The sequence below is a fragment of the Eptatretus burgeri genome, chromosome 15 (assembly GCF_056783735.1).
Source record: "Eptatretus burgeri isolate ZD-2024b chromosome 15, Ebu_testis_v1, whole genome shotgun sequence".
Taxonomy (NCBI): domain Eukaryota; kingdom Metazoa; phylum Chordata; class Myxini; order Myxiniformes; family Myxinidae; genus Eptatretus; species Eptatretus burgeri.
The window spans coordinates 55,514,944-55,659,122 of record NC_140975.1 but is presented as its reverse complement, the minus strand read 5'-3'; the positions used below and the strand labels follow the sequence as shown (position 1 = coordinate 55,659,122).

Genomic DNA, 144,179 nt, shown 5'->3' with positions numbered 1-144,179 from the left:
TAGATTTTAAAGAATATTTTACTGGTTAGGTTCTGGTGCATTCAGAAACACTAGCAGGTATACACAGAATGTAAAATGTGACTTAAACAAGATTATGCAAAAAAAGAGTTAAATACAGTGGGGAGAACAAGTATTTGATACACTGCCCATTTTGCAGGTTTTCCCAATTACAAAGCACGTAGAGGTTTGTAATTTTTATCATCGGTACACTTCAACTATGAAAGACGGAATCCAAAACAAAAATCCTGAAAATCACATTGTATGATTTTAAAATAATTAATTTGCATTTTATTGCCTGAAATAAGTATTTGATCACCGACCAACAAGGAAGAATTCCGGCTCTCCAGACCTGTTAGTTTTGCCTTTAAAAACCCTTCCATTCTCCACTCATTACCTGTATTAACTGCACCTGTTTGAATTACATGTATTAACTGCACCTGTTTGAACTCGTTATCTGCATAAAAGACAACTGTCCACATTCAATCAATCAATCAGACTCCAACCTCTCCAGAATGGGCAAGACCAGAGAGCTGTCGAAGGACATCAGGGACAAAATTGTAGACTTGCACAAGGCTGGGATGGGCGACAGGACAATAGGCAAGCAGCTTGGTGAGAAGGCAACAACTGTTGGCGCAATTATTAGAAAATGAAAGAAGTTCAAGATAACAGTCAATCTCCCTCGGTCTGGGGCTCCATGCAAGATCTCACCGCGTGGAGCCTCAATGATCATGAGAAAGCTGAGGGATCAGCCCAGAACTACACGGCAGGACCAGGTCAATGGCCTGAAGAGAGCTGGGACCACAGAATCAAAATAAACCATCAGTAGCACACTACGCCATCATGGATTAAAATCCTGCAGCGCACGCAAGGTCCCTCTGCTCAAGCCAGCGCATGTCCAGGCCTGTCTGAAGTTTGCCAATGACCATCTGGATGATCCAGAGGAGGAATGGGAGAAGGTCATGTGGTCTGATGAGACCAAAATAGAGCTTTTTGGTTTGAACTCCACTCGCCGTGTTTGGAGGAAGAAGAAGGATGAGTACAACCCCAAGAACACCATCCCAACTGTGAAGCATGGAGGTGGAAACATGATTTGGGGATGCTTTTCTGCAAAGGGGACAGGACGACTGCACCGTATTGAGGGGAGGATGAATGGGGCCATGTATCGCGAGATCTTGGCCAACAACCTCCTTCCCTCAACAAGAGCATTGAAGATGGGGCGTGGCTGGGTCTTCCAGCATGACAACGACCCGAAACACACGGCCAGGGCAACTAAGGAGTGGCTCCGTAAGAAGCATCTCAAGGTCCTGGAGTGGTCTTGCCAGTCTCCAGACCTGAATACAATAGAAAATCTTTGGAGGGAGCTGAAAGTCTGTGTTGCCCAGCGACAGCCCCGAAACCTGAAGGATCTGGAGAATATCTGTATGGAGGAGTGGGCCAAAATCCCTGCTGCACTCTGTACAAACCTGGTTCAGAACTACAGGAAACGTCTGATCTCTGGAATTGCAAACAAAGGTTTCTGTACCAAACATGAAGTTCTGTTTTTCTGATGCATCAAATACTTATTTTATACAATAAAATGCAAATTAATTATTTAAAAATCAAACAATGTGATTTTCAGGATTTTTGTTTTAGATTCCGTCTTTCACAGTTGAAGTGTACCTCTGATAAAAATTACAGACCTCTACGTGCTTTGTAAGTGGAAAAACATGCAAAATCGGCAGTGTATGAAATACTTGTTCTCCCCACTGTATATATATATATATTGTTGCGGTATTCGCGCCCGCCGGCGTGCAGACGGCCACGTAACTCGAATCGCGGCATGTCGCCCACCGGACGGACAATCCAGTCGTGACCCTCTCGGACTAACGCCGGGAACCAGTCACGGGTGGACCTTTCGGTCTCACCACGATCGTGCCAATCGGCCCCCGCGTGGGATAGGGTTGCTCGCCAAATTCGACCTACCTAAGTACCCACGCGGAGGGTAGACCGGGCGATCGCACCTCGCCGCAGGTCGACTTCGGACACGGGCCACTTTAAGCGACCCGTTCCGTACTATTGGATAACCGAGCGGTGTTATTCGTCGGCCTCGACGGTTCGATTAATTACCGGGCGTATTCAGCCCACAACCAACCCTTTACGTGAAGCAAGGTGGAGATTCAATGAAAGAAAAGACGAAGCGAAGCGGGAAAACAGTTCAACATAAAGCACATGTAAAAGGAGAAGAAACACAATGCAATTTTACACAAAAAGCAAATGTAAAAGCGAAGACACAATGCAGAGCTATCCGACTACCGAGCACACGGCAACACTTATACAATTGTACTTCACAGACGGCGCCGACAACACATACCCAAAACCAAAGAAAAAGAACACCCTCAAGGATGAGGCGGGCCTGGGGCCGAGACCGGGTCGGGCCTACCCGTCTGATGATGAGGCGCGAAGTGGCGATGGTGCCCCAACTCCGCGGGCCTCGCGGACAGTGTCTGGCAGGGGGTGGGAAAAGGGGCCCCCTTTGTCGCACTATCTCAGCGCGGGGGGAAACAGGAGGGGGTTGCTGATGCTCGGGGGAAGGAGGATTTTTATTCTGTCTCGGGTCCCGCGACGAGCGTCTCCACCTCGACCAGGTCGCGCCGTCGGCCTCCCGCCTTCAGCTCCCGGCACCGACGCGAGCACCCCCTCGTCCGTCTTTGCCGCCGCCACCTCTCCACAGCTCCGCCGACAACTCGTTCCAACGCACAGCTCGTTCCAACGCGCAACTCTCTTTTCTTGAACTTCCTTCCAGCTCCACCGACGACTCTCTTGAACTCCGAACTCTCTCGTTCCAACGCACACACGTTCCAACAAGCAACTCTCTTTTCTTGAACTTCCTTCCAGCTCCACCGACGACTCTCTTGAACTCCGAACTCTTCGTTCCAACGCACCACCACTTTTACTGACGAACGCAGCCGCTTATATAAGCCCCGTGGCTTCGCCTTTGACCCCCTGCCTTCGACCTTTCACCTCTCTAACTGGCTCCTCATTGGACCGAGGAAAAGTGGGCGTGAACGCTTTTTGATCCATGAATTTGCATATAGCATCCTCACTCCAACGCCCTGGAGGCGGGGCCAAATCGCCCACGCTCTCCGATAGGACGGAACAAAAGTGGGCGTGAGTCGTTTTTGATCCGTTTTTCTGCGGGAAGTCTGTGATGTTTTTGTACACGCTGTTCGGTGCGCGCCCTGCACGAGTCCAGTACCGGTACCCACAAGCGGCGCAAGAACGGTGGCGATGCGACGGTTGCAAGGTGTGACGGTAAAGGTCGTGGCTGTTGTGGTGAAGCGGCGTTGTGGTGGGTGGTTGATGTTGTGATGACTGTTGAGACGTGGTTGGTGGTGGTAGAAATGGTGGCTGGTCCAAAATAAAGATAGGAAAAGAAAAACGGCTATCCTGAAGAGTCGCAGCCCGAGTGAATGACATGTATTCCCACTAGACAACGGGTTTGGGCCGAACTACACATATACTTACGGAGATATCTCACCTAAGGGAGCTGAATGGTGGTGTGCGAATTTCGTCAACCACAACACTACCCCCTCCCCTTTTTACAGACTCGTCCCGAGTCGTCAAATTTTCGTGTGCCATCATGTGTAGTTTTCCCCTAGTACATTTTACCTACGGATCCCTGAGTGCGACATTCATGGTATTCGTGTCCCCAAAATAAATAACCTGAGGGCTGAGTAACTACCTAAACAAACTCACTCACACGGACGACTTAAATAAAATTGCCGGCGCTAAGACAGACATGCCGGGGGCGCACTCATATTTACAGTACATCTTAACCTTAACTTACAAATTTTACACTAAACCATGGCCCAGGATCATTGAACTCTGCAAGAAGAAAGCAGTTAGCAGGGAGCCAGGCTGCTCGCATGCAGTCTCTGACTCAATAATGCAGGTGACAGGGAACGTGGCCGGCCGCTCACACGCAGCCCAAGGCATTCCCTTTTGAAGTGAACGCAGTGAACCACAACGGTGCATGGGCTGCACAAACGCAGTCTCCGTGCCAGCTCAAGTGGCACACGCAATGAGCACAACGAATGGATGGATGAATGGTTTGAACTGAACGCAGTGAACCACAACGGTGCATGGGCTGCACAAATGCAGTCTCCGTGCCAGCTCAAGTGGCACACGCAATGAACACAACGAATGGATGGACGCAAACACGGTGCACGGGCCGCCACTGCAGGCCCGTGTTGTAGCTGCCAACAGGGCAGTTCTTGCAGCTTGCAAACTGTTGCCTTGATCCTGGCGCACATGGCAATGAACAGGGGGGGCAAAGCAAAAATTGAACGGGGCTGGTGAACAGGGGCAGTGGGCATGGCATGGCAAAGGCAGCAGGCAAACTCAGCCCGCAGAAGAAGGCCGCTGCAGGCAAACACAGCCGGCAGACGAACTGGCCGGCACAGGCCTTGAAGAAAACAGCCAGCCGACAGATGAAGTGGGCCGGCACAGGCCTTGAAGCAAAACACGACCAGCCGATGGCACAGGCCTTGCAGCAAACAACAGCTGCCGATGAAGTTGGCCGGCCTCTGCCTTGAAGCAAAACACGGACAGCCGATGAAGTTGGCCAGCCTTTGCCGTTCAGTGGAAGTTGGTGGAGGGAGTGCGGTGGTGCTGGCCACTTGGAAGGCGGGCTCGGACCTACCTACCTGTCTCCCTCCCACCTATCCCCTTTGCCTGTCACCGTACATACCCACCCCCTTAATTTGTCAAACCCCAATTTAGCCCCAACTTATTTTTTTATTTTTACTTCCCCTCTATAAATCGTCCCCTAACCCCCTTTATCGTCTTTGTTCGGCTAACCTATCCTGTCACCGAGCCTACTCCCAACCCCTACGTTCCCTTCCCGGTGTGGAACAAGGAAGAGCTAGCGTCCTGTGTCGAGGCGCAACGAAGCCTCAGAATGGCCTCCCCAGACTTCAGCGATCTAACCCAAAGTGGGTCCAGCGGCCCACAACGAGAGCGAGGGGATGGATGGTGCGGAGGGGTACACTTCCTATCTACCCTAACCCTTTAACTGTTAAACTACCCCGGGGCTTTCAACAAGCGCCTCTCGCTTAAACTATTGGTTCTAACAACCCAGATTCCCGTCGCCTGTGTTGGTGTCCTTACAATTTCGGGCCTCGCCCCCCAATTTTCTCTCCGTGCCCTCACACGGTCTCATGGCTGGGACACGTGGTCCCCTTTGGCAGGCACGACCCTCTGCCGAATCTCCAGCTATGGCACCCCCGGGCACTACACTGCCTCCGAGCCTACCAGCTCCCTAACACCGGGAAGTGCCCCCCCATGGCACCTCCCCTGAAACGCACACGTGGCAGGCTGGCTTCCCAGGCCCCTTTCCGAGGGTCACCCGTGCCCACAACACTGCCCACGCGGCTAATGGCGCCCCGGGCCCCCGCACCAAGCAGGCGCACCCGTGCCCACTACGCTATCCCGGCCCCCCATGGGCCCTTGGCCTACCACGGCCGACTAGCCTGGTGCCCAGGGTACCCACTCAGCGATACTCACTTTTCGCAGCCACGCTCCCAGCCCGTCAACAGGGCTCCTGCACCCCTCCAAACGGGTTTCAAGCCTACACTCCCACCAACAACAAAACAACCTCCATTTTTGTTAATTTGACTAACCCAGCTAACTCACTCTACACTGACCCCGGGGTCCCTTGGGCGGGAGTCACTCCTCCCCCCAATCACTCATCGCACCATGCAGTCCCCATTCGCTCCATACACACAGACCCGCTGGCCTCACTCACTCACCAAGCACATGCTTCCACTTCACTCACCAACAACTCTTCAACACACACACCACTGAACTCTGCCATCCTTCTAACTACCTCCCCTAACTAACTCGTGCTCCCACGTCGTCCCTTAAACTAGTAGCACGTTCCTTTTAACACTACGTCGCTAAACTACGTCCCCGCTACACATCCACAAGTCTGTCACTGTCTCCAAATAATTCATTTTATTTCCCAACCTAAATCTGGCTACAATCCCTCTAACTAATCCTTTCCACGGACTCCATGAGGACTTACCCCTGCCCCATGAAGTCGGTCTAGCAAAGCTAACCCTTCCCCCTAACTAGTTTCCATCCTGTGCCCAGGCCAAGGGGTCTTCCACCCCTTGCCCAGGAATCCTGTGCACCCGAAAGTGAGGCTTGCTTTTTTTTTTTTTTTCTAATTGCGCAGCACCAGCGCGGTAACCCACAGCTCGCGCGCTCTGCACCTGCCCGTGACGTCATGCTGCACGTGTTCCTCGTCCCTCCTTGGACGGTACCATCCGGCAGGGATACCCCTCCTGCCGGATTCCAACCCCACGTGCAGCCATGGCATCACCGTGCGCATAAAAAAACACAAGCCCCACGTCTCGAGGGGTTCCCCAAGCGAACACATGTGCTTTGCCCGTTGGAGCTTAACACACACGATCGCGTGGAGAACCCGTCCGGTCCAAATCCGTAATCCTGCCTAAACTTTGTCCGTCCGCGGGATCGGCAAATCCACCGCGTGCGTTTCCGGATCGGGACTTCACCCTCGCAAGCGAGCACGTGGTGGCCTCGTGCGTTGCACAGCACGGACCTCGTGCTCACTGCTGGGTGAACCCGGCACGGTCCCCGAAACAGCTGCAGCCGCTACTCGGCTTCCTTTCCTCACACGTCGCCGTCGTCGCCATTCGACACACGCACTCCCGCGTGTTACGACGCTCACACTCCACACCATTAAACTCACACCGGGAGACGCGGCTGCGTGCTCCCGCATGCCCACCGACATCTCCCTTACATACTGCTCTCTCACACACACGGTCTCCCTCACATAAACCATACCACTCACACACGCGGGGGCACTCAACCGCGGTTCCTCATCCACACACCGTGCCTCACTCCCACACGCGGGGGCACTCACCCGCCGTGCCTCTTTTACACACGGCGTGCTGGGAAGCACGTACTCCGGCACAATCGCCACCACACCACTCACACACGGGGTCGCTTCCACACACGGGGACGCACTCACACCTTGCACCTCACACCTTGCACCTCACACACAGGGACAACCACACTGGGGATTCGTGTCCCCACAAGGGTCTCCGGGGCCTCTATACCCCCCAAGCTCTCCGTGCACCTGTCCACAGCACCCGTCTCCTCAACCTCGCAAAGCACGACCGAACCCACCTGGTCGTGATCCGCTTCAAGGGGGCATACTCCCTCCCCTCGTTCCTGGAGGAGGCTATCCAGCTGCTCGCACCGGGTCTCTACCCAGTCAGCCAGCTCCCCCTCATGGTCCTCCACTACCTCTGTGTGTGTGTGTGTACGTCACTAACCTTGTCCAATTCACCCTCTATCTCCCGTGTCTCTATACATTTTATTCTTTCTGTCGTCTCCTCGTGTCTATTGGTCTCTGCTTCTTTCTGGCGTCTTTCCCTTATCTTTATGTAGGTCAACCTTGCTTTCTCCTTAAGTCGCTCCCGTCCTTCCCTGTTTTTCACTCCTTGCTCTTTCACGATCTCCGCGTACCTCATCCTTGCTTTCCGTATTAATTGTTCTTTTCTCTCCCTCCCAATTACTTTCACCTCGTCTCTTGTCTCCCGAATTATTTTTTTACCCGCCTCCACCGCGGGCCTGTCAGCCGCTGCACCCCCTCCCAGCTCGTTCGCTCCTACACGTGGAGTCGCCATTTTAAGCTCCCTGCTAACGGCCTTCATGCCCGCCTGCAGGCATCGGCCCATGTTCTGCGTCTCACCCCGGAGCTCTTTCATTTCTTCCTTCATTTTCGCTTCCATTCCTTTCGTTTTTCATTTCATTTGTGTTTGTATCCATCTTTTCGTTCATTTGTTGTGTATTCGCATCCATCTTTTCGTTCATTCCTTTCATTTCGTTTTTCATATCCGCATTGATCTTCGCTGTCATTTCCGCATTCATTTTTGCCAGCATGGTGAATAGCTGGGTCATGTCGGGTGCGCTTGGGTGAGCCGTTTCGGCAGGGGTTGGGGAAGGGTTTTGGTGGAGAGGGGGAGGGGAGGTGTCGTACACCGCGGCCGCTGCCGCACCTATTTCGGGCTCTGGGTTCAGTTGGACGAGTTCATGTTCCTGCACGGGCATTCCATCCTGGGCCATGGATCCTACACATTCTACATCCATTTCTAATACCCCCGGCTCCCGCTCGCCTTGAGACGCCATCTTGCTTCTCGTAAAGGGTTAATTTGAATCGCTCGTAATTTGGAGGGAATCGGGGGTCGCTCCTCTCACCCCTGGACCGATTCCCGTGAATTTCGCTGGAGACAGGAGAGCCTGTTGTCCCGTTCTCCAATACCAGTGCGCGAGGAGGGCGATGAATTTGTATCGCACGACCTGACACCAGTGTTGCGGTATTCGCGCCCGCCGGCGTGCAGACGGCCACGTAACTCGAATCGCGGCACGTCGCCCACCGGACGGACAATCCAGTCGTGACCCTCTCGGACTAACGCCGGGAACCAGTCACGGGTGGACCTTTCGGTCTCACCACGATCGTGCCAAACGGCCCCCGCGTGGGATAGGGTTGCTCGCCAAATTCGACCTACCTAAGTACCCACGCGGAGGGTAGACCGGGCGATCGCACCTCGCCGCAGGTCGACTTCGGACACGGGCCACTTTAAGCGACCCGTTCCGTACTATTGGATAACCGAGCGGTGTTATTCGTCGGCCTCGACGGTTCGATTAATTACCGGGCGTATTCAGCCCACGACCAACCCTTTACGTGAAGCAAGGTGGAGATTCAATGAAAGAAAAGACGAAGCGAAGCGGGAAAACAGTTCAACATAAAGCACATGTAAAAGGAGAAGAAACACAATGCAATTTTACACAAAAAGCAAATGTAAAAGCGAAGACACAATGCAGAGCTATCCGACTACCGAGCACACGGCAACACTTATACAATTTTACTTCACAGACGGCGCCGACAACACATACCCAAAACCAAAGAAAAAGAACACCCTCAAGGATGAGGCGGGCCTGGGGCCGAGACCGGGTCGGGCCTACCCGTCTGATGATGAGGCGCGAAGTGGCGATGGTGCCCCAACTCCGCGGGCCTCGCGGACAGTGTCTGGCAGGGGGTGGGAAAAGGGGCCCCCTTTGTCGCACTATCTCAGCGTGGGGGGAAACAGGAGGGGGTTGCTGATGCTCGGGGGAAGGAGGATTTTTATTCTGTCTCGGGTCCCGCGACGAGCGTCTCCACCTCGACCAGGTCGCGCCGTCGGCCTCCCGCCTTCAGCTCCCGGCACCGACGCGAGCACCCCCTCGTCCGTCTTTGCCGCCGCCACCTCTCCACAGCTCCGCCGACAACTCGTTCCAACGCGCAACTCTCTTTTCTTGAACTTCCTTCCAGCTCCACCGACGACTCTCTTGAACTCCGAACTCTCTCGTTCCAACGCACACACGTTCCAACGCGCAACTCTCTTTTCTTGAACTTCCTTCCAGCTCCACCGACGACTCTCTTGAACTCCGAACTCTTCGTTCCAACGCACCACCACTTTTACTGACGAACGCAGCCGCTTATATAAGCCCCGTGGCTTCGCCTTTGACCCCCTGCCTTCGACCTTTCACCTCTCTAACTGGCTCCTCATTGGACCGAGGAAAAGTGGGCGTGAACGCTTTTTGATCCATGAATTTGCATATAGCATCCTCACTCCAACGCCCTGGAGGCGGGGCCAAATCGCCCACGCTCTCCGATAGGACGGAACAAAAGTGGGCGTGAGTCGTTTTTGATCCGTTTTTCTGCGGGAAGTCTGTGATGTTTTTGTACATGCTGTTCGGTGCGCGCCCTGCACGAGTCCAGTACCGGTACCCACAAGCGGCGCAAGAACGGTGGCGATGCGACGGTTGCGAGGTGTGACGGTAAAGGTCGTGGCTGTTGTGGTGAAGCGGCGTTGTGGTGGGTGGTTGATGTTGTGATGACTGTTGAGACGTGGTTGGTGGTGGTAGAAATGGTGGCTGGTCCAAAATAAAGATAGGAAAAGAAAAACGGCTATCCTGAAGAGTCGCAGCCCGAGTGAATGACATGTATTCCCACTAGACAACGGGTTTGGGCCTAACTACACATATACTTACGGAGATATCTCACCTAAGGGACCTGAATGGTGGTGTGCGAATTTCGTCAACCACAACAATATATATATATATATATATATATATATATATATATATATATATATATATATATATATATATATATATATATATATATATATATATATATATATACGCACACTGTGTATAGACACGAGCAAATATATATCGCTTCGCTGACGGGAACACTGCGATGGGGGGGGGGAGGAGGGGTGATAGGGAGGGGTGGAGGGAGAGTGAGGAGATAGAGGGGAAAAGAGAAAGGAGTGAGGGGAAAGAGAGAGAGGAGGGGGGAAAGAGAGAGGAGGGGGAAAGAGAGAGGAGGGGGGAAAGAGAGAGGAAGGGGGGATAGAGAGGGTGAGGGAAGAGAGAGGAGGGAGGAGGAAGGAGAGAGGAGGGAGGAGGAGGAAGGAGAGAGGAGGGAGGAGGAGGAAGGAGAGAGGAGGGAGGGAGAGAGAGTGAGGAAGGGGGGGAGAGGGAAGGCAGTGAGAGGTGAGAGGAAGGGAAGGCAGACGTGTGGTGGGGCGTCAATTACAATTCAGGGCCATTAATGCAGTCAGGATATATCCTTAAAATTGTGGAAGAATAGAAAGTCGACATTTCTTAGATTACTGAGAGTGTCAACTCCCGAGAACGTTTTCAACCTGTCTCATACCCTACACTTAATGAATATTTGTATTGTTTATTTTTTAAAATCTGAAAAGACTTATTTTCCCATATCTTTTATCAGCTCTATATAGGTATGTTATCAGTTATATTGGTTTTTTTAGTGTTAGCAGTACACACATTCATAATGCACCTTGTAGATTCATAATGCACATAATGCACCTCCTCTTATGTTCAACTGATTTTGAAGATTGTCTGCAGATTTGAAATTATCTTATCCATAATTTCCAAATTTGTTTCCAAAAATCTACCTTTTAATTATTTACCACTCTTACACTACTCTCCTTAAATCCTAACGATTCATTCTACTTCCCTCGTATCCATATAAACACAAGTTCTACCGACGCTGCTGCCTTTGAGGGGAGGCTGCTTAGCTTGTTGTAGTCGAGCTTCAGGTTTTCGGTGTCCGTGGGGATATTGATGGGAATGGCTGTGAGCCTTTGAATGGAGAAATTTAATTACAGAAAAGGTCATGGGTTAGATCTAATATCATCGGCTAAATAAAGCAGAAATTAGAATAATTTTATTCCTGTGTCTTTCAAGGAATATTTTACAGGTTAGTTTTTGGTACAAGTAGGTACATATGTAATGGATAATGTGACTTCAACAATAATATACAAACAAGAGTTCAAAATATCATTGGAATTTAAGTATCATGTAGATATGTACCCCATAAAGATGTTTATTGGTTCAATCACCCCCCCCCAAAACCCCAAGTCCTCAACTCCCCCCAATTCCAAGTCCTCATGTCCCCCCCCCCCTCCCCATCCCATGTCTTAAAACTTCTCCGCACGCCAAGTCTTCAAACTTCCTCGCCACCTAAAACACTCAACCTCCCCCACCCCCCTTTTCTCATTACAAGTCCTCAACTATGCCCCAAAGCCTCAACCCTCCTCTCCCAACTCTTTGTCCTCTCCACATTTCTCCCCATTCTTTAAAGCAAGAGGGCATTCTTACATCATTATAATATTACTCACATTGGCACTGCCACCCTCTGGGTGGGAGTGCCCATCTCAGCCCACCTTTGGTCAGCAATTTATAGTGGTGATGTTTCCACAAAGTGATTCAGAACTTTCTTCTGGAATACACTGTACATTTGAAAAAAATGTGATACTGTAACCATATTTGGGTAAGCTGGACTGTACTGTAATGATTTTGTGCTATAAAATGCAACAAAAATAGAACTTTCCATAGAGTGATGTGTTTTCTGCTTGACACATTGTACCTGAAAATTATTTTTGGCCCTTACTGAAAAACATTGTAAAAATTTTCTGCTATAAAATGCAAAAGATGTTGAATATTTATATGTTGTGATCAATTTTTTTCTGGGACACACTGAACACCTGAAAATTATTATTGGGATACACTATAACCATATTTTGCCTTCCTGGCCCACACACTATAAAATTTTTCTGATGTAAAACACCGTGTTAAATTTTGAAGTCAGGTGAAAAAGAGGCCACCGATATGGTTATGCTGCTGATGGATGCTGCGTTGTATCCATGTATTTGATGCTGCGTTGTATCCTCTTCCCTCACCCTCTCAATCCCCCCCCCTTCCTCCATCCATAGGGACCATACTCTGTGCAGAGCGTTGGTGCTATCAAAGCAGTTTCCTTGGCTATTGGACACAATCCTGGACAGGACGCCACTCCGACACAGGATACCAGCAAGATGGCACTCATTTTGCCGACCTCGGAAGGATGACAGGCAGAGTCAACCCCACCTGGTATTAATTCAATAGCCAAGTGGGATTTTGAACTCAGGATCCTTGGATCCCAAGCCCACCACCCTAACCATTAAGCCAACACCAGGCATCTGCATTGTATGGTGACCAATAAAGCCTCCATCTCCAAAATTGTGACAAATCAATTCTGCAATTTAAATTTTGAAATTCAGCTCAGGTTAAAAGATTCTCAAAGTTTTGCATTTGCGGAAATTAAATAAAGCAGTGAACACTAGCGTCTCCATGCGTTTATAAGCATTGTGATGTATCCAGTGATTCATAGGTATGATGATCGATGATATGAGTGAGGAAAGTGGAAAATATTTCATGAGCATTTTATTGTTATGAAACCGTTGTGGCCTGTTCCAAATCAAGGTGTGGTTGAGGAGGCCAAACAAAATTGCGAATAAAGACCAGAACAAGCTGACAGAGGACTGACTCAGGAATGACCAAGGATGATGCCTTGATAAAGGATAATTAAATAAGGCCGTTAATTATCTTCAAAAGGGATGTTTAAATAATTTTAATGAACCCAAACACCCAATTTTCACTCATGGACTGCCTTGTCGTTCTTGTCATATACATGCAAAGTTTCAGGCTGTTAGGTTTCATCGTTTTAGTGTTACGAAGGAGACACATTTACATTTATTGGTATAGATATAGTATGGGTACTGCATTTTTGGGGGTCACGCTATAGAACAGCTGACCAGACTGACAGCAGATGCTTTAACCATTATGCCACTGATTCTGGTATCAACTTTGTATCAATTAAATATGAATTCTAAATTTTTATCCAATTAAAATTCACAATATTTCGGTTATCTCATTGAAGATGGTCCAAACCTCCTCCCTGGCCCCCTACACCATTCTGCCTTAATTGCGCCGACAAAAAGCTCACAGCCATTCCCAGCAATATCCCCGTGGAAACCACCGAACTGCGCCTTAACTTCAACTCCCTGAGCAGCCTCAAAGCCTTCCATCGTTGGGTCTCCCTTGCTTTTAGAACAAGGACTTTCTATGCTCACTGTACTGCATATTGCTAACAAATGTGATTAAGTGGTGGAATATATTGTTTCCTTTCTCTTTTTTAATTAATCATTCCTTATTATCTGCACGACCGAATGTGCACGGACGTTAAGTTTCCACCCATGTTTGTTTGTTTGTTTGTGTGCAGGATATCTCAAAAAGTTGTGGATGGATTTGGATGAAATTTGGTGGACAGGTTTCGTATGGGACAAGGACGAATTGATGAAATTTGGTGAAGATCCGGCTACAGATCTGGATACAAGAATTTCAAATGATTCTTCACCATTGAGAGATGAGGTCCATCCATCCAACCATCCATAAGGACCATACTCTGTGCAGAGCGTTGGTGCTGCCGAAGCAGTCTCCTTGGCTATTGGACGGGTCACCACTCCGACATAGGATACCAGCAAGCTGCTACTTATTTTGCCGATCTCAGAAGGATGACAGGCTGAATCAACTACAACTGGTATTAATTCAACAGCTAAGCAGGATTTGAACTCAGGATCCCAGAATCTCAAGCCCACCACCCGAACCATTAAGCCAACACCAGGCACAAGAGATGAGGTCAAAAACAATACATGGTGTGGTTATATGTATATATGTATATATATATATATATATATATATATATATATATATATATATATATACATATATATATATATATATACATACATATATATATATATATATACATATATATACATATATATATATATATATATATATATATATATATATATATATATATATATATATATATATACATATATATATATATATATACATACATATATATACACATGCACACTTACCCCAGGGGGGAGAGCATACATGGACACGTAGGTGACCAGAGGATCAGTTATTTCATTCGTTTTTGAATAGATAGTCCTTGGTCCCTTGTCAAAGAGCTGCTCGGGGGGGGGGGGGGGGTGGCATGTGTTGGCTAGGCTGTATTTATCCCATGTAATGTCTTCCCCTACCCCCCCCCCCCTGTTACTTTCAATCTTTCTTCTATCATGCCATCATTCTGTTCAATCCCTCTGTTACTTTCAATAATCCCTCCATTACTCCATCGGCCAGTTTTAACGGTCCACCAATAATCTCCCCGACATCAAACATCCTTTCAACAGTCCCTCCTTCACCCCATCAGTTTCACCTTCAGTCCCGCGGCCGTTCAGTCATCCCTCGGTCGTGTGGGATTCCTTTCCGTGTTCCCTCCATCCGCGCATTGCTGGATATCCCATCGGGTGCTCTCCACATGTATGCTCGTGTTGCGTTTCACATGCATGACCGTGGCGCTTGGTGCTCGTCGTAGCTTGCGAGGTGCGGAGCTTCGCACGGGAGTGGTGCAGTTCAAAACAGTGTGATTGGGCATTTTCTGCGTGAAGGAGAGGGCTGGTGGCTCTTGTTTCGGCTTTGGGAGCAAGAGGGGTGGGGCGGGGGCTTCATTGAACTTTGCTCAGAATGGTGTTGCAATTTCCACAAGTGACGTCATGCACCCGTCCCCATCGGCTGCAGACCAATGGTAGGGGGAGAAGGCTTGTGGACAGAGGAAAGAAAACTGATGTGGAGAAGCAGCAGAAAGGCGACGCGAAGGACTCTTGACAAGCTCAGGCAAGTAGGGATGAAGAGTGCTCCTGAGGCAAGTAGGGATGAAGAGTGCTCTTGAGCAGACGGCTCAGAAAGCAGAAAGGGAAGAATAAAAAGGCAGAAAGCAGAAGAGAGGGCAGACACAGAAGGCTGAGGGAAGCAGAAAGGAGAAACGAATAGGACAAGCTCGCTTGAGCAGAAGACTGACAGACTGAGAAGGCTTGTGAGGAAGGGAACAAAAATGTGTGAGGGTAAAGAAATGAAGGTTTCACGAGCAGTTGGTGTTGAGCTTCTGCGAGAAAAGAACACTCCTTACACGAGCGTCATCCAATCATCTCGATCCTGTCAGCCACGAAGGGCAAGGAGGGTGAATGGCGGCACCTCATCGATGGGGATCTGAGGAAAATGATCTGAGGCAGAGGAGGGCGAGTCACACATCCAGCTCACATATCTGGGACACCAGAAAGGACTCGTCTGCTGGGTCTGGGCACCTCATGGACGTAGCTGCATGTCCCCATCGCCACTGCCCATCTTCCCCATCCATTTTCCTCCGCATTCTCCTGTATATTTGTGTGAGGTGTGGGAGAGAAGGAAAGACTGCTTTCCTTTTCTCCATTCATTACTTTTATTTTATTTTCAAGTCCTTCTTTTATTCTTTGCCCCTGAGTGAATGATCGCCAAGTCTTTTGTTTGAGTAAGATTGAAGAAGAATATGTTTGATGGTTAAATCTGCTCTGATGTGCCTTTTCACTTTCTTGCTGATAAATACTTGCTTTTGTGTTTGTAATAACTAATTGTTTGTTGCAATTTCCAATCTGTCTTGGTTGTCTTTTCCTTTATTGGTCCGATGCAGTGCACAATGAGGTTAGATGGGATGTTCTTTTTGTTTTTTGTAATGTATACCTTGTCGAGGCTTGTATGAGAGCAAACACACAACACACATCAAGGGGGGCATGAGACAAGAGGGGCAGGAGTGGAAAGGACAACACGGTGGGGAACAGAGACATTAGGAGATCTGTGGAAGGGAGAGGGATGGGGTGGGGAACATGGGGAATACAAGATGGACATCACAGGGACTTTCAGGAAGGAAAACAGGGAGTTTGAAGGAGGTGGGTTTGGGGTGGATTAACGGGGGTAGAAAACATCATGGTTTTGGATGGGGGATGATAAGAGGCGGTGGTGAACAGCTGTTTTGAAGGCCTGGAGGGAAGAATGGGATTGAATAGAGCAGCGTTTCTCAACCTTTTTACACTTGTGGAACCCTTGAAATAGTTTTCATGTCTCAGGGAAGCCCTGCATAAAAATTATTATTATATACCATTATTAATATCTAGCTCTTTTATATTTTTATCGTAGTTCACGTGGTAAATAATAATTTTTTTTCGGATACCTGGTTTAAGGAAAAAAATGATGTCAAATTTTTTGTCAAATTTATTGGCAATGAAAAAAAAAAACATACTGCTCGTTTATGAGACCTCACACCAGGTTTTAATTCACAAAAAAAAAATTTTTGTTTGTTTGAAAACGTCATTTTTGAAAGTGTTTGTCAACCACAAGTCTGTTTAACAATTAAAAAAAACACACCTCATGTAACTTGATCAACAAAACTTAAACAAATAAAGCTGAAGCAATAAAGGTAAACAGAAGAACTAACCTTGAGAGAGAGACTTCGCGCTAGGAAGCACAGAGAAGATAGATGGACACCGTGCATGCGTCCCGTACTTGAGTCAGTCATTCAATGATACACGAATCCGCCGTGTACTGGACGCCCACTAACCAGTGAGGAGGTTTCACACTGGCGCCATATAGACACCGTTAAATACATTCCCTATGGTTGTTATAATTGTAAATAATATAAGAGGTTGAAGCTTCTATTATAATAACCAAGGAGTTTACAACAATATGCAGTACATGTATAGTAAAATTACGAATATTAAATCAAACAAAAACTACCCAAAAATACATTAGCCTATTTATTACTGTTTCTCACAGAACCCCTAGCGACCTCTTGCGGAACCCTAGGGTTCCAGGGAACCCCGGTTGAGAAACACTGGAGTAGAGCGAGGAAGTTTATTCCAAAGGCGGGGAAAAAGAGGAATGAAAGAGTGAAGGTGAGCAGTGATTCGTGATATTGGTAGTTTTACCAGAAGGTGGTTGTTGGTGGAGCTTGAGCACCCTGCAGAAATATGGTGGGGACAAATCACAGACAGAGCAGGGGAGCAAGACTGGAACGGAGATGGGAGAAGACAGAAAGACCACCGACCTGCCTGCGGTGAGAGAGTGAGGGGCCCAAAGACTCAGCCTCATCGCAGGAGATACCAATGATCCAAAACGCATTGGTTTCGACAGCGTGAAGCTGAGAAAGGTGGGAGGCAGGAGCACCAGCCATGAGGGGAGAGGCGCACTCCAACAGGCTGTGGATGAAAGCCTTGTATGTGGTCAGGAGCTCAGGTGGGCCGAGGAAGGACTTTGCACGATGGAGGATTCCCAGTCGGCGACTGGCTTTGGAGGCCAGGTTGGAAATGTAGCTTCCCAGCAAAGATCATGGCAAATAGTGAGACCCAGTAGCTTGAACGAAAAGACTTCTTCCAGAGGATTGTTGAGAAAGTAGATGGGGGGGGGGGTTCCAAACGGTCCTTTCGGAGAGACAAAGTGAGAGTGTGAGATTTGTCAGGATTGAAAGACATGCTCCACATGTTAGACCAGTTTGTGACTTTATCCAGATCTGCAGTGAGTGAAGAAGCTGCTGCTTGCCGGTCTGAGGGATGACCGATGGTACGGCAGAGGGTGGAGTCATCAGCAAAGAGATCAAGAGTATTTTCCAGAGTCAGAGAGATCATTGATGAAAACCAGAAAAAGAACAGGGCCCAGACCGCTGCCTTGAGGAACTCCAGCCTGGACAGGAAGAGGAAGATGAAAGAACTCCATTTAGGGCCACATGTTGACTGCGACAGGAGAGAAAGTCTGTGAGCCATGAGTGGAGATGGCCTTTGATACCATAGGAAGAGAGTTTGGTGAGCAGGGCAGGGTGCCAGGCCATGTCAAAAGCATGTGATATGGCTCTGATTTCATGTTTGGGATTGACGACCTCCTTGCATTGTTGGGAAAGCAGAAGCAGCATATCCAGGGTAGAGTGACCTGGTCTGAAACCAAAGTGATGATCAGAAATCAAGCCAATGGAGAAGAGGAAGGATTTAATGTCTGAAGCGATGATGGATTCCATATCCTTGCTGATGATTGTGAGAAGGCTGATTGGTCTGTAGTTGCAGGGATCTGTTTTTGCCCCTTTTTTATGCAGGGCAGTAATGTTTGCTGATTTCCAAGCAGATGGCAGATGACCTTGAGCAAATGAGAGGGTGAATAGAACAGAGAGAGGGTGAGCAAGAGTAGAGGAGCAGATTTTTAGGACAACTGGGCTGATACCATCTGGACTGGTTGCAGAATCTGAGTCGAGGTTTGACAGCAAGCTCTCCACCCTGTCAGGAGAAAAGAACACAGAGTCCAGGGACAGTTGGGTGTGACTGGGTAAGGTTGGTACAGAAAGCGATGGGTTTTGCACACAAGATTTTGATACAAACACCGAGTTGAGGCATTCAGCCTTTTCATGTGCCATATCAGCAGTGCAGCCATTTGACGCAAGGGAAGGGATGGAGGGGGAACATACACCAGAAACATTTGATTAGACGCCACCAGGATTTGGAGAAGCGAGAGAGGTTTCAGAGTTCAGACTTAAGCTTGGAAAGATGTTGTTTTCTGGCTCTCCTGAGGGTAGATACACACTTGTTCCAAGATTTATGGAAGGAACTGAGTTTACTCTCAGTTGGGTTTGCTTTCCATGAGGCAAAGGCAAGTATTTTAAGGACAAGTGCCTCGCCACAAGCTTCAGTGAACCAAGGACGGGAGGAAGGGTAGGACAACTGAAGACGAGACGGGATAAATCTGTGCATGAGGGAGAGCAAGTTTCTTTGAAAGAATTCCCAGGATGAGTTGATGTTGGAGAACGTAGCGATGGGAGACCAATCTCAAAGTTTGATGGCTGCTTGACGACCCTGCCAGTCGGCTTAAGTGAAATTCCAGACTCGATGGAGCTGAGGTGGTTCTCTGATAACAGCCAGAGAGATGTCCACTTTGACAAGGACGTGGTCAGAAGAACCGATTGGAGCGGAGAAAGAACAGCAGATATTTTCAGGGAAATTTGTCAAAATCAGATCCAGAAGAGATAGAGTATCATTGGTTGAGATTCGGGTCAGGAAATTGTCCGATTGAGTCAGTCCCAATGAGTCGCAGAAAGATGTTGTTGAAGTGCCATGACAGGTGAGAGAGGTTCCCACACCTAGCCAACTAGCATTATGACAATTGAAGTCACCACACATGAGGAAGAGAGAGTTTGGATGAGAAGATAGAAGTTGGTCCATGTTTTCGGATAGTGAGGTGTAAATTGAGTCATCACTGTTTGGTGGACGGTACAGTACACATATAAACATGAGGTGGGAGTGGAGGGGAAGCCATAGCCAGAGGTATTCCTGGGGGTGTGGGGGAGTGAGTGCGGTGCATGGAGAGTGAGGAATAGAGTCTTTGATGAAGAGAGCAACTCCTCCGCCAGGAAGAGGAACAGGTCTGTCATACCAGAGGAGGGAGTAACTAGGGAGAGATACTTGGGAGTCAGAGATGTCTTGAGGGAGGAAAGTTTTTGTTAGGCAGATTTTGTCTGGTTTGTCAGTGGCAACCTGTAAGGAAAGATCTGTAAGGTTTGAGCAAAGGCCCCAGATATTTGAGGTTCACACTGTTAATGAAGAGGAGGGGAGGAGGCTTCAGGTGCAGGGGATGGTAGGGGAGGGGGAGGGTAAGACAAGGAAAGAGGGGGGGGGGGGAGGTTATGAGAGATGTTGAAAGAGTGTGGGGGATTGCAGAATAGCTAGGGGAGGGGGCCAGATGAGGAGGAGAAAAGGCTCTGTCGTGCTGGAGGAGGGGGGGGAGGGTGGCAGAAGGCAGTTGGGGATTTGAGGAAGTGGAGTGATGAGATGGAGGTGAGAGGGTAGGGGAAGGAGGCAGCTTTGTGGATGTGAGGAGGGGGGGCAACTTTGAGAAGGGTGAGTGAGGAGGATGAATGGTGGGAGAAGGGTGAGTGGGGAGAGGTAACCCCTACCCCAATAATTTACTTTGTCAGCCAGCGCACACTCACTGTAATGCTCGGCAGTAAACTGAGTGTGCACCGAGAGCTCGTTACCCCAATTAGCCGGCCGTCCACAGGTAAAGTATCAGGCAAAGTAGTGTAACCCTGCCCGGATAGGCTGTGCCAATCGGTGTTCGTGGTTGCTTAGCAACCCGCCAATGTGCGGAGATATCTGTGCCCGGCAGCCTCAGGACCGGGCGTTCGGGAGGGACCCAAGTGCTTCCCCTCATGGCAAACCTCGAAGCCCGGAATCGTGACAAAAGCACAATATTTTAAAGTTGTGGACGGATTCGGCCGAAACTCGGTGGACAGGTTGTGTGACACAGACGAATTGATTCGATTTTGATGAAGATCTGAATCCGGATCCGGGTGGAGGTATGTGTTCCACCGAGTACCCTTCTAGTTCGAGAAGATATATTCTTCACATCTATAGGAGTAATGGGAGTGGTACAAGTTTTTGCAGGTTTTGTATCGGTTAGGCTTTAGGACTTGACTCAAACCAGTTTTCTTTCCCATAATAATAAAATGCTTGTACATGGGCACGTATGTCTGTCTATAACATTTCGTTCCACAAATTGGTTGGACAGTTTGCCTGACTCCACCCACCTCCAATTTAATCGTGATGAAAAAAGTCTTAAAGCCGTCATGTTGGTGGTCACTGCAATGCGAAGCCAAAACATCTCGGAGCTGTCATATTCACAATTGCTATGCACTCCCTCTAAGTTTTCCCTTCATTGTAAAACTACCAAAGCGATGGTTAAAAAGATTTTGAGCCGATCGGCATCGCGGGCCTTGTGAAGATCGGGCCCATCGATTAAGACAGTGGTCTGTTATATTATGCACTGCCCAAATAACAAGCGGCATTCTTTCAAACAGAGATTAAACCCATTTCATTATAAATTTGTCCTCGGTCATTATTTACTTTTACTCAGGTGTACCTACAAATCAGGAAGAATATAATTGGTTTTGGGTCGTTTATTGTCGCATATCTTTTCCACATTTCTCGTGGGAACGCGAGTTGGACAGGTCTGATTTCTGAACCATACTCTGGAAGTGAGAGTGCTGTGAGGGGAGGTGGTTCCTTTCTGGTACAGCCCATACCCAATGAAAATTGTACATATCATTGGCCGAGATAATGTCATTGCAGATGCTCCATCTCAAGCTCAAAATAATGTAATACACACGTGTGTTACCCTTGTAGCATGCAACTTTCATGACTGGAATTGACTCTTTTGTGCAATGTTGTTATGTCTGTGCTGTAACTGTGAATAATATTGTGTACCTTCCTTTGTAAAAGAAAACTTTACTTGAGGTAAAGTTTTCTTCCTTTTAAAGGGGGGGGGGGGAGGTGCGTTACTTTCAATTACATCTTCTTCTTCTTCACGCAGAGTTTTCACTTCCATGTTATACTGTTGCGAATCTGGAAGCCATGAGCACACAACATTCAGGTCCTATAGCTCAGTTATTTCGATAAGTGAATGTGGATAGATAGCTCCCTTTCCCTAGTCTAATGGATGAATAAATGTACTTACGCTGTGAGTTACTTTGATAGTCAGGCTTTTCTTTCACTTTTACACCCTCATAACTACGACAACGCCAGCATAACCTTCACCTCGCTCTGGCCGACGCCATCGCCTACGTGCGTGTCAGCACGTACGTGGGCGAAGCCCACGCAGAATAATATTCCTCTGCCCGTTTGGTGGGCGGAGGCCACGCAGAATAATATTCCTCTGCCTGTTTGGTGGGCGGAGTTCAAGGAGGAGCATCGTGGCGGCCCTCGACCAATCAGCATGCTTCAGGTTAAGTGACCGCCGCTCAGCCAATCGTATCCCGCAACAGGAGGAAAGGGGTCCGCGTGACGTCACCACGCCCCCGGGACAATCAATGGACTTGCCGCTCATTTTGGCCAATGACAGGGCAATGAGCAGTTCTGCGCGCCAAAACCGTCCAGTAAGGGAGAGCGGGAGGGGTGGAGGCCCCCCCCCGGAGACAGGGTGAATAAGGGTGCGGCGCATTCGGACTGAGATCCTCTTCCTCTTCCTTCTCCTCCTCCTCCTCCTCCTCATGATCAAGAACTTGAAAGCTTGAGACACCATCCCCCACGAGGGCCGTGGGGGTTGCGCGCCACGTCCCTGCCGACAACACCAAGGGAGAGATTGGGAGATCCTGCCGCCGAAAAGAACGGGGAGGGGTGCGCGCCGTCTCTCCGAAGATACCGAGGAGAGGTTTTGGTTGCCGGAACGAGCGCCGAGCGGAGCTGAGGAGGTTGATCGTGGCTCGCTGGTGTCTGGATTCGGCTCGCCTCTCGCTGGTGCCTGGTTCGACTCAGCGTGAAGACCACACGAGGTGGACAGGTCCGAGGCAGAATCTGGTCTTCAGCTTGCCCTTTCCCTCCGAGGTGGAGGCCTCAATAAAGACCACTTTGGGTCCGTTTCTTTTGGGTGTGTGTGTGTGTGTGTGTGTGTGTGTGTGTGTGTGTGTGTGTGTGTGTGTGTGTGTGTGTGTGTGTGTGTGTGTGTGTGTGTGTGTGTGTGTGTGTGTGTGTGGTGCCAGTCTTGTAAGTAATAAATTGTATAAGTGCCTTGCTGTACATACGTGCCTCTTATTATTCGGATAACTCTGCTTCTTGCATGCCCCCTGCGCCATTATAAATAAACCCATATGTTAAATGTATCGGTTCATTTTTGTCTTTCTTTTATTGGTTTAACACAGTGCGTGTTGGAGAATTAGCCAGGCTGTTGCCACTGTAAAGGGACATTTGGACCGACGGAAGCTCGGTGACCATCCGCTCGGATCGCACACGGTTCAAGTACGCTAGCGGCTCGTTCCGTACGAGCATTGTCGAGGGTGAATTTCCCCGGTAGTTTGGACGACGTGGGTATTTAGGTAAATTGAAATTGGCAATCGACCCTACCCCAAGTGGTCGACCTATTGGTGAACTTCGGTCCGATAAGGGACCCGTCAGCTCCAGAGTTATCCGGGGTGACGACCTATAAATTCCAGGTGATCGGTGGAGCCGACCCAACTGCTCCATCTAGCGGTTGTGCTTGCAGCCGATACCCGGCCCCGCAACAATACCAACTGTTTGGGATCTTGTGATTTGGTTGTGGGGCAGAGAGAGAGAGCTGGATGTGTCATAGCTCGATTTAATTGGTATGTGAATATGTTCCTGTTTTTTTTTTTTTTGGAAGTTTAACATTGACTCAGGAAGAGCCAATGAAGGGTTTTCAAAAACAAAGAACTGAATGCCTGACGTTTTGAGACGCTAAGATATTTTGGTGGCACATCGGATGGTGTTGATTCACGACGGATTGATGCAGGTCTTTAAAAAAATAAATTGTACGTGCTCTAGGCTTGTGCAAGAGCTACGACGCAGGCTCTTGAACCATGATGCTTTGACGAAAAGGCGTCAAGGGAAACGCCTCGTTTTCCGTCAACTGCTTGTTTTATGCAGCTGAAGCCAGGATGACGATTTTTTTTTTCTTTGTTTGATATGATGGTGAGCATCTCGTGGAGTGTTCAACATTTTGAGTGCCCAGAACTCGGTGGTCGGTGGAAATGCAAAGCCACAGATGAACATTGTGGCAGTGAACGTTCTGTCCTCCATCACCATCATGCCTGGGATCAGACATCATCATGCCTGGGATCAGATGTCATCATTCCTGGATTCAGACATAATCATGCCTAAGATCATACCTCATCATGCCTGGGATCAGACATCATGCCTGGGATCAGACATCATCATGCCAGGAAACAGACATCATCATGCATGGGATCAGACATCATCATGGCTGAGATCAGACATATCATCATGCCTGGGAACAGACATAATGATGCCTGGGATCAGACGTCATCATGCCTGGGATCAGACATCATCATGCCAGGAAACAGACATCATCATGCCTGGGATCAGACATCATCATGCCTGGGATCAGACATCATCATGCCAGGAAACAGACATCATCATGCATGGGATCAGACATCATCATGGCTGAGATCAGACATATCATCATGCCTGGGAACAGACATAATCATGCCTGGGATCAGACGTCATCATGCCTGGGATCAGACATCATCATGCCAGGAAACAGACATCATCATGCCAGGAAACAGACATCATGCCTGGGATCAGACGTCATCATGCCTGGGATGGCATCGAGACGTCATCTTCTGGAGCGAAAACGCAAACACAGATTTTATCATCCACGTGGGAGGACCGTTGGCCTATTATTATCTGTCATAATGTACAATTTTCTCTTGTTGTAACCAATAATTAAATTATGGTTTGACCCTTGTATTTGCTTTATATTTTTGCTTGTCGTAACAGTATATGTATGTATGAAATGCTGATTTAAACTATTGATTCTCCTTTAATATTCAGTGTCGACATTAAAAGCATTGAACAGTCGATCAAAGATTTTCATCGACTTTTTCATCGATTTTCAAGAAAGATTTTCGATTTCCGTCCGATGAGCTTCTGCGATGGAGCAGTGTCCGAACATGAGTCAGTCAGTCAGTCAGTCAGTCAGTCCGTCAACACTTCAGTCATTATCGCTTGAAGCAAACATTTGATTTTCATGAAACTTTGCCACAAGCTTCATATCTCATGCTTAACGAAAGTATATTGACCGCATCAAAATCTACGCTCATTAGGGGATCTATGCGGGTGGGGGGGGGTGTGGTTGAACCCCCCCAAATAGGTATTTTCTTTCTTCTCTGAAACTACACAGACGATTTTGATGAAACTTGACCACATCCTTCAACACAGGTGATGTACCAAAGTGTATCGACCGCATCAAAATCTGCGCTCATTATGGAAGTCTACGGGATGGGGGGGGGTTGACCCCCCAAAATAATTATTTGCCCTCTTCTCTGAAACTACATGTACATGATTTCGATGAATGTCGACCACCACCGTAATCACCTGTGATGTACCAAAGTTTGTTCATGGCATTAAAAATTCAGGGTCTTAGCGGGTCTGTGGAGGGTTTGAGTGACTGTTGCTCCTGATCCAGGTGAGCTTCAGGACAGACGGTCCTATTTTTTTTTTTTTTTGCCTTCAGGTCAGGCTCATGGAAGAGCTGTCACATACAAACCACGTGACTTACATGCAGAAAGACACACCAGACAATACAGGACTTGACTTTTAATCGGAGACAAACACATCCATTGATCTTGGGGAAGATGTCAGTCCATGCAGTTTGACCGTGGTCTATCCTCTAAAGGCTGTGCATCATGTACCATTTTTTAGTCTTTCATATGGTGTCGCCAGCGTCAGTGTGGAATGGCTGATTGACCAGACTGAGTGAACGATTTAACCATTATCACACTGAGTCTGGTATTGTTGTTGTCGTTCTTCTTCTTCATTTAACGGCCATTATTAACCCACCTTTTATTATGGGGTCGGCCGAGGGGAGATTGGCCCAAGTATTTACAAACCGGCTAGCCAGGCCTGACGTTCGACTAGTGAGGGCAGGAATTTGGCTAGGGTGCCGGCGATAACTCGTTTATTCTTTGTGAAGGACACCATGGGATCTATAACGTCCACCAATGAATGCTGGCAGATGGAACGTCCAGTTTAACATCCATCCAAGGAAGAGCACACACAATGATGAATCACCCTGCCTGTGAAACAACGAGCTGACAGTTCATAGTTGGGTCAGGAATCGAACCCAGGCGAGGCAGGTTAGAGGCAAGTGTGCATACCTCTGGCGTCGAGGTCGTCTTGCATTAACTTTGAATTTATTAAATTTGAATTATTTTATGACATTGTTTAACAAGTGGTTGCCCCCTTCCATAAAAGCTATCCAGTTCAAACGTTCTAAACCACCCTCTGGCCTCCTACCCCCATTCTGCCTTGATTGCTCCGGTAAAATGCTCACAGCTATTCCCAGCAATATCCCCTTGGAAACTACCCAACTGTATCTAAACCTCAACTCCCTGAGCATCCTTAAAGCCTTCCCTTGTTGGGACTCCCTTGCTTTGCAGAAAAAGGACTTCCTTTGCTCGCTATTGCTTATCAAGTGATCAAGGGGGTGGAATATATTGTTTACTTTGTCGTTTAATCACTTCTCATCATGGAAGTTATCCTCTTCATATCTATACCAATAAATGTGTGTCTCCTCCATAACTCCCAAACCATGAAACGTAGCAGTATGAAACTTTGCATGCATCCTTAGGGAACTCCAAGGGAGTGCAAGAGTGAAAATTGGGTGTTTGGGTTAATTAAAACACCCCTTTTGAAGATAATTAACGGCCTTATTTAATTATATCCTTGATCAGGCACATCCTCGGCCACCTCGCTCTCGATGGGTTCCTAAAGCGATTCCTGGGTTACCTCACTGGGGTCTGAAAACACCATTTTTTTGGCCTGCTCAACCATGCGGTTACTTGGAACAGGCTGCAACGATTTCTTCACGATAAAGTTTTTTTCTTTCACTCTCCACACTCATTATTATCAATACCTAAGAATCGCTGGATACATTGCAATGCTTATAAACGCCTGGAGACACCAGCGTTCGTGGTTTTATTTAATTTCTGCAGATGCCATAACCTTGAGAATTTCGTAAACTAAGCTGAATTACAAAATTTAATCTCCAGAATTTAACTTAGCAGCAGTTCCGAGTGCTAAAAAAAAAGTGGTCGTTTGTCCATTTCGGACATTGTTTGGGCGTTTCTGGATGAATGTCTTTATCGACGGCAATCGGTAATTGCTTGCCAAGCCAGGAATTCCGTTTAAGTGCTCGTTTAAGTGCTCGCTTGAGTGCTTAAACCACTTTCCAAGCACCCCACAGTTCGTGTCCCGATCGGGATGTACAGTCCGCAGTTGCTATTCAGGGTAGAGGTATGTAAACAGCACACACGGATGTGGTACATATGGGTAGAATTGGATCTGTAGGGACTCACCATGGATGTGTGGGCATGCCATGTCTGTTGCGGGTGCCATGGTGGTAAAGTTTCATCCAATGTCCTTTATGGAGGTTTTATCAGGTTTTCCTTTGTCCTCTTGACCGTTTCTAAAGCAATTGGTTATCGGGTGTGCTTTTCAAAGGTTATATTGTTTCTCTTTGTGAGAGTCAAAACAAAATGTTGTGACGTCCACGGGACTTGAACAGTCCCGCCAACGTAGAATGAGCCGAAACGATGGAGGCGGTTTATTTATTTATAACCCAAACATGGCGGTTCTAATCGCTCCACCGCAAACGGGACGAGGAAGGTGGCACGAGTCACTTTTCACTGAGTTGATGATGCTTATTTGTTTTTATTATTATCAGAAATAACAAGACTCGGCAAGAAGAGGGATCCGGGGCGATTCGACGGGATGGTGTGGGATCGGGCGTGGGGAAAAAACACAGACAATTCCAATGAATATACAGTTCTCAATCCCTCTAAGGCGCCAAGCACACACACACACACACACACACACACACACACACACACACACACACACACACACACACACACACACACACACACACACACACACACACACACACACACACACACACACACACACACACACACAAAACGTAGCTATTTCTGGTGGTCAGGCTGGACCGTGGTGTGGATGCAACTGTCCCTGGATCGGCGTCGGACGAGCCGGCCTTGCTCTCGTCAGGGGGGCAGGAGAAACCGCGGTGCTGTCGACCTCCTGGTTCTGGCCCAAGTCCGCCCACAGCCGCCAGGGAACCAGCTCCGGCGCCAAGCCGCGAGCAGGAGAGGGAGGCAGGTCCGCCCGCCGCCCGACCCCGCACTCAGAGTCAGCAGAACCCCAGAGCCAACCAAAGCGAGGCACGAGGCTCGGCAAGGCTCCCAGACACGATCAAGAACACGATCGATTCAGCACAACAACCAGGACGCTCTCTGCGGCCACAGCTTCCACACCAAAAAAAACCACGATCTTTTGGTTGTAATCTTCTTCCTCTTCCTTTTCGACCCCGAACAGAACCTTTTTATCCTTCCTCCTCGTCACTCCCAATTGAGCCGTTTATTGGCCCACCGCCATAGCCTTCCGCCAATCGTGATCACGGGGCGGAGCCATCCGCTGCACTGTCCTGTGACGTCACGGCCAGTCTTCAGAGAATACCAAAAGGGGTTTACGCAGACACACTTACCCTATCCCGTGTCCCTATCTAATTATGTGACATTTATCATTTCCCCCTTGAAGAAATGAACATTTACTAGACAACTTATCACCACTGAATTGCTACTTATTACATCGAGATCCTGGTAAACTCGAACAGCATGGCATACCTAATTAAACATCCTAATTACCCTTTGAATGCATACCCCCCCCTCAAACGTAACAATGCCCCCTCCTCTGGTACCGCAGCTCCTGCAAGGTATATCACAGGCGCTACCGTACCAGCCTTAACACTTACTGACTCACACCTAATTAACCTAACGAAATAAAGTAGGAGGGGCAATGGGCAGCGAGTCGCAGCTAACTTACCTATCCTGCTTAATGTACTACCCCCTTATGGCCTTATCCTTGCCTAAACAATCATTCGTTTATTTTTTTTTATTTCATGAGAGCACTGAACGAAGTTGCACTCCATCTTCTAGATCATCGCTCTTGCCCAGCACTCTTCCAGTGATCTGGAGAGGGGAAACAAAAGGTTCCACAAAAACACAACACTTATACTTTATATTCCTACTCTAAGCCTTAACGACACTATTCACAGGATATTTACACTTGACCGCCTCCCCCAGTGGATGCTAATAGACCCAGCATTACCTGGGGAGCCAATTTTCAAATTTGCTTGCCCCAAAATTATGCGGACATCATGCCCTTGCTGCACCTGCCAAGTTGTGCAGGATCGGGTGGGACTCACACATCTTCACAACACTCACACCATGGTCATCATCACATTTCTAGGTCATGGTCCTCATTTTAATCATGCAGGTTGAATCCCGTCATGGCCGTGGGGTGGGTTACCACAAGATGATGGGGGCATCTCAGGTGCAACCATGCCCACAGGTAAGCTTCAGTCCAACCCGGACGTTCTTCCGCCCCACTCCCTTTGATTCCCTCCCCCCTGGTAGCCATCAGCTCTAATCCCGTACAACACTCTGGAAGGGGTCTCACTGGCTCCTCTGGCCTTCCTGGGTCGCCAAGGTCCTACCCGCCTTGGTCGCCCAACCAGACCCTCTCCCAGTTGCCTCCAGACACTGTCACCATTAGCCACCAGGTGGTGAATCTCCTTGAAAGGGGTCGCAATTCCCGCTCACCGTGAGCTTCAGCAATCCCTGTGGACAAGCACATCATCCCCACCCACAAAACCCACATGACTCTCCCACCCCATCGGCCTTACATGTGACACCTGCATTTCTAACACTTCACCGACCATGACCTTCCCTGTTACCACACCATGCCCAATAAAAAAAAAACAATGTGTGCACCATACATTTCACTTCTTCACTTAAAACAACTCACACAGCACTTCTCACCCGATCCACGCACCAGCCATTGGACAACCACTTGTGCCCGCTTTGTTACCAATTACCCACTGTCCCGATTCTCACTCTAAAACCCAGCAGAACTTACAAACACAAGCCAATTTTCCCACAATTTTTTTTTTTTTTTTAACCAAAGGAGGCACTTCGCCACTATCTCAGCAGCCGAGCATGGCCCTATATGCTCAGCCCAATCTCGTCTCCCCGACCCCCGACAGTGATTTCCGGACTCGACCTATGTAAGGGCACCTCGGATAGACCTGGCGGTTCAGCATGAGGATTCACCCTCTCCGAGTCTAAAAGTCTATTGGAGGGTCCCTCTATCGCCAGGTACCGGCAATATCGTTGCATGTGTCCTCTTCGCCTGCACCGGAAACAACTCCCCATAAAAGGCCCCCGTGAGTATCGGTGAAATGTCTCTTCCGGTTCCGGACCCCCTCGGCCATAATCGAATTGCTCTATTGGCTGGGCTGGACCCCGCCGCTTTGGCACACCAACGACCGAATTACCCCTTATCAAACTTAACAGTTTCTGGCAAATTTCCTGTAACATTTGGGTAATGCCAATTTCTCCCAGCCCCTCTCCTTGATCCTGGATCTCCGCCTGTCGGACCGTCACCGATGGCCTCTCGGGCACCCGACCCGGCCGACTCCACGAGGCCAGCCTGGCTGCGCACTCAGCCGCTCGGTGAACGGTGGGTGGATCCTGTAACTCCACTAGCGCTCGGACCTCAGGGTCAGGAAGAGCAGCTAAAAATTTCTCTAGTGCCAGTCTGTCCCATGCCTCCACTGTAAGGTCCCGATACGCGATCCTGACTGATTGGTAAATGTCCTGTGCCAGCTCCTGCACTGTCTCACCCGGCTTTAATCTGCGGTGCTGGAGCTGGGCCCGCACCAGATCACAGTTTGCCGCGAACCCAAACCGACGGCTCAACGCCTCGCAAATGTGGGAGCTGGTCAACATCCCCTCCGCGATCACGTTTAACACATCTGCGGCTGGTCCCCGCAACGTTGCCACCAAATTCCCTGTACGTTCCGGCTCATTCCACCCGTTTAGTCAGGAAATACACTCAAATTGCGTCAGAAAAGCTTCAACGCTCCCTGACCCGTCGAAATTTACCAGGGGGATCACTTTTACGGTGGCCAGCTTCTCAGTTTCTCCCTTGTCCGAATCCAGCCCAGGGATCAAACACCCTTGTGGCTGCGTATCCAATTTCGGAGCCCACTGTGGTCAAAGATGTTTTGTGGTGAGGGTCTCATGGGTCAATTTTGCCTCCTGTTCCAAACGTCGAATGGACCGATTCACCTCTTCCCGCAGGATCTTCTGGGCCCGCACAACCTCCTCCAAGGCTCCGTCGCGAGTTTGTAGCTGCTCCTCAACCAACCCGGACACTCTACTTACAAAAGACGGCTCTACCAGGCCTTTATCCAAGACTTCATCTTGGCTCATAATTTTATCTTGTTCGTCCAAACGAGCCTCCAATCCTTTTACCTCCTCCGCCAAATTCATCCCTTGCTTCCTCAGCTCTCCCCACTCTTCAACTTGCAGCTGCATACGAGCATCCACACAGGCACGATGACGTTCCAGGCTTTCATCCACTTTATCAGCAGAATGTTCGTTGCATCAATTTTATCTACCAATTTTTTTCCGGATATTTTCCCACTCCAATGTAATTTCTACCTTTGTTTCCTCCAATCTATCCTCGAATTTACTTTGTATTTCTCCCAATTTAACATCCACACACTCCTGCATCTCAGTTTTCATTTTCTCCATATTTTCCCCCAATTCATCCCTCATTAAATCAATCCGTGCACCCAACTGTACCCCCATTACCCCCAATTGATCTGTCATTTCTGCCCTCTGTGTCACGAATTGATTTTCCATTTGTGCAGTCATTTCTGCCCTCTGTGTCACGAATTGATTTTCCATTTGTACCGTCATGTCCCCTATTAAACGTTCCAACAGTGTCTGGATCGTCATCGCACAGGTTTCCGGCACTGCCGGCCCCGTTACGGGCAATGAAGCACGGTCCACGCTCGGAATGGGGGAGGTTCCAACCCTACCCCCGTCTCTCCCCTCTTCCCCTGACTCGCTGCCAGACACGTGGCCTTCCTCCTCAAACATCTGCACATCCGCCATGGTGCAGAAGTCCCGTTTGCCACCAATTAATTTAAATTTGAAAAATCCCGCCAAAATTTTCCCGCGCTCGCGCGCTTTTCTGTTGTAATTTTATATTCCAATTCGTGGCGAGATTTTAATCTTGGTATATTCTCCCGATACCAAATATAATTGAGGGGTTCGAACATCCAACACCCTGACACCAATGTGACGTCCACGGGACTTGAACAGTCCCGCCAACGTAGAATGAGCCGAAACGATGGAGGCGGTTTATTTATTTATAACCCAAACATGGCGGTTCTAATCGCTCTACCGCAAACGGGAGGAGGAAGGGGGCACGAGTCACTTTTCACTGAGTTGATGTTTATTTGTTTTTATTATTATCAGAAATAACAAGACTCGGCAAGAAGAGGGATCCGGGGCGATTCGACGGGATGGTGTGGGATCGGGCGTGGGGAAAAAACACAGACAATTCCAATGAATATACAGTTCTCAATCCCTCTAAGGCGCCAAGCACGCACGCGCACACACACACACACACACACACACACACACACACACACACACACACACACACACACAACGTAGCTATTTCTGGTAGTCAGGCTGGACCGTGGTGTGGACGCAACTGTCCCTGGATCGGCGTCGGACGAGCCGGCCTTGCTCTCGTCAGGGGGGCAGGAGAAACCGTGGTGCTGTCGACCTCCTGGTCCTGGCCCAAGTCCGCCCACAGCCGCCAGGGAACTAGCTCCGGCGCCAAGCCGCGAGCAGGAGAGGGAGGCAGGTCCGCCCGCCGCCCGACCCCGCACTCTGAGTCAGCAGAACCCCAGAGCCAACCAAAGCGAGGCACGAGGCTCGGCAAGGCTCCCAGACACGATCAAGAACACGATCGATTCAGCACAACCAGGACGCTCTCTGCCGCCACAGCTTCCACACCAAAAAAACCACGATCTTTTGGTTGTAATCTTCTTCCTCTTCCTTTTCCTTTTCAACCCTGAACAGAACCTTTTTATCCTTCGTCCTCGTCACTCCCAATCGAGCCGTTTATTGGCCCACCGCCATCGCCTTCCGCCAATCGTGATCATGGGGCGGAGCCATCCGCTGCACTGTCCTGTGACGTCACGGCCAGTCTTCAGAGAATACCAAAAGGGGTTTACGCAGACACACTTACCCTATCCCGTGTCCCTATCTAATTACGTGACATTTATCATTTCCCCCTTGAAGAAATGAACATTTACTAGACAACTTATCACCACTGAATTACTACTTATTACATCGAGATCCTGGTAAACTCGAACAGCATGGCATACCTAATTAAACATCCTAATTACCCTTTGAATGCATACCCCCCCCCCCTCAAACATAACAATATATTTGACTTGCAAGCACAACCTGTCATTTCACTGATGAGGATTTTAACGGGGGTGAGAGAGAGGGAGGAGGGGGGGGAGAAAGGAGGTAGGGAAGGGAGAGAGAGGAGGTAGGGACAGAAGATAGGGGAGGCAGGAATGGGAGAGGGAAGATAGAGGGAAGGGAGGGGGAGCTAGGAAGGGGGGAAGAGCAAGGAAGGGGAGGGGGAGGTGGGGATGGCTAAGAAGGGGGAGTGCATGAGTGTAAATTGGGGCTTTGGGTTAATTAATGGCCTTGTTTAATTAGATCCTTTATCAGGCGCATCCTCGGCCACCTCGCACTCGATGGGTAATTCTAATCGATACACTCACCAAACATTGCTATCAAAACCAAACACCAAAATTTCATTAATTAAACCAATTAAACTATTAATATCATTCATTAATTAAACTATTAAAAGCATTGATTAAACAATAATATCAAAAACATTAATTAAACATTAATATAACATTAAGCATTAAACCATTCAACATGAAACCATTACATATTTACACCATGACTTAAACATTAGTAAAACATAAAACTTTAATATAAAAACCATGAATTAAACATTAATTCATGCATTAATTAAACTATTACAACTATTAATTAAACTATTAAAACCAAACATTGCACCAAATATTACAAAACTCACCAAAAATTGCCCAGGGTAATTCTAATCTATACACTCACCAAACATTTGATGAGAGAGGAGGCATCATCAAAGAGAATGATGTTATGCATAATGATCAAACACACATGAAAAAAAAAACCTATCATCAGAACAGCTGTACACACAATGACATAACAGAGTTTGTAAAGTAATCCGCTGGCACATCTGCAAAACTTTGACACCCCAGTTCCAGAAAATGTGTGGGAACATGAACCAAAAGCAATCATTGAAAACATGGAAGTACCCACCACTCACGTACGATCTAATGATCCCATCGAGCGTGAACATCGAAAACCAAGCATTGCAACCAGATATCATACTTAGGTACAAACAACGAGAATAAGGCATTGCGAATTGAGGTGTTCACACCAGTAATTTTCGACTAAATAACACAGAAATCAAGAAAATGACCAAATACCAAGACCTCAAGAATGAAGTGAAAAGATCCTGGAAACTAAAGAATGCCAAAGTTGCACCAGTGATAGTTGTAAGCTCCAGGAATGATGACAAAGAATGTCGTTTAGATATTAAAAACCATCCATGGAAATATGACTACAAAAGAACCACAGTTGGAAGCTGTCCAGGGTTCAGTGACGATCCTGAAGAGAGCCCTTGGCACAAAACTTTGCGAACAAAAAGCTTCACAGCTTTGTCCATGAATTGTGACCCCTTACCAAAATGAAGGCGGATACTTTGAGCCCACCCTGGGAGGACTCCATTCCACATTCTCAAACCCACATATGTAGATACGAATCAACAACACACACACACACACACACACACACACACACACACACACACACACACACACACACACACACACACACACACACACACACACACACACACACACACACACACACACACACACACACACACACCTTCCTCCCGCCCATGGTACACTGAGCTTGAAGCGAGGCAGTTGGCCTGAAACAACTTGCCTTCGCCTCATGGAAGGCGAATCCAACTGAAGGCAATCTCAGTTCCTTCCACAAAGCTCTGAACAAGTGTGTCTACACTCAGGAGAGCCAAAAAACAACATCTTTCTCATTATAGTCAATACTTTCAAATCTGTCTCCCTCCTCCAAATCTTAGTGGGGTCTAGTTCAGTCTGTTTCTGGTGTGTGTTCCCCCTCCATCCCCTCCTTTACCTCAAATGGCCACACAGCTGACACTGCACGTGAAAAGGCTGAATGCCTGAACTCTGTGTTTGCTTCTAAATCTTGCATCCCAAACTCACAGTCTTCTGTACTCACCTTACCTAGTTTCACCCAACTGTTCCTGGAATTGGTGTCCTTTTCTCCTGACAAGGTGTACAGCTTGCAGTGAAACCTCGACTCAGATTCTGCAACCGGCCAGACGGAATCAGCCCACGTGTCCTAAAAACCTGCTGTGCTGCTCTTGCTCACTCTCTCTGTTCTATTCATCCTTTAATTTGCTTTAGGTCATCTACCATCTTCTTGGAAATCAGCAAACATTACCGCTCTGCATAAAAAGGTGCAAAAACAGATCCCTGTAACGACAGACCAATCAGCCTTCTCCCAATGATCAGGAAGGTTGTAGAATCCATCATCGCTTCAGACATTAAATCCTTCCTCTTCTCCAATAGCTTGATTTCTGATCATCAATTTGGATTCACACCATTTTACTCTACACTGCATATGCTGCTTCTGCTCTCCCAACAATGGATGGAGGTACTCAATGCCGGACTTGAAATCAGAGCCATTTCCCTAGACATATCATGTTATGTGCTTTTGACATGGTCTGGCACCCTGCCCTGCTCACCAAACTCTCTTCTTATGGTATCTAAGACCATCTCCACTCATGGCTCACAGACTTCATCTACTGTCGCAGCCAACATGTGGCCCTAAATGGAGTTCTTTCATCCCCTCTTCCTGTCCAGGCTGGAGTTCCTCAAGGCAGCATTCTGAACCCTGTTCTTTTTCTGGTTTTCATCAATGATCTCTCAGACTCTCTGGAAAGTCCTCTTTATCTCTTTGCTGATGACTCCACCCTCTGTCATCCCTCCGACCAGCACGCAGTAGCTTCTTCGCTCTCTGCAGATCTGGATAAAAATCACAAACTGGTCCAACACGTGGAACATGTCTTTCAATCCTGACAAATATCACACTGACTATGTCTCTCTAAAAAGACTGTTTATAAAAATCTGTAAAAGCGTTGTGCTTATAAATTGGGGAAAATCTGAGCCATGTTCATGAGAAATGAATCACACAGTTTGTGATTAAACAAGTCCTTGCATCTGTGAACTCCATTTTCAAAAGTAGGTGTAGCATCACGGGGTACGCCATTCTTCGAAAAGTAAGCTGGCTGTCCAATCCATTCACACAATATTGGACGTTAAACATAGTAAGTGGTACCTTAAAAAAAAATTAAGGCCTCAACCTGGTGCAATGGCCGAAGTAGAATTTTGCTGTGTCTTCGGCCGTCACAAAGAGTAGAAGTGGGGATGAGCAGCAATCGATTCTACCACAATTATGCAACCAGCAGACTCAATTTGTGTAAAATCTCATTGAGATAGTTTTGTCAAGACGGTGCAAAACTACCCCCCACCCCCGGTTCAATCCCCTCATTCCACCTTGATTGCTCCTATAAAAAGCTCACAGCCATTCCCAGCAATATCCCCCTTGGACACTACCCAGCTGTGCCGACACCAAACCTTCTGAAGCAGCCTCAAAACTTTCCCTGGTTCAGACTACCTTGATGCACAGAACAAGGACTTTCTATACTCACTCTTGCTAATCAAATGATTAAAGGGGTGGAATATATTGTTTCCATTCTGTCCTTTAATCATTTTTTTATTACCCTGCGCACGCGAAGGGAAAAGCAGGGTTAATAAGCAATTTGCTCACTTTGTTTGTCAGTCTGTCTGTCTGTCTACAAACGTCAGTTCATGATCGAGGAGCAACTGAATTTTTCGACTTGCCAACTCTGTGCAAACCTTCAGACACGAATCATCTCATACTTTGGTGATTTGTCCATTGCCTGCCAATATTCTCGTAACTCACGTAGAATTACATTGATGTCTCTTTATGTCCCTGTCCTGCATCGGGATATATTTACAAGCCCATCTGTGAATCTGATTCCACTCTATAAAAGTGATGTGCTTATAAATCAGGGGAAATCTGATGCATGTTCATGAGACGTGAATTATACAGTTTGTGATTAAACAAGTGCTTGCATCTTTGATGTACGATACAACTCCCTTCTCTTGCAGTGTCAACATGTGCAGCATCATGGAGTATGCCATTCTTCAGACGTTGAGCTGGCTGTGCAGTCCATTCACACAATCATGGACCTTACATGTAGTCAATAGTACTTTTGAAAACGTTTAAGGTCTTTACCCTGGTGCCCTGAGCGAATTACAACTTTGGCTGTCACAGTGAGTAGAAGTGGGGATGAGCAGCAATCGATTAGGCTATAGTGATGAGTCAACCAGAAGACTAAACTTAAATTAAAATATCATTCATCTAGTCATGTCCAAGAAGGTGCAAAACAACCCCCCCACCCCCCTCATTCCGCCTTGATTGCTCCAATAAAAAGCTCACAGCCATTCCCAGCAATATCCCCCCGGACACTACCCAGCTGCGCTTACACCAAAACTCCCTGAGCAGCCTCAAAACTTTCCCTCGTTGGACTTCCTTGCTTTGGAGAACAAGAACTTTCGATGCTCACTATTGCTAATCAAGTGATGAAGGGGTGGAGTGCAGTTTCCTTTCTCTTCTTCAATCATTCCTCTTTTCAGAAGTTATACTTTTCAACACATCACGTTGTTTGACCATGTTAATATTTAATGTTTGATAAACATGAAATCGACATGAGAATGTCAACACAAGTGTGCACGACACGTCTCCAGAGGCTCGAAAAAGGATGTGGTCAAAAGTCAGTTTACAGCTCAGTATCTGGTGTGACCACCATTTACGTTAACACAGCTTGCAAACTGCAACTCATTGAGGACACAAGATGGTTGAAGAAGGCTTGACGGATGTCATTCCAGATCTCTACCAAGGCTTGATGCAGTTGGGCCAACGTTGACGGCTGGCGTAACCATAGTTACATTTCATCGCACACATGTTCTATGGGAGAAAGATTAGGCGAAACAGCTGGCCATGGAAGTGTGGGAATGTTCTGTTGTGCGATGAAGTTGGTGACCACTCGTGCAACGCGACGGTGTGCATTATCCTGTTGAAGTGTGATGTGACGTCCATGAGGCCGCAGGAATGGGAGAACGTGACGATTGAGAACTTCATCATGGTACCGAATATCTGTGAAATTGCCATTAATGACCTCCATCTGGTTTCTGGGATGTGAGGCGATGCCTCCCCATACCATCACACTTCCATCGCCGAACGACCAATGTTGCACAATACACGTGTCAGCGTAATATTCCCCTTCCCGTCAATAAACATGACAAAGGCCATCACTACTGTCAAGATGGAACCTCGACTCATCTGCAAAGAGAATAGCAGCCCTATCTTGTCTTCTGAATCTCAGACATTGTCTACACAAAGCTAGACGTGCATGTTGACGATGTGGCTACAAAGTCTGACACACTGCTAGTCGTCATGGTCGGATGTTATACTCGCGTAACCGATTCCTGACAGTTCACTGATTGGTCACAGACCAGGGATGCTGTGAGCTGTCAAACTTGCTGACTGAGACCGATTCCTAAGGTGCATCAACCGGATGTAGTTATTCTGCCGACGTGACATCACACTTGGTCACCCAGAATGTGGACGGTCTCTGATGTTGCCAGCTTGTTGATAACATCTCCAAAGTGACTATGGTGTTCCGATGAACACCAAAATGCCGAGCCATAACGGTTTGTGGCATTCCTTCTCAAGCATGCCAATACCACGTTGATGTTCATTTTCGGAATAGTAATACAAGTGTCCGAGTGGGGTGTGGAGGTGCTGGTCTTGAACATAGGTTGGGAATGAGGAGGGCAATCATGTTTGGATTATGATGCACAACCAATCAGGAAAACTCAATGGAATTCTAGTCTTCGTGACAGCTATAGTCTGTGTCAATGGACAAATCTAAACAATGGGAAGTGAGGTGCTCACATTTCAATTGCTAGCCGTTCATCAGAGCAAAATCTGGTTAACACTTAAAACGTCAGCTGTACCACCTTGTTTCTCATGGCATTCTTTGTCACTTTTTGGTTGATAAAACTTATCATTCAATGAGATCGGTTCTCTGGTTCCAAGGTTCATGACCAATATTTTGGTGACTGCCTGACCTCCAAGAGGGAGTATTTACTAATACTTCTACAGAAATGTACGAGTGGGGTGCGGAGAACCTGGTTTTGAGTGGTTGGGAATGAAGCAGGATGAGGAGGATAATTTTAAGGAGATGGGGAGAGGGTGTGGGGTAGAATCGGCAGCACATATCAGCTGGAGGCTACAAGATGGAATTTGTGTATGGTGTACATTCAGGACTGCTCAGTTTGAATGTGTAGGGTACTTATGAAGCATGTCAGAGAAGGAATATAGATAGCATTCTGAAAGATGTATTTGCATATTTGTAATTACAATTTGAGATTATAGAATTCATTTGGAGTACACGTGAGCAAAAAGAACATTATCGATCGTGTACCTGCAATACAACGATCTCAAGTCTCTCCCATCTGGAATATTTGATAAACTAACCAAACTTACAGATCTGCGCCTGAGTAGCAACAAGCTGCAGAGAGCAATATGCATCGACACCACATGAGAATCGGAACACAAGGACACACAAATATAATCCATATGTACAGAGGAAACTATTTTGGGGAAATAAATAATGAAAAATAGAATTTCTGTAGTTATGAATTTTCTGAATTTCTAAGTCTGCAAAATGACACAATTTGGAGGTAAAGGTTGACAGCAGAGAGGGAGATTGGACAAGTGATCAGATTCAGGAAAGTGTTGATACTTTAATGGATGGGAAACGATTGGCAGATGAAGTTTAACATAAATGTAAGATGCTGGTTTAACATAAATGTAAGAAACAAAACCTGTCAAAGGGCGGAGGAGCTCCTTGTGAGCCAACGGCCATCCATATCTAGTGCCCAACTGTGTCTGCGGACGTCCTCCTGCAGTTGGGTTACTTCTTATTAGGAGGTTGGTGGCAGGATTTGCACTCCAGCCACCGTAAAACGCTTCATTCCGCAAAACGCAAAAACGCAAAAAAATCTGAAAACCCACTCCGTGGGAGTACCTCCTGTGCAGCTTCCCTTCGCAGGGCAGCTCACCGGATGATGGGATTGGGGCAAAGCCTTCGGGACCCCCAATCTTTGATAGGAGGGAAACCACGGGGTAACATCCCTGGGTCAGATTGCGGGAGAGTGTGTCGGAGTGGTGCTGAGGTGTCGTCCACCAGACGGCGGTCTCCTTGGGTTAACCTGAGGCGGTCCCTTCGGGTGGGTGCCTGGAATGTCCTATCCCTAAGAGAGGATGATCACCTGTCTCTGTTATCATCTGAGCTCAAGCGTTTGGACATCGGGATTGCAGCTCTCTCTGAGGTTCGGAGACCGGATTGCGGCGAGATAATGGTGGGTGGTTACACCTACTATTGGTCTGGTCGCTCTGATGGTTACCATACCCAAGGAGTTGCTGTAGCTGTGTCCAATAAGCTGACCCCAATGATAATTGAGGTAACACCGGTCAACGAGCGTATTATGAGATTAAGGATTCGTCACTCCTTAGGTGTCATTTCCCTGGTCTCTATTTATGCTCCGACTGAGGCGAGTGATCTTACCGTGAAGGACACATTCTACGCCACACTCGAGTCTGTGGTTGATCAGTGCCCCAGACGAGATACACTTCTAGTCTTGGGGGATTTCAATGCATCGACTGGAACTGATAGGGATGGTTATGAGGTGTGTGTTGGTCCCCATGGGTCAGGAACTATGAACCAGAATAGCACTAAGTTCCTTGACTTTGCAAGAAGTCATGGACTTAGGGTGGCTGGTTCATGGTTTCAGCGCCCGCAAGCTCATCGCTGGACTTGGTATTCCAACGCTGGCGGTGTGGCAAAGGAGATTGACCATGTCCTCATTGACGGTCGTTGGAGGATGATCCAGAACTGCAGGGTCTACCGGAGTGCTCAGTTCCTCAATACTGACCCACAGGCTTGTTGTAGCAACTCTAAAGCTGCACCTTAAATCCTGGAGAATGGTACCATCCCAGCCTAGGCTGGATGCTGCCAAGCTCAGGGATGAGAGAGTAGCTGAGGAGTTTGCGAACAGGCTGAGTGGACACTTGGGGGGTCTGGGTGCTTTGGGGGGCCCTGAAGAGTTGTGGAACACCTTCAAGACCACCGCCCTTGATGTTGCCGGTGGATGCCTTGGAGTTCACCGCAGGGCAAAGAAGAATTTTGTCTCTCAAGGGACACTGGATACCATTGACCAGAGTCGCAGGGCCAGGCTGAATGGCAGAGCTGAGCTGTTCAGGGAGCTGAGGCGTAAAACTGTACGTGCACTGAGGGTGGACAAGGAGGCCTATGTGCGAGGAATCTGTGAGGGGGTAGAGCATCACCTGTGGACAGGTGATTCTCGTCCCGCTTACAGGGGAATTCGCGCATTACGTTCATCCAAGCCCATCCCTCGGAGCACTGCAGTTCGAGCAGAGAGTGGTAGGCTCTTGACAGAGGAGTCTGAAGTGAAGGCCCGCTGGGCCGGTTACTTCGAGCGGTTGTACCAGGCTGATCCCCCAGCTGTCGAGTTGGACGTCAAGGGTGTTACAATCCCTGTTGCTGACCCTCGAATCAACTGTAGTCCACCATCACTTGTGGAAACACGGGCTGCGGTGAACCAGTTGAAACGGGGCAAAGCTCCAGGGATCTGTGGCATCCATGCCGAACTTCTCAAGGCTGGTGGAAATGCTGCACTCGCGTCGTTGCATGCAGTTTTGTGCTCTGCCTGGAACACAGGCATCATCCCAACTGACTGGAAGAGGGGCCTTGTTGTCCCTCTCTGGAAAGGGAAGGGTGATCGCCAAGACTGCAACAACTACCGAGGGGTGACGCTGCTCTCAGTGCCGGGCAAGGTCTTTGCTCGGATAATTCTCGATAGGGTTCGCCACCATCTGCTTGAGCACCAGCGTCCAGAGCAGTCAGGCTTTACACCAAAGAGGTCAACGATTGACCGTATCCTTGCACTTCGTGTCCTCACCGAACGCAGACGAGAGTTTCGGCAGGGGCTGCTTGCAGCCTATGTTGATCTCTGTAAAGCGTTCGATTCAGTGAATCGGGATGTCCTCTGGAGGATTCTTGGTCTTCGTGGGGTGCCACCGAAACTGATCGATCTGATGTCTGAACTCTACTCTGGTACTGAGAGTGCTGTGAAGTGTGGTGGTACCCCCTCTGACTTATTTCCAGTTGTTACTGGAGTTCGTCAGGGATGTGTACTTGCCCCCACACTTTTCAGCACTTGTATGGACTGGATTTTTTGGGAGGATGTCGGAGAGATCAAGTTGCGGTGCATCGTTTGGCAATGTCAAGATCTCGGACCTTGATTTTGCAGATGATGCAGTCATCTTTGCGGAGACTTTAGACATCCTCTTGGGGGCCCTCGAGGTGCTGAATGAGGAGTCGGAGCCGTTGGGATTACGGATTTCTTGGGTCAAAACAAAGATCCAGGCTTTCGGTGACATCTTGGATGCTGCTGTCCTGTCTGTGTCTGTTTGTGGTGAGGATGTTGAGGTCGTGGATAGATTCACTTACCTTGGCAGTGATATTCATGTCTCCGCAGGTTGTGAGCCGGAGGTCAATAGACGTCTGGGTCGGGCCTGGGGAGTCATGGATTCACTGGATCATGGGGTGTGGCGCTGCCGGTACCTGTGCGGGAGGACGAAAGTCCGAGTCTTCAGGTCCTTGGTACTTCCAGTCTTGCTCTATGGGTGCGAGACTTGGACTTTGACCAAGGATCTGAGACGGAGACTTAATTCCTTTGGTACCAGGTCTCTTCGGAGAATCCTTGGCTATCGCTGGTCGGATTTTGTGTCCAACGAGCGGTTGCTGAGAGAGACTCGGATGAGATTTGTTACCTGCATAGTCCGTGAGCGTCAGCTGCGGCTGTATGGACATGTGGCTCGTTTTCCTGACGCTGATCCTGCTCACCAGATTCTCTCAGCGAGGGAGTCTCATGAGTGGAGGAGGCCAGTGGGCCGACCACGTGCCTCATGGTTGCAGCAGGTTGACCATCATCTCAAGGAGATGGGGATGGGCCTGGCATCTGCCTGGAGGATGGCCAGACGGAGGCCCCTGGAGTACCGGCGGAAAGTGGACGCAGCGACGCGCTGTTCTGGCACATGCTCCCATACCTGACCTGACCTGGTGATGAGATAGGAATTACATAATACAGGGGGCACTCTTGGCTCGTGTAACAAAGAAGAGGGATATGTGGGTGCTAATAAAAACGGGGGAGGGGGAAATGGAACTTTGCTATGATAGCAGTCACTTTAACATGATCCCCCATCCCTTCCCAACAGACTGGTAAGGCAATCTGTAGCACCCCCCCAAACCACAAACAGCAGGGTAAGGCAATCATTAGCATCTCCACCCCCCTCCCCCACTAGAAGGGTAAGGTGATCTTTTACATATACATAATGTACAGTGTACATATATATGCACGTGCACCTACGAAGGTGGATATTGCTACAAATCCGAGGTCGGAGCTTGCCATGAGGGGAACACTCGACTCTTTTTAATACAAAATAACTCCGCACGCTGGCCGGTTGCTAAACAACCATGAACGACTCTTGGTACCGCCAATCCTGGCAGGGTTATACTACTTTGTGTGTTACTGTTTCCGGTGGATTGACCCCACCGAGCGAGTTTCATACCCTCGATGCGTACTCGTGTTAACTTACCGTATCAGGTGCAGCCGAGTGGAGCTGCCAAGTATGCACCGGATAATAAGCAAATCAGATGGGGTTCAACTTCCCGTCTTACTCCACTTGTGCATTGCCAAGGACCAATAAAGGAAAAGATAACCGAAACAGAAACAAATAATTACTTATAACAAACGCACAAGCCAGCAATCATTTAAAAACAAGAAGCGAATATTTCGATATCGCGCGGCTGGGGACAGTAAAAGTATAGGTTAAGAAAGATGAAACAATTTTGCAGTAATAAAATTTAAATGTAGACACGGTGAATTAGCATGCATGATGGGAAGAGTTGTGACGTTGGACAAATTTCTATTTATAGCGCTCAGATCAAAGGGACGTACGAGGCCATAAGTGTGACAGAAGACACAGGACAGAATAGCCAATTATATGACAGCGCGATGTCGCCGCGCTGTAAAAACGTACGTGCAAAAAAACAAACAAACAAAATAAACCAATGTCAACTGCAGGGTGACCCGTATCTTGCCAAAAGGTGACCACGTGTGACTTCTTTAAGATCACACTGAGGTGAACAGAGCTGCTATCCACCAGGAGCGACTCCTTGAGGAATATCTGCCTACGAGAGATTCCGATGAGAATCGTTCTAAAGAGTAACCATGAAAAATATGTATTTGCCTCATTACGTCACCAAATGATGTCATAATGTCTCAAGCTTGACATATCTCGAAAGCACTCATTGAGGTGTTCAATTTGAGGTACTACACGATATGGTTCCTAAAACTTGAAAATTTGACCTTGGGGTCAAATACGTTTGACCTCAGGCGCTAACCATGAAGGTCAAGGCCAATCACCACCAAAAACTTATCAGCTGAGCGCCAGACCATGAACTATATTCCCATGAAGTTTGAAGACGAACCGTTCAAAATTACTCAAAAAATAAGGGTTTCGTCGACTCCCCTGATTTGCGACAAAGTGACCTTGACCTTTGGCCTTGACCTTCAAAATTTTGTGCGCTGAAAGGGACCTCTATAGGCCTCTGATATGCAAAGTTAAAAAATTTCCAATGACAACTGTGCTCTGCAGAGTGATTTATACGTGATTACAGACCAAAAAAACAAAAAACAACAACAACAAAAAAAACATATGAAGGTCAAGGCCAATCGCCACCAAAAATTAATCAGCTGAGCGCCAGACCATGAACTATATTCCCATGAAGTTTTAAGACGATCCGATCAAAATTACTCAAAAAATAAGGGTTTCGTCGACTCCCCTGATTTGCGCCAAAGTGACCTTGACCTTTGACCTTGACCTTCAAAATGTTGTGAACTGAAAGGGACCTCTATAGGCCTCTGATATGCGAAGTTACAAAAATTTCCAATGATAACTGTGCTCTGCAGAATTTTTTATACGTGATTACAGACAACCAAACAAAAAAAACATACAAGCTGACTAACATATCTTACAAAAACTTCGTTTTGGCAAGATAAAAAACCAATGAAGAACGAGAGATACAACGCTGCGCCTCAACAACTAACGGAACAGGAAGATTCTAACTTCCGGCGTCACACAGAAAACGATTCAGCACAAAAAACGTCACTCTTCCGCATTAACCACGCCCACAATTCACCCGGCAATCTCCGCCCACAATCCACCCGGCAATCTCCGCCCACAATCCACCCGGCAATCACCGCCCACAATCCACCCGGCAATCTCCGCCCACAATCCACCCGGCAATCTCCGCCCACAATACACCCGGAAATCTCCACCCACAATCCACCCGGCAATCTCCGCCCACAATACACCCGGAAATCTCCACCCACAATCCACCCGGCAATCTCCGCCCACAATCGACCCGGCAATCTCCGCCCACAATACACCCGGAAATCTCCACCCACAATCCACCCTGCAATCTCCGCCCACAATACACCCGGAAATCTCCACCCACAATCCACCCGGCAATCTCCGCCCACAATACACCCGGCAATCTCCGCCCACAATCGACCCGGCAATCTCCGCCCACAATACACCCGGAAATCTCCGCCCACATCACACCCAACAATAAGTGTGACAGAAGACACAGGACAGAAAAGCCAATTATATAACAGCGCGATGTCGCCGCACTGTAACAAGTATTTCGAAGCAAGAAAGCAAAAAGGCACATAAGAGCAGATTTAACCATAAACACGTATTCATCTTCAATCTTAGTGAAACAAAAGACTTGGCCATCATTCACTCAGGGGCAAAGAATAAAAACAAGAAGGACTTGAAAATAAAAAAGTGAAGTATGGAGAAAAGGAAAATAGGCTTTTCTTTCCGCCCACACCTCACACAGCCCGACGGGCTGCACAAGCCCAAAAATACAAAACAATGTGGAGGAAAGGTGGGGAGGGAAGATGAGCAGTGGCGATGTGGAGTGACGGGATATACAGCCGCATCCCTGAGCCCAGACACAGTGGGTGAGTCCTCTCCAGCGTTACAGATATGGCAGCAAGATATGCCCCTCACCCTCCTCTGCTTCATCTTCTTCCTCCTCAGACCCCCGTCGACGAGGTGCTGCCGTTCACCCTCCTGGTCCTTTGTGGCTGACAGGAACAAGACCGCAGGATGATGTTCGTGGAAGGAGTGTTCTTACCCACCATTTTCAGTTTCTTTCACCACAGAAGCTTAACACCAACTGCTCATGAAATCCTCCTTTCTTCACCCTCACACACTTTTTTTTTCCTTCTCCATCCGCTTCCGCTTTTCTTCTTCTTCACGTCGCTCTTTTCCCTTTCTCACGAGCCTTCCCTGTTTTTCTCAGCCTAGTATCTCTCTTTTCCTTTCTCTTGTGAGCTCCTTCCGTCCCGGATATTACGAGTCTGTCCCACAATGGTGCGCAGCAGATGGGGTCGGATCCACGATGCAGCTTGTGGAAAATGCCACGCCATTCTGAGGTAATGATCGGTGCCGCCCCCGCGCCCTCCCTTCATGCATCCAAGGCCTTGACGGCAGCTCCCTCCCTCGCACACAGCATTCACTCGTACAGTCCCGCACCGCACCTGCGAGAAGCTCCGCATCTCGTGCCATGAACATGCACTTGAGAATTAAGCGAAAACGGAGAGGGATTGTGCCAGACCGAGGGATAACCGAATGGCCCCCGGGGTTGAAGGGGGGATTATTGAAAGAAGCAGAGGAGGGGGACAACGTGCTGATGGAGAAAAAGAAGGATTTTTGTGTTGAAATGCTGTTTGGTGAAGGTGAGGTTATTGGTGGATTGAGAAAAGCGAGGGAGGGAGGGGGAGGGGGAACAGACCAATGATTGAAAGTAGCAGAGGGATAGAACAGAATGATGGTGTGAAAAAGTAAAGACGACAAGCTTTCATCACACACATTACCTTAGACGCGATTTTCAAAACAAGAACTCCAACTACAACAACAATAACAAGAGCTCAAGTGAGCACAATATATGCCCGAACAAGAAGGTATATACAGAATTCTGCTACTACATGGAAAACAGCATCCTGGTTGCCATGGCAACCACTTTAGATGACGAATGTATGTCGCGACACACCGTCTCCACAGTCTGTACCTATGCACCAAATGTGAAACGTGAAAGTTGAAAACTTTGGGAGTTAGAGTGCAGTGGCGGATCTAGAGGGGGGGTTGCAATCCCCCCCCCTTCAGCTGCTGAGTCCCCCTCACTCAACCCCTCCTTCCATCAACCATCCCTCCCTCCCTCAACCCTTACCTCCCTCAACCCCCCCCCCCCTCGTATGGGCTTCGCACTGTTGGCGCTCGCATGGGTATATTGCCACCCACCCACCTTGCCTCAAAGCCAAAAATGTCAACCACCCCCTTGCCTGAGACATAGATCCGCCCCTGGAGTGCGGACAGGAACGGACAGACGACCTCCCAACAGATATATATATATATATATATATATATATATGTATATATATATATATGTATATATGTATATATATGTATATATGTATGTATATATGTATATATATGTATATATGTATATATATATGTATATATGTATATATATATATATATGTATATATGTATATATATATATATATATGTATATATATATATATATGTATATATATATATATATATATATATATATATATATATATATATATATATATATATATATATATATATATATATCGGGTGTATAAAAATCGAGCAAATTGCTCATCCCTTAATTTGAATTACATGCATGAAAGAACACCTTCTATATTTTCATAATAATCAGCTTTGAAAAGTCAGGCTAAAACTGAAATTACCTTAAAAAAATTCATTTATGAAATAACTAGCAAATACAACCCATCACTTCCCTGACAGGAAGATGAGAGGGGAGGGGGGAGTGAGAAAGGGGGCGAGAGCAGGAAAGATGAGGGGGGGAGCAAGACATCACCACACATCACTATACACTCTGGGAGGGGACATGGAGCGAGGAGGATGGTGGGGATGGGAAGAAGGTGTTCTGGACATGTGTTTAATAGGGGGACTTGAAGGAAAGCGGTTGTGGGGGGGGGGTGGAATGGTGCCCTTATGCCACCACCCGTGCAGGATTGAACAAAATTGAACAAAACTGGTCCCTCCTGAACAGCATATTTAAACGGGTGATACTAAACAATGCCTTGAGTGGAGGTTCGTGTGAGGGAATAGGAATGGAAGGAAGAGTTTTCCTTCAATCGTCATAAAATCTGTGTCAATATCCATGTCTTTATTTAATTTCCACACATACGAGAAGCTCTAGAATCTCTTAACCTGAGACAAATTGCAGAATTGATCTGAGCAGAAGTTCCGACAGCAAAAAAAAAAAAACGGAAAATCTTTCATTTGTCCAATTTGCACATTATTTCGCACCTCTTCCTCTCCTTCCTCTCACAGCATCTTTTTGGTCTTCGTGGCTTTTCTGCTGTTATGGGTCATATTTGAACATTCAATCAGCTCTTGCACACTTATTTTGCCACTTCTCTGATATGGCATTGATCACTCTCTCTCCAGATTTCAAGATATCATTCCCAAACAGATTAGTCTGGAAGCAGTTAATATAGTCCTTGTAGAGTTCTTTAGGATCTTGTAATAGTCCCAGGATGTAATTCATCCGACAGTCTCTTGGGATATTGTTCCTGGAGGACCTTATCATCTTCTGCTGAAAATTTCTCCCATTTCACCTTTTTCAGGTTAAACCTTTGGTGGAAATGAACCGCACGAGGAGTGACCACTGCTTGGACTTTAATTCCAATAGGTCGATGTTGGGAGTTTGGGATTGGATCCAGAACAATTTTCTCGCAATGGTTAACAATGCGGTTTGAAGCAAACACCAGGTCCAGATTATAACCACATCTCCTTCTGCTGCTGTTGAAGGAACTTGGTAGCTTTGCATCATGGACGAGAGACAGCTATCTTGCATCTGACAAACTTTTGACTAATTCCCCATCACCGTTTCACTGTGAGTATCCCCAAAATACAATATGGCAGTTGAAGTCACCTATCACCACATTAACATAATTATCAGTAAAACTGTCTGGGAAGTAGAACTTCCCATTAGGTAACTTGTAAACTGCACTTACGGAGATCCCTGTAAGCTGGATAGGTAGGTAGGCAAAGAGTGGTTGAAGGATTCGCAGGAAAAGCCTGGCAGCGGCCGTGCCGAGACCACTCCTTCTGTGGCCCCCCAGAGTACCAAATTGAGCTGATGAGAGCCTATCTGTCTAATTGAGGAAGGATCGAAGTGAATCTTTTCAGGAATTAGAACAGGATATTCAGCGCTCTATTCAGGTCATGTACCCTCCCCTCCCTGTCATTGCTCAAGAGAGTCTGGACCTCAAAATGTTTCTTGATCGAGATGCCCTGCCAGACAAGGACCTGCATATATATATCTCTCTCTCTCTCTCTCTCTCTCTCTCTCTCTCTCTCTCTCTCTCTCTCTCTCTCTCTCTCTCTCTCTCTCTCTCTCTCTCTCTCTCTCTCTCTCTGTCTCTGTCTCTGTCTCTGTCTCTGTCTCTGTCTCTGTCTCTGTCTCTGGGGACCTGGAACCTTGGATGAGAAATGGTTTCATAAGGGGATGGGGCACACCATACCCTTGATATGCTACATGGGGCACCTGAGATCAAGCCCACTGTGAAATGAGTGATAAACTAGAGCAATTTGTGGGTGGCAGGCTACGGCCGAGGGATGCAAGAGGCAAGTTTGGTGGACCGAGTGTTCGGTCACCAATTCGGCCATTAAAGGGGGCAACCTGGAATTTTGACGAAGCATGCCCAATATGGCCCACTGCTTTAACTGGGACAAGCTCGGCCATTACCAATGGATTTATAAGGCACCACTGAGGCTGCCAAGCCCCCAAGTAGGAGTGTCATACAATAACGATAAGGTTATCCCCCATATGGAACCAGCGAAACCAGTTAGAGCTGTTCACAGAGGGCCATTCTGTAGCCAAATTGACATCGGCATCTTGAACATTCAATGCAAACTTCAGGGCAAAATTGTTGATGGCATTGTGGACACAAGGGTGAGTGCTACTATTGTGAGCCCTGTGTCCTGAATCGGATTAGGGGAGGCTGGAGATTCATCAACTGACTAAAACGTCATAGTTTGCAACTGGCGACTACTCTAATTATAGGATGTGACTGTGGCTTTGGCATTGGGCAGATCAAAACATACAGTAGGAATTTGGGCAGCAAAGGTGCGCGACATGTTTAATTGGTTCGGACTTTTTAAAACTGCCAGTGGCTGCTGGATTGACCTTGAAAAGGGCCTCCAGAGGCTGTGATCGGAGGACTTGCTGGTGTATGGAGTGGGAGCCAAGTGGAGGGAGGATGAGTAGAAGGGGCTGGTGATGCCCCACTCAGTCACCATCCTTCCCACCTCTGAGAAGGTGGTCTTCACAGCATAACAGGCTGGGCTGACCCTTGGAGGGCCATACAGTCTGATAGAGTCCCTGGCAGAAGACCCCGTGGAGCGTGGCGTCGTGGATCAGACCCTCATTAAAACTGACGATCCGGTGGTTGCCCTAAGGCTAAATAATGTGAGTATACAGAACCACGAGCTGTGATGAATGTCGTGAAGGCAGCCAGTTGCATCCCGACTGCGGAAATTGTGGAGATGAGGGATCATACCATTCTTCAGAATCGGTCTGGGATGGAAACTCGATCCTGCATTGAGAATTGGCCCAAACAAATCAAGGATATGGTATCGGTCAGAGTAATAATGGTTTGAACGACGAACAATAGGAGGCCTTGTGTAGACTTGTGGGCATTAATTTAGATGTATTTTCCTTGTCTTCTCAGGACATTGGATGTGTGGGCCGAGTGAGACATCAAATGGACACTGGAGAGCCCCAGCCTGTTCAGTTTTGACTGTAGAATGCTTTATTTCAGGAACATTGAAAGTGTTTGCCAATTTGCATTTACCAATAAATCATATGAATTCTCACAACTCTTGAGTACAAAGAAAATCAAGACATAGCCATTACTTTCTCTTGGTCGCGAAATATCCCACAGCCTTAACAGCTGATTTAACTTAGGATATGAGGATTTCTTTTGTTTTGTTTCCCTTGCCCTTGTAGTTTACTCCTTTTCCACTCAGTGTAAAAAAAAATAGGGAGAACTCCAAGGAATGGCATCCATTGGGAGTAGAAAATTCCAAATTAATTCCCCCCCATTGAGTGCAGAAAGAAAATCGACATAGTCATAAAATATGGCTGGCAGAGGTACCCAGAGTGCTCTGGGAAGTGATGTCACATCCTCCTAAATGGATGTATTTGAAGACAAGTCTGGTGTTGTCTCATGTATTTGTCTGATTTGTGTATTCAGCTCTACTACCAGCCTAAGACCATGCACACAAAGAAAAATAACTCCTTTATAAGTGACAATGTTTAATAGGCTACTTTACTATGCTAATCTTTGATTTTATTTACGATTCAATTTGCTTCATTTACTCAAAAGCAATTAACAACTAATGGCTTATTAATAAACACTTTCACAACTCTGGATGGACAATAATAATAATAATTTTTTTCAAATATTCTTTTGCAGACTTTAGATTACATGTATGAATGCAAACATGTTTACCTTTACATCCCAGTGTTTGACAATCTTGCAAAACTCACACGACTGGAACTGAATATCAACCAGCTGCTGAGCTTTTCTGAGGAAGCAGTTTGTCACTGCTCACCCCCATACTTTACCAGCTCTTATTATATCTCATTATTCCTGCATACCATTGGTTTACATTCCATGAACAAAGAGAGACATACAGGTAATGATGCAGGAAGAATCATCCTGGCAAATGATGCCAGGAAAATCCTAAAACCATTCAGGTTTATCCTGTCGTGGAATCCTCCTCATTTACTCGAACATATTTCATCTATAACGTCAATACAATCTTCGTAATCTGTTCGATGCAATAAGTGAACACCTCTCCAAAAGGAAAACACATTCTTTTCGTAAGTTGACTGTAATTACCACCACAGAAACACTCCTGCATCACTCACCTTATCCTGATACAGCACAAAGAGTGCCACTTCCATCTACGAGTAACGCTGTGCTGCAAACACTCTAAGAGGCAAGAATTTGGATTTTGGTTTGTGGTACCTGCACACAATTGCATAAAGGGCACCATGAGATCATTACTCTCCATAAGAAACAGGACATTCCATACCTTATGCCTTTTCTGAAAGAATGGCAGACTCTCCAATGCAATGTCCTAAATGTCATGCACTGGGAAAGCAGTTAGTTTTATCGTTTTCTGTTGGGAGTTAAATCAAGAAATAAATTTAAAAAGAAAGTTCAAAGGCAAACAAGCAAATACTGAGCTACCCTGTATCTCGTGGTCTTGGTATGAGGGTGAAGTGCCGAAACAGAAATCCCATCTGGTCAAAGTACATTGTGGAACGAGCCTGATCAGTTGGTTAAACTCCAAGTGCAGTTCATTGGTGTCTGCAGGGATTCTGTTGGGAATGGCAGGAAACTTGGAGCATTCACTGACATAAACGAATGAAACTTGAAAGAGAAATCACCACCAACTACAACAATCTACGAGGGTAAGGCTCAGATGTGTTTCTACCACTGAGTGGTCCTCTTCTGCCAACTATTCTCATGGCAACGCACAGTATGGTGGAGATTTTGACTCTTCCTCAGATGTGCTCTATATACACTATTTCCCTCGCTTCACCTAATTTATCTCCTCCAAGCAACTCCGGTGGTCCAAACCCCAGCAGAGTCAAACCAAAGTGTTAAAATGATGTCTGCTGTTTCTATCCGTTACACTTCGCATTTAACAAGCATAGAGTACAAACAAACAGCCACAAATTGGCAACCATTCCACAGGTCTGATGTCCCGAATTGCCTCCTGCATTGAAGTTTTTTTGGATGTGCACATTTCTAAATGTGTTCATGGTTGTAACTGGTTGGGAAGATCCATCCTCAGGTCCTGACCTCACCTTGTTGAGTAACGATACAAGTCGTTGGTTCCTTCATTCTTGAAGGTAGAATTACCTGCATCACTGATGAATGAATAATTTAACTTTCTTTCCATCACATCACTCGAGATCCTTGCAGTTCAAGCTCCTGCAGTCCCACGGGTTTTCCTGCAGCTGAAGCATTTTCAGTTTCTCTAGAGAGTCAAAAGCTTCTTCAGGAACACTCAAATGGGTTAAACTTCCCTTTCCATACCACTTTATGTCATACTGCTGATATAGTTAAACATGTAATATCGGTATGAAGAAAAAAATAGCTCAAAAAAAAAGAAGACAAAAAATAAATCCATTCCATAAATTTACAGAACAATGCTAAAAAGGCTCGTTGCAATTGCAGACCCTATAAAACCTCGCTGTCAGGCCTGAATAATATTCTATCGTGCACTTGAACGTTCGATGAATAATGTGATGCCATTCTTCTCTTTTTTCACGTAATATTGGTTTTTATTGATGAAATATGCACAAAAGTGAGATCTCATTGGAGTTGCAAATAGGATAACAAATGGTTGTGGGAGCGAATCCTTTTTGAACCAATAGTTAAATTTTGGAACACAGGAATTTGATTAGAGATGGTAAGTGTGGCTTCATTGAAGCGTCGGCTCATTTAGAGTGAACAAAATATAGGAGAGGTTATTTCATATCCACAAACGAATATAAACAGGACAGTCAACTGCCTGAGCTTCACCATTTACGAAGCATCACATCACCACTTAGCTCTTAAACGAGCATCGACATTGTATATTAAAAAAGGATAAAAAAGGCATTTATGTTGTGACATGATACACAATCCTACCTGTGCACCATTGGAATATCAATAAACTCAAGTGAAGACAAGTGCTGGTGAAACAACCTGCAACAGTAAAAGTCATGATGCCTGGAGGAGATTTTTTGAAAGTTTGGGTAAACAGGAGAGATGCCCTTTCATATTAAAAGGTAAAAAAAAACATTTTAACAAAGGTGAGGATGTGCCCTTCAGCCCCATGGCCAAAAGTACAGTCCAGCAAAGCTTATCAAACTATTGTCTCCTTCTGCGTTGAAGTTTTTTTGTGAGGGAACTCACATCTATAAATGTGCTCATGATTATAATTGGTTTGCAAGATCCATCTTCAGATCCTGACCTCACCTTGTTGGACAATGATACAAGCTGTTGGTGCCTTCATTCTTGAAGATCGAGTTACCTGCATCACTGATGAAGGGGTAATTCGGCTTTCTTTCCATCCATCACTGGATAAAGATACAGATAATTTTATTGCCATATGTAGCACACATGAATGTCACAATAGCGACATTGGAATTCTTTTGAGGTCCCGGCCGTTCAAGCTCCTGCAGTCCCACGGGTTTTCCTCCAGCTGTAGCAGTGTCAGTTTCTCGAGAGAGTTAAAAGCTCCTTCAGGAACAGACAAATGAGTTAAACTTCCCTTTCCATACCACTGGTATAATTAAACATGTAATATCAGTACGAAGAAAAAAATAGCTCAAAAAAAGAAAAGAAATAGTAAATCAATTTCATAAGTTTACAGAACAATGCGAAAAAGGCTCATTACAATTGCCGACCCTATAAAACCTGGCTGTGAGGTCCGAATAATAGTGTCGTGTCCAAGTCAGTTCATACCGATGCTGGGTGGATGAGCCAAACTGGCGGTTTACTCCCTCAGATGACGTTCCAAATTATGGTGGACAATGTGTGCGTGGGTCTTGAGGAGAGACACGAAAACCTTAAAGTTTTTTGCAACCAATGGGTTTATTTCCAGAACCACAATAAATGTAAAAGAACCAAGGATGATGTGATTGTGAGGAGACGGCGGCGGGTTAGCAGGAAGGGGATGCAATTAATAAATAATTATATAAAATGAGAATAAAAACAATGGCACCACACACCAGACTCAGTCACCGATGGGAAGGGGACAAAACCGAGGGACTCAGCTCTGGTGGCAGCAGGGACGAGCAGGTGATTAAGAGGGATGGAGAGGACAATGATGAAGCAAGCACACAATGGGAAGGCGAAGACCCGGGTGATGCGACAAAACAGGCAGAAGCTGGCAGAAGCAGGCAGGCAAAATGACCTCCTCAATACTCCTTTTCCTCCGACTTTTTACTCCCTCCGTCATGTTCACCTCAGATTCACACACACTCTCAATCATTCTCTTCAGACCAACTGTCGCGTTCTCCTCAGACTTCGACCTTCTCCTCCCTCATCTCCAACTGTCGATTAGGCTCCTCCCTCTCTCTCTAAGCAATGCTCCGCCCCTGTCTTTTGCCAAGTCTCCTGGCACCCCCTAGTATAGGTGTACGTAGAGGTTTTACACACAATTTCCTTACCATCATCCCGAACTACTTATTACCATGCACCGCCTCCTGTATGGTGCACATGTAAACAAGACAATTCTTCAGCTAACGTTTCCCTACTTATACATTGAGATGGTTAACAACTACTCGTACACGGACCATGCTACTCTATACATTCCTATCTCCTTTATGATGACATCTAATCCCCAACCCACAAACGTAACACCAGCATATAGTGTACTGGAACATTCGATGAATAATGTGACATCATTCCTCTCATTTTTTTTCACGTCATCTTGGTTTTTATTGATGAAATAGTCACAAAATTGAGGCCTCGTTGGGGTTGCAAATAAGATAACAGATGGTTGTGGGAGCGAACCCTTTTCCAACCAATAGGTAAATTTTGGAGCACAGGAATTTGATTAGAGATGGCTTCATTGAAGCATTGGCTCATTGAGAGAGAACAAAAGATAACAGAAGTGATTTCATATCCACAAACGAATACAAACAGGACAGTCAACTGCCTGAGCATCACCATTTAAGAGTGGCATTCATGTGACATGATACAAAATCCTACCTATGCACCATTAGAATATCAATATGCTCAAGTGAAGACAAATGCTGGTGAAACAATATGCAACAGCAAAAGTCATTACACATGGCGGAGATTTTAGTAAGTTTCGGAAAGCAGGAGAGATTCCCCTTTTTATATTAAAAGGGAAAAACACAAATAATCAAACATTGTAACAAAGGTAAGGATGTGCCCCTCGGCCCCTTGGCCAAAGTACATAGTGCAACAAAGCTCGTCAAGCCATTGCTTTCTTCTGCATTGAAGTTATTTGTAAGGCAGCTCACAGTTATAAATTTGCTCGTGGTTTTAATTGGTTTGCAAGATCCATCTTCAGATTCTGACCTCACCTTGTTGGGCAACGATACAAGATGTTGGTGCCTTCATTCTTGAAGATATAAATACCTACATCACTTATGAAGAGGAAATTCGACTTTTCTTTCCATCATCACTGGAGGTTCCTGCGGTTCAAACTCCTGCAGTCCCACGGGTTTTTCTCCAGCTGTAGCCATGTCAGTTTCTCAAGAGAGTTAAAAGCTCCTTCAGGAACATCCAAATGGGTTAAACTTCCCAATCCATACCACTTTACGTCATACGGCTGATATAATTAAACATGTAATATCGGTATGAAAAAAAACATAGCTTAGAAAAAGTAAATCCATTTCATAAGTTTACAGAAGAATGCGAAAAAGGCTCATTGCAATTGCTGACCTTATAAAAACTCAGTCAGGTCCAAATGATATCATGTTGTGTATTGGAACGTTCAATGAATAATGTGATGTCATTCCTCTCATGTTTTTTTCATGTCATATTGGTTTTTATTGATGAAATATCCACAAAAGTGAATCCTCGTAACGGGTGCAAATAGGATAACAGATGGTTGTGGGAGCGAACCCTTTTCAAACCAATAGGTAAATTTTGGAACACAGGAATTTGATTAGAGATGGTAAGTGTGGCTTCATTGAAGCATTGGCTCATTTAGAGACAACAAAATACATCAGAGGTTATTTCATATCCACGAATGAATACAAGCAAGTTGAGGTGCGTTCAAAGTGCACCACCCCATGCCAAAAATAATACAAAAACAAATCCTCCAGGGCGCGACATTGCCGGGGTGCCTTCGGCGCCTGGTGATGCTGAAGTGCAGCACTTGAGGACGGAAATGTGAGGGAGCAGGGAAAATGATTGATTAATTGCATAAATAAAAAAATGAATAGTATTCGTAGAATAATTAATTTCTAAATCACTTGGCTAATAGCACAGGAAAACCATCACCGTTTCATCCGAACCTGTAACTTTTTGAAAATTAAGGAATTAATCGATTAATTGATAAATCAAAAGATACCCTTTATAACCAAATCACTTGGTCACTGTCGTGTCCAAATATCAGCTTCCTAGCTCAAAAGGTACCTGAGATATTGCCCAGATAAGAAAGAAAATAAATAAGCAATCAATAAATCGATAATAATTCAGTAATTAATCGATTAATCCAAAAAAATAACTTTTACAAAAGCACATTTTCACTTTTGTCCCAAAATTTTACTTTCCTAGCTCAAAGAATGGCTGAGATATCGTCCGGACAAACAGACAAACAAGAAAACAAACAAACAAGAAAGATGTTGTACAAAGCATGATACTTGTGAAAGCCATAAAACAAATTTGACCTGAAAAATAATTGGCTGGTTGAAATCAGTGACCTGAAATATAAATCCACTTCAAATTTCAAGTCAATCGGATGAAAATTGAGGATTTTAGAAATCAAACCTAAATTGTTGACCTTTGGCCTATGTTGACGTTTTGACCTCAAAAACAAGAGGCTTCTTGCTTTTGACGAAATCTCCCATGTGGTGAAGTTTCATGAAGATCGGTTTAAAATTGTGACCTGTAGGCGATGAACACAAAAACAAACATAACTAGAACTGCCACTTTATAACTGCTGGCAGTGATGACCGGGTACCCAGTCCGTCCGCCTTTGATACAACATGGGACTTTCTGCAGATGACAGTCGCAAAGTTTGGCATTGAAAGGATAAGCGGTGCCAGAGAAAACATTATTTAATAGTGATACAAACACAGGCCTGCTTCGAGACGGCACGGAACAGATGAGTTACGAACCGGGCAGCACAAAGCATTCAATTTCGTTATTACTGGCTTCCAGATTCAAATAATTAAATAATTCTGGCTCCCAAACCGCGTGACCGATCAGGTTGAAATTTTAAACTTTTATTTCGCATGTCACCTGAATTATAAATCTGAAGTTTCGCATATATAGAGGCAGCGGTTCCAGAGTAAACATTAATTAATATTTATCCTTCAATCCAAGATGGCGGCCAAACCATGTGACTTGTGATGTCATAATTTGCACCACGTGTGCAAACACGATGGTGGATGATAACTGCAAATTTTCGCTTCTCCAGGTTAAGCAGTTCCAGAGAAAACATTATTTAATATTTTTCTTAAAACCAACATGGCTGCCAAACCCTGGGCCCGATCGCGTTGAAATTTCAAACCCTCATTCCGCATGAGCGTTCCACCATAAACTTGATGTTTCACATTTATTGATGCAGTAGTTCCAGAGTAAACATTAATTAATATTTTTCCTTCAATCCAATATGGCTGCCAAACGTTGCATCGTACCTCAAAAGGGGGTGGGAACTTTTTATTCGTCATGGAGAGGCGGTCATAGTGGTGGAGTTTCGCCTGGATCTGTTCAGCCGTTTCAGAGAAAAAGACGTTTGAAGATATTGTTTTTCAATCCAAGATGGCTGACGAACCATGTGACCTATGACATCAGAAATGTATATTCTGCTTCCAACTGGGTATTGGAACACGTACGTGAAGTTTCGTGTTAATCGGTAAAGGTGCGTTTTTCAATCCAAGATGGCCGCCAAACCATGTGACGTGTGACATCATAATTTTTACCAAGCGTGCATACTGCCTGCTAGATGATAATTACAAATTTTCGATTCGTTTGGTTAAGCGGTTCCAGAGAAAACATTATTTAATATTTTTCTGAAATCCAAGATGGCGGCCAAACCATGTGACTTATCAATTCGAAATTAACAAACTTATATCGCCTTCCTGTCCCGAATATAGTTCTGAAATCTCCCCTTCATTGGGCCAACGCTTCTGGAGAAGAAGATGTTTGAAGGTTTTCGGGTTTTTTCAAGATGGCCGCCAAACCATGTGACCGATCAAAAACAAATTAACAAACTTGAGAAAGGACCTCATGGGGAATATATCTGTGAAGTTTCGTCTTCATCTGTCTTGCCCTTCTGGAGAAGAAGATTTTTAAAATTTATTCATTTTCAATCCAAGATGGCTGCCGAACCTTGTGACCGAGGATATCATGAATTTAAATTCTGCTTTCCATCGTCGACCCGAACAAGTGTGTGAAGTTTTGTGTAAATCGGATAAAGTCTATTTTTCTATCCAAGATGGCCGCCAAACCATGTGACTTCTGAGGTAAAAATTTTTACCATGTATGCAGACTTGAGCGAGGAAGGCACTTGCAAATTTTCGCTTCGATGGCTTATGAAATACCAGAGAAAACTTTATTTAATATTTTTCTTAAATCCAACATGGCGGCCAAACCATGTGACCTATCACTTTGAAATTAACAAACTTGCATCGCATACATGTCACGAATATAGTTCTGAAATCTCGCCTTCATTGGACCAGCGCTTCTGGAGAAGAAGATGTTTGAAGGTTTTAGGGTTTTTTCAAGATGGCCACCAAACCATGTGACGTATCAACAACAAATTAACAAACTTGAAAGAGGACCTCAGGGGGAATGTGCGTGTAAAGTTTCGCCTTAATCTGCATAGCCGTTCTGGAGAAGAAGATTTTTTTAAAAACACACTAAAAAACAAGATGGCGGCCGAATTACGTCATCGATGACGTCAAAAAACATTTTCGTCAGTGATTTTTGGCGTAGATGATGCTCAGAATTTTTCAGATTTTTCCCATATGGCGTTCTACTTGACGAATTTTCACCGGTATATCGCTTCACCTATGACGTCACGAAAAATCACACGTGTTCCCCATAGGGAGCTTAGTAAAATGTATCAAACGAAAATTTTTTCCATTGCACGGTTTCCGAGATACAGATGTCCAAAGTTTATCGCTTTTTTCAAGATGGCGACCGTACCACGTGACCAATGACGTCATAATTATAACGTGATTGTGCTATCAAAAAAGATACATACTATGGTGAAAATTTCCTGTCGATCGGACTTAGTGTTCCAGAGAAAATGATTTTTAAAGCGAAAAAGGGTGCAAAATGCCGGCGGAAGAATAATAATAATAATGCGTAATAATAAACAGAAGAAAAACAATAGGGTACCCTGTACTCACAGGGTACCCTAATTAAAACTGGTAAACCAGTAATCCCGGGCTTCAAGGCGTGCCTCCATTTTAACAAATTTCAACACCATCACCCTGTCACATGATATGGGTTTTCCGAGTTAGAAAGTTAGTTCAAGTCTGCAATGTGGCCCAGCTACGGGGTCCCTCAAGTTATATCGATGAAGGATTGAAAAGCCCATAGCAATACATGATAGAGAAAGAAACTTCACGTTGGACAAATCGAGGCTGGACAAATTTTAAGTCCTCAAAAAAGTCCAATAACTCCACATTTGCATATTAATGTAAATGGCGAACTTGTAGAACGTTAAAATATCTTCCAGAATTTGTGGTCACTTTTTGTCTATCTTCTTTGGTTTTCATTTTACGACATGTCAAAAATGGGTGATTCTAAACTTTGGGGGGCTCTGGGGCCTCACTGGGGTAAAATACAGACATAGCGTAAACATATTTGGAGTCCCCTCTTCAAGGCCTATCAGAATCTGTCATTAAATTTTTTCAACTCTCATTTGCATATTTGGCATATTTAATGAGGCGAATCGGCATCATTTTAATCATATAAATTATGCAATGATTTCGACGAAATTAACAACTTAACATTGCAATGGAACCTCGCAAATGTGTGCAAAAGTTTAAGGCTGTCGTATTATCCCTTCTGGAGAAGAAGATGTTTTTAGGTTTTGCAGAAAATCCAATATGGCCGCCATACCACGTGACCTACGTCATCAAAATTTTCAAAGTATAAACTTCAGGTGGAGAGTTATTCAAGGAATAAGTTTCATTGAATTTCATCCAAGCGTTGTTTTTATTTTATGACATTTCAAAAATGGGCCATTTTCAACTTTGGGGGGCACTGGGGGCTCACTGGGGGCAAATACAGACATCGTATAAATATATTGGGAGTCCCCTGTTTATGTGCTATCTAAATTTGTCATTAAATTTTTTCAACTCTCATTTGCATATTTTGCATATTTAATGAGGCAAATCGGCATCATTTAAAATCATGTAAATTAAATAACGATTTCGACCAAATTAACAAATTCACATTAGCATGGAACTTAGCAAATGTGTGCAAAAGATTGAGGCTGTCAGATGAGCCCTTCTGGAGAAGAAGATGTTTTTAGGTTTTGGAGAAAATCCAATATGGCCGCCATACCACGTGACCCACGTCATCAAAATTTTTAAAGTATAAACTTCAGGTGGAGATTAATTAAACGGATAAGTTTCATTGAATTTACTCTAAGCGTTGTTTTCATTTTATGACATTTTAAAAATGGGTCATTTTCAACTTTGGGGGGTGCTGGGGGCTCACTCGGGTCAAATACAGACATAGTATAACTATATTGGGAGTCCCCTGTTTATGTACTATCGAAATCTGTCATTAAATTTTTTCAACTCTCATTTGCATATTTTGCATATTTAATGAGGCGAATCGGCATCATTTTAAATCATATTAATTATGTAACGATTTCGACCAAATTAACAAATTCACATTAGCATCGAACTTAGCAAATGTGTGCAAAAGGTTGAGGCTGTCTGATTATCCCTTCTGGAGAAGAAGATGTTTTTAGGTTTTGGAGAAAATCCAATATGGCCGCCATACCACGTGACCTACGTCATCAAAATTTTTAAAGTATAAACTTCAGGTGGAGATTAATTAAATGGATAAGTTTCATTGAATTTCATCCAAGCGTTGTTTTCATTTTATGACATTTCAAAAATGGGTCATTTTCAACTTTGGGGGGCGCTGGGGGCTCACTGGGGTCAAATACAGACATAGTATAACTATATTGGGAGTCCCCTGTTTATGTACTATCAAAATCTGTCATTAAATTTTTTCAACTCTCATTTGCATATTTTGCATATTTAATGAGGCGAATCGGCATCATTTTAAATCATATTAATTATGTAACGATTTCGACCAAATTAACAAATTCACATTAGCATCGAACTTAGCAAAGGTGTGCAAAAGATTGAGTCTGTCTGATTGTCCCTTCTGGAGAAGAAGATGTTTTTAGGTTTTGGATAAAATCAAATATGGCCGCCATACCACGTGACCTACGTCATCAAATGTTTCATAGTATAAACTTCAGGTGGTGAGTAATAATCATGTTAAGTTTCGTTGAATTTCATCCGACAGTTTTCCCTCCAGATCCGCCACAAAATCGGTCAGTAGAACATAAAACCCGTTATAATAATAACTAGAACTGCCACTTTATAACTGCTGGCAGTGATGACCGGGTACCCAGTCCGTCCGCCTTTGATACAACATGGGACTTTCTGCAGATGACAGTCGCAAAGTTTGGCATTGAAAGGATAAGCGGTGCCAGAGAAAACATTATTTAATAGTGATACAAACACAGGCCTGCTTCGAGACGGCACGGAACAGATGAGTTACGAACCGGGCAGCACAAAGCATTCAATTTCGTTATTACTGGCTTCCAGATTCAAATAATTAAATAATTCTGGCTCCCAAACCGCGTGACCGATCAGGTTGAAATTTTAAACTTTTATTTCGCATGTCACCTGAATTATAAATCTGAAGTTTCGCATATATAGAGGCAGCGGTTCCAGAGTAAACATTAATTAATATTTATCCTTCAATCCAAGATGGCGGCCAAACCATGTGACTTGTGATGTCATAATTTGCACCACGTGTGCAAACACGATGGTGGATGATAACTGCAAATTTTCGCTTCTCCAGGTTAAGCAGTTCCAGAGAAAACATTATTTAATATTTTTCTTAAAACCAACATGGCTGCCAAACCCTGGGCCCGATCGCGTTGAAATTTCAAACCCTCATTCCGCATGAGCGTTCCACCATAAACTTGATGTTTCACATTTATTGATGCAGTAGTTCCAGAGTAAACATTAATTAATATTTTTCCTTCAATCCAATATGGCTGCCAAACGTTGCATCGTACCTCAAAAGGGGGTGGGAACTTTTATTCGTCATGGAGAGGCGGTCATAGTGGTGGAGTTTCGCCTGGATCTGTTCAGCCGTTTCAGAGAAAAAGACGTTTGAAGATATTGTTTTTCAATCCAAGATGGCTGACGAACCATGTGACCGATGACATCAGAAATGTATATTCTGCTTCCAACTGGGTATTGGAACACGTACGTGAAGTTTCGTGTTAATCGGTAAAGGTGCGTTTTTCAATCCAAGATGGCCGCCAAACCATGTGACGTGTGACATCATAATTTTTACCAAGCGTGCATACTGCCTGCTAGATGATAATTACAAATTTTCGATTCGTTTGGTTAAGCGGTTCCAGAGAAAACATTATTTAATATTTTTCTGAAATCCAAGATGGCGGCCAAACCATGTGACTTATCAATTCGAAATTAACAAACTTATATCGCCTTCCTGTCCCGAATATAGTTCTGAAATCTCCCCTTCATTGGGCCAACGCTTCTGGAGAAGAAGATGTTTGAAGGTTTTCGGGTTTTTTCAAGATGGCCGCCAAACCATGTGACCGATCAAAAACAAATTAACAAACTTGAGAAAGGACCTCATGGGGAATATATCTGTGAAGTTTCGTCTTCATCTGTCTTGCCCTTCTGGAGAAGAAGATTTTTAAAATTTATTCATTTTCAATCCAAGATGGCTGCCGAACCTTGTGACCGAGGATATCATGAATTTAAATTCTGCTTTCCATCGTCGACCCGAACAAGTGTGTGAAGTTTTGTGTAAATCGGATAAAGTCTATTTTTCTATCCAAGATGGCCGCCAAACCATGTGACTTCTGAGGTAAAAATTTTTACCATGTATGCAGACTTGAGCGAGGAAGGCACTTGCAAATTTTCGCTTCGATGGCTTATGAAATACCAGAGAAAACTTTATTTAATATTTTTCTTAAATCCAACATGGCGGCCAAACCATGTGACCTATCACTTTGAAATTAACAAACTTGCATCGCATACATGTCACGAATATAGTTCTGAAATCTCGCCTTCATTGGACCAGCGCTTCTGGAGAAGAAGATGTTTGAAGGTTTTAGGGTTTTTTCAAGATGGCCGCCAAACCATGTGACGTATCAACAACAAATTAACAAACTTGAAAGAGGACCTCAGGGGGAATGTGCGTGTAAAGTTTCGCCTTAATCTGCATAGCCGTTCTGGAGAAGAAGATTTAAAAAAAAACACTAAAAAACAAGATGGCGGCCGAATTACGTCATCGATGACGTCAAAAAACATTTTCGTCAGTGATTTTTGGCGTAGATGATGCTCAGAATTTTTCAGATTTTTCCCATATGGCGTTCTACTTGACGAATTTTCACCGGTATATCGCTTCACCTATGACGTCACGAAAAATCACACGTGTTCCCCATAGGGAGCTTAGTAAAATGTATCAAACGAAAATTTTTTCCATTGCACGGTTTCCGAGATACAGATGTCCAAAGTTTATCGCTTTTTCAAGATGGCGACCGTACCACGTGACCAATGACGTCATAATTATAACGTGATTGTGCTATCAAAAAAGATACATACTATGGTGAAAATTTCCTGTCGATCGGACTTAGTGTTCCAGAGAAAATGATTTTTAAAGCGAAAAAGGGTGCAAAATGCCGGCGGAAGAATAATAATAACTAGAACTGCCACTTTATAACTGCTGGCAGTGATGACCGGGTACCCAGTCCGTCCGCCATTGACACAACTGATACAACATAAGACTTAAATCATAGTCGCAAAGTTTCGCATTTATCGGATAAGCGGTGCCAGAGAAAACATTATTTAATGGTGATACAACCACAGGCCTGCTTCGAGACGGCGCGGAACAGACGAGTTACGAACCGGGCAGCACAAAGCGTTCAATTTCCTTATTACTGGCGAACAGATTCAAATAATTAAATAATTCTGGCTGCCAAACCGCATGACCGATCAGGTTGAAATTTTAAACGTTTGTTTCGCATGTCGGCTAAATTACAAATGTGAAGTTTCGTATATATAGAAGCAGTGGTTCCAGAGTAAACATTAATTAATATTTATCCTTCAATCCAAGATGGCGGCCAAACCATGTGACTTATGACGTCATAATTTTCAACACATGTGCAAACACGAATGTAGACGATAAGCGCAAATTTTCGCTTCGCTAGGTTAAGCAGTTCCAGAGAAAACATTATTTAATATTTTTCTTAAAACCAACATGGCTGCCAAACCCTGGGCCCGATCGCGTTGAAATTTCAAACCCTCATTCCGCATGAGCGTTCCACCATAAACTTGATGTTTCACATTTATTGATGCAGTAGTTCCAGAGTAAACATTAATTAATATTTTTCCTTCAATCCACGATGGCTGCCAAACGTTGCGTCGTACCTCAAAAGGGGGTGAGAACTTTTTATTCGTCATGGAGAGGCGGTCATAGTGGTGGAGTTTCGCCTGGATCTGTTCAGTCCTTTCAGAGAAAAATACGTTTAAAGATATTATTTTTTAATCCAAGATGGCTGACGAACCATGTGACCTATGACATTACAAGTTTAAATTCTGCTTCCAACTGGGTATTGGAACACGTTTCTGAAGTTTCGTGTTAATCGGTAAAGGTGCGTTTTTCTATCCAAGATGGCCGCCAAACCATGTGACGTGTGACATCATAATTTTTACCACGCATGCACAGACAAAGGTAGATGATAATTACAAATTTTCGATTCGTTTGGTTAAGCGGTTCCAGAGAAAACATTATTTAATATTTTTCTTAAATCCAAGATGGCGGCCAAACCATGCGACTTATCAATTTTAAATTAACAAACTTATATCGCCTTCCTGTCCTGAATATAGTTCTGAAATCTCCCCTTCATTGGGCCAACGCTTCTGGAGAAGAAGATGTTTGAAGGTTTTCGGGTTTTTTCAAGATGGCCGCCAAACCATGTGACCGATCAAGAACAAATTAACAAACTTGAGAAAGGACCTCATGGGGAATATATGTGTGAAGTTTCGTCTTAATCTGTCTTGCCCTTCTGGAGAAGAAGATTTTTAAAATTTATTCATTTTCAATCCAAGATGGCTGCCGAACCTTGTGACCAATGATATCATAAATTTAAATTCTGCTTTCCATCGTCGACCCGAACAAGTGTGTGAAGTTTCTTGAAAATCGGATAAGGTCTATTTTTCTATCCAAGATGGCCGCCAAACCATGTGACTTCTGAGGTAAAAATTTTTTACCATGTATGCAGACTTGAGGGAGGAAGGCAATTGCAAATTTTCGCTTCGATGGCTTATGAAATACCAGAGAAAACATTATTTAATATTTTTCTTAAATCCAACATGGCGGCCAAACCATGTGACGTATCACTTCGAAATTAACAAACTTGCATCGCATACATGTCACGAATATAGTTGTGAAATCTCGCCTTCATGGGACCAGCGCTTCTGGAGAAGAAGATGTTTGAAGGTTTTAGTGTTTTTTCAAGATGGCCGCCAAACCATGTGACGTATCAACAACAAATTAACAAACTTGAAAGAGAACATCAGGGGGAATGTACGTGTAAAGTTTCGCCTTAATCTGTCCAGCCCTTCTGGAGAAGAAGATTTTTTTAATAAACACTAAAAAACAAGATGGCGGCCGAATTACGTCATCGATGACGTCAAGAAAAACATTTTCGTCAGTGATTTTAGGCGTAGATGATGCTCAGAATTTTTCAGATTTTTCCTATACGGCGTTCTACTTGACGAATTTTCACCGGTATATCGCTTCACCTATGACGTCATGAAAAATCACACGTGTTCCCCATAGGGAGCTTAGTAAAATGTATCAAGAGAAAAATTTTTCCATTGCACGGTTTCCGAGATACAGATGTCCAAAGTTTATCGTTTTTTTCAAGATGGCGCCCGCACCACATGACCAATGACGTCATAATTATAACGTGATTGTGCTATCAAAAAAGATACATACTGTGGTGAAAATTTTGTGTCGATCGGACTTAGTATCCCAGAGAAAATGATTTTTAAAGCGAAAAAGGGTGCAAAATGCCGGCGGAAAAAGAAAAATAATAATAAACAGAAGAAAAACAATAGGGTACCCTGTACTGACAGGGTACCCTAATAATGCGTAACTAGAACTGCCACTTTATAACTGCTGGCAGTGATGACCGGGTACCCAGTCCGTCCGCCTTTGATACAACATGGGACTTTGTGCAGATGACAGTCGCAAAGTTTCGCATTCATCGGGAAAGTGATTCCAGAAAAAAACATTATTGAAGAGTGATACAAACAGAGGCCTGCTTCGATATGGCGTGGGACTGAAGAGCTACGAACCGGGCAGCACAAAGTGTTCAATTTCCTTATTACTGGCGAACAGATTCAAATAATTAAATAATTCTGGCTGCCAAACCGCGTGACCGATCAGGTTGAAATTTTAAACTTTTGTTTCGCATGTCGGCTGAATTACAAATGTGGAGTTTCATATATATAGAAGCAGCGGTTCCAGAGTAAACATTAATTAATATTTATCCTTCAATCCAAGATGGCGGCCAAACCATGTGACTTGTTATGTCATAATTTTCACCACATGTGCAAACACGATCGGAGACGATAAGTGCAAATTTTCGCTTCGCTTGGTTAAGCAGTTCCAGAGAAAACATTATTTAATATTTTCTTAAAACCAACATGGCTGCCAAACCCTGGGGCCGATCCCGTTGAAATTTCAAACCCTCATTCCGCATGACTGTTCCAGCATAAAGGTGATGTTTCACATTGATTGATGCAGTTGTTCCAGAGTAAACATTAATTAATATTTTTCCTTCAATCCACTATGGCTGCCAAACGTTGCGTCGTACCTCAAAAGGGGGTGAGAACTTTTTATTCGTCATGGAGAGGCGGTCATAGTGGTGGAGTTTCGCCTGGATCTGTTCAGTCGTGTCAGAGAAAAAGACGTTTTAAGATATTATTTTTCAATCCAAGATGGCTGACGAACCATGTGACCTATGACATCACAAGTTTATATTCTGCTTCCAACTGGGTATTGGAACACGTGTGTGAAGTTTCGTGTTAATCGGTAAAGGTGCGTTTTTCTATCCAAGATGGCCGCCAAACCATGTGACGTGTGACATCATAATTTTTAACTCTCGTGCAGACACGATGGTAGATGATAATTGCAAACTTTCGATTCCTTAGGTTAAGCGGTTCCAGAGAAAACATTATTTAATATTTTTCTTAAATCCAAGATGGCGGCCAAACCGTGTGACTTATCAATTCGAAATTAACAAACTTATATCGCCTACGTGTCCCGAATATACTTCTGAAATCTGCCCTTCATCCGACCAGCGCTTCTGGAGAAGAAGATGTTTGAAGGTTTTAGGGTTTTTTCAAGATGGCCGCCAAACCATGTGACGTATCAACAACAAATTAACAAACTTGAGAAAGGACCTCATGGGGAATATATGTGTTAAGTTTCGTCTTGATCTGTCTTGCCCTTCTGGAGAAGAAGATTTTTAAAATTTATTCATTTTCAATCCAAGATGGCTGCCGAACCTTGTGACCTATGATATCATAAATTTAAATTCTGCTTTCCATCATCGACCCGAACAGGTGTGTGAAGTTTCGTGTAAATCGGATAAAGTCTATTTTTCTATCCAAGATGGCCGCCAAACCATGTGACTTCTGAGGTAAAATTTTTTTACCATGTATGCAGACTTGAACGTGGAAGGCACTTGCAAATTTTCACTTCGATGGCTTATGAAATACCAGAGAAAACATTATTTAATATTTTTCTTAAATCCAACATGGCGGCCAAACCATGTGACCTATCACTTTGAAATTAACAAACTTGCATCGCATACATGTCACGAATATAATGCTGAAATCTCGCCTTCATTGGACCAGCGCTTCTGGAGAAGAAGATGTTTGAAGGTTTTAGGGTTTTTTCAAGATGGCCGCCAAACCATGTGACGTATTAATAACAAATTAACAAACTTGAAAGAGGACTTCAGGGGGAATGTGCGTGTAAAGTTTCGCCTCAATCTGCATAGCTGTTCTGGAGAAGAAGATTTTTTAAAAAAAAACACTAAAAAACAAGATGGCGGCCGAATTACGTCATCGATGACGTCAAGAAAAACATTTTCGTCAGTGATTTTTGGCGTAGATGATGCTCAGAATTTTTCAGATTTTTCCCATATGGCGTTCTACTTGACGAATTTTCACCGGTATATCGCTTCACCTATGACATCATGAAAAATCACACGTGTTCCCCATCGGGAGCTTAGTAAAATGTATCGAGCGAAAAAGTTTTCCATTGCACGGTTTCTGAGATACAGAGGTCCAAAGTTTATCGTTTTTTTCAAGATGGCGCCCGCACCACGTGACCAATGACGTCATAATTATAACGTGATTGTGCTATCAAAAAAGATACATACTGTGGTGAAAATTTTGTCTCGATCGGACTTAGTCTCCCAGAGAAAATGGTTTTTAAAGCGAAAAAGGGTGCAAAATGCCGGCGGAAAAAGAAAAATAATAACTAGAACTGCCACTTTATAACTGCTGGCAGTGATGACCGGGTACCCAGTCCGTCCGCCTTTGATACAACATGGGACTTTCTGCAGATGACAGTCGCAAAGTTTGGCATTGAAAGGATAAGCGGTGCCAGAGAAAACATTATTTAATAGTGATACAAACACAGGCCTGCTTCGAGACGGCACGGAACAGATGAGTTACGAACCGGGCAGCACAAAGCATTCAATTTCGTTATTACTGGCTTCCAGATTCAAATAATTAAATAATTCTGGCTCCCAAACCGCGTGACCGATCAGGTTGAAATTTTAAACTTTTATTTCGCATGTCACCTGAATTATAAATCTGAAGTTTCGCATATATAGAGGCAGCGGTTCCAGAGTAAACATTAATTAATATTTATCCTTCAATCCAAGATGGCGGCCAAACCATGTGACTTGTGATGTCATAATTTGCACCACGTGTGCAAACACGATGGTGGATGATAACTGCAAATTTTCGCTTCTCCAGGTTAAGCAGTTCCAGAGAAAACATTATTTAATATTTTTCTTAAAACCAACATGGCTGCCAAACCCTGGGCCCGATCGCGTTGAAATTTCAAACCCTCATTCCGCATGAGCGTTCCACCATAAACTTGATGTTTCACATTTATTGATGCAGTAGTTCCAGAGTAAACATTAATTAATATTTTTCCTTCAATCCAATATGGCTGCCAAACGTTGCATCGTACCTCAAAAGGGGGTGGGAACTTTTATTCGTCATGGAGAGGCGGTCATAGTGGTGGAGTTTCGCCTGGATCTGTTCAGCCGTTTCAGAGAAAAAGACGTTTGAAGATATTGTTTTTCAATCCAAGATGGCTGACGAACCATGTGACCGATGACATCAGAAATGTATATTCTGCTTCCAACTGGGTATTGGAACACGTACGTGAAGTTTCGTGTTAATCGGTAAAGGTGCGTTTTTCAATCCAAGATGGCCGCCAAACCATGTGACGTGTGACATCATAATTTTTACCAAGCGTGCATACTGCCTGCTAGATGATAATTACAAATTTTCGATTCGTTTGGTTAAGCGGTTCCAGAGAAAACATTATTTAATATTTTTCTGAAATCCAAGATGGCGGCCAAACCATGTGACTTATCAATTCGAAATTAACAAACTTATATCGCCTTCCTGTCCCGAATATAGTTCTGAAATCTCCCCTTCATTGGGCCAACGCTTCTGGAGAAGAAGATGTTTGAAGGTTTTCGGGTTTTTTCAAGATGGCCGCCAAACCATGTGACCGATCAAAAACAAATTAACAAACTTGAGAAAGGACCTCATGGGGAATATATCTGTGAAGTTTCGTCTTCATCTGTCTTGCCCTTCTGGAGAAGAAGATTTTTAAAATTTATTCATTTTCAATCCAAGATGGCTGCCGAACCTTGTGACCGAGGATATCATGAATTTAAATTCTGCTTTCCATCGTCGACCCGAACAAGTGTGTGAAGTTTTGTGTAAATCGGATAAAGTCTATTTTTCTATCCAAGATGGCCGCCAAACCATGTGACTTCTGAGGTAAAAATTTTTACCATGTATGCAGACTTGAGCGAGGAAGGCACTTGCAAATTTTCGCTTCGATGGCTTATGAAATACCAGAGAAAACTTTATTTAATATTTTTCTTAAATCCAACATGGCGGCCAAACCATGTGACCTATCACTTTGAAATTAACAAACTTGCATCGCATACATGTCACGAATATAGTTCTGAAATCTCGCCTTCATTGGACCAGCGCTTCTGGAGAAGAAGATGTTTGAAGGTTTTAGGGTTTTTTCAAGATGGCCGCCAAACCATGTGACGTATCAACAACAAATTAACAAACTTGAAAGAGGACCTCAGGGGGAATGTGCGTGTAAAGTTTCGCCTTAATCTGCATAGCCGTTCTGGAGAAGAAGATTTTAAAAAAAACACTAAAAAACAAGATGGCGGCCGAATTACGTCATCGATGACGTCAAAAAAAACATTTTCGTCAGTGATTTTTGGCGTAGATGATGCTCAGAATTTTTCAGATTTTTCCCATATGGCGTTCTACTTGACGAATTTTCACCGGTATATCGCTTCACCTATGACGTCACGAAAAATCACACGTGTTCCCCATAGGGAGCTTAGTAAAATGTATCAAACGAAAATTTTTTCCATTGCACGGTTTCCGAGATACAGATGTCCAAAGTTTATCGCTTTTTTCAAGATGGCGACCGTACCACGTGACCAATGACGTCATAATTATAACGTGATTGTGCTATCAAAAAAGATACATACTATGGTGAAAATTTCCTGTCGATCGGACTTAGTGTTCCAGAGAAAATGATTTTTAAAGCGAAAAAGGGTGCAAAATGCCGGCGGAAGAATAATAATAACTAGAACTGCCACTTTATAACTGCTGGCAGTGATGACCGGGTACCCAGTCCGTCCGCCATTGACACAACTGATACAACATGAGACTTAAATCATAGTCGCAAAGTTTCGCATTTATCGGATAAGCGGTGCCAGAGAAAACATTATTTAATGGTGATACAACCACAGGCCTGCTTCGAGACGGCGCGGAACAGACGAGTTACGAACCGGGCAGCACAAAGCGTTCAATTTCCTTATTACTGGCGAACAGATTCAAATAATTAAATAATTCTGGCTGCCAAACCGCATGACCGATCAGGTTGAAATTTTAAACGTTTGTTTCGCATGTCGGCTAAATTACAAATGTGAAGTTTCGTATATATAGAAGCAGTGGTTCCAGAGTAAACATTAATTAATATTTATCCTTCAATCCAAGATGGCGGCCAAACCATGTGACTTATGACGTCATAATTTTCAACACATGTGCAAACACGAATGTAGACGATAAGCGCAAATTTTCGCTTCGCTAGGTTAAGCAGTTCCAGAGAAAACATTATTTAATATTTTTCTTAAAACCAACATGGCTGCCAAACCCTGGGCCCGATCGCGTTGAAATTTCAAACCCTCATTCCGCATGAGCGTTCCACCATAAACTTGATGTTTCACATTTATTGATGCAGTAGTTCCAGAGTAAACATTAATTAATATTTTTCCTTCAATCCACGATGGCTGCCAAACGTTGCGTCGTACCTCAAAAGGGGGTGAGAACTTTTTATTCGTCATGGAGAGGCGGTCATAGTGGTGGAGTTTCGCCTGGATCTGTTCAGTCCTTTCAGAGAAAAATACGTTTAAAGATATTATTTTTTAATCCAAGATGGCTGACGAACCATGTGACCTATGACATTACAAGTTTAAATTCTGCTTCCAACTGGGTATTGGAACACGTTTCTGAAGTTTCGTGTTAATCGGTAAAGGTGCGTTTTTCTATCCAAGATGGCCGCCAAACCATGTGACGTGTGACATCATAATTTTTACCACGCATGCACAGACAAAGGTAGATGATAATTACAAATTTTCGATTCGTTTGGTTAAGCGGTTCCAGAGAAAACATTATTTAATATTTTTCTTAAATCCAAGATGGCGGCCAAACCATGCGACTTATCAATTTTAAATTAACAAACTTATATCGCCTTCCTGTCCTGAATATAGTTCTGAAATCTCCCCTTCATTGGGCCAACGCTTCTGGAGAAGAAGATGTTTGAAGGTTTTCGGGTTTTTTCAAGATGGCCGCCAAACCATGTGACCGATCAAGAACAAATTAACAAACTTGAGAAAGGACCTCATGGGGAATATATGTGTGAAGTTTCGTCTTAATCTGTCTTGCCCTTCTGGAGAAGAAGATTTTTAAAATTTATTCATTTTCAATCCAAGATGGCTGCCGAACCTTGTGACCAATGATATCATAAATTTAAATTCTGCTTTCCATCGTCGACCCGAACAAGTGTGTGAAGTTTCTTGAAAATCGGATAAGGTCTATTTTTCTATCCAAGATGGCCGCCAAACCATGTGACTTCTGAGGTAAAAATTTTTTACCATGTATGCAGACTTGAGGGAGGAAGGCAATTGCAAATTTTCGCTTCGATGGCTTATGAAATACCAGAGAAAACATTATTTAATATTTTTCTTAAATCCAACATGGCGGCCAAACCATGTGACGTATCACTTCGAAATTAACAAACTTGCATCGCATACATGTCACGAATATAGTTGTGAAATCTCGCCTTCATGGGACCAGCGCTTCTGGAGAAGAAGATGTTTGAAGGTTTTAGTGTTTTTCAAGATGGCCGCCAAACCATGTGACGTATCAACAACAAATTAACAAACTTGAAAGAGAACATCAGGGGAATGTACGTGTAAAGTTTCGCCTTAATCTGTCCAGCCCTTCTGGAGAAGAAGATTTTTTAATAAACACTAAAAAACAAGATGGCGGCCGAATTACGTCATCGATGACGTCAAGAAAAACATTTTCGTCAGTGATTTTAGGCGTAGATGATGCTCAGAATTTTTCAGATTTTTCCTATACGGCGTTCTACTTGACGAATTTTCACCGGTATATCGCTTCACCTATGACGTCATGAAAAATCACACGTGTTCCCCATAGGGAGCTTAGTAAAATGTATCAAGAGAAAAATTTTTCCATTGCACGGTTTCCGAGATACAGATGTCCAAAGTTTATCGTTTTTTTCAAGATGGCGCCCGCACCACATGACCAATGACGTCATAATTATAACGTGATTGTGCTATCAAAAAAGATACATACTGTGGTGAAAATTTTGTGTCGATCGGACTTAGTATCCCAGAGAAAATGATTTTTAAAGCGAAAAAGGGTGCAAAATGCCGGCGGAAAAAGAAAAATAATAATAAACAGAAGAAAAACAATAGGGTACCCTGTACTGACAGGGTACCCTAATAAACAGAAGAAAAACAATAGGGTACCCTGTACTCACAGGGTACCCTAATAATAAACAGAAGAAAAACAATAGGGTACCCTGTACTCACAGGGTACCCTAACTAGAACTGCCACTTTATAACTGCTGGCAGTGATGACCGGGTACCCAGTCCGTCCGCCTTTGATACAACATGGGACTTTCTGCAGATGACAGTCGCAAAGTTTGGCATTGAAAGGATAAGCGGTGCCAGAGAAAACATTATTTAATAGTGATACAAACACAGGCCTGCTTCGAGACGGCACGGAACAGATGAGTTACGAACCGGGCAGCACAAAGCATTCAATTTCGTTATTACTGGCTTCCAGATTCAAATAATTAAATAATTCTGGCTCCCAAACCGCGTGACCGATCAGGTTGAAATTTTAAACTTTTATTTCGCATGTCACCTGAATTATAAATCTGAAGTTTCGCATATATAGAGGCAGCGGTTCCAGAGTAAACATTAATTAATATTTATCCTTCAATCCAAGATGGCGGCCAAACCATGTGACTTGTGATGTCATAATTTGCACCACGTGTGCAAACACGATGGTGGATGATAACTGCAAATTTTCGCTTCTCCAGGTTAAGCAGTTCCAGAGAAAACATTATTTAATATTTTTCTTAAAACCAACATGGCTGCCAAACCCTGGGCCCGATCGCGTTGAAATTTCAAACCCTCATTCCGCATGAGCGTTCCACCATAAACTTGATGTTTCACATTTATTGATGCAGTAGTTCCAGAGTAAACATTAATTAATATTTTTCCTTCAATCCAATATGGCTGCCAAACGTTGCATCGTACCTCAAAAGGGGGTGGGAACTTTTTATTCGTCATGGAGAGGCGGTCATAGTGGTGGAGTTTCGCCTGGATCTGTTCAGCCGTTTCAGAGAAAAAGACGTTTGAAGATATTGTTTTTCAATCCAAGATGGCTGACGAACCATGTGACCGATGACATCAGAAATGTATATTCTGCTTCCAACTGGGTATTGGAACACGTACGTGAAGTTTCGTGTTAATCGGTAAAGGTGCGTTTTTCAATCCAAGATGGCCGCCAAACCATGTGACGTGTGACATCATAATTTTTACCAAGCGTGCATACTGCCTGCTAGATGATAATTACAAATTTTCGATTCGTTTGGTTAAGCGGTTCCAGAGAAAACATTATTTAATATTTTTCTGAAATCCAAGATGGCGGCCAAACCATGTGACTTATCAATTCGAAATTAACAAACTTATATCGCCTTCCTGTCCCGAATATAGTTCTGAAATCCCTTCATTGGGCCAACGCTTCTGGAGAAGAAGATGTTTGAAGGTTTTCGGGTTTTTTCAAGATGGCCGCCAAACCATGTGACCGATCAAAAACAAATTAACAAACTTGAGAAAGGACCTCATGGGGAATATATCTGTGAAGTTTCGTCTTCATCTGTCTTGCCCTTCTGGAGAAGAAGATTTTTAAAATTTATTCATTTTCAATCCAAGATGGCTGCCGAACCTTGTGACCGAGGATATCATGAATTTAAATTCTGCTTTCCATCGTCGACCCGAACAAGTGTGTGAAGTTTTGTGTAAATCGGATAAAGTCTATTTTTCTATCCAAGATGGCCGCCAAACCATGTGACTTCTGAGGTAAAAATTTTTACCATGTATGCAGACTTGAGCGAGGAAGGCACTTGCAAATTTTCGCTTCGATGGCTTATGAAATACCAGAGAAAACTTTATTTAATATTTTTCTTAAATCCAACATGGCGGCCAAACCATGTGACCTATCACTTTGAAATTAACAAACTTGCATCGCATACATGTCACGAATATAGTTCTGAAATCTCGCCTTCATTGGACCAGCGCTTCTGGAGAAGAAGATGTTTGAAGGTTTTAGGGTTTTTTCAAGATGGCCGCCAAACCATGTGACGTATCAACAACAAATTAACAAACTTGAAAGAGGACCTCAGGGGAATGTGCGTGTAAAGTTTCGCCTTAATCTGCATAGCCGTTCTGGAGAAGAAGATTTTAAAAAAAACACTAAAAAACAAGATGGCGGCCGAATTACGTCATCGATGACGTCAAAAAAACATTTTCGTCAGTGATTTTTGGCGTAGATGATGCTCAGAATTTTTCAGATTTTTCCCATATGGCGTTCTACTTGACGAATTTTCACCGGTATATCGCTTCACCTATGACGTCACGAAAAATCACACGTGTTCCCCATAGGGAGCTTAGTAAAATGTATCAAACGAAAATTTTTTCCATTGCACGGTTTCCGAGATACAGATGTCCAAAGTTTATCGCTTTTTTCAAGATGGCGACCGTACCACGTGACCAATGACGTCATAATTATAACGTGATTGTGCTATCAAAAAAGATACATACTATGGTGAAAATTTCCTGTCGATCGGACTTAGTGTTCCAGAGAAAATGATTTTTAAAGCGAAAAAGGGTGCAAAATGCCGGCGGAAGAATAATAATAATAATGCGTAATAATAAACAGAAGAAAAACAATAGGGTACCCTGTACTCACAGGGTACCCTAATAATACTAACGAATTCAATAGGGCTTCAGCACTTGCTTGAAGCCCTAATTAAAACTGGTAAACCAGTAATCCCGGGCTTCAAGGCTGCCTCCGTTTTAAGAAGTTTCAACACCATCACCCTGTCACATGATGTGGGTTTTCCGAGTTAGAAAGTTAGTTCAAGTCTGCAATGTGGCCCAGCTACGGGGTCCCTCAAGTTATATCGATGAAGGATTGAAAAGCCCACAGCAATACATGATAGAGAAAGAAACTTCACGTTGGACAAATCGAGGCTGGACAAATTTTCAAGTCCCCAAAAAAGTCCAATAACTCCACATTTGCATATTAATGTAAATGGCGAACTTGTAGAACGTGAAAATATCTTCCAGAATTTGTGGTCACTTTTTGTCTATCTTCTTTGGTTTTCATTTTACGACATGTCAAAAATGGGTGATTTTAAAATTTGGGGGGCTCTGGGGCCTCACTGGGGTAAAATACAGACATAGCGTAAACATATTTGGAGTCCCCTCTTCAAGGCCTATCAGAGTCTGTCATTAAATTTTTTTCAACTCTCATTTGCATATTTGGCATATTTAATGAGGCGAATCGGCATCATTTTAATCATATAAATTATGTAACGATTTCGACGAAATTAACAACTTAACATTGCAATGGAACCTTGCAAATGTGTGCAAAAATTTGAGGCTGTCGTGTTACCCCTTCTGGAGAAGAAGATGTTTTTAGGTTTTGGAGAAAATCCAATATGGCCGCCATACCACGTGACCTACGTCATCAAAATTTTCAAAGTATAAACTTCAGGTGGAGAGTTATTCAATAGATAAGTTTCATTGAATTTCATCCAAGTGTTGTTTTTATTTTATGACATTTCAAAAATGGGTCATTTTCAACTTTGGGGGGCGCTGGGGGCTCACTGGGGTCAAATACAGACATAGTATAAATATATTGGGAGTCCGCTGTTTATGTGCTATCTAAATTTGTCATTAAATTTTTTCAACTCTCATTTGCATATTTTGCATATTTAATGAGGCGAATCGGCATCATTTAAAATCATATAAATTAAATAACGATTTCGACCAAATTAACAAATTAACATTACCATGGAACTTAGCAAATGTGTGCAAAAGATTGAGGCTGTCAGATTATCCCTTCTGGAGAAGAAGATGTTTTTAGGTTTTGGAGAAAATCCAATATGGCCACCATACCACGTGACCTACGTCATCAAAATTTTCAAAGTATAAACTTCAGGTGGAGAGTTATTAAATGGATAAGTTTCATTGAATTTCATCCAAGCGTTGTTTTTATTTTATGACATTTCAAAAATGGGTCATTTTCAACTTTGGGGGGCGCTGGGGGCTCACTGGGGTCAAATACAGACATAGTATAAATATATTTGGAGTCCCCTGTTTATGTGCTATCTAAATTTGTCATTAAATTTTTTCAACTCTCATTTGCATATTTTGCATATTTAATGAGGCGAATCGGCATCATTATAAATCATATTAATTATGCAACGATTTCGACGAAATTAACAAATTCACATTAACATCGAAGTTAGCAAATGTGTGCAAAAGATTGAGGCTGTCAGATTATCCCTTCTGGAGAAGAAGATGTTTTTAGGTTTTGGATAAAATCCAATATGGCCGCCAGATCACGTGACCTACGTCATCAAAATTTTTAAAGTATAAACTTCAGGTGGAGAGTAATTAAATTGATAAGTTTCATTGAATTTCATCCAAGCATTGTTTTCATTTTATGACATTTCAAAAATGGGTCATTTTCAACTTTGGGGGGCGCTGGGGGCTCACTGGGGTCAAATACAGACATCATATAAATATATTGGGAGTTCCCTGTTTATGTTCTATCTAAATCTGTCATTAAATTTTTTCAACTCTCATTTGCATATTTTGCATATTTAATGAGGCGAATCGGCATCATTTAAAATCATATAAATTAAATAACGATTTCAACCAAATTAACAACTTTACATTCCCAAGCTACTTAGCAAATGTGTGCAAAAGATTGAGGCTGTCTGATTATCCCTTCTGGAGAAGAAGATGTTTTTAGGTTTTGGATAAAATCCAATATGGCCGCCATACCACGTGACCTACGTCATCAAATGTTTCATAGTATAAACTTCAGGTGTTGAGTAATAATCCTGTTAAGTTTCGTTGAATTTCATCCGACAGTTTTCCCTCCAGATCCGCCACAAAATCGGTCAGTAGAACATAAAAACGCCGTTAATAATAATAATAATAATACTAACGAATTCAATAGGGCTTCAGCACTTGCTTGAAGCCCTAATTAAAACTGGTAAACCAGTAATCCCGGGCTTCAAGGCGTGCCTCCATTTTAACAAATTTCAACACCATCACCCTGTCACATGATATGGGTTTTACGAGTTAGAAAGTTAGTTCAAGTCTGCAATGTGGCCCAGCTACGGGGTCCCTCAAGTTATATCAATGAATGATTGAAAAGCCCATAGCAATACATGATAGAGAAAGAAACTTCACATTGGACAAATCGAGGCTGGACAAATTTTCAAGTCCCCAAAAAAGTCCAATAACTCCACATTTGCATATTAATGTAAATGGCGAACTTGTAGAACGTTAAAATATCTTCCAGAATTTGTGGTCACTTTTTGTCTATCTTCTTTGGTTTTCATTTTACGACATGTCAAAAATGGGTGATTTTAAAATTTGGGGGGCTCTGGGGCCTCACTGGGGTAAAATACAGACATAGCGTAAACATATTTGGAGTCCCCTCTTCAAGGCCTATCAGAATCTGTCATTAAATTTTTTCAACTCTCATTTGCATATTTGGCATATTTAATGAGGCGAATCGGCATCATTTTAATCATATAAATTATGCAACGATTTCGACGAAATTAACAACTTAACATTCCAATGGAACCTCGCAAATGTGTGCAAAAGTTTGAGGCAATCGTGTTATCCCTTCTGGAGAAGAAGATGTTTTTAGGTTTTGAAGAAAATCCAATATGGCCGCCATACCACGTGACCTACGTCATCAAAATTTTCGAAGTATAAACATCAGGTGGAGAGTTATTAAATGGATAAGTTTCATTGAATTTCATCCAAGCGTTGTTTTTATTTTATGACATTTCAAAAATGGGTCATTTTCAACTTTGGGGGGCGCTGGGGGCTCACTGGGGTCAAATACAGACATAGTATAAATATATTGGGAGTCCCCTGTTTATGTGCTATCTAAATTTGTCATTAAATTTTTTCAACTCTCATTTGCATATTTTGCATATTTAATGAGGCGAATCGGCATCATTTAAAATCATATAAATTAAATAACGATTTCGACCAAATTAACAAATTCACATTAGCATGGAACTTAGCAAATGTGTGCAAAAGATTGAGGCTGTCAAATTATCCCTTCTGGAGAAGAAGATGTTTTTAGGTTTTGGATAAAATCCAATATGGCCGCCATACCACGTGACCGACGTCATCAAAATTTTCAAAGTATAAACTTCAGGTGGAGAGTTAATAAATGGATAAGTTTCATTGAATTTCATCCAAGCGTTGTTTTTATTTTATGACATTTAAAAAATGGGTCATTTTCAACTTTGGGGGGCTCTGGGGGCTCACTGGGGTCAAATACAGACATAGTATAAATATATTGGGAGTCCCCTGTTTATGTGCTATCTAAATTTGTCATTAAATTTTTTCAACTCATTTGCATATTTAATGAGGCGAATCGGCATCATTTTAAATCATATTAATTATGTAACGATTTTGACCAAATTAACAAATTCACATTAACATCGAACTTAGCAAATGTGTGCAAAAGATTGAGGCTGTCAGATTATCCCTTCTGGAGAAGAAGATGTTTTTAGGTTTTGGATAAAATCCAATATGGCCGCCATACCACGTGACCTACGTCATCAAATGTTTCATAGTATAAACTTCAGGTGGTGAGTAATAATCCTGTAAAGTTTCGTTGAATTTCATCTGACAGTTTTCCCTCCAGATCCGCCACAAAATCGGTCAGTAGAACATAAAAACGCCGTTAATAATAATAATACCAACGAATTCAATAGGGCTTCAGCCATGCTTGAAGCCCTAACTAGAACTGCCACTTTATAACTGCTGGCAGTGATGACCGGGTACCCAGTCAGTCCGCCTTTGATACAACATGGGACTTTCTGCAGATGACAGTCGCAAAGTTTCGCATTCATCGGGAAAGTGGTTCCAGAAAAAACATTATTGAAGAGTGATACAAACAGAGGCCTGCTTCGATATGGCATGGGACTGAAGAGCTACGAACTGGGCAGCACAAAGCGTTCAATTTCCTTATTACTGGCAAACAGATTCAAATAATTAAATAATTCTGGCTGCCAAACCGCGTGACCGATCAGGTTGAAATTTTAAACTTTTGTTTCGCATGTCGGCTGAATTACAAATCTGAAGTTTCGTATATATTGGAGCAGCGGTTCTAAGAGTAAACATTAATTAATATTTATCCTTCAATCCAAGATGGCGGCCAAACCATGTGACTTGTGACGTCATAATTTTCACCACATGTGCAAACACGATCGGAGACGTTAATTTTCGCTTCGCAAAGTTAAGCAGTTCCAGAGAAAACATTATTTAATATTTTTCTTAAAAACAACATGGCTGCCAAACCCTGGGCCCGATCCCGTTGAAATTTCAAACCCTCATTCCGCATGACTGTTCCACCATAAAGGTGATGTTTCACATTTATTGATGCAGTAGTTCCAGAGTAAACATTAATTAATATTTTTCCTTCAATCCACTATGGCTGTCAAACGTGTCGTACCTCAAAAGGGGTGAGAACTTTTTATTCGTCATGGAGAGGCGGTCATAGTGGTGGAGTTTCGCCTGGATCTGTTCAGTGGTTTCAGAGAAAAAGACGTTTAAAGATATTATTTTCCAATCCAAGAAGGCTGACGAACCATGTGACCTATGACATCACAAGTTTATATTCTGCTTCCAACTGGATATTGGAACACGGTTGTGAAGTTTCGTGTTAATCGGTAAAGGTGCGTTTTTCTATCCAAGATGGCCGCCAAACCATGTGACGTGTGACGTCATGATTTTTTACCACGCGTGCACACACAGTGGTAGATGATAATTGCAAACGTTCAATTCGTTAGGTTAAGCGGTTCCAGAGAAAACATTATTTAATATTTTTTTAAATCCAACATGGCGGCCAAACCGTGTGACGTATCAATTCGAAATTAACAAACTTATATCGCCTATGTGTCCCGAATATAGTTCTAAAATCTCCTCTTCATCGGACCAGCGCTTCTGGAGAAGAAGATGTTTGAAGGTTTTAGGGTTTTTTCAAGATGGCCGCCAAACCATGTTACCGATCAAGAATAAATTAACAAACTTGAGAAAGGACCTCATGGGGAATATATGTGTGAAGTTTCGTCTTAATCTGTCTTGCCCTTCTGGAGAAGAAGATTTTAAAAATTTATTCATTTTCAATCCAAGATGGCTGCGAACCTTGTGACCAATGATATCGTAAATTTAAATTCTGCTTTCCATCGTCGACCTGAACAAGTGTGTGAAGTTTCGTGTAAATCGGATAAGGTCTATTTTTCTATCCAAGATGGCCGCCAAACCATGTGACTTCTGAGGTAAAAAAAATTTTACCATGTATGCAGACTTGAGGGAGGAAGGCACTTGCAAATTTTCGCTTCGATGGCTTATGAAATTCCAGAGAAAACATTATTTAATATTTTTCTTAAATCCAACATGGCGGCCAAACCATGTGACCTATCACTTCGAAATTAACAAACTTGCATTGCATACATGTCACGAATATAGTTCTGAAATCTCGCCTTCATTGGACCAGCGCTTCTGGAGATGTTTGAAGGTTTTCGGGTTTTTTTCAAGATGGCCGCCAAACCATGTGACCAATCAAGAAGAAATTAACAAACTTGAAAGAGGACCTATAGGGTAATATATCTGTCAAGTTTCGCCTCAATCTGTCCAGCGCTTCTGGAGAAGATTTAAAAAAAAAAAAAACACTAAAAAACAAGATGGCGGCCGAAATACGTCATCGATGACGTCAAGAAAAAACATTTTCGTTGGTGACTTTAGGCGTAGATGATGCTCAAAATTTTTCTGATTTTTCCTATACGGCGTTCTACTTGACGAATTTTCACCGGTATATCGCTTCACCTATGACGTCACGAAAAATCACACGTGTTCCCCATAGGGAGCTTAGTAAAATGTATCAAACGAAAATTTTTTTCCATTGCACGGTTTCCGAGATACAGATGTCCAAAGTTTATCGCTTTTTTCAAGATGGCGACCGTACCACGTGACCAATGACGTCATAATTATAACGTGATTGTGCTAACAAAAAAGATACATACTATGGTGAAAATTTCCTGTCGATCGGACTTAGTGTCCGAGAGAAAATGGTTTTTAAAGCGAAAAAGGGTGCAAAATGCCGGCGGAAAAATAATAATAATAATGCGTAATAATAATAAACAGAAGAAAAACAATAGGGTACCCTGTACTCACAGGGTACCCTAACTAGGGGGGGAGCACTCGGTAGAGTGCAAAACCTCCGCCGCCAATACTGCTAGGTCAGTCAAGTGAACCTGATATCCTATTCATTCAATTTGACGTCAACAGTGCTCAAAGTTATAGTTTGCAACTTTCCCTTTTACTTTTAACTTTTACATACTCAATTCATTCGTCGTAACTAGATTCCTTGAGACAGAAATTGATTTTACATGGGTATATCCACCTGAAGTTCCAAAATCAGCCGCAATTATAATTTTGGCATGTTTTTTTTTTTTGTTGGAAATCACTTATAACATGTAGAAATGCAAAAAAAAAACGAAATTTTGTTGAAAAAAAAGTTGCAAAAATTTTTTTCTCTAACAATTTTTTTTTGGGGGGGGGTTGGAAATCACTTAAAACATGTATAAATGCAAAAAAAAGTTTTTCTCTAAAATTTTTTTTGAGGGGGGAGTTGGAAATCACTTAAAACATGTAGAAATGAAAAAAAAAAGATTCTTTTTTCTCTAACAATTTTTTTTTTGGGGGGGGGGACAAAGTCCAAAATCTAATGGCATGATCCTTGGACCATACCTAACCCCCCCACCCCCACCAAGTTTCGTCGAAATCCGTCGACGAGTTTTTCCGTAATACTGTTCACAAACAAACAAACAAACAAACAAATGAATCACTCATGGAGTGAGGAAGTTGTCGAAGTTGTTTGAAAATTTATTATAACTTCATTGCAGTCACACGGATACAGCACAAGAAACAGCATTTACAGTTCAGTCAGTTGCCATCATGAACAACATTCGAATGTGGAATGTGATGTCAATGGTTTAAGTCAAAAACTCGATCATCACCTCCACCTCCTCCGCATAAAACTAGCAAAATTCTTACTGAAAACGGAAAATTGACACACCTGCGTGATGGTAACGTCATAATGGATTGGTACGATGTGGAGGGCCTTTCATTGTTAATAAAACTGGCCTGCACTGCAAAATAATACATCACGTTTGCAGAATAGTGCCATTGGCGCCTGAGCGCGATAGACGAATTTTCGGTGTCAGGCGAACTATTGAACCGGAACAGTCACAACGAAGGCCTGGATATCTCATGAAAGAGTAATATCTGAACTACATTCTCACCTTGTTTGAGCCACATATCACAAAAATTGATGGAGATACGCGCTTTCAAAAATGGCCAAATTATGACACATTTTTGCTGATGGGATCCAGAATACAAACCGGAAGTTGATTAAATTACGTCAGCTAATTGCCAATCGTATGTTTTACATTCCCTAAAAGTTTGAGCGAAAAATATAAAACTTTCGAATTTTAAGAATTTTTTTTGTCATGTAAATGGGCTTTTCAATTCAAATTTCAAACATTTTGTAACGTCACAATCTGGATCCGATCCGGTTGAAACATGGCAAGGTGAAAGATATTATGACCCTACATAAGCACATTAAATATCTAAGCAATTGAACAAGAAATGGCGGAGAAATGATTTCTTGAAATTTCGTCCCATGTAAATGATTGGGATTTTTTGAAACTTTGTGAATTTTTCGTGACATCATCATTTGATCCAGGTTCACCCAAATTTATAGGTTCAGTCCTTGGGTGATTATCTTTCATGTCAATGTTTCGTAGACATATACACAAGGACCGCTGAGAAAAATCGATGCACAGACACACACACACACACACACACACACACACACACACACACACACACACACACACACACACACACACACACACACACACACACACATTTAACTGTACAAAGTGACAGAAGTTGTCTTCGACAACTTAACAAGCAGTCATAGACTGGTACTTACGAAATCGTCAACTTGACCTCTGACCTTGTCGAATAAAAACTGTCTCAAGAGAAGGTAGCGATGCACACCAGAAGTTTCTACGATGTTTCTGTATCAAACCATCAAAAATCGTAACGTCGACCGAAGCAAAAATCTCCATTTCTCCACGCAATTATACCTTAACGTAACTCAACGACGCGTCTGCTCGAGCGCACTGCATCATGGGACGACCCGTGACGCGTCGAGTGAAATATTTTTTATACAATCTTAAAACGTCTCCAAAACATCTGATTTTTACCAGAATTTCGACAACCGAGTTTTAAGCATCCTAAGCGATCGCAAAAACCGAAGACAAAATTAAAATTGAAGTTAAAACGAACTCGTAATGTCGAGCGAAGCAAAAATACTCCATTTCTCCACGTGAATTTATGGAATTATGTTTGACCTCACTGTGACCTTGACCTTTGACCGATTTTGACCAAAATCTAATCAGCGCTAGCCATCACCCTCCTGAATCACGTGGTGAATTTGACATTGGTAGCTACTTCCGTTCTCGAGTTATCTGTACTAGTCAGGGCTGTTAGGGCATAAAAGGGGCCGTTTGGTTCACATTCTTCCAAAAGCACCAATTTTGGCCCAAATGTCGCCCATACCATACTTTTTCGATTTTTGACGGGCGCCAAGATAGGCGCCCCCCGCGGCCGCCATATTGGCCAAATCCAATATGGCTGCCACTCGGGTTGGAGGTAAATCTAGTTAAAAATCCAAAAGGGCTAGAATCATGAATAATACCACGTTTTAGGGGTTTTCGGGGTATGGGAATCTGATACTGGTCTTATTTCAATGATTTGAGGTCAAGGTCACCCCTCAAGGTCATTATGGGGTCAAACCCGGTGTTTCTGGTGCGTCATCCCAGATCCCAAAAAAATATTAAAACATCAAAATATTTACCCATTAAATACTAGTATTTGGGTAGAAAAGTCAAAATATGCCATTTGTTTCTGTTATTTTACGAGCTCCTGTAAACTCATATTATGAGAAATAGTAGATGAAACCAGTTAATGGTAAAATAGCCCACCCACTTAATAAACAGACGTTCCGAACCACCTTAACTCAACTTTTACTGTGAAAGTGCCTATATATATATATATATATATATATATATATATATATATATATATATATATATATATATATATATATATATATATATATATATATATATATATATATATATATATATATATTTGCTCCTGCACTTCTCTGGATATAAAATAATAAACATTCACTTCCTTCCAGTAGCAGCCATGTGCAGCCTACAATTTAAATTTCTTATTAGCTTTTGAAATATAGCTACCAGGTATTGATTGATTGTTTTGTTGTTTTTATCTGTCGACTGTACTTCAATTTAGTAGCCTAAATCCTTTCCCATTATTAGCTGTATGTCACACAAGTTGAGATCTTCTCCACAGGATGTGTGTATGTCACATGACATCCTAAATGCTAACCAATTTTCCTATTTTGTTAGGTGATGTCTCATGCAGTTAATTAAAGTTTCTGGTACTAGATAATGACAATTGAGTTTATTTTTAAAACTGTTTACAAATTTTGAGTTGTATGTCATATCCTTTTTGGTTTATTTTTACGTTGAATATTTTTCAGATAATACCAAGTCTGTGATCATCATCATTTCCAGCAGCGGCAGTGGTGCCTGATGTCATTCGGAGCTGACGTCTACCCTATCTCACGAGACACCCTAGATGAAAGTTCATCGCGATGACGAGTCTACATAATATTATAATGGACTAGTAATACATGAGTGTCAAGCTATGTCTTCTACCGAAATTATGAACTGGGGACTCTGTTGTCTTTGTCAATCGGACAAAACTGAACAAGCCTTGCAAACACCTAAGGAGGAGGGACTTATCACTTGAGAGAAATCTCAAAGACTTCAAAGCTCTCAATGACAATAATCTTCCTTCTGGTATCAATGTCACGATTCGTCAGTTGAATGATGGCTCAGGTATTGCAGCAACTCTTAAATCGCATAAGGCTTGGTATCACAAAACGTGCAGGAGTTATTGTAGCAGTTCGAGTCAAACGGGAGAGAGAGAAGCTAGACAGAGAAGCTGGCCCTCAGAATAGTCCAAAAAAACTCAGGTCATCTGGGGAATTTCAGCCTCGGGCCAATATCATGTGTTGTATAATCTGTGAGGGGGTGGGTCAGGCCACGCTCCACAAGGTAGTAACTGATGTCGTAGATGCCAACCTAAAGAGTTGGGCAAAGACCAACAAAAACTTAAATTTACTTGGCAGACTGGATGCCGTAGCGTCTGATGCGCATGCAGCTGATGCCTATTATCACCATCAGTGTTATGTACATTTGCGAGACTCCGCTCATGCTGCTGAGCGACGCGATTTGGTGGGTCCCGCACCTCCGCCGTTCGATCCCATCATCTGCGCTCAAATTATAACCCTTATCGAACATTCGGACACCACCTTATTCAAGCTCTCAGAGCTACGCGAGATGTATCAAAAGGTTGTGAGTGAGCAAGGTCACCCATGCAGAGATAAAAAAGAGCCACACTCAACTCGATTCAAGGATCACCTTCTCAACTTCCTACCTGAATGGGATGAGTTTTCCAAGGGGAATGAAGGCAGGAAGGATGTTTACATATCTCACAAATTGAAGGTGGCTGATGAGCTTGCCAAGACACATAGGTCACAAATTGGTCAAAAGGATGCACTTATGTTCATGCGGGCTGCCGTGATGATGCACAAGTTTTGTCCACAGAGTCAAGAACCTTTCGATGGATCCTTCCCCCCTAACTGCCTCATGGCTCCAGTAAATGAGGAGTTTCTTCAACACAGTGCTCTGGGGCCCATCGGCTCTTCATGGACGCGAGAAGATCGGTGGTGACTCCAATCATGACCCTGACATGCAATATTGCCTCGAATTGTTAAAATAAGGTCAGATTCGGGTTACTCAACCTCGGAAACTGATAAAATGATGTGCTGTTTGTATACATTGACATAAAACAACTAAAATTACGTATATTGACCCAAAAATGACATTTAGGGTGACCTTGAGTGGTAACCTTGACCTCAAATCATTGGAATTACATCAGAATCAGATTCCCAGACCCTGAAAACCCCTAAAAAGTGGTATTATTCATGATTCTAGCCCTTTTGGATATTTAACTAGATTGACCACGAACCGAGTGGCAGCCATATTGGATTTGGCCAATATGGCGGCCCCGGGGGCGCCCATCAAAAATCGAAAAAGTATGGTATGGGCGACATCTGGGCCAAAATTGGTGCTTTTGGAAGAATGTGAACCAAAAAATCCCTAACAGCCCTGACTATACCAAACCATCAAAAATCGAATATTTGACCTCACTGTGACCTTGACCTTTGACCAAAATCTAACCAGCACTAGCCATCACCCTCCTGAATCACGTGATGTAATTTGACATTGGTAGCTTCTTCCGTTCTCGAGTTATCGTGCCTACAAACAAACAAACAAACAAGCAGTCATAGACTGGTACTTACGAAATCGTCAACTTGACCTCTGACCTTGTCTAATAAAAGCTGTCTCTACAGAAGGTAGCAACGCAAACCAGAAGTTTCTATGATGATTCTGTACCAAACCATCAAAAATCGAATGATTTGGATGTTTGACCTCACTGTGACCTTGACCTTTGACCAATTTTGACCAAAATCTAATCAGCGCTAGCCATCACCCTCCTGAATCACCTGGTGTAATTTGACATTGGTAGCTTCTTCTTCTTCTTCTAATTTGACATTGAAATCTTTAGATTTTGCAAGTAACAAACAAACAAACAAACAGAAATGGAAGTCATCAATATACTTACGAAATCTTTAGATTTCGTACAAGCCATCATTCAACTGACTAATCGTTACATTGATACCAGAAGGAAGATTATTGTCATTGAGAGCTTTGAAGTCTTTGAGATTTCTCTTTGAGATTCACAGTTATGATGTTGAAATCTTTAGATTTCGTAAGTAACAAACAAACAGAAAGGGGTGAAAACAGTAACCTCCCATCTTCGATGGTGGAGGTTAATAATGCATGCAACGAAAAATAAACTTGAAAATTCTTCGATTTTCGCAAGTAACAAACGGAGTAAAAACCGAGTACCCCTTTCCTTCAGTGCCTGGCGATGATGTCATGCATCGCTTGGATATGGAATTGGGAAGTAGCGGTGTGCAACAGTAAAAATCGTTATATATGGAGGAGATTTTTGGAAAGTCGCACCCATGTCCGAAGGAGGGGGTTTAGTTTGGCATTTTGAAGATGAAATAGACAAATCCTAGAAACGAACCAATTCACCACAGAAACCTTTTGGAACTCATTAGAAATTACCCTTTGGAATCCCTCAGAATTAGCCCTTAGATTCACGCTTTAGAACCACCCTTCCATCACAATCCCACAACAAAAGTAAAATGTGAAAATATATCGTGATGCTAAAAATAAGAGGATTGTGGTGTCTCATTGCGGCATCGTGATGTGGGGGCCATTCTTCATAGTTATTCTTCTTCGTTCTCCTTCATCCATCACATTCCAAAAAACAAAAGTAGGAATGTCAAAAGATGTCATGATGGTAATCCATAAGAGGATTGTGGTGTCGTATTGTGGAATGTGGTGGCATTCCTACCTTGTTTGGTTGTTTTTTTGAGATTTCATCCCCGTATGTTTTTATATTTAAACCTTTTTTTTTCTTGTATCTGCAATGTTTTATATATTTTGTTATGGATAATATGGAGTATGGTAATTTGACTGGGTGGGGGAGGAGGGATTGTGGGGTGGATTTTCTTTTCTCTGTTTTTTTTTATCCCCGGCACTGCACTTGAAATTGCCATCCCCGTTGGGAGGGGGGGGGGAGGTTAATTTATCCCCATCCCCCTCCCTGTCAAAATATTCTATACTAGCAGGGGTACCCAGCATTGCCGGGCAACGTCGGGTCCCTCTTCCCACCCCCACACCTTCACCTGCCTACTCCCACCCCACCCCTTGAGGGACGAATTCATCAATATGGCTGAAATAATGATGCTATAGATATCCCATCGTTTTTTTTTCAAAAAGCACTGATATAATAAATGCAGGTACCTACCTTCAAAGCTATGTGAGAATTAAACTGCTGTACTGGTTTCATCGATTACACTGGTCAACAACAAATTTGTTGTCTGCATTTTTTAAGCTGATTTAGGACGAATCTGATGCGCTGAATCCAAAACTCACATTAGTTTTGTTCAATCAGGTCAAGTTTTTGAGATATGGCCACATGTCGTTTTTTACATTTTTGTTCACATGTACGCATGTGTGGAGCATTTTAGAAGAAGTTGGTGGGGGTAAAATGTCATGTCAAATAATTGTTTTGATTGGAAATAATTATTTTAATGACAAGAAGTATTCAGGTACGATAGTTCTGGGTGATTATGTCGAAAAGGGATCAGTTTGAAGTCATAAAACCTCAAAATCTTCCAAAAATTGGTGAGGCAAAGCATAAAGTTCGTGGATCAAAACTAAAGTTAATGGGGCAGATTTTGTAATAATGTGATACAAAAAAGTTGTATTTCTTGAAATAACGAACTCTGAAGAATGTACAATACCTACACAGAGACAGAATACTCTTCCCACCGCTGCACATCAAGCTCGGCTTAATCAAGCAGTTCACCAAGGCTCTGGACAAAGATGGTGACTGCTTCACTTACTTGTGCCAGGCTTTTCCAGGATTGACCATGGAGAAGTTGAAAGCTGGCATCTTTGATGGTTCTCAGATCCGTCAGCTCATCAGAGATCCAGAGTTCAAAAACTCAATGAACGAAGTGGAACTGGAAGCGTGGAAGACATTTGTTTTGGTAGTGAAGAACTTTCTTGGCAACAATAAGGCCAGAAACTACGCAGAACTTGTCAACAACATGCTGACTGCTTTCAGAAACCTGGGCTGCAACATGAGCATCAAGATGCACCACCTATTTTCACATATGAACCGGTTTCCTGAGAACTTGGGTTCAATGAGTGACGAGCAGGGGAGAGATTCCATCAGGACATGAAGGAGATGGAGACCAGGTATCAGGGTCGCTGGGACGCAGTCATGATGGCTGACTACTGTTGGAATCTGAAGAGAGACCTCCCTGCCGCTGAACATTCCAGGAGTTCGAAGAAACGGAAGTTCAAGCCCTGAAGTTTGAACAGTGGTGACGCAACATGCAATTTACTTGTACTTACCTTTATCAATGCCCACCATTCAGATGACAGTAATCGATGTTTCTATCATGTAATCAATAAATGTTGTTGGCAAAACATTTTTTTTCTTAAAAACATGTTTAGGATGATATGTGTTGACAAAAATCAGCTGATAATGCCACAAAAATGTAATTGATTTTGTCACAAGATCTGATTTTTTCAAATCAACTTAGCACAAAAACCTGACCTGATGGAGAGAAACGGATGCCATTTCCTGATTCAGCAGTGCCAGAATACCCTAATTCACTTGTAGAAATCTAGACAACATTCAGAAAGTAAAAAATTGTTGACCAGTGTTATAATTGGCGGATCGTCACAGCGACGGCGTTTAAGAAACCAAGGAACCTCAAATATACAGTATGAGCACCACACCATGTGCAGGACAGCACTCAAGACATCCTCCAAAATTCTGATCATTCTTAAAAGCCGAACTACTTGCATTACTTTGCTTCTTCGTTACCTTTTACCCAAACACAATTAACTTTCTATAACAAAGATAAATTTTTTTTCACAAAATTTACAAACTCAGATTACTAATGTTGCATCTGAACAAGCTGTCCATTTGAAATGGAACGTTCATTTATTCAAACAATGGACCCCAACCCCTGGGACTGCAGCTGCAACGACATCCTCTACCTGAGCAAATGGATTCGTGAGAAGGAGGGAACGGTGAATGGCATTGAGTCTGCCACTTGTGTTGACAACAAAGCCGTCTTAGAAGTAAGGAAAGAGTAAGAGTGTGTGTGTTGTTGTGACTCTCCGGCAGATTTACACGCCTTTTAACCTTTTAATGCGAACGGATAAAGGTGAAACTTTCATGGTTTACTTTGTCTGCATTTAAAACTGCTTCACAAATAAAATTATAATTTGCATCGTTTATGAAAATATTTATTACCTCCGCCACCAAAGGTGGATGGAGGATATGTTTTCCCATCTATTTGTCTGCCTGTGAGCAGGATATGTCAAAACGTTATGGACAGATTCGGACTAATTGCTTTACCCAGCTTTTCGCTTGCGTCCACAGGGCAGCATTGCCAATACCTTGGACAAAGTGAGTAGACAGATACCAGAACAAGATTACTCTAATCAACGACACAGATCTCTCGAGGATTTACAAAACCGAGCAGTCTGGTGATATCCAGAAGTGGGCAGATGTCATGTATCCAGACATTTGGAAACGTTTTGTTTTGCAATCAACAAGAGCTTATACGTCTGAGCACCTCAAATCCTTACAAAGGACAGAGGCAAGCATACAATCAATTACTTTGCGGATGGGTTTGAGATGTAACCGTGCATATGGTCGGTAAACTTTGTGCACAGTGCGAGTAAGTACCATGTTGTAGTTGTTAAATTGTAGCTAGTCTGGTTAGATGTTTTAGGAGTGGGAGTAGAAGATTAGTGTTGGCTTAACGGTTAGGGGGGAAGGCTTGAGATCTGAGGATCCTGAGTTCAAATCCCACTCGGCTGTTGAATTAATACCAGGTGGGGTTGACTTTGCTTGTCATCCTTCCGAGGTCAGCAAAATGAGTGCCAGCTTGCTGGTATCCCGTGTTGGAGTGGTGACCCATCCAGGATTGTGTCCAATAGCCATGGAGACTGCTGATGCAGCACCAACACTGCACAGAGTGTGGTCCCCTTGGATGGAGTGGAGGACTTAACTTATGAGTACATGTAAGTGTTATTTTTTAGGAGATGCAGATGTCTAACTTTTAAAAACAAGATATATGAATGAGATTTATGTGCATTACTATATTGTTTAAACCTGTAAAAAAACATTAAACATTTATACATGCAACTAAAATAATTATTTTGAACAGAATATCGTTTACAATCAGTCAAAATAAAAGTAACAAGGGACCGAGGATTCATGCAGGCATGAACTTGGATGTTGGTGTGGATTCACAGTTATGATGTTGAAACTTACACAAAATACAAATATAACACGTGAAATGTTTCTTTTATGAAAACATAAAATGCTGCAGAACTATACAATCACCTTTCACAAAATTGTAGGAACACACAAGTCTGTACCGATATTAGGAAGGGGTGATAATCTCGGCCGATTCGTGACAACAAATTCCGACGTGTTTTCTTGGACAATTCAAGTGCATTTTCTTTCTCGTTGGCCATAACTAGTGAGTGGCAGATGAAAGAAAGAAACTGGGCCATTGTACAGCCATTAACAGTGGAGTAGTTCACCACTGTTAACAGAATAACAGATCATTTGCATTTGACAAAGTCTTGCCTCCGGTCCTTCTCATTCCTAATGGTGGAGAGCCGATGTACCGGATGTGGAATGACGTCACAATTAAATTATCAATACTACAACTGGTGCTCGGTAGAGCGCAAACCTCCGCCAGGCTGAACAGTTTACGTTTTGGATCCCACTGATAGGTCGGATCTGCATCCGGACCTGAGCCAAAATCGAATCGGCTTGTTCTTGTCACCTAACCAACTCATGCACCAAGTTTTGTCACAAGTCGTCCATAAGTTCTTGAAATATCATGCCATATATCGTTTTTGGCCCTCCCTCAATTGTGAAAAATTACTTTTAAAATTCTAGTATTCGCATCCGGATCCACACCAATCAATTCTTCCTCGTCACACATCCAACCTGTCCATCAAGTTTCTCCAAGTCCCTCCATAACTTTTTGAGGTATCCTGCTCACAAACAGACAGACAGACAAACAGGGATGAAAACACAATCTCCATCCACCTTCAGTGGCGGAGGTCACAAATACATCTGCGCCACTGAGGAGGAGGTTATTCTTAGCGTTGCCGAGCAACCATTTACAGTGTAAACTCCACGTGTTAAATATAACGCCTGTATTGTAAAAAAAAGTCAAAAACATCTGCCTGCAAGCATAACCCACTATCCTTTGTCCATGCTATATTATTTTTACGAATGCTGAGCATCAAGCAAGGAAGCAGCACTTCCATTTTTTTTAAAGTCGTTGGTATGGTTCAGTGGTGGTTCATACTGCTGACCTCCCAGACCCAGAGAGGGCACTCGAACCATTACATCACCGAGTCTGGAATTGGAGTTGTGGAGATAGCATACTGTTGCGGCCAAGGGTACCGAGACACCAGCTCGTCACTCAGGGGGATTAATCCCTGGTTGTCCTCGGTAGGGCTGGACCTGGGGCCACCGCTCACAATTAACGTTGTGGTACGTTGGGTTGTTTTAGAACCACGAACGCCACCCAGTCAATCACGAGTTCCAGTGTCCACCGTCTAATTGTTCCGTTTAACTAGAGGTCACATGGTGACCTGAGCGGGGAGCGCGCCCTCGGCAAAGCACCAATATTATCTTGATTAGAGTTTAATTTGGGCGGCCGAGCGTCTTAACCGCTGGTGCGTGCCGACGATTTTTGGTCAAACCTGTGGTAATTACCTCCCAGTCTGTCTCGGTTCAGACAATGCCAGACCAATGGAAGGAAAGGACAAACACGGACAGGTTGGAAATCGACAAACGATTTATTAATAATGAAATTAATTAATAAAAATAGCTTTTTATTTTCTGAGGTAAATGAAGAATAAATTTCAAAGCAAAATCAACCAAAATGCCAAGAAAGAGACAAAGAGCTGATGCTTATCGGGGGTTGACTTACAGCTAAACACAGACAAGGGTACCCATCAGATAATTCGGGGGGGGGGGGGGGGAGAAGAATCGTCTCGCTCAGAGTAGTCGTCCGTGAAGTGAAAACATCCTGAAATGTGTACGTGCGTGTCACATCCGTCACCAGCACCCAGCCTTGCCGTGCACCCTCTCGCAAACAGCCTTGAACGCCAGTCGACGTCTGGGAGGGCACCGAGATCATCTGCTGCGGTTTTAGACCCTGGTGTTGTTGGTGACCGACCCGTGCCTCACTTGTTGGCGGCGCTGCACACACCCACATATGCACCACACGCTCACTTGTCGAAGCATTGGGAAGGACGAATCGTCTCATTGTTGGCGCTGGTCAGACACCCGTTTCTTGCTCGCTTCTCAAGCATACTTCTCATTCTCTTCTCCCTCCCTGGCTTTCTTCTCGCCTCTCTCGCCCTTTGCTTTTTCCTCTCTCTCCTTTCGCTTTTTCATTTTCCACAACGTACCTCCAGTTCGTTATTATATCCATGGGCCATCTCCACGGGGTGCAGTCCACCCCAAGCTCACCCCGCCCCACTGGCGCATGGTTACCATGACGACCCGTGCGCTCTCAAAAAAGGCGGGCATCGGAGCTCACGAAAGATTGATGCTGAGGAAGGATGGGGGCAGGCTGCAGAGCTCATGAATGAAATGTGTGTAAACGTGTCTGTCGTAAAGAAAAAATCTTCCGATAAGAGAGGTGATCTATCCTTTACTTTTCTCAAGGCATCACATTTAAGATCCCATTAGACATGGGGATGGGGCTAATCTGAACATGCATTTAAGGAAATAACTGTTTGAGGACCTGGATGTGTGGATGCATTCATCAGACCGGATTCTGAAATCCGTAACAATACTATTCTGTCAATCTGGTGGTACCTCGGGCTGTGGTGTTAATGGGATGTATGGCGGTATGATTGGAAAAAGAGTCTGAGTTTTTGGCATTCACGAACGATAGTTTTATGTTGCTTCGATGTACGGTCACAGAAAGTCGTAAAACATTTAACGTTTACGCATGGGAAGTGTGACAGCTGGAAAATCGAGACATTGCTGCGGTAGAGGGACAGAGAGTTCCAGCTGGGCAAGAAATGCTTGGATCTGCCCCCTTTGGAAGAGTCTGGGGAGGAGTCTCAACGAGACAGCATTTCAGTTTTTGGAAACTGAACTTATGTTTTGCAGCAACGTTTTGTCTACCGAGTGAAGCATGCCTTCTGCATCATCTATTAAAAGAGTACAAAATGACTTATATTGCACTGTGTTTATCATGGGGTCAGGAATTTAACATAGATCAGACAGAATTGCTATTTCTCTGGCAGCCTATTAGATTTACCCTTTGAAATCTGAGTTCCCTGGAGAAAAACAACCGGCTGCTCGGGTATATGGAGGTTCGAATAGCGGACAATAAACCGACTGCTCGGGTAAATGGAGGTTTGAATAGCGGCCGGAAAAACGGTTGTTCGGATTTATGGAAGTTTGAATAGCGGCCAGTAAAATGGCAGCTCGGGTTTATGGAAGTTTGAATTGTGGCCGGTAAAACGGCTGCTTGGATTTATGGAAGTTTGAATTGTGGCCGGTAAAACGGCTGCTTGGATTTATGGAAGTTAGAATAGTGGCCACTAAAACGGCTGCTTGGGTTTATGGAAGTTTGAATAGTGGCCGGTAAAACGGCTGCTTGGGTATATGGAAGTTAGAATAGCGGCCGGTAAAACGGCTGCTTGGGTTTATGGAAGTTAGAATAGCGCCGGTAATATGGCTGTTCGGGTTTCTGGAAGTTTGAATGATGGCCGGTAAAATGGCTGCTTGGGTTTATGGAAGTTTGAATGGTGGCCGGTAAAATGGCTGCTTGGGTTTATGGAAGTTTGAATAGCGGCCGGTAATACGTCTGTTCGGGTTTATGGAAGTTTGAAAAGCGGCCGGTAAAATGGCTGCTTGGATTTATGGAAGTTTGAATTGTGGCCGGTAAAATGGCTGCTTGGGTTTATGGAAGTTTGAATATCAGCTGGTAAAATGGCTGCACGGGTTTGCGGAAGTTTGAATTGTGGCCGGTAAAACAACTGTTTGGGTTTATGGACGTTTGAATTGTGTCCGGTAAAACGGCTGCTCGGGTTTATGGAAGTTAGAATAGTGGCCGGTAAAACGGCTGCTTGGGTTTATGGAAGTTTGAATAGTGGCCGGTAAAACGGCTGCTTGGGTATATGGAAGTTAGAATAGCGGCCGGTAAAACGGCTGCTTGGGTTTATGGAAGTTAGAATAGCGCCGGTAATATGGCTGTTCGGGTTTCTGGAAGTTTGAATGATGGCCGGTAAAATGGCTGCTTGGGTTTATGGAAGTTTGAATGGTGGCCGGTAAAATGGCTGCTTGGGTTTATGGAAGTTTGAATAGCGGCCGGTAATACGTCTGTTCGGGTTTATGGAAGTTTGAAAAGCGGCCGGTAAAATGGCTGCTTGGATTTATGGAAGTTTGAATTGTGGCCGGTAAAATGGCTGCTTGGGTTTATGGAAGTTTGAATATCAGCTGGTAAAACGGCTGCACGGGTTTGCGGAAGTTTGAATTGTGGCCGGTAAAACAACTGTTTGGGTTTATGGACGTTTGAATTGTGTCCGGTAAAACGGCTGCTCGGGTTTATGGAAGTTAGAATAGTGGCCGGTAATATGGCTGTTCGGGTTTCTGGAAGTTTGAATGGTGGCCGGTAAAATGGCTGCTTGGGTTTATGGAGGTTTGAATATCAGCTGGTAAAACGGCTGCTCGGGTTTACGGAAGTTTGAATAGTGGCCAGTAAAACGGCTGTTCGGGTTTATGGATGTTTGAATAGTGGCTGGTAAAACGGCTGCTTGGATTGATGGAAGTTTGAATTGTGGCCGGTAAAATGGCTGCTTGGGTTTACGGAAGTTAGAATAGCGGCCGGTAATACGGCTGTTCGGATTTCTGGAAGTTTGAATAGTGGCCGGTAAAACGGCTGCTTGGGTTTATGGAAGTTAGAATAGCGGCCGGTAAAACGGCTGCTTGGGTTTATGGAAGTTTGAATATCAGCTGGTAAAACGGCTGCATGGGTTTGCGGAAGTTTGAATCGTGGCCGGTAAAACGACTGTTTGGGTTTATGGAAGTCTGAATTGTGGCCGGTAAAACGGCTGCTCGGGTTTATGGAAGTTAGAATAGTGGCCGGTAATACGGCTGTTCGGGTTTCTGGAAGTTTGAATGGTGGCCGGTAAAATGGCTGCTTGGGTTTACGGTAGTTTGAATAGTGGCCGGTAAAACGGCTGTTCGGGTTTATGGAAGTTTGAATCGTGGCTGGTAAAACGGCTGCTTGGATTGATGAAAGTTTGAATTGTGGCCGGTAAAATGGCTGCTTGGGTTTATGGAAGTTTGAATATCAGCTGGTAAAACGGCTGCTCGGGTTTGCGGAAGTTTGAATAGTGGCCGGTAAAATGACTGTTTGGGTTTATGGAAGTTTAATGGTGGCAGGTAAAATGGCTGCTTGGGTTTATGGAAGTTTGAATATCAGCTGGTAAAACGGCTGCTCGGGTTTACAGAAGTTAGAATAGTGGCCGGTAATACGACTGTTCGGGTTTCTGGAAGTTTGAATAGTGGCCGGTAAAACGGCTGCTTGGGTTTATGGAAGTTAGAATAGCGGTCGGTAATACGGCTGTTCAGATTTCTGGAAGTTTGAATAGTGGCCGGTAAAACGGCTGCTTGGGTTTATGGAAGTTAGAATAGCGGCCGGTAATACGGCTGTTCGGGTTTATGGAAGTTTGATTTGTGGCCGGCAAAATGGCTGCTTGGGTTTATGGAAGTTTGAATATCAGCTGGTAAAACGGCTGCTCGGGTTTCTGGAAGTTTGAATAGTGGCCGGTAAAACGGCTGCTTGGGTTTATGGAAGTTAGAATAGTGGTCGGTAATACGGCTGTTCAGATTTCTGGAAGTTTGAATAGTGGCCGGTAAAACGGCTGCTTGGGTTTATGGAAGTTAGAATAGCGGCCGGTAATACGGCTGTTCGGGTTTATGGAAGTTTGATTTGTGGCCGGTAAAATGGCTGCTTGGGTTTATGGAAGTTTGAATATCAGCTGGTAAAACGGCTGCTTGGGTTTACGAAAGTTTGAATCGTGGCCGGTAAAATGGCAGCTTTGGTTTATGGAAGTTGAATAGCGGCATGTAAAACGACTGTTTGGGTTCATGGAAGTTTGAAGTGGCCGGTAAAACGGCTGTTCGGGTTTATGGAAGTTTGAATAGTGGCCGGTAATACGGCTGTTCGGGTTTATGGAAGTTTGAATTGTGGCCGGTAATACTACGATGTATGCGAGCGTGCTCTTAACGTATACAAAACTTACCCATAACGTATTCAACGTTTTAGACAAATTTTTCAAAAGTCAGTATACGCTGGCTAAATCGTCAAGGTGTGACAGGGCATTTAATGGCCCCTCACTCATTCAGAAAAAAAAAAACACATATTGGACCCAGGAGGAGGTTGACAGGAGGGAGATGAGAGAGGGTTATGTGGAACCTGTCCACTGTACGGCATGGGTTCACGATCTTGCATGAGCCCACTAAGCTATATGGTACCACAGAGGGGAAAATGCCGCAGCACCACCAAGGTCCATGTCTTTCAATCCAGACAAATCTCACACTCTCATTATGTCTCTTCGAAAGGACCATTTACCAAACCCCCCCATCCACTTTCTCAACAATCCTCTGGAAGAAGTCTTTTCTTTCAAGCTTCTAGGTCTCACTATCTGCCATGACCTTTCCTGGGAAAGTCACATTTCCAACCTCGCCTCAAAAGCCAGTCGCCGACTGGGAATCCTCCATCGTGCTAAGTCCTTCCTCGGCCCTCTTGAGCTCCTGACCACTTACAAAGCTTTTGTCCGTAGCCTGATGGAGTACTGCTCTCCCCTCTGGGCTGGTGCTCCTGCCTCCCACCTTTCTCGGCTTCACGCTGTCGAAACCAGGGCATTTAAGATCATCGGCATCTCCCGCAATGAAGCTGAGTCTTTGGGCCTCTCAATCAATCACCGCAGGTTGGTCCGTGGTCTTTCTGTCTTCTACCGACTCCTCTCCAGCCTTGCCCCCCCTGCTCTCTCTGCGATTTGTCCCCACCACATTTCCGCAGGGCGCTCAAGGTCCGCCAACAACCCCCTTCTGGTAAAACTACCAAAATCACGAATCACTGCTCATCTTCACTCTTTCATTCCTCTTTTTTCCTGCCTTTAGAATAAACTTCCTCACTCTATTCTTTCCCATTCTTCCCTCCAGGCTTTCAAAACAGCTGTTCACCACCACCTCTTATCTTCCCCCATCCAAATCCTCGATCTTTTCTACCCCCGATAATCCACTGAAGCCCACTCCCTTCATTTCTCCTGCTTTCCTTCCTGAAAGTCCCTGTAATGTCCATCTTCTCTTCGCCATGTTCCCCGTCCCATCCCCATCCCTCTCCCTTCCACAGTTCACCTAATGTGTCTGTTCCCCACTGTTTTGTCCCTTCCACTCCCGCCCCTCTTGTCTCATGCCTCCTTGCTGTGAGTTGTGTGTTAGCTCTCATACGAGCCTCGACCAAGGTATACAAACAAAAAAAACAACAACAAAAAAAAAAGGTCCACACAAAAACCACATAAGTGGGCACGAACCACAATTGAGCACAGAGGCACCAATTTGACAAAGTGATGTCATTTAACTTGAGGAACTTACGGAACCCTCTCTCTTTCAAAAGCAACCAGCTCTCCACCAGTACGTGTTTTTTGAGCCCAGTACGCCATTTTATTAGCTCCTGTGGGACATGCCAAAGCCTCCACAGAGGGTGTTCATTGGTGGGCTCAAGAGAAAATACATAGATGACTTCACTTGTTCACCTGGATTGGGGAAGGAGGGGAGAGCTGGTAACTTTCTGATTATGTACTGTCCACAGTCCGTGAGCGTGACGGAAAGCTACCAGGCTCTCCCATCCCTGAGTGGCGTCACCTTTCACACAGTCCTGATTCATGGAAAAAACACACAAAGACAGATTTACATGTGACGTGGCAAAGCGTAAGGAAGGGGGAAGATGGGTGCTCAGACACAAACATTTCGGTGGGTGGACGAGAGCTGCTAAACAAACTCGACACTCGACGCGTGTCATCTATACATCAATGACATATGCATATCCTCACACATATTATGAAATAACTCAGCTCAACTAAACCCATTTGACGCTTAAGCCAGATCTGCAACAATATAAAGCTCTTTCAAAAACTATAGCTGATCCAAGTGCAAAACAAAAGGTAGTTCAAACTCATGCTATCTCACTTCGTAATTCATTACCTGTAACTTGCTTAACATTATCCTACATCTACCCATCTTTTAGAGGAATGTCAATTCTTATTTCTTACACCTTTGAGGTTCCATCACATTTCACCTGACTTCTGCTACTTCCTGTGTCTTGGATGTTTTCGTTATTTTTCTCTTTATTTTGCGTTATCCTTATCTTTATTGAAGCTTCCCTGAGCCCCTTACCGAGAGTGGCTTTATGTCTTATTTGTGGCGATTTCCATAAAGATAATAATAAAAAAAAGATCAGACCACCCGTGTGCAGCCCCTTTTATCCCTCCTCCAAAGCCATGCCCTGCGCCTCCGAACGTTCTTTGCTCATGGTCCGGCAACAGCCAGTGAGGTGGCACATCGCCACCTCTGAGATGACGTCACACAGATGCGGTGTCGCCACCGGCGCCTCCTGAACCAAAAACGCAACATCTTGCAGCACCCTCATAAATCCTTGTGATGGGTGGTGCCACATCAGAAGCCTTGTACTGAAAGCACAGACTATACATCAATGATCCTTTGAACCATGAGTATGAAAAAGTATTATAAAGGGTTAATGTATACCCTGGGTATTATCAGCCCAAACATGAACCGCCATCATACAAATCCACCCCTCTTTTTACCCTGCCTCATGCTATACCTCGTTCACAGGGAGGTCACATACGAATTACACCTTCCTTTCTAATGCCAATGTCAACTATACCGCCTCTCATGACATACATAAGAACAGGACAACTTCACTCTAATGGTCCCTGGTTATAGAAAATGTTGGAACCTACATGAACACACAAACTATGCTAATCTACCATGCTATCTAATTAGTACCCCCTCAAATGTAATAGTATAAAGCCTATATTTATTATGTCGGCATGTAGGATATATTGTTGCGGTTCTACAAAATAGCATGCCTCTAAGACAATGACACCCAACATACGGTGATCCCCAGGCACTTATTTTGTTAGTCTTTGTGTAGTTAGACGTTCCACTCATGTCTAGTGGGTTAATGGGATGAAGTACGTTGCGTGGGTCTTCTAGTTAAGTGTATTAACTATCTCTAACTCCTATTCTGATTTCTACTCCAACCCTTTCCTTTTAACCATGGTACAAATCAAGCAAGCAAGCACGCACGCCATTCAATATGCGATGGAATAGCAAGCACATTCACGATGCCTCCCGTGGCTTGGAACCACCACCAAACTCACACTACACACAATACCGCACACGCATCGCGCGGCCATTATTTCATTCAAATCTGCGCATCAATTTCCAACCAGCATCTCACCTCACTCACCAAACCTCACCACTTTGACCACAAACACCCGCACATGGGAAAATATTCCTGCACACAATTGTACCACTGCATCACTACAATTCGCCACTATGCAGAAGAGTACTGCACGACTCAGACTGTCCTCGGACTGCACGATGTGGGGCCGAGCAACCGACGTTAATAGCTCGACCGCATCTCACAGGGGGTGTACTGGGTGGGCACGCGGAACTGATACGACCCTCATCCGGTCACCAGTCCATGGCAAGACAGGGTCGGCGAGGAGGGGTCGTGGGAATGGCGATCCGGGAGTTTGATACAGGGCTCAGGTGTGCATTTTGGCTCATGAGAGGGGTCCCGTGGGTGGTGGGTATGCATTGCTGTTCTGCATTCAGACTGCAATCGGAGCACTTCATGGCCAGGGTGTCGGCTCATATCCTATGTTGAGTGAGGGGCTCCGGGCCGTGTCGAGCTGGATGGGTGACTGAGACTATTTCCGGCCCTGGGAGCCTGGCAGGGCATGGCTAGGGCCGCTGTGGCCCAATAGGGAAGCCGGATTCGGGTTACAGCGCATTGCTTTTGGGTTATCACCCCACCATTCACCTGGGGATTATAAAAGGTAGAGCGCAAAGCTGTCCCCCCTTCTTCTCTGCTCCTCTCAGCTCTTCGTTGCCTCCCCTTCGATGGCTCTTTGCTTGCTGTTGGTTTGCGATTATGAGGAGGTGCTTCTTCTTGAGGACCAGTGCAGAGCGCACATTGTCACGAGCCCCGGCAAAGTGATGAAGCTGGAGATAACGCACCACATCTCGAGGTGGGACCACTAAGGCGGAGCATCCCACAGAGGTACACGACACACACAGACCGAAACATGGCTAGGTTAAGGATCTTTCACCTCACGCATCTTCTCTCCTCTCTCTCTATCCACCCCTCTATCCCATCTCCTTTGGACGCACAAAAGAGCATCATTACTGACTCGCAATCCCATGTTACTCTGACACAACACCACACCCCCCATATTGCACGACACCACACCTCTCACTCCCACACCTTAGACACCACCAGTATTCCCCCTTCCAACCTTTCCCTCAGCATACTGGGTTCCATTGGTCCCCCAACCACACCAGGTAATTGGAGGCTGTTTATTTTCATCTGCTTTCTCTCTCTGGGCAATATCTAATCTTCCTCAGGTTGTGTGTGCGTGTGTGTGTGTGATGGTGCCTGTCCTAGTCCAAGTTAAGATTGTAGAAGTTATAACAGGATAAGTCTGCTCTGTGACTGTTTTGTAAGATTGTTTGCCTTTTGCCACACCCCACAGATTGCTTGCTTTCCTTGCTGTCCATACGAATAATCCCAATTCACTGTGCCACATACCTTTCCTTGTCATTGTAAATAAATACTTTGTATAGAAATGTTCCCAGCTCGTTTTCGTCTTTTCCTTCATTGGTCCAGAATGTTTCGTACTCTAGCCAAGCTGGGGCGTTATCCCCCAACGATGTGTTTTCTAGCCGGTACTTTCTTGGCAGTTACGCTCGGCTGCATCTAATCTGGTAAGGTGATCGGGTTTGAGCAAGGCATACCGAGGGCGTGTCCCCCGGAAATTAAACCACGTGACCTTTAGGTAAACGGTATCAGACGGAGGACCCTAAGTCACGAGGTCAAGTTATTGGCATTCACGGTCGATTAACGACCCACTGTGTCATGAAATTATTCGTGTGCGACGGCCTGCGATTCCAGAGAGTCTGGTGGGAACCCAAGGTAGCTCATCCCTCGTGGTGTTCCTCACCCCCGTCCCTGCAACAATATTTTATTGTACATTTAAACTGCTAAATAAGGAGCTCATTCTGATCATTCATTCTTGATTTACTCAATCTTGAAAAGAACAGGAGAAAGAGAGAGTGGGGTGGTGGTGGGAGACAAAGTAGAGAGAGACTTGAATAAATAATGGACGTGGGAAATAATGAGAGCAAGGGGAGAGTACAGGAGGTGAACAAGAGGGATACAGATGAAAACTCTCAATCACAGAAGTGGAAGGAAAAACTGGAAATTCAGAAAGAGGTGGACCTGAGGGATGGTTAATGGGGTAGAAAAGTCATGGTTGTGGATGGGGGATGATCTGAGATGGTGGTGAACAGCTGTCTTGCATTCCTGGAGGGAAGAATGAGATTGAAGAGACTGTGGAAGTTGGTTCTACAGACGGAAAAAAAAGAGGAACGAATGAATGGAGATGAGCATTATTTAAAGAGCTCTCTCTGATTACTTATTCTCGATTTACTTGATTTATTTAGCTGCTTGCAAAATGCAAGCAAAATCCACTTCATCAAATGTATAAAGCTTATATTTATATCTGTATGCATGGTGCACCTCTATATTTACTTGCAATCTGCAAGCATTCACCACTTGATATATAAACCCAAAACGGTTCATCCACCACCGAAAACGATGACGCTCATGTCATGTGAACATTCAAACCACCACTCACCTCCAAACGAGGATGGCTTCTGCAGGGTTACTCGGGTCTTTAAAACTCCAAAATACTTAAATTATTACCTCCCCCACCAAAGGTGGACAGAGGTAATGTTTCACCTCTGTTTGCTTGTTTGTCTGTCTATGAGCTGGATATCTTAAAAAGTAGTGGATAGATTCAGACAAAACTTGTGGACAGGTTGGGTGTGTGACAAGGACAAAATGATTCGATTTTGGTGACGATCCGTACCCGTATCCGGATAAGAGTTTTTTTTAAAAGTGATTGTTCACCATTGAGAGATATGGCTAACAACGATATACTGTAAATCACAGTAATTCAAAAAGTTGTTGACAGGTAATGCCAAAACTTGGTGGATGAGTTGGATCATTGACAAGAACAAGTCAATTGGGTTTTGGTAAAGGTGCGGATCCAGATCCGGTCTATCAGTGAGATACAAAACGTAAAGTGTTTAGCCCGGCAGAAGTGTGCGCTCTACCGACTGCCGTTCTGGTTTTCCTTCTTCGTTACCTTTTATCCAAATACAATTAACTTTACATCTGATGTTATACACATTAATTACGAACAATGGTGCCTGTCCATGCATTCGTCTGTCTCCTGTTTACGGCTGCCGCATCTTGAGTATGAATTGTTGAGTATGAATTTTATTTTATTTTTGGTAATTTTGCATTTTATTGGTTATTGGTTATTTTGCATTTTTATTTCACTTTTCTTGATGCAACATAGTCAGTCCCTTTGTTGTCCCTTTCAGTAATCTTTAAAATCACCATGAACATCTGGAATAAAGTAAATTTAATACGGATCCTAATGGAGTCACACACAATTTAAAACAGCTATATTTTACCCTCTTTTAAGACATGTCCTACCTCCACCGCCTGATGTTCCAACACCATTTCACTGTGGGCAGTAGAAGTAGATCAGAAGAGCCTGGTGTTGGCTTAGTGATTCGGGTGGTGGCTTGGGATCCTAGCGTCCTGAGTTCAAGCCCTGTTGGCTGCTGAATTAATACACCAGGGGGTTGACTCAGCCTGTCATCCTTCCAAGGTTGGCAAAATGAGTACCTGTGAGTACAGTAGAGAGGCACTGCATCAGCGACACAGTCGTGCTTCCAAAAAAATGATAGCTACCCCGGCAGCTAAGCTACCATACACAAGAAGAAGAAGAAGTAGATCAGAGCTTTGGCTCTAAGTGAAACCAAGAATGCAACATAATGTTTTTTTGAAGTCCATGAAATAATTAAAAATGATTGATTTATGAACTTTTCCCTTCACTTGGGTTTGATACTTTTGCTAGTTGTAACTATATTTTTTTTTTACAAAAGCACATTATACACATTACATCTGAAGAAGGTGAAGTTTTGAAATTTTTTTATCAATACACTGGACACCAACCCCTGGGACTGCAGCTGCAGGGACATCCTCTATCTGAGAAACTGGATCATTGAGAAGCAGGGAAACGTGAGCAACATCGAGGCCGCAGAGTGTGCTGTTGGTAACAAAGCCGTCTTAGAAGCAACGGAAACGTATCACAGCAAGTGTGCACGAATTATATGAACCGCAGACTTTCCCTTCTGTTTTACTCTCTGCGAACAAATATGAAAGTGAAACTTTTATAGTTTAGTTCATAGGCATTAATAATGCTCAATAAAGAAAATGATAATTGCATTGTTAATGAAAACATTTATTATGATTGTTCGACAAGAAACTACTATTCCACTGTTCTCACTCAAATTGCATTGAAAACTAGAACGGCACTCGGTGGAGCACATATCTCCAACAAGGATAAAGAGTTGAAGTTTTGTGTTCCACTCATAGGCCAAATCTGCAACTGAAGCCAAACCAAATCACATGGGCTTGTTCTTGTCACCTAAATCATCCACAAGTTATTTTGAGATATCCTGTTCACAGACAGACAGACAGGGGTGAAAACATAACCTCAGTCCACCTTTGGTGGTGGAGGTAAAGACAACGGCACTCGGTAGAGCACATACCTCCATTAGGCTGGACAGTTTACATTTTGTATCCCACTGATAGGCCAGATATGGATCCAGACCTGAACCAAAATCGAATCAGCTTGTTCTTGTCACCTACCCAACTGATTCACCAAGTTTTGTCACAGCTCATCCGTAACTTTTTGTGACATCGTGCTATACAGTATATCATTTTTGGCCCCATCTCCTAGTGATGCAGAATCACTTAAAAGATTAAAATATGCGTGGTTCAAATCAGTCGGATGAAAATTGAGGATTATATAAATTTCACCCGTTGTTGATCTTTGGCCTATGTTGAACTAAAAAATAATTGCTGGTCGATTTCAATGACCAAATATGCAAATCCTCTTGAAATGTCAAGTCAATCGGATGAAAATTGACAAGGTTGTTGACCTTTGGCTGACGTTAACCTATTGATGGTTTCACCTCAAAACCAATAGGCTTCTTGCTTATAACCAACTCCACCATTTGGTGAAGTTTCATGAAGATAGATTTAAAATTGTGACCTGTCTGCGATTGACGTACAAACAGACAGAATCACAGAATAGACCACAGACCAACCAATATACTTGCGAATCTTCAATTTCGCAAGTAACAAGAAATATGCCATGCATAGCACGATGCTTGCGAATCAATATAAACCATACACTTCTCGGTGTGTATTTGTGAATTAGTTCAGTGACACAATATGCAAATTCTGTTCAAACAAGCAGAATCCCCAGCTTCCTGTTGGGTGAAGATTGCACACCACTTGCTGAAAAAAGTATTGTCTGTGTGATGCAAGAAAACAATAGACGTTTGTGTGGTGTGCATCGAAAGGGGTCGAACGGGTCAAAGCTGTCTCGGGGTGTAAAGAGTGCAAAGGTCTGTAGGATCTCAGTGGTCCAAAGGGTCTAAAGGGTTCCATAACGGTCTCAAGGTCGAATGATCTAAAGGATATTTTCCAATAGGAGTTAGGGTCTAAAGGGGTCTAAGGAGTGTAAGGATGGCCTAATGGGTATAAACGTCTCGAATATCTCAGGGACAAGGGGGTTAAAGAGTGTAAAGGTCTTCAGGGGTCGAAAGGGTCTAAAGGACCTCAGGGGATCTAAATTGTCGAAAACGGTCTAAAATGTGTAAGGGGAATAATGTTTCAACAGTTACAGGTCCAAATAAGGTCTAATAGATTTCAAGGTCCAAGGGTCAAGGGATCTAAAGTGTGTAAAGGTCTTCAGGAGACTCATGGGTCTAAAGGGTTTTTAAAAGTCAAAAGGGGTCTAAAGGATCAAAGCAGTTTGAAGGGTAAGGACGAAAAGGTGTAAAAGTCTAAACGGTCTATTAAGTGGTTGAAAGGGTCTTAAAGGGTTCAAAAGCTCTAAAATGGTCTGAAGGATCTAAGGGGTATAAAGGTGGAAACGTCCAAAAGGTACATTCCAACAGTCAGTAATTAATACACGAAATTAATAGACGGAAATCACGGTCAAATAATACATAATCAATGGACGTACTCATGCAATACAATCGGTTTCTAGTTTGTCACCACCTCCACCAGGTGGTCAAGTTCCTTGAAGATCGAAGTAAAAATGCGACAAACAGGAGTGAAAAGCTTTGCTATTGATCCCGCGACAACGTAAAGTCTGCAAACAATTTATTGAGCCACTCTATAGATGTTTTTCTTATAGAAACCTGTTGGATCATCAAACAAATGGAAACAATGCTGAGAAAATTACTGTCCAAGTTGTAGATGTGTGCGTGTACACCAGTGCATAGTGCTGGATATGATTAAAAAACGGTGTCTACTAGGAGTCAACATGCTCAAAACGGTCAATCAGAGCCGTAACCAGCTCTTACTTTTCAGCGGGCATCTGATCGTACCGTCTCCCCATCCCCATGAGCACATCAAAGGCTGATTTCTGGTCCATTGAAAGCTGAATATCAGCATCTCGCAGGGAAACTGACGTACTTGGCACCAAAATCTTTCAATACGAACAGCGGTGTACAACTTTCGACAGAAACAAAATCGGCACGATCAAGAGTAGCCTGCGAATCATCCCTGCTGCTGCACTGAATTGATGCAATCGTTTGGCCAGAATATTCGTCGTCAAGATGTTGCGTGATTAAATCACCAATACAGTCACTCGAATTTATACCGCTGACATATTTCTTAACAATCACTTTCACCCCAGAAACCACAGTCAATCTGAACCACGCTGGCCACTGCTCAGACGCCATGACCGAAGACTACTGCGCAGTTTGGTCAAAGGGGACTCGGCATTTTGGTGCGCACGCGTGAAATTATATTTTGAAAATAAATGCCGACGTTTACATTTCGGGTTTTGAAACTTTTGCACCTTCGACGGGAAATTTATAAATATAAAAGGCTAAAAATGTGTTTTATATTTATATTTCATTTCGGAAAATACACCGTCAGCGGATCTGTAAACCAAGTTATAAAATAACTAAGGCCGAAGGGAACATTTTAAGAGGACGTTCAATCCCATTGAATGAATTCGGGTTTTTAGTTCAGAAGAGGAATTTTCTTTGTGAAGTGAAGACTATAAAATGGTTTTATTCGTTAAATGAAGAGACCATGGACTTTTGACTCTCTGGTGCAAATCTCTGAAGTGCAGCTGTATGACAACCACTGGGACTGCACCTGTTAACAACGTTCCTTCTATAGATGGATCAAGCTGGTGTTTTACAACCAACGGGGTTATTCAGGGCAAAAAGGAACTCAAACACCCGTATAATTTGCTTGGGTTGTCCTTGTTATCCAAAGAAGGTCGTTCACCTGAAACATGCCCCTAGTCATTTCGATTGTAGTGGAGAAACTGCTGAGATTGCAAACAGTTGTGTCAAGGAGCCTCAAAGAAGACCACACCACATGCTACGCATCGTAAAGTGAGGAATTTGTAATTTGTTCAAAATGCCGGCGATAGCACTTCTACTCTTCACGAAGGACACCGTGGGATATTTAACGTCCGCCACCTCACGACGACAGACGGGACTCCCAGTTTAACATCCATCCGAAGGACGGCACACACATTGACGATTTACCTTGCCCGTGAAACATCAGGATGATAGTTTGGAGCTGGGTTGGGATTCCAACCCAGGCGAGACAAGAACAACAAGAGGTCATGTTTAATGAGCCTCGATCAGGAATTTATAGGAGCTCTTTCAAACATATAGGGTGGAACATTATCACCACCTCTATAGTTTCTTCTCGTTCCAAATGAAAGTTTGGGCTGAAGACCTGACTTACTTCTGGGAAGAGTTTTAAACTGGAACGGCACTCAGTGGAGCGCATACCTCCGCCAGGTCGAACAGTTTACGTTTTGTTTCCCACCGATAGGCCAGATATGGATTCGGACCTGAACCAAAATATAATCTGCTTGTTCCCATCAACCTTACCAACTCATCCACCAAGTTTCGTTCGAATCCGTCCAAAATTTTTGAGATATCGTGCTGTATATCGTTTTTGGCTCAATCTCACAATGATCAAGAATCACTGAAAAAAAGTTTTTATTTTTTTTTAAATCGGATCCAGATCTGGATTCGGATCTTCACCACAATATAATCAATTTTTCCTTTTCACACACCAAACCTGTCCACCAAGTTTTATGCGAATCCATCCTCAAGTTTTTGAGATATCCTGCTCAGACAGACAGACACAGACATGTGAAGACATAACCACTGTCCAGTTCGGTCGGTGTCTGTCAGTCTCTGTTTGTATGTCAATCGCCTACAGGTCGCATCTTTACTCCGATGTTCAAGGAACTTGACCACCTGGTAGAGGTAGTGACAAACTAGAAGCCTGTTGTATTTGTCAATCGGTCAAGGGTCAGGGACACACAAATTGTCAGTTTTCATCCGATTCACTTGATACCTATATACTGTTGCGAATTCGCGCACGCCGGCGTGCGAGCGGCCACGTAACTCGAATCGCGGCACGTCGCCCACCGGACGGACAATTCTGTCGTGACCCTCTCGGACTAACACCGGGAACTAGTCACGGGTGGGCCTTTCGGCCTCACCACGATCGTGCCAATCGGCCCCCCGCGTGGGATAGGGTTGTTCGCCAAATTCGACCTACCTAAGTACCCACACGGAGAGTAGACCGGGCGATCGCACCTCGCCGCAGGTCGACTCCGGACACGGGCCACTTAAGCGACCCGTTCCGTACTATCGGGATAACCGAGCGGTGTTAACGTCGGCCTCGACGGTTCCGATTAATTATCGGGCGTATTAAGCCCACTACCAACCCTTTACGTGAAGCAAGATGGAGATTCAATTAAAGAAAAGACGAAGCGAAACGGGAAAAACAGTTCAACATAATTCACATTTATTCCTCGGCACACGGAAAGCACACATATACAATTACAACAATTATGCACCAAAAGCAGATGTTACAAAAGAAACACAACAATGCAGATCTACTACCGACTACGCGAGCACACGGCAACACTTACACAGTTTTACTTTACAGACGGCGCCGACAACACATATACTCAAAAGCAAAAGAAAAGGGCCACCCTCAAAGACAAGGGGGCAGACGGGGCCTGTGGGCCGCGAGACCGGGTGGAGCCTACCCGTGTCTTGTGATGAGCCGCAAATGTGGCGGCGGTGCCCCGACTCCGCGCTCCTTCGCGGGTTTCGTTGGCACTGCTTGGAGTGGGGTGGGAACGGGGCCCCCTTTTCGCACTATCTCAGCGCGGGGGGGAAAAAGGGGGGAATTGTTGATGCTCTGGGGAAAGAGGATAGCTGGCTTGCTTGGGTCCCGCGACGAGCGACTCCACTGCGACCTCTACCGCGCTCCCGGCTTCCCCTCTCTGCAGCTCCCCGACAGACTCCGAACCCCGACAGACCCGACTTGACTGCTGCTGCCACACTCTGCCGCTGCCACACTTCTCCAACTCGCCTTGACTCTTCTCCAACTCCCTTGACCGAAAAAAAACTACTAAATTCGCCCCAAGCTCGGCGCTTTATAGTACGGCAGGAGAACCCATATGCAAATTTCTGGATCAGAACGAGCTCGGGGGTGGAGCCACGCTCACCCATTGGACGGAGAAAAAGGGGCGTGAATCTCCCCTGATCCTCGAATTTGCATATATCGATTCTACTCCGGCACGCCTGGAGGCGGGGCCAAATCGCCCCGCGCTTGCTGATTGGATGGATCAGAAGTGGGCGTGTATCATTCCTGATCCGACTTCTCCTCGGAAAGGCCGCACTTTGTACCCGCAGCTCGGCGCGCGCCCTGTACGAGTCCAGGACAGCCTGACGCTCGGTGCCCACAAGCGGTGCGGGAATGGCTGGAGGAGAGGCGAAGGTGGTGGAGGGTCCAAAGTGCTGGTCCATGGCCATGGTGACGCTTGGAATGGTGGTGATGCGATGTTTGCGGGAGCGAGTTGTGAAGGGAAAGGTCGTGGCTGTTGGCGTTTTGTTGTTGTGAAGCGGGTTGCGGTTGGTGGTTGTGTGATGGCGGTTGAGACGTGGTTGCTTCAAAATAACGATAGAACAGAAAAACGGATATCTTAAAGGGTCGCAGCCCGAATGAATCACATTTATTCCCTCTAAACAACGGGTTTGGGGCTAACTACACATGTACTTACAGAGATACCTCACCTATGGGACCTGAATGGTGGTTTGCGAATTTCCTCAACCGCAACAATACATTGTTTATAAAGCCGAAAGTCGAGGTGAAGTCTTGGTCTACGTGCATGATTGTCTATTAATTACGGGAACATGATTGTCTATTAATTGTCTCAGTCTATTAATTACGTGCTGTTTGAACAAGAATCAATAGATCTTTGGTGTGGGACTGTGCCAATGGGGATCAGGGGAGTGGTCGTCACACTCCACATTTCGATTTTTCCACCGATCACATCGTGTGCCTTCTGGTTGAATGGTTTGCATTCGCGGGAACAATCATCTGGGTGGCAGACGGACAGTTGTTCTTTGCGGATTATGCTGTTTTACCGTGTTAAACATAATCCGCGGCAATGCTCACCATAACAGTCAGGAGGTGCATCTGATATATTTAATATACCAGACGACCCGTGAACTCGTTGGGTTCCCGCTGTGACAGCGGTTGATAAGAAAAATCATTTCAAGAAAAAAAAAAGATAGCTCCAGTGAACTATACTGCCGAGGTTGTTTGCATTGATCAAATTCTCCCAAAGAGTACTTGACTGAATTGGGAATTGATTTTTTAATAATTTTTTTACGTTACCCGATTTGAACGAAACTTGATACTGCACACCGCAGGAGAATGATGAGTGAGGTGGCCCTAAAATTTTTGTGCTATCTTATACTGTTTTAGCTGTATTTCAGGAACATACATACAAGATGAGAGTTTTAGTAATATATGGATGTACAGTGGGGAGAAAAAGTATTTGATACACTGGCGATTTTGCAGGTTTTCCTACTTACAAAGCACGTAGAGGTCTGTAATTTTTATCATAGGTACACTTCAACTGTGAAAGACGGAATCTAAAACAAAAATCCTGAAAATCACATTGTATGATTTTTAAATAATTAATTTGCATTTTATTGCATGAAATAAGTATTTGATAAATCAGAAAAACAGAACTTAATATTTAGTACAGAAACCTTTGTTTGCAATTACAGAGATCAGACGTTTCCTAAAGTACTTAACCAGGTTTGCACAGACTGCAGCAGGGATTTTGGCCCACTCCTTCATAGAGATCTTCTCCAGATCCTTCAGGTTTTGGGGCTGTCGCTGGACAACACAGACTTTCAGCTACCTCCAAAGATTTTCTTTTGGGTTCAGGTCTGGAGACTGGCTCGGCCACTCCAGGACCTTGAGATGCTTCTTACGGAGCCACTCCTTAGTTGCCCTGGCTGTGTGTTTCGGGTCGTTGTCATGCTGGAAGACCCAGCCACGCCCCGTCTTCAATGCTCTTGTTGAGGGAAGGAGGTTGTTGGCCAAGATCTCACGATACATGGCCCCATCCATCCTCCCATCAATACGGTGCAGTCGTCCTGTCCCCTTTGCAGAAAAGCATCCCCAAAGAATGACGTTTCCACCTCCATGCTTCACGGTTGGGATGGTGTTCTTGGGGTTGTACTCGTCCTTATTCTTCCTCCAAATACGGCGAGTGGAGTTTAAACCAAAAAGCTCTATTTTGCTCTCATCAGACCACATGACCTTCTCCCATTCCTCCTCTGGATCATCCAGATGGTCATTGGCAAACTTCAGACGGGCCTGGATATGCGCTGGCTTGAGCAGAGGGACCTTGCTTGCGCTGCAGGATTTTAATCCATGACGGCGTCGTGTGTTACTTATGGTTTTCTTTGATACTGTGGTCCCAGCTCTCTTCAGGTCATTGACCAGGTCCTGCCGTGTAGTTTTGGGTTGATCCCTCACCTTTCTCATGATCATTGAGGCTCCACGAGGTGAGATCTTGCATGGAGCCCCAGACCGAGGGAGATTGACTGTTATCTTGAACTTCTTCCATTTTCTAATAATTGCGCCAACAGTTGTTGCCTTCTCACCAAGCTGCTTGCCTATTGTCCTGTAGCCCTTCCCAGCCTTGTGCAAGTCTACAATTTTGTCCCTGATGTCCGTAGACAGCTCTCTGGTCTTGCCCATTGTGGAGAGGTTGGAGTCTGATTGATTGAGTGTGGACAGCTGTCTTTTATGCAGATAACGAGTTCAAACAGGTGCACTTAATACAGGTAATGAGTGGAGAATGGGAGGGCTTCTTTAAGACAAAACTAACAGGTCTGTGAGAGCCGGAATTCTTACTTGTTGGTAGGTGATCAAATACTTATTTCATGCAATAAAATGCAAATTAATTATTTAATAAAAAATCATACGATGTGATTTTCAGGATTTTTGTTTTAGATTCTGTCTTTCACAGTTGAAGTGTACCGATGATAAAAATTACAGACCTCTACGTGCTTTGTAAGTGGGAAAACCTGCAAAATCGGCAGTGTATCAAATACTTGTTCTCCCCAATATATATATATATATATATATATATATATATATATATATATATATATATATATATATATTTGCGAATTCACGTGCGAGCGGCCACGTAACTCGAATCGCGGCACGTCGCCCACCGGACGGACAATCCAGTCATGACCCTCTCGGACTAACGCCGGGAACCAGTCACGGGTGGACCTTTCGGTCTCACCGCGATCGAGCCAATCAGCCCCCGCGTGGGATAGGGTTGCTCGCCAAATTCGACCTACCTAAGTACCCACGCGGAGGGTAGACCGGGCGATCGCACCTCGCCGCAGGTCGACTTCGGACACGGGCCACTTAAGCGACCCGTTCCGTACTATCAGAATAACCGAGCGGTGTTATCGTCGACCTCGACGGTTCGATTAATTATCGGGCGTATTCAGCCCACTACCAACCCTTTACGTGAAGCAAGATGAGGATTCAATGGGAGAAATGACGAAGCGAAGCGGGAAACAGTTCAACACAAAAGCACATTTATTCGCGGCACACGGGAAGCACACATATACAATTCCACCAAATGCACACAGAAAAGAAAAACACAATTCAATTTGCACAAAAAGCAAATATAAAAGCGAAAACACAATGCAGAGCTAATACCGACTACCGAGCACACGGCAACACTTATACAATTCTACTTCACAGACGGCGCCGACAACACATACCCAAAACCAAGGAAAAGAAATACCCTCAAGGATGAGGCGGGCCTGAGGCCGAGACCGGGTCGGCCTACCCGTCTGGTGATGAGACGCGGAGCGGCGATGGCGCCTCAACTCCGCGGGCCCCGCGGACAGTGTCTGGTAGGGGGGTGGGAAAGGGGCCCCCTTGGTCGCACTATCTCAGCGCGGGGGGAAACAGGAGGGGGTTGCTGATGCTCGGGGTATAGAGGATCTTTATTATCCTGCGACGAGCGTCTCCACCTCGGCCAGGTCGCGCTGTCGGCCTCCCTCGGGTGCAGCTTCCTGCACGACGCGAGCACCCCCTCGTCTGGTGTCGCCGCCTTTCCACAACTCCTTCCCCTCCGTTCCGACTCCAACGCACACGACGAGCAGCTCCACCGCCCGCAAAGTCTTGACTCTCTGTTTCCGACTCTCCTACTCTCCGCCTCTCGACTCTCTTACTCTCCGCCTCTGGACTCTCCTGGACTGACGAACACGGTCCTTTTATCCGCCCCGTAACTTCGCCCTCTCATCTTTGACCCCCTCCCTTCGACCTTTCACCTCGCTCCCCATTGGCCCGAGAAAAAGTGGGCGTGAAGGCTTTTTGATCCATAAATTTGCATATATCGATCGCCCTGGAGGCGGGGCCAAATCGCCCCTCGCTCACCGATTGGACGGCAAAAAGTGGGCGTGTGTCGTTTTTGATCCGTTTTTGAAGCACAAAATCCGTGATTTTGTACACGCTGTTCGGCGCGCGCCCTGCACGAGTCCAACACCGGTACCCACAGGCGGCGCAAGAACGGTGGCGATGCGACGGCTGCGAGGTGTGACGTGAAGGTCGTGGCGGTTGTGGTGAAGCGGCGTTGTGGTTGGTGGTTGATGTTGTGGTTGTGGTGGTAATCATGTCGGTTGGTCCAAAATAAAGATAGTAAAAGAAAAACGGCTATCCTGAAGAGTCGCAGCACGCATAAATGACATGTATTCCCACTAGACAACGGGTTTGGGCCTAACTACACATGTACTTACCGAGATACCTCACCTAAGGGACCTGAATGGTGGTTTGCGAATTTGGTAACCACAACACTACCCCCTCCCCTTTTTACAGACTCGTCCCGAGTCGTCAAATTTTCGTGTGCCATCATGTGTAGTTTTCCCCTAGTACATTTTACCTACGGATCCCTGAGTGCGACATTCATGGTATTCGTGTCCCCAAAATAAATAACCTGAGGGCTGCGTAACTATCTAAACAAACTCACTCACACGGACGACTTAAATAAAATTGCCGGCGCTAAGACAAACATGCCGGGGGCGCACTCATATTTACAGTACATCTTAACCTTAACTTACAAATTTTACACTAAACCATGGCCCAGGATCACTGAACTCTGCAAAAGAAAAGCAGTTAGCAGGGAGCCAGGCTGCCCACATGCAGTCTCTGGCTCAAACAATGCAGGTGACAGGGAACGTGGCTGGCTGCTCACACGCAGTCCAAGGCCTTCCCTTTTGAACTGAACGCAGTGAACCACAACGGTGCATGGGCTGCACAAACGCAGTCTCCGTGCCAGCTCAAGTGGCACACGCAATGAGCACAACGAATGGATGCATGAACACAAACACGGTGCACGGGCCGCCACTGCAGGCCCGTGTTGTCGCTGCCAACAGGGCAGTTCTCGCAGCTTGCAAACTGTTGCCTTGATCCTGGCGCACATGGCAGTGAACAGGGGGGGGGGGGCAAAGCAAAAATTGAACGGGGCTGGTGAACCTGGGCAGTGGGCATGGCATGGCAAAGGCAGCAGGCAAACACAGCCCGCAGAAGAATGCCGCTGCAGGCAAACACAGCCGGCAGATGAACTGGCCGGCACAGGCCTTGAAGAAAAACAGCCAGCAGATGAACTGGCCGGCACAGGCCTTGCAGAAAAACAGCCAGCCGGCAGACGATCCAGCCGGCACAGGCCTTGCAGCACAGCAGCTGCAGATGAAGTGGGCCGGCACAGGCCTTGAAGAAAAACAGCCAGCCGGCAGATGAAGTGGCCGGCACAGGCCTTGCAGCACAGCAGCTGCAGACGATCCAGCCGGCACAGGCCTTGAAGCAAAACACGGCCAGCCGATGGCACAGGCCTTGCAGCAAAACAACAGCTGCCGATCAAGTTGGCCGGCCTCCGCCTCGAAGAAAAACACGGCCAGCCGATGAAGTTGGCCAGCCTTTGCCGTTCAGTGGAGGTTGGTGGAGGGAGTGCGGTGGTGCTGGCCACTTGGAAGGCGGGCTCGGACCTACCTACCTGTCTCCCTCCCAACCTATCGCCTTTGCCTGTCACTGTACATACCCACTCCCTTAATTTGTCAAACCCCAATTTAGCCCCAACTTTTTTTTTTCTTTTTTTTTTTACTCCCCCACTATAAATCGTCCCCAAAAGCCTTTATCGTCTTTGTTCGGCTAACCTATCCTGTCACCGAGCCTACTCCCAACCCCTACGTTCCCTTCCCGGAGGGGAATAAGGGAGAGCTAACGTCCTGTGCCGAGGCCCAACTCAAGCCTCAGAATGGCCTCCCCAGAGTTCGGCGATCTATAACCAAAGTGGGTCGAGCGGCCCACAACGACAGCGAGGGGATGGATGGTGCGGAGGGGTACATCTCCTAATCTACCCTAACCATTTAACTGCTAAACTACCCCGGGGCTTTCAACAAGCGCCTCTTGCTTAAACTATTGGTTCTAACAACCCAGATTCCCGTCGCCTGTGTTGGTGTCCTTACAATTTCGGGCCTCGCCCCCCAATTTTCTCTCCGTGCCCTCACACGGTCTCCTGGCTAGGACACGTGGCTCCCTTTGGCAGGCACGACCCTCTGCCGAATCTCCCGCTATGGCACCCCCGGGCACTACACTGCCTCCGAGCCTACCAGCTCCCTAACACCGGGGAGTGCCCCCATGGCACCTCCCCTGAAACGCACACGTGGCAGGCCGGCCTCCCGGGCCCCTTTCCGAGGGTCACCCGTGCCCACAACACTGCCCACGCGGCTAATGGCGCCCCGGGCCCCCGCACCAAGCAGGCGCACCCGTGCCCACTACTCTATCCCGGCCCCCCATGGGCCCATGGCCTACCGCGGCCGACTAGCCTGGTGCCCGGGGTACCCACTCAGCGATACTCACCTTTCGCAGCCACGCTCCCAAGCCCGTCAACAGGGCTCCTGCACCCCTCCAAATGGGTCTCGAGCCTACTTTCCCACCAACAGCAAAACGACCTCCATTTTTCAATTTGACTAACCCAGCTAACTCACTTTACTCTGACCACTGAGTCTAATTGAGTCTAATCACCACTAAATTGCTACTTATTACATCGAGATCCTGGTAAACTCGAACAGCATGGCATACCTAATTAAACATCCTAATTACCCTTTGAATGCATACCCCCCCCCTCAGATGTAACACTGCCCCCTCCTCTGGTACTGCAGCTCCTGCAAGGTCGTGGTCTGAGTCACTCCTCCCCCCAATCACTCATCGCACCATGCATTCCCCATTCACTCCACACACACAGACCCGCTGGCCTCACTCACTCAACATGTACTCACCTCACAACTCTTCAACACACACACCGCTGAACTCTGCCATCCTTCTAACTACATCCCCTAACTAACTCGTGCTCCCACGTCGTCCCTTAAACTACAGCACGTTCCTTTTAACCTACGTAGCTAAACTACGTCCCCTCTACACATCCACAAGTCTGTCTCTGTCTTCAAATAATCCCATTAATCAATTCCCCAACCTAAATCTGGCTACAATCCCTCTAACTAATCCATTCCACGGACTCCATGAGGACTTACCCCTGCCCCATGAAGTCGGTCTAGCTAAGCTAACCCTTCCCCCTAACTAGTTTCCATCCTGTGCCCAGGGTCAAGGGGGTCTTCCACCCCTTGCCCAGGAATCCTGTGCACCCGAAAGTGAGGCTTGCTTTTTTTTATTTTTTTTTTCCATGCGCAGCACCTGCGCGGCAACTCAGAGCTCGCGCACTTTGCACCTGCCCGTGACGTCATGCAGCTGCACGTGTTCCTCGTCCCTCCTTGGACGGTGCCATCCGGCAGAGATACCCCTCCTGCCGGATTCCAACCACACGTGCAGCCATGACGTCACCGTGCGCATAAAAAAAAACCACAAGCCCCACGTCTCGAGGGGTTCCCCACGTGAACACATGTGCTTTGCCCGTTGGAGCTTAACACACACGATCGCGTGGAGAACCCGTCCGGTCCAAATCCATTTACCTGCCTAAACTTTGTCCGTCCGCGGGATCGGCAAATCCACCGCGTGCGTTTCCGGACCGGGACTTCACTCTCGCAAGCGAGCACGTGGTGGTCTCGTGCGTTGCACAGCACGAACCGCGTGCTCACTGCTGGGCGAACCCGGCACGGTCCCCGAAACAACTACAGCCGCTACTCGGCTTTCTCTCCTCTGTCGCCGTCTCCGTCTCCATTCCACACACGCATACCTGCGTGTTACGACGCACACAGTCCACTCCATCACATTCACACCGGGAGACGCGGCTGCGTGCCTCCGCATGCCAACCGACATCTCCCTCTCATACCGCTCTCTCACACACACGGTCTCCCTTGCACACAGCGACCTTGCACACGGCCGTTCACTCACGCGTGCGGGGCACTCACCCGCGGTGCCTCACTCGCACTCCGTTCCTCATCCACACACGCGGGGGCACTCACCCGCGGTGCCTCATCCACACACCGTCCCTCGCTCACACACGCGGGGGAACTCAACCGCTGTGCCTCATCCACACACCGTGCCTCACTCACACACACGGCGACACTCATACACGGTGCCTCATCCACACACGCGGGGGCACTCAACCGCGGTGTCTCATCCATACTCCGTGCCTCACCCACACTGGCCGTTTCATCCACACACGCGGGGGCACTAACCCGCGGTGCCTCATCCACACACGGCGTGCTGGGAAGCACGTACTCCGGCACCATCGCCACCACACCACTCACACACGGGGTCGCTTCCACACACGGGGACGCACTCACACCTTGCACCACACACACAGGGACAACCACACTGGGGATTCGTGTCCCCACAAGGGTCTCCGGGGCCTCTATACCCCCCAAGCTCTCCGTGCACCCGTCCACAGCACCCGTCCCCTCAACCTCGCGAAGCACGACCGAACTCACCTGGTCGTGATCCGCCTCAAGGGGGCATACTCCCTCCCCTCGTTCCTGGAGGAGGCCATCCCGCTGCTCGCACCGGGTCCCTGCACGCTCCGCGAGCTCACCCCCATTATCCTCCACTTCCTCTGTGTGTGTGTGTGTGCGTCACTTACCCCGTCTTCCTCGTGTAGTCTTTCCTCTATTTTTTCTATCTCCCGTGTCTCTGCCAACTCTTCACCCTTTACCTCTCTTGTCTCAACTATTATTTCCGTTGTCGTCATTTCGTGTCTCGTCTCACACGTTTTGGTCTCCCCATTTAATTTTTCCCTCTTGGTCACCGTTGATTCCTCTGTCACGACCCTCGTCCAACACGCCCCCCGAATTATTTTTTCACCCGCCTCCACCGCGGGCCTGTCAGCCGTTGCACCCCCTTCCAGCTCGTTCGCTCCTACACGTGGAGTCGCCATTCCCAGCTCCCTGGTCACGGCCTTCATGCCCGCCTGCAGGCATCGGCCCATGTTCTGCGTCTCACCCCGTAGCTCTTTCATTTCTTCCCTCATTTGCTGTGTATTCGCATCCATCGTCGTTTTCACTTCATTTGTATTTGTATCCATCTTTTTGTTCATTTGTTGTGCATTCGCATCCATCCTTTGCGCATTCGCATCCATCCTTTGTGTATTCGCATCCATCGTCGTTTTCACTTCATTCATTTGCTTGTTCATGTCTTTCATTTCGTTTTTCATATTCGCATCCATCTTTTCGATCATTTTCGCATTCATCTTTTCGTTCATTGCCGCCAGCATGGCGCACAGCCGGGCCATGTCGGATGCACTCAGCTGAGCCGTTTCGGCAAGGGTTGGGGAAGGGTTTTGGTGGAGAGGGGGGGGGAGGTGTCATACACTGCGGCCGCTGCCGCACCCACCTCGGGCCCTGGGTTCAGTTGGGCGAGTCCGTGTTCCTGCACAATCAACATTTCCTGCACGGGGATTCCATCCAGGACCATGGACTCTACATTAATACACATATACATTTCTAATACCCCCGGCTCCCGCTCGCCTTGAGACGCCATCTTGCTTCTCTTAAAGGGTTAATTTGCTCGCTCGTAATTTGGAGGGAATCGGGGGTCGCTTCTCTCACGCCTGGACCGATTCCCGTGAATTTAGCCGGAGACAGGAGAGCCTGCTTTCCTGTTCTCCGATACCAGTGCCGAGAGGAGGGCGATGAATTTGTATCGCACGACCTGACACCAGTGTTGCGGATTCCGCGCCCGCCGGCGTGCTGACGGCCACGTAACTCGAATCGCGGCACGTCGCCCACCGGACGGACAATCCAGTCGTGACCCTCTCGGACTAACGCCGGGAACCAGTCACGGGTGGACCTTTCGGTCTCACCGCGATCGAGCCAATCAGCCCCCGCGTGGGATAGGGTTGCTCGCCAAATTCGACCTACCTAAGTACCCACGCGGAGGGTAGACCGGGCGATCGCACCTCGCCGCAGGTCGACTTCGGACACGGGCCACTTAAGCGACCCGTTCCGTACTATCAGAATAACCGAGCGGTGTTATCGTCGACCTCGACGGTTCGATTAATTATCGGGCGTATTCAGCCCACTACCAACCCTTTACGTGAAGCAAGATGAGGATTCAATGGGAGAAATGACGAAGCGAAGCGGGAAACAGTTCAACACAAAAGCACATTTATTCGCGGCACACGGGAAGCACACATATACAATTCCACCAAATGCACACAGAAAAGAAAAACACAATTCAATTTACACAAAAAGCAAATGTAAAAGCGAAAACACAATGCAGAGCTAATACCGACTACCGAGCACACGGCAACACTTATACAATTCTACTTCACAGACGGCGCCGACAACACATACCCAAAACCAAGGAAAAGAAATACCCTCAAGGATGAGGCGGGCCTGAGGCCGAGACCGGGTCGGCCTACCCGTCTGGTGATGAGACGCGGAGCGGCGATGGCGCCTCAACTCCGCGGGCCCCGCGGACAGTGTCTGGTAGGGGGTGGGAAAGGGGCCCCCTTGGTCGCACTATCTCAGCGCGGGGGGAAACAGGAGGGGGTTGCTGATGCTCGGGGTATAGAGGATCTTTATTATCCTGCGACGAGCGTCTCCACCTCGGCCAGGTCGCGCTGTCGGCCTCCCTCGGGTGCAGCTTCCTGCACGACGAGAGCACCCCCTCGTCTGGTGTCGCCGCCTTTCCACAACTCCTTCCCCTCCGTTCCGACTCCAACGCACACGACGAGCAGCTCCACCGCCCGCGAAGTCTTGACTCTCTGTTTCCGACTCTCCTACTCTCCGCCTCTCGACTCTCTTACTCTCCGCCTCTCGACTCTCCGACTCTCTTACTCTCCTCCTCTGGACTCTCCTGGACTGACGAACACGGTCCTTTTATCCGCCCCGTAACTTCGCCCTCTCATCTTTGACCCCCTCCCTTCGACCTTTCACCTCGCTCCCCATTGGCCCGAGAAAAAGTGGGCGTGAAGGCTTTTTGATCCATAAATTTGCATATATCGATCGCCCTGGAGGCGGGGCCAAATCGCCCCTCGCTCACCGATTGGACGGCAAAAAGTGGGCGTGTGTCGTTTTTGATCCGTTTTTGAAGCACAAAATCCGTGATTTTGTACACGCTGTTCGGCGCGCGCCCTGCACGAGTCCAACACCGGTACCCACAGGCGGCGCAAGAATGGTGGCGACGGCTGCGAGGTGTGACGTGAAGGTCGTGGCGGTTGTGGTGAAGCGGCGTTGTGGTTGGTGGTTGATGTTGTGGTTGTGGTGGTAATCATGGCGGTTGGTCCAAAATAAAGATAGTAAAAGAAAAACGGCTATCCTGAAGAGTCGCAGCACGCATAAATGACATGTATTCCCACTAGACAACGGGTTTGGGCCTAACTACACATGTACTTACCGAGATACCTCACCTAAGGGACCTGAATGGTGGTTTGCGAATTTGGTAACCACAACACTATATACATATATATATTGTTGCGGATTCCGCGCCCGCCGGCGTGCTGACGGCCACGTAACTCGAATCGCGGCACGTCGCCCACCGGACGGCAAATCCAGTCGTGACCCTCTCGGACTAACGCCGGGAACCAGTCACGGGTGGACCTTTCGGTCTCACCGCGATCGAGCCAATCAGCCCCCGCATGGGATAGGGTTGCTCGCCAAATTCGACCTACCTAAGTACCCACGCGGAGGGTAGACCGGGCGATCGCACCTCGCCGCAGGTCGACTTCGGACACGGGCCACTTAAGCGACCCGTTCCGTACTATCAGAATAACCGAGCGGTGTTATCGTCGACCTCGACGGTTCGATTAATTATCGGGCGTATTCAGCCCACTACCAACCCTTTACGTGAAGCAAGATGAGGGTTCAATGGGGGAAAAGACGAAGCGAAGCGGGAGAACAGTTCAACAATAAAGCACATTTATTCGCGGCACACGGGAAGCACACAAATACAATTCCACCAAATGCACACAAAAAAAAGAAAACACAATTCCATTTACACAAAAAGCAAATATAAAAGCGAAAACAATGCAGAGCTAATACCGACTACCGAGCACACGGCAACACTTATACAATTCTACTTCACAGACGGCGCCGACAACACATACCCAAAACCAAGGAAAAGAAATACCCTCAAGAATGAGGCAGGCCTGAGGCCGAGACCGGGTCGGGCCTACCCGTCTGGTGATGAGACGCGGAGCGGCGATGGCCCCGCAACCCGCGGGCCTCGTGGACGGTGTCTGGTAGGGGGTGGGAACGGGGCCCCCTTGGTCGCACTATCTCAGCGCGGGGGGAAACAGGAGGGGGTTGCTGATGCTCGGGGTATAGAGGATCTTTATTATCCCTGGTGTGCGTCTCCACCTCGGCCAGGTCGCGCTGCCGGCCTCCCTCGGGCGTGCAGCTCCTGGCACCGACGCGAGCACCCCCTCGTCCGACTCTCTTCAGCTTCTCCAGCCACTGCAGGCTTCGGGCTCCAGACTTCCACACTCGTCCCCTCCGTTCCGACTCCTTCTCGTTCTCGTTCTCCTTTTCGTTCTCGTCCTCGTTTCGACTCCTTCTCGTTCTCGTTCTCCTTTTCGTTCCGACTCCTTCTCGTTCCGACTCCTTCTCGTTCTCGTTCTCCTCCTTCTGACTGACGAACACCGTCCTTTTATCCCCCCAAAACTTCACCTTTGACCCCCTCCCTTTGACCTTTCACCTCGCTCCCCATTGGCCCGAGAAAAAGTGGGCGTGAAGGCTTTTTGATCCACAAATTTGCATATATCGATCGTTCTGGAGGCGGGGCCAAATCGCCCCTCGCTCACCGATTGGACGGCAAAAAGTGGGCGTGTGTCGTTTTTGATCCGTTTCTGAAGCACAAAATCCGTGATTTTGTACACGCTGTTCAACGTGCACCCTGCACGAGTCCAACACCGGTACCCACAGCGGGGCAAGAACGGTGGCGATGCTACGGTTGCGAGGTGTGACGTGAAGGTCGTGGCGGTTGTGGTGAAGCGGTGGTTGTGGTCGGTGGTTGATGTTGTGGTTGTGATCATGGCGGTTGGTCCAAAATAAAGATAGTAAAAGAAAAACGGCTATCCTAAAGAGTCGCAGCTCGCATAAATGACATGTATTCCCACTAGACAACGGGTTTGGACCTAACTACACATGTACTTACCGAGATACCTCACCTAAGGGACCTGAATGGTGGTTTGCGAATTTGGTAACCACAACACTACCCCCTTCCCTTTTTACAGACTCGTCCCGAGTCGTCAAATTTTCGTGTGCCATCATGTGTAGTTTTCCCCTAGTACATTTTACCTACGGATCCCTGAGTGCGACATTCATGGTATTCGTGTCCCCAAAATAAATAACCTGAGGGCTGCGTAACTACCTAAACAAACTCACTCACACGGACGACTTAAATAAAATTGCCAGCGCTAAGACAAACATGCCGGGGGCGCACTCATATTTACAGTACATCTTACCCTTAACTTACAAATTTTACACTAAACCATGGCCCAGGATCAATGAACTCTGCAAAAAGAAAGCAGTTAGCAGGGAGCCAGGCTGCCCGCATGCAGTCTCTGGCTCAAAACAATGCAGGTGACAGGGAACGTGGCTGGCTGCTCACACGCAGTCCAAGGCCTTCCCTTTTGAACTGAACGCAGTGAACCACAACGGTGCTTGGGCTGCACAACGCAGTCTCCGTGCCAGCTCAAGTGGCACACGCAATGAGCACAACGAATGGATGCATGAACGGTTTGAACTGAATGCAGTGAACCACAACGGTGCATGGGCTGCACAAACGCAGTCTCCGTGCTAGCTCAAGTGGCACACGCAATGAGCACAACGAATGGATGCATGGACACAAACACGGTGCACGGGCTGCCACTGCAGGCCCGTGTTGTAGCTGCCAACAGGGCAGTTCTTGCAGCTTGCAAACTGTTGCTTTTACGATCCTGGCGCACATGGAAATGAACGGGGGGGGGGGCAAAGCAAAAATTGAACGGGGCTGGTGAACGTGGGCAGTGGGCATGGCATGGCAAAGGTGAGCAGGCAAACACAGCCCGCAGAAGAAGGCCGCTGCAGGCAAACATAGCGGGCAGATGAACTGGCCGGCACAGGCCTTGAAGTACCACAGCTGCAGACGAAGTGGCCGGCACAGGCCTTGAAGCAAAACACGGCCAGCCGATGGCACAGGCCTTGCAGCAAAACAACAGCTGCCGATGAAGTTGGCCGGCCTCCGCCTCGAAGACAAACACGGCCAGCCGATGACACAGGCCTTGCAGAAAACACAGCCAGCAGATGAAGCTGGCCAGCTTTTGCCGTTCAGTGGAGGTTGGTGGAGGGAGTGCGGTGGTGCTGGCCACTTGGAAGGTGGGCTCGGACCTGCCTACCTGTCTCCCTCCCACCTATCGCCTTTGCCTGTCACTGTACATACCCACTCCCTTAATTTGTCAAACCCCAATTTAGCCCCAACTTATTTTTTTGTTGTTTTTATTTTTACTTCCCCACTATAAATCGTCCCCTAACCCCCTTTACTGTCCTTGTTCGGCTAACCTATCCTGTCACCTAGCCTACTCCCAACCCCTACGTTCCCTTCCCAGAGGGGAACAAGGGAGAGCTAACGTCCTGTGTCGAGGCCCAACGAAGCCTCAGAATGGCCTCCCCAGAGTTCGGCGATCTTAACACCAAGTGGGTCCAGCGGCCCACAACGACAGCGAGGGGATGGATGGTGCGGAGGGGTACATCTCCTAATCTACCCTAACAATTTAACTGTTAAACTACCCCGGGGCTTTCAACAAGCGCCTCTCGCTTAAACTATTGGTTCTAACAACCCAGATTCCCGTCGCCTGTGTTGGTGTCCTCACAATTTCGGGCCTCGCCCCCCAATTTTCTCTCCGTGCCCTCACACGGTCTCCTGGCTGGGACACGTGGCTCCCTTTGGCAGGCACGACCCTCTGCCGATTCTCCCGCTATGGCACCCGCGGGCACTACACTGCCTCCGAGCCTACCAGCTCCCTAACACCGGGGAGTGCCCCCCCATGGCATCTCCCCTGAAACGCACACGTGGCAGGCTGGCTTCCCAGGCCCCTTTCCGAGGGTCACCCATGCCCACAACACTGCCCACGCGGCTAATGGCGCCCCGGGCCCCCGCACCAAGCAGGCGCACCCGTGCCCACTACGCTATCCCGGCCCCCCATGGGCCCTTGGCCTACCACGGCCGACTAGCCTGGTGCCCGGGGTACCCACTCAGCGATACTCACCTTTCGCAGCCACGCTCCCAAGCCCGTCAACAGGGCTCCTGCACCCCTCCAAATGGGTCTCGAGCCTACTTTCCCACCAACAACAAAACGACCTCCATTTTTCAATTTGACTAACCCAGCTAACTCACTTTACTCTTACCCCGGGGTCCCTTGGGCGGGAGTCACTCCTCCCCCCAATCACTCATCGCACCATGCATTCCCCATTCACTCCACACACACAGACCCGCTGGCCTCACTCACTCAACATGTACACGTACTCACCTCACAGCCCACAACTCTTCAACACACACACTGCTGAACTCTGCCATCCTTCTAACTACATCCCCTAACTAACTCGTGCTCCCACGTCGTCCCTTAAACTAGTAGCACGTTCCTTTTAACCTACGTAGCTAAGCTACGTCCCCTCTACACATCCAAAGTCTGTCTCGGTCCCCAAATGTCCCAAAAATCAATTTATTTCCCAACCTAAATCTGGCTACAATCCCTCTAACTAATCCATTCCACGGACTCCATGAGGACTTACCCCTGCCCCATGAAGTCGGTCTAACTAAGCTAACCCTTCCCCCTAACTAGTTTCCATCCTGTGCCCCGGGTAAGGGGGTCTTCCACCCCTTGCCCAGGAATCCTTTGCACCCGAAAGTGAGGCTTTTTTTTTTTTTTTTTTTTTTTTTTCCATGCGCAGCACCTGCGCGGCAACTCAGAGCTCGCGCACTTTACACCTGCCCGTGACGTCATGCAGCTGCACGTGTTCCTCGTCCCTCCTTGGACGCTACCATCCGGCAGAGATACCCCTCCTGCCGGATTCCAACCCCACGTGCAGCCATGACGTCACCGTGCGCATAAAAAAAAACACAAGCCACACGTCTCGAGGGGTTCCCCACGCGAACACATGTGCTTTGCCCGTTGGAGCTTAACACACACGATCGCGTGGAGAACCCGTCCGGTCCAAATCCGTTTACCTGCCTAAACTTTGTCCGTCCGCGGGATCGGCAAATCCACCGCGTGCGTTTCCGGACCGGGACTTCACTCTCGCAAGCGAGCACGTGGTGGTTTCGTGCGTTGCACAGCACGGACCGCGTGCTCACTGCTGGGTGAACCCGGCACGGTCCCCGAAACAACTACAGCCGCTACTCGGCTTTCGTTCCTCCCATGTCTCCGTCGTCGCCTCCATTCAACCCACGCACACCTGCGTGTCACGACGCACACAGTCCACACCATCACATTCACACGGGGAGACGCGGCTGCGTGCTCCCGCATGCCAACCGACATCTCCCTCTCATACCGCTCTCTCACACACACGGTCTCCCTGGCACACAGCGACCTTGCACACGGCCGTTCACTCACGCGTGCCTCACTACTCACACAAACCATACTACTCACACACGCGGGGGCACTCACCCGCGGTGCCTCATCCACACACCGTGCCTCACCCACACACGCGGGGGCACTAACCCGCGGTGCCTCACTCACACACACGGCGACACTCAAACACGCGGTCTCTTCCACACACCGTGCCCCACTCATACACGCGGGGGCACTCAACCGCGGTGCCTCATCCACACACGCGAGGGCACTCACCCGCGGTGCCTCATCCACACTCGCGGGGGCACTCACCCGCGGTGCCTCACCCACACTCCGTGCTTCATCCACACACGGTTCCTCATCCACACACGGCGTGCTGGGAAGCACGTACTCTGGCTCCATCGCCACCACACCACTCACACACGGGGTCGCTTCCACACACGGGGACGCACTCACACCTTGCACCACACACACAGGGACAACTACACTGGGGATTCGTGTCCCCACAAGGGTTTCCGGGGCCTCTATACCCCCCAAGCTCTCAGTGACCTGTCCACAGCACTCCTCCCCTCGACCTCGCAAAGCACGACCGAACTCACCTGGTCGTGACTCGCCTCAAGGGGGCATACTCCCTCCCCTCGTTCCTGGAGGAGGCCATCCAGGTGCTCGCACCGGGTCTCTACCCAGTCCGCCAGCTCACCCCCATTATCCTCCACTACCTCTGTGTGTGTGTGTGCGTCACTTACCCCGTCTTCACCGTGCAGTCTCTCCTCTATGGTTCCCTTCCCGGCCACCGTCACTGCCAACTCTTCACCCTTTACCTCCCTTGTCTCAACTATTATTTCCTTTGTCACGGCCTTCATGCCCGCCTGCAGGCATCGGCCCATGTTCTGCGTCTCACCCCGGAACTTTTTCATTTCTTCCTTCATGTGCTGTGTATTCGCATCCATCGTCGTTTTCACTTCATTTGTATTTGTATCCATCTTTTCGTTCATGCCTTTCATTCCGTTTTTCATTTCATTTGTGTATGTATCCATCTTTTCGTTCATGCCTTTCATTTCGTTTTTCATTGCCGCCAGCATGGCGCATAGCTGGGCCATGTTGGATGCACTCAGCTGAGCCGTTTCGGCAGGGGTTGGGGAAGGGTCTTGGTGGAGAGGGGGGGGAGGTGTCATACACCGCGGCCGCTGCCGCACCCACCTCGGGCCCTGGGTTCAGTTGGGCGAGTCCGTGTTCCTGCACAATCAACATTTCCTGCTCGGGGATTCCATCCTGGACCATGGACCCCACACATTCTACATCCATTTCTAATACCCCCGGCTCCCGCTCGCCTTGAGACGCCATCTTGCTTCTCGTGAAGGGTTAATTTAACTCGCTCGTAATTTGGAGGGAATCGGGGGTCGCTTCTCTCACCCCTGGACCGATTCCCGTGAATTTAGCCGGAGACAGGAGAGCCCGTTTTCCTGTTCTCCGATACCAGTGCCGCGAGGAGGGCGATGGATTTGTATCCCACTCCTGACACCAGTGTTGCGGATTCCGCGCCCGCCGGCGTGCTGACGGCCACGTAACTCGAATCGCGGCACGTCGCCCACTGGACGGACAATCCAGTCGTGACCCTCTCGGACTAACGCCGGGAACCAGTCACGGGTGGACCTTTCGGTCTCACCGCGATCGAGCCAATCAGCCCCCGCGTGGGATAGGGTTGCTCGCCAAATTCGACCTACCTAAGTACCCACGCGGAGGGTAGACCGGGCGATCGCACCTCGCCGCAGGTCGACTTCGGACACGGGCCACTTAAGCGACCCGTTCCGTACTATCAGAATAACCGAGCGGTGTTATCGTCGACCTCGACGGTTCGATTAATTATCGGGCGTATTCAGCCCACTACCAACCCTTTACGTGAAGCAAGATGAGGGTTCAATGGGGGAAAAGACGAAGCGAAGCGGGAGAACAGTTCAACAATAAAGCACATTTATTCGCGGCACACGGGAAGCACACAAATACAATTCCACCAAATGCACACAAAAAAAGAAAACACAATTCCATTTACACAAAAAGCAAATATAAAAGCGAAAACAATGCAGAGCTAATACCGACTACCGAGCACACGGCAACACTTATACAATTCTACTTCACAGACGGCGCCGACAACACATACCCAAAACCAAGGAAAAGAAATACCCTCAAGAATGAGGCAGGCCTGAGGCCGAGACCGGGTCGGGCCTACCCGTCTGGTGATGAGACGCGGAGCGGCGATGGCCCCGCAACCCGCGGGCCTCGTGGACGGTGTCTGGTAGGGGGTGGGAACGGGGCCCCCTTGGTCGCACTATCTCAGCGCGGGGGGAAACAGGAGGGGGTTGCTGATGCTCGGGGTATAGAGGATCTTTATTATCCCTGGTGTGCGTCTCCACCTCGGCCAGGTCGCGCTGCCGGCCTCCCTCGGGCGTGCAGCTCCTGGCACCGACGCGAGCACCCCCTCGTCCGACTCTCTTCAGCTTCTCCAGCCACTGCAGGCTTCGGGCTCCAGACTTCCACACTCGTCCCCTCCGTTCCGACTCCTTCTCGTTCTCGTTCTCCTTTTCGTTCTACTCTCTCTCGTTTCGACTCCTCGTTCTCGTTCTCCTTTTCGTTCCGACTCCTTCTCGTTCCGACTCCTTCTCGTTCTCGTTCTCCTCCTTCTGACTGACTGACTGACGAACACCGTCCTTTTATCCCCCCGTAACTTCGCCTTTGACCCCCTCCCTTTGACCTTTCACCTCGCTCCCCATTGGCCCGAGAAAAAGAGGGCGTGAAGGCTTTTTGATCCACAAATTTGCATATATCGATCGTTCTGGAGGCGGGGCCAAATCGCCCCTCGCTCACCAATTGGACGGCAAAAAGTGGGCGTGTGTCGTTTTTGATCCGTTTCTGAAGCACAAAATCCGTGATTTTGTACACGCTGTTCAACGTGCGCCCTGCACGAGTCCAACACCGGTACCCACAGCGGGGCAAGAACGGTGGCGATGCTACGGTTGCGAGGTGTGACGTGAAGGTCGTGGCGGTTGTGGTGAAGCGGTGGTTGTGGTCGGTGGTTGATGTTGTGGTTGTGATCATGGCGGTTGGTCCAAAATAAAGATAGTAAAAGAAAAACGGCTATCCTAAAGAGTCGCAGCTCGCATAAATGACATGTATTCCCACTAGACAACGGGTTTGGACCTAACTACACATGTACTTACCGAGATACCTCACCTAAGGGACCTGAATGGTGGTTTGCGAATTTGGTAACCACAACAATATATATATATGTGTATATATATATATATATATGTATATATATATATATATATATATATGTATGTGTATATATATATATATATATATATATATATATATATATATATATATATATATATATATATATATATATATATATATATATATATATATATATATATATATATATATATATATATATATATATATATATATATATATATATATATATATATATATATATATATATATATATATATATATATATATATATATATATATATATATATATATATATATATATATATATATATATATATATATATATATATATATATATATATATATATATATATATATATATATATATATATATATATATATATATATATATATATATATATATATATATATATATATATATATATATATATATATATATATATATATATATATATATATATATATATATATACATATATATATATATATATATATATATATATATATATATATATATATATATATATATATATATATATATATATATATATATATATATATATATATACATACACGTCAGAATCCGATCCGACGAAAGAATACAAAACGGGGATTAACCCGCTCATAATACTGTTACGGCTGTGGAAATTCGCAGAACACCATAAAGGTCCCTATACTAGATTAGCTATGCCGGTAAGTGAGTGTTCAGATAGGTTTCCCCACCGTTGTTTCGAGGGCTGTGATCTTTTGAGATAGCCGTTTTTCTTTTTTCTATCATTATTTTGAACCAACCACCATTACAACAACCACCTTAACCACAACGCCAACCACGCCACCATCACAACAACCACGATCACATCAACCACAACCAAACCACCACCACCAACGTTGCTCTCAACAACCGCTTCACAGCAACCTCCATCACAACCACACGCGCCTCTCAACAAACCACGCCATCCTCACCACTTTACCCCCAACATCGCCTCACCACCTTCTCCACCCCATCAATCACCTAATCACCTTCGCAACCACAATGCCAACCACCAGCCACACCAAAACTACAAGCTACCACACCACAATCCCACGCAACAACGAATATCATCTGCGAAAGCCAACGCAACGCGAGCAAAAACCACCAAGGAGAAACCTCCAATGGTGCGCGGATTTTTCCCGCCTATTTTTCCCGCCTATTTTTCCTGCCTATTTTCTCCGCGGTTGGTGTGGGGAGGTGCGATCCGAGCAGAGGTCAAAGGTGAGAAAGGGTGGGAGCCTCTTTTGGGGGGAATGATTTCCTTGGACCTGAGCCAAAACTGACTTCCCCCGTCCCCCGCACGGCGTGCGGGGAGGGGGGCGAGAGGGCACGCCCCTTTTCGAGAAATTTCTCGAAGAAGCTCGAAGGGAGGCGGAGCCGAAAACGGGGAGGAGCGAAGCGCTGAGCCCCAGGAGATATAAGGCAGACAAGAGGCGAGCTTCGCGCGGTGTCTTTGTCTTTTGTCTTGGTCTTTTCTTCTTTCAAGCTGGTGTGGTTCAAGCTCGTGTGGATCGGGCTTTGGTGGTTTCGCCTTCTGGGGCGGACATCGAAGAGGTGCTGCCTTTCCCTCTGGGCGCAAAGTCGCGAGGGTTGTGCGTGGAGGACCAGCTCTGCCGCGCAGTCGGGAGGAGAGTGCCAGAGAGAGCTCGCCGACCGTCACACCACGAGGGTGCAGGTAACCAGCGTCGGTCTCGTGGGACCCATTCGGTCAGCCAAATCCCACGCCATAAAGGCCCAGGAGCCCAGTCCGACCCCCATGTCTGTGGGGGTGGTCTTTTCTCTTCTTTTGTGTGAATGACGTGGCGCCGTGTCCATAAGTAAAATTGCTAAAGTGCCTGTAAATGAGTATTGCTTTTATTCGGTCGTAGTGCTTTTCCTTTGCATACGTCATGTGATTGCTTTTGCTTGCCTGTATATTGCATGATTGCCTTGCCTCATACATGCTGTAATAAATAAATGTGCTTTGTTCAAATGTACCCCGTTCGTTGAGTCTTCTCCCTATTGGAAATGCCATGTTGCATCGTGGAATAAATAGTTGGATTTTAAACACCCGTTCAATAGAATCGGATCCGGCGAGGTCGGGCGATAATACCCGCTCGGTTATCACTGCAGAACGGAACGGACCGCTTAAGCGGTTCGTGTCCCAAGCCGACCTGCGTCGAGGTACGGTCGCCCAGTCGGCTGCCCACGCAGGTACTTAGGTATATCGAATTCGGCGAGTGACCCTATCTTGCGTGGGTAGACAATTGGCTCGGCCGTGGTGGGGATTAGAAACCCACCCGTGACTGGTTTTCGTAATGAGAATTCGAAACAATACTCTCAGTACCTGTGGCCGTAACAATATACAGTATATTGTTACGAATCTGGAACCCATCGCACACAACAAGCCAGGGTCCCTATAGAACAGTTATATCGATAAGTCTGTGTTTCTGGTCAGGGTTCCTTCCCATATATATATATATATATATAAATATATATACATAAAATATATATGTAGAATCAATTTATATAGTCATCCCACGTTTATCGCGGGGCTTACGTTCCAGACCCCCCTCCCCCCCCCCCGCGAGAAGTGAAAATCCGCGATGAATGGATGCCTCCCAAAAAAAAATAAAAAAAAATTACGACTCGTCTGGTCTGGTCTGGTCTGGTCGGCTTGGCAGTGATCGGGTTTGGGGTGCCGGAGGTCGACTCATCTGGTCTGGTCGCCTTGGCAGTGATCGGGTTCGAGGTGCCAGAGATAGACTCGTCTGGTCTGGTCGGTTTGGCAGTGCTCGTCCAACCACAGCAAACCTTTTTCCTTCCCGAAGCATATCGAGCACCTTAACCTTCTCCTGGAGCGTCACGACCTTCCTCTGGCGCTTCGGTTCCTTGCCAGAAGCCTTAGAAAGTGCAGGGCGTTTGGGCGGCATCGTAGGGCTTGGAGAAAAAACGTAGAAAATATTCGAAGTTCACAAGCCAAACTTTGTCTTGTGCGTTGTATGACTGGTCAAGCGCCACGTGTTATAATTTATTGCTTAAATAATTTAAATTTTATATATTATTACCGCGATATACCGGGGGAATCCGCAGAAAAAAAAAATTAGTTAGGTTCCAAGGAAAAACCCGCGATGAACCGGGGGCGCGATAGGTGAACCGCGATATAAAGGGGATTACTGTATATATATATATATATGTATATATATATATATATATATATATATATATATATATATATATATATATATATATATATATATATATATATATATATATATTGTTACGTCTGAGGGGGGGAGTATGCATTCAAAGGGTAATTAGGATGTTTAATTAGGTATGCCATGCTGTTCGAGTTTACCAGGATCTCGATGTAATAAGTAGCAATTTAGTGGTGATAAGTTGTCTAGTAAATCTTCATTTCTTTAAGGGGGAAATGATCATTGTCACGTAATTAGATAGGGAGACGGGTTAGGGTAAGTGTGTCTGCGTGAACCCTTTTAGTATTCCCTGGAGGCTTGCCGTGACGTAACAGGACAGTGCTGCGGATGGCTCCGCCCCTTGATCACGATTGGCTGAAGGCGATGGCGGAGGGCCAATAAAACGGCTCGATTGGAAGTGACGAGGACTCGAGTATAAAAAGGTTCTGTTCGGGAAAAGAAGTGGAAGAGGAGTCATAAAAAGAAAGCGTCTGGTCGAGGCTGTTGGTCTCGGAGCGTGCTCTCTTGTTGCGCTGGTTCGTTCCTCGATTCCTCGATTCGTCGTGTCTCGTGGCCTAGCTGTGCCTCGTGCCTCACCTCGGTTGGCTCTGGGGTTCTGCTGGCTCGGAGTACGGGACCGAACGGCGGGCGGACCTGCCTCCCTCTCCTGCTCGCATCTTGGCGCCAGAACTGGCTCCCTGGCGGCTGTGAGCGGACTTGGGCCGACACCAGGAGGTAGACACCACCAGGAACAGCACCACGGTGTCTCCTGCCCCTGACGAGTGCAACGCCAGCTCGTCCGGCGCCAATCCAGGGACTATTGCGTCGACACCACGGGCCAGCCTGACCACCAGGACCAGCTACGTTTTGTGTGTGTGTGTGTGTGTGTGTGTGTGTGTGTGTGTGTGTGTGTGTGTGTGTGTGTGTGTGTGTGTGTGTGTGTGTGTGTGTGTGTGTGTGTGTGTGTGTGTGTGTGTGTGTGTGTGTGTGTGTACCTGGCACCTTAGAGGGTTTGAGATTTGTATATCCATTGGAATTGTTTGTGTTTTCCCCACGCCCGAACCCACACCACCATCCCGTCGAATCGCCCCGGATCCCTCCTCTTGCCGAGTCTTATTATTATTTCTGGTTAGAGAAATAAACATTATTAACTCAGTGAAAAGCGACTCGTGCCACCTTCCTCGTCCCGTTTGCTGGACAGCGATTAAAACCGCCATCTTTGGGTTATAAAAAATAAACCGCCTCCATCGTTTCGGCTCATTCTACATTGGCGTTACTGTTCAAGTCCCGTGGACATCACAATATATATATATATATATATATATATATATATATATATATATATATATATATATATATATATATATATATATATATATAATATATATAGTAATCCCCCGTTTCTCGCGGGGGTTACGTTCCAAACCTCCCCGCGTTAAGTGAAAATCCGCGATGAATGGACGCCTCCCCCAAAAAATCGATTCGTCTGGTTGGTCGGTTTGGGAGTGATTGGGTTTGAGGTGCCTGAGATCGACTCGTCTGGTCTGGTCGGTTTGTCAGTGATTGGGTTTGAGGTGCCGGAGATCAACTAGTCTGGTCTTGTCGGTTTTGAGGTGCTGGGTATGAGCAGTGCTCGTCCAACGGCGGCAAACCTTTTTCCTTCCCGAAGCATATATCGAGCACCTTCACCTTAACCTTCTCCTGGAGCGTCCCAGGACCTTCCTCTGGTGCTTCGGTTCCTTGCCAGAAGCCTTAGAAGGTGCAGGGCGTTTGGGCGGCATCGTGGGGCTTGGAGAAAAAAAACGTAGAAAATATTCGAAGTTCACAAGCGAAACTTTGTCTCGTGCGTTGTGTGACTGGTCGAGCACCACGCGTTATAATTTACTGCTTAAATAATTTATATTTTATATATTATTACCACGATGTACCGGGGGAATCTGCAGAAAAAATTAGTTACGTTCCAAAGGAAAACCCGCGATGAACCGGGGGCGCGATCGGTGAACCGCGATGAAGCGGGGGTTGACTGTGCGTGTGTGTATGTATATATATATATATATATATATATATATATATATATATATATATATATATATGTCGGAATACGATCCGACAAAAGAATACAAACATCTAGGTCCTCAGACAGTTATTTCCCGAAATGCATGTCCAGGATAGACCTGTCCCCATGTCTGTTGGGATTCTAAATATGATGCATCGAGAGGGGTATAGAATGGATTCTCTCCCTTATGGAAAGCTCCTTTTTCTCTTTACGACAGACACATTCATGCACTGTTTATAAAGCTATATACAGTATACACTGTTTACTGTCTGTGTGTGTGTGTGTCTGTCTTTACGACAGACACACACAGATAGCCGTTACCTTAACGGAGGCTCGACACCCACCTTTCTCCAGCGATGTTGACACCCGCCTTTTTCATTCGATGTTTGACACCCCGTTCAGCAGCTCTATGGATGCTAACTGGCTCTTTTGCATACCGGGCTGAACATTGAGGTGATAATTGTTGTTGACGTTTTATGAGCGCTTCACTTTTTCCCTCGGTAATGCTGACAAATGGCTGCTTTCTGCCGTCTGTCCAGCACCACAGGCATGGTGTCATAGGCCAGGAATGGTCGTGGGATGGGCAGGTTGTCACGGGCAACGATTCTCAAATGGGGCGGGGTGGATTTGGCTGCAGTCTTCGCCCACCCCGACGGGCCACCTATAAAAAGAGGACGAGAGGTCCATTCTTGACCAGTCAGGTGGCGACGGCTTTCAGTGAGTCGGCGTCAGTCAGACATCTTTTCCAATCAGACGGCTTTAGGAGTCAGTTGGACCAGTCAGTTTGAGTCAGTTGGCGATGGTCAGTTTTGCGACAGTCAGTCAGACGGCTTTTCCAGTCAGTTGGCGATAGCTGGTTGCGGTTCTGATAGCTTTGAGAGTATTTCAGTCAGTTCCAGTCAGCGCCAGTGAGTTGGTGACAGCCTCAACGCCTTACAGCTTCTCACAGTGGCTCACAGCGCCTTACAGCTTCTCACAGCTTATAACAGCTGTCCGTTGATTGTGGCTCCTGGCGGTGGGTGACGCTCGGACCGTTAATGCTCGTTCTGCTCGAGACCTGCTCTTGGCGTACCTGGTTCCTGAGGGTGATGACGTGACGTTGATTGGCATTCAAGTCTGTTCACGAGTGGGTGCACGGCAAGGCTGGGCGCTAGCAATGGACAAGGCATGCTCATACATTTCAGGACATTTTATTTGACATACGACGACTTCTATTTGGTGAGCGAGACTCCATTTCTCTCCGCCCGAATGATCTGCTGGGGAGCCTTGTCTCGTGTTTAATTGTTAAGGCATAGTGATAAGCATCTGCTCTTTGTCCCTTTTTCTATCAGTGCCTGATTAATTATTTATATGCTTGCAATTATTTTGATTGATTTGGAATTTATATATTTTTACCACATGGAAATAAAAAGTTATTTTTATTTATTTCTTTCTTATTAATAAATTCCTTTGTTGCTAATCAGCACTAGCCATCACCCTCCTGAATCACGTGGTCTAATTTGACATTGATAGCTTCTTCCGTTCTCGAGTTATCGTGCCTACAAACACACACACAAACTGTCCGTGCTTGTCCTTTCCTTCCATTGATCCAGCATTGTCCGAACCTAGATAGATTGGGAGGTAATTACCACACGAATTAACCTGTCATAGTCGGCACGCACTCGCGGATAAACGCTCGGCCGCCCGAATGAAGATCTAATCAAGATAAGATTGGTGCTTTGCCGAGGGCATGCTCCCCGCTCAGGAAACCATGTGACCTCCAGTTAAACGGCAAAATTAGATGGTGGACACTGGAACTCATGGTTAACTGATTGGTGTTCGTGGTTCTGAAGCAACCAACCATACCACAAAGTTAATCGTGAGCGGTGGCCCCAGGTCCGGCTCTGCCGAGGACAAACGGGGATTAACCCGCTCATAATACTCAGTACCTGTGGCCGTAACAATATACAGTATATTGTTACGAATCTGGAACCCATCGCACACAACAGCCAGGGTCCCTATAGAACAGTTATATCTATAAGTCTGTGTTTCTGGTCAGGGTTCCTTCCCCTTTGTTTAATGGGTGAATAATTGTACGTGCGCTGTGAATTATTTTATAGTTTGACCTTTTGTTACATCAATTACTACAACAACCATATTCTCCTTCGTTTCTCGTCCCACCATCATCCATCGGCACCAACAAACACGTGCGAGCCAGCACGTACATGGGCGGAGTTTCCTCGGCCACCAGAGCTCCGACTCCGCCCCAGAGAGATGGAATGTTCCCCGCGACCAATGAGAGGCGAGGCATCTCAGACACCGACTTTCCCATGAACCCCGGACCAATGGGAGGTGAGACGTCTCAGACGGCGATCCTTCCCACGAAACCCCAGCCCGCAGGAGAAATGCAATATAAGGAACGCCAGGGCCTTGGAAACAGCAATAGGGTTGGGCGCTCGGGTTCGAGGTGCCGGAGATCGACTCGTCTGGTTTGGTTTGGCTTGGCAGCGATTGAGTTTGAGGTGCCGGAGATCGACTCGTCTGGTCTGGTCGGCTTGGCAGTGCTCGCGTCGTCTCTCGTCTCGTCCACCTGGCGTCCGACGCTTTTCCTCCGTCCCTGGTGCTTGGTGTGGCATCGTTGCTGCGGGTTCGAGTCCCGCCAAGCCAGATCGTGGAAGACCATACGAGGTGGACAGGTCCAAGCGCAGGCTCTGGTCTCAAGCTCACCTGTCCTTGAGCTGGAGGCCTTCAATAAAGACCATTGGGGTCCAATTCTGTGTGTGTCTCTGTCTGTGGGCTGGTCTTTAAGTAGGAACTGTTAAGTGCTCTTTTTGCCTTGTACATACTTGCATTTCGATAATCGGATAACTCTGCTCCTTGCGTGCTCCCCCCTGCCCCCCATTATAAATAAATCCCCTGTTAAATGTTTCAGCTCGTTTTTGTTTCTCTCATTGGCTAAAGGCCCTGTCACACCTTGACGATTTAGCCAGCGTATGCCTGACTTATGCAAAATTTGGCTAAAACGCTGGCACATGTCGAATACATTATGGGTAAGTTTGTATACGTTAAGAGCATGCTGGCATACGTCGTAGTACGCCGAGGTGTTAGACGAATTTTCCATGCTTGAAATTTTTCGACGTATACCAGCGTATTACTCACACGTTCCGCATAATGCTGGCCATAAGTTGTAGGCACGTTACGCGATCGTTGACACGCGTTACTTGTAAGTTACTCATCAGTCGAAACACGTCGAGGTAATGTTTAGCGTACCCGAACTTATTTCTAACCTATGAGTAACGTGTTGTAGGCACGTTACGCGATCGTTGACACACGTCACTCATAATGCGAAACGCGTCAATGTAATGGTTAGCGTCAGTGTTCCAGACTCCCTGTTTTTTTTTTTTTTTCTTCAGTATGACGGTGATGTTAACACTTCGATTTCTAGTGCGGTTATAATATAATTAATAGGCTGCCGCTCAACGATTTAAATCATAACCACACTTGAAATCGAAGTGTTAACATCACCGTCATGCCGAAGAAAAAAAACAAGCAGTCATAGACTGGTACTTACGAAATCATCAATTTGACCTCTGACCTTGTCTAATAAAAGCTGTCTCTGGAGAAGGTGGCGACGCAAACCAGAAGTTTCTACGATGATTCTGCACCAAACCATCAAAAATCGAATGTTTGACCTCACTGTGACCTTGACCTTTGACCGATTTTGACCAAAATCTAATCAGCACTAGCCATCACCCTCCTGAATCACGTGGTGTAATTTGACATTGGTAGCTTCTTCCGTTCTCGAGTTATCATGCCTACAAACCAACAAACAAACACACACACAAACAGATGACGGAAGTCATCAATATACTTACGAAACCTTTAGATTTCGTCAGTAAAAAAACCAGGGAGTCTGGAACACTGACGCTAACCATTACATTGACGCGTTTCGACTTATGAGTAACGTACAAGTAACGTATGTCGACGTGTGTCAACGATCGCGTAGCGTGCCTACAACTTATGCCAGCGTATGCGGAATGTGGCATACGTCGAGAAATTTTCAACATGCTGAAAATTTCTCGCCGTATGACGACGTATGCCAGCGTGCTATTAACATATACAAAACTAACCCATAACGTATTCGACGTGTGCCAGCGTACTACGACGTATACCAGCGTGCTCTTAACTTATACAAAAATTACCCATAACGTATTCGACGTGTGTCAGCTTGGTTCGGCAAATTTTTCATACATCGGCATACACTGGCTAAAACGTCAAGGTGTGACAGCGGCTTCAAACTTCGATGTCTAGTGCGGTTATGATTTGAATCGTCGAGCCGCAGCCTATGAATAGCCTATGCCATGTGATCGTCGGCGATACGCTGCCGCACTATGCATAAGTTAGACTATCGTTGGGCATAGGTTGTGAACGCTGACAACACGCTCAGCATTCGTTGGTATAAGTTATCTATATGTGATTAAAACGTTCTGTGTACGTTACTAATAAGTTATGCAGACGTCCAACAGGAAAATTATGTGCACAGGGAATTACAACAATTGGCCGATGCACAGGAACAAATTCGGGGGCTGGAAAAGGACTTAGCCAACACAGGCGAGAAACTACATGGAGAAATGATTAAAGTAGAATGGTTTCGTAGGTTGTTGGAACATGAGAAGAGCGAACTGAACTAAAGAATAGAGGAAGAGCAAATTAGTAACTCCCGGGAAAGGAAGAACTTGGAAAAAGAATGGAAAACAAAGCTGGAAAAGGAAAAACAGGAACACGATGTGGAATTGCAACAACTGAAGGAAAAGGTAAGAACAGGCAATTAGATAAGAGAAAGCCTAGAACAGGAGAGGAATATCTGGAACAACTAGAGGAATACGGTAAGAGAATAGACAAAATGAGGAAGGAAGCATGTGAAAGAGGTGCGGAGATGAGAAAGGAATTGTGGGAAAAAGCTTCTGAGTTACAGAAACACCAAAACAAAGAAAGGGAATTACAAAACGAGCTGAGGATGTTAAGTGAGGAAAGAGGGAGAGAACGGAGAATGAAACGTTAAGGAACTACACTGTGCAGATTGAACAGTGAGAAGCCAAAGCAAGGTTGGAGTACGTGGAGATGGTGAAAGAACAAGGAATGAAGCAGGAAAGGGAGATCAACCAATTGAGAGAGACGACGAGATGGGAGAATGAAGAACATGAGAGACGGTGAGATAGGAAACAACAAGAACATGAATTGGAAATTGACCAACTAAAGGAGAGAGCAAGGTTGGAGTACGCGGAGATGGGAAAACTCCGGAAAGATAATGAACAACTAAAAAGGCTCAGAGAGGAAGAACGACTCAAATGGAAAGGTAAATGGAGCCAGAAAGTAGAACAGCACAATGATGTGGTATGTCTGACATCACCACAGGGAGGAATGTTAGTGGTGCGGGACTTGACTGACATCACTCGTTGGATAAAACCACAATTAGAGCAAACCCTGGTGAAGGAGACATTGAGGGAGCATACGGGGTCATTGACGAATGAAACACATTTTGAGCAGGTCCAGCATGTGGAGCTGACAGCCCCAGAGGAGTGTGGCGAACCGATGATAAGCAACCTGCTGGAGAGAAGCGACCGGACCGAGGGGACTCTGAAACGAATCAGGTACGTGGGCACATGCATACATGGTGCGGACGATGAGCTTAAAGGTCCCATGACACCCAAAACCTTCTGGTTATTTATATATTAACTCGGCCCTCATGAAGAAATCACCCGTTTTTGTTTTTTTTAATCAAAAATGGGATAATTTGACCAATATTTCGAACATTTCTGGTGCTTTTCACAACTTGCTATGCCCCGCCCCTTAAAAAAGTTGACTTCAGCGAACCGCAGCGGTGACGTCACATGCAGAAACTCGCAGAGTGGATTGACTCGAGATCTCTAGAGTTGAGACGAGTCCGATAAATCCGTCGTCCGTCCGACTCGGCAGATAAATCTGACGTGCTGTAGCTTTCCTTTATTATTCTCTTTTCTTCATTGTTTTCTACTGGTGCTACATGACGACAGTAGGAATAAAATAAATAAAAATGCAACAGAGCGTCAGATTTATCGGACTACTCTAGACAATTGTGTCGCAAGGTGTGTTCTGCACACAAGTTTTCATCTTATCCAGACAGCGAGATTGCTTCGTTTTATGCGCGGAGAGATACGGCCGATGACATGCGCTGGCCTTGATTGCGATTCATTCTCCA

The 144,179-nt window shown here is 45.6% G+C and overlaps 1 protein-coding gene across 1 annotated transcript; it reads left to right on the top strand.

Moving 5' to 3' along the window:
- Positions 1 to 46,433: 46,433 nt before the first annotated feature.
- On the top strand, positions 46,434 to 90,792 carry LOC147012215 (uncharacterized). Its single transcript, XM_085856059.1, has 2 exons — positions 46,434 to 46,728; positions 87,321 to 90,792. The coding sequence occupies exon 2, from the start codon at positions 87,670 to 87,672 to the stop codon at positions 88,576 to 88,578; it is 909 nt and encodes a 302-aa protein (XP_085712185.1). The 5' UTR covers positions 46,434 to 46,728; positions 87,321 to 87,669; the 3' UTR covers positions 88,579 to 90,792.
- The last annotated feature ends 53,387 nt before the right edge of the window (positions 90,793 to 144,179 follow it).

Excerpts from the sequence above, each read along its gene's own strand:
- LOC147012215 (XM_085856059.1), top strand. The coding sequence starts at position 87,670 with ATGATGGCTCAGGTATTGCAGCAACTCTTAAATCGCATAAGGCTTGGT.